Source organism: Atractosteus spatula, chromosome 8 (genome assembly GCF_055471065.1).
Source record: "Atractosteus spatula isolate fAtrSpa1 chromosome 8, fAtrSpa1.hap1, whole genome shotgun sequence".
Classification (NCBI taxonomy): domain Eukaryota; kingdom Metazoa; phylum Chordata; class Actinopteri; order Semionotiformes; family Lepisosteidae; genus Atractosteus; species Atractosteus spatula.
Genome location: NC_142713.1, coordinates 40,354,652 through 40,479,730, shown reverse-complemented (window position 1 = coordinate 40,479,730; position 125,079 = coordinate 40,354,652). Strand labels below are relative to the sequence as shown.

Genomic DNA, 125,079 nt, shown 5'->3' with positions numbered 1-125,079 from the left:
TTTAATATCTTTTTATTCACTTTTTAGATTTTGGTTTGCTAAGCAGAATCAAATTCAAGTATAGTCTGATTAATTAAGCTGTTGCCATCCATATTCCACTGATCTAATACCATTCTTCTATTCTTAAGTTGTGTCAAAAGTCTGGTTTTCTGAAGTGTAGACTTTTGATTTGAACTTAACCTGCTTTTTCAAAATATACTTCAAAGCACACCATAGTATCATTGCATAGTTCTCTCACCTCTCTTTGCTTCGATTTCTTGAACAGACATGACCTATACAAACATTTCCTATTGTAGGTGCTCCAACAAAATGGGTAAGCAAGCAATCCTTAACCACATCTACCACTGGAGCTTCTGTTGCTGACATTCCTATAGGTTTTTCACAGCCTAGTGTGGTAAAGTTGAAGTTCCCAATAAAAACAATTTCTTCTTGTGCACATAAATTCTTAACTCATTCTTAATTCAAACATTGAATTGTAATCAACATCTGCATTTGATAGTCTTAAGCATATCCTATACACTGTATATTATATGTATGTTGTATATTGTATGTTACTGTATATTCATCTTCATCATTTTCTCTTATCTATGTTTCTGTTATTGCTATTACTGTATTTCATAATTGCTAATTGCTTGTTAACATGATAGTTTTTTTTGCTATATTTTGTATAGAAAATGTGAGTATCCTATGTGAATATCTTAGCATTCTGATTTATGCATTTAATTCATTTTATTTTTGTTTTGTTGTCTCATTTTGTTCTCTTTATGCAACCAACATCCTTCTGTAGCTTCTTTGGCTTTCCCCCCTTCCTTACTAGTTTGAATGTTTTGGGATTCCTTTGTGAATCCTTGTGCCAAGATGACTGGGGTCCATTTTTTCAGATGTAATCCATCATGGATAATACAGAAAGCCTTTGCCATGGAAATAGTCACCAGTGCCTAGAAAGCTGCAACTGTGTTCTGCACTCCATTTGCTCATTCATGTGTTGAGTTGTCACATTAATCTTGGTTAATTGCCTGGTTTTGTAATTGTATTTGCCTGGTTTTGAAAGGATTCATGAGAAAACCACTGAATTTGACCTGTTCTTCTGTTTCTTGCCAAGAAATAGCTCTGATTATCCTTCTACAAGGTGCTTAATTAGGTCTTTGGAAATTACCTAATGGACTGCTAAGGGGTTTTCAGTTAGAGGATGATCTCCTTTTATTTATTTATTAATCATATCCCATCATGTATTGTAATATAACTCATCAAATATTAAAACATGTCTTTATAATATAATTTAAAAAGATACTACATAGAAAAAAATAGATATAGAAAGAAAAACCTTATTAGAACAATAGCTCATAAAAAGCACAGAATTGTTGTTAAATTGTGGTTAATGCTTATAGTTTAGGCTAGGTTCACCCTATTATTTACAGTATATAGAGGTCAGAGCCATCATTGGCATTCATCCTCAAGGCAAGTGGAGGTACATGTTTGCTGTCACAACAGATCAGCTACACTATCGACTGCGCAGAGACCTTTGCTAGGTTAAAGGGCTTTTTCATGAAGGAGCTGATGTGGGACAACTCATTCTTGATTTACAAAAGGAATGCTTGTTTTAGACACAAAATCATGTGAAAATATCTACATATCAACTGTCAAGATGTAGAGGGATCAGCAGAAAGTAAACTTGCCTTAGAATAGGAGATGTTATATCTTTATTTTTACACAGACCGTAATGAGAAGCTTACTTGCACATGGGTGTTTTCTATACTACACATAAAAAAAGAAATAAAACATAAGATTATGGAAAAGCTGGATAAGTACAGTATGCATCCTCACATAAACCAAATAACTTGCAGTTTACCAAAGTTTTATATATGCATGTAGACTGATTTGCCAAATTGAAAGAATGCTTTATTGGCCACATAGCAGGATTTATGTGTAAGAATAATGAAATAAACTATTCAGGTTAGACAGCACAAACAAAGCAAAACCATTAATCTTTAAATTAACTTGCCAGAGAAAGGTGTCTCTGTAGTTTGTTTTCCCAAGGCACAAATCATGTAATTTTTCTTAAAGCTATTTTTTTTACTGGAGCAAGTCAGATTTGCATAAAGTACTGTAGGTAATGTCAAAAAGATTATTTTGGTGAAATAACATGGAAAATATTAGTGATTTCTGTAGTTAAGCAAATACAGATTAAGATGAGATTTAGATGAAGCTTGTGTTTTCCATTATTTATTTTACTGTAGCTTAGTTTAAATGTCTTTTTTTCACATTTCACATTTGGTATTAAATGGTCCTTCAATGCATCATTTCAAAATGCTTTTTAATTTTCCTATTTTACTATTTTTCAACAATTCACCAAAAAAGAAAATAAGAATAGAAAACAGACCTAAGATCAAAAGAAAGTTCCATTTTCCTAGAAATTTCTGCTCTGTTTGCATCTGGAAAGAACCTCACTGGCTATTATTCATTACAGAAATTCTGCCTCAAAGTATTTTGGGAATTTAAAAGAAACAAAATGACCTTTGAAATGCTTAATTCACATTCCAATGGCACTCTCTGTGTTTTTACGTGATTCAGAGATGTAATGGAGTAGATTGATTGATTGAAAGCCCGCCACTGGCATTCATGTAGATTGAAACTTAGAATTTTTGGTTCGTAATCTCTGTAATATTTGGAATGGGTATTCAGTGTTATTATTCAATGCAAAGAGTAAATCTGGGAGAGAAGTGAGCTTAAGGTATACTGTATATACAGCAAGAGTTACATAATACAGGGTCAAAACCAGATTTTATGGGGATATTCGACTATATTATTTGAGTATTTCCCTTCAGAGAGATTATATTGTTGAAAAAACTTTCAAATAAAATAAATGTTACAATTTTTTTACTTTGTTAAGGGAAGTATTCATGATACATTAAAAGTAATCTTATAGATCCTATTCTAGTTATTTCTCAAATATTAGGAATTGAACTGATGGAACACGGACTACTGTAAGTAACTATACAGTAGTTATTGATTAAATGGTCAGAAGCACAGATCAGTCTGCCATTGTTCTACAGATTGGTAATGTCTTTAGGGAGTACAAATTGAATTGCTGATGGAAATTAGTATGTACTGTATGTGTGGTCTGTTTAAAGAATTAAGAGGAGTGATTTATTTGCTTTATAGTCTGACCCTGTGAGGAAAATATACCATATTTTTCATTTGTTGTTGCAAAGCACACAATATATTCTTGCTACTTTACAGTACAGAAAATTCATGAGTGCCATTAATTTATAGGCACAATCATCAGATAAACAAAAGGGAAAAGTATATGAATGCCCTACTGTTAAGTCTTAATATAATATAATATAATATAATATAATATAATATAATATAATATAATATAATGACACAAAGTTGAAATTGTCCATGACTTAAGAACTTAAAGTCCTTAAAAACTTTTATTTATTTGATTAATTTGGTTAGTTAGTGCTTGACCTTCTCCACTTCTAACCTTTGGAGTCTCAAGAAACTATGATACTGTAAAGAAATTAGACATGATGTCAGATCAATTCAAGGCCAATATCTTCATAACCCAGTTTGGTAAATCATTTTTCCCTCAAATAAAAATTAATGGGAAAATTGTGGAAAATGCAATGATTTTTTTCTAACTAAATTTTTATAGTATTAGAGTACAGTATATGATAGCCAGTTATAGAAATATACGGCTTTGACAGAAGTAAATTCAAAGACAATAGTATAGTACATAAAATTATGGTAAATAATACAAAGTGTAGTCTTGGTCACAAGGTGAACTGTCATTACATTAAACTGAAGATCTGCTCTTTGTTTTATTGTGTTATTTAATTATACCAGTAGAGAATATTTGTATGCTTGTATTGTGCTGTGAAATATAATGATTGCTGTATGTTATTTTATTAACAGGATTTATTAATGCTTAATCTGGATACAGAATCATGTTGTGTCAAATTAAATTATTATTTTTTACAATTAAACATCTGTATAATAGTATTTGCCAACATTAAGAATCTAATACTGAATTAGGAAATGCCATCTTTCAGGATAATTACTAACAAAACAGTATTAACCACTAAATAGCAGACCTCTTTAAAGATATAGTTTGCAGAGCTATCATTAAATGATTTAAAATCTTTACAATATTTCTTCTCTACATATTGACTAAAAGAGCTATAAAAAGCATTTTGATATGTGTTTTTGATGTAACATTTAAAAGGAATTTTTAAATACGAGTTTAAGAACATGTTTTTGTTGTATACCATTGGAGATTTGCCTGTCATGTTTTGAAGATCTAGATGAATGGCACACAGCTGCTGTATTAAATACTGTATACTGGAATTTCTAATATACCACTACTCACTATGATTATTAGCATATAATTACAAAGGCTTTTCGCAGAGGTTTGGAGGTTATAGGAGCAATTAAAAAAATGTAAAAATAATAGAAAATCTTTAAAAAAACTTTTACCCAGCAATAATTGATACAAACAGAATATACATGTTATGCTTGCCACTGCTAGAGCACTGCGGAGTAGGTTACCATTTCCATGGCAAGCAGGCACACCTATGCTCTCTTGTTAGTCAGAGCTGGTTGCTGTGGATACAGTATCAGACAGGAAGCTTGTTTCACCAGTGGATAATCACGACCTTCCCCATCTCAGGTGAAGCATGCTACTTCAGGTCTGAGGTAAATGCATGCTCTGTGTTCTGTGCTCTGTTATAGAGTTTTGCTATCAAACACTGCCTAGTTTCTAGCTTTGTTTGTGTTTCTTTTTGGACTCTCGAACCTTTTGTTCTGACCCCAGCTTTGGACTTCCTTTGTATTTTAATAGGCTACAAACTCAGTTTGCTTCTTTGAACCTCGGCTTTCGGATTTTCCTCACGTTCATTTCCTAGCTAAGGATTTAGATTGTTTTCTCAACGTCATCTTTGGATTCCTTTGGTGCCTTTTACTACTGCATTTATTCAGCTATGAGTTTTGCTTCACTAGATCATGACTCTGGATTGTGTTTTGCCTGTTTGTCACACCTGCCTGCTACAGTACTTGCTTGTTCTCTGGTGTTTCCCTCACCAGCTCTTGGGTGCATCTCACGATCCTTGGACCACTGCTTCACTCCACCATAAGCAAGATTCATTACAATATGATACTGATTTGTGCCAGGCCCTACCCTAATACAGGGCGAACCCAGTGATCTGTGCACAAAAAAATATATACAGTACAATGACAAGTCAAAGAAAGTGCAGGGGGCTGTATTGCATGTTTTTTACATACCAAACAACTATCAATTACATTTTTGTACATGTGCATTTCTACACCTATCACCACTAAAGCAATAAGCGATTGTCACAAGGTGTATCTGTTTACAATAATTAGAGGGCTTTCGGCTGCAGCTACTGTACATTCTCTTCTTCTACAGGCCTGCTACAGTATTCTGGGATGTTTAAAGTGCTTTGATAAAGTCCCTGATAAATTATTTTTTCTCATGTTACTGGGTGGAAAGCAGAGATAAGGAGTAAATGCTCAAATTAGTGATTCTATCTTTGGAGTACTACAGGGATCTGTATCAGAACCACTGCTCTTCTTCATTTATATCAATCTAGATTCTTGTATAGTTAGTAAACTAGATAATTTCACAGATGATACTAAACTAGGAGGATTAAAAAAACACTGTAGAAGCTACAAAGGCAATTCTAAAAAGACTTTGACCAAATTCAGGACTGGACAAACACCTGTTAGATGATATTTAATGTATACAAGCGCAGGTCATTGTATACCAGTGTAAAACACACAAATATAAAATGAGAAACAGAATTTGAAAAGGCTACGTATGAGATGAATGTAGGTGTCTGGCTCCCCCAAAACCCTGGACTGGATGTAGTGGTTAGAAAATTGATAGATTTACTTTATGTGTTTAGGTGTATGTAGATGCTTTTCTAAACACTTTGCGTTAGCAATAAAAAAGGCAAGCAGAATGTTAGGACACATAAAAAAATAATTAAACTTTTAACTAATCAAGAGATGTAATTTTAAAATCATACAATGTAATAGTAACACTTTCTTTAGAATACAGTATACAAATCAGTTCACAAAAGATAGAAATACGGCCATTCCGGATTCAGCACAGAGAAGAAAAACAAGATAGAGTCTTTTCAGTCTTGTGCAGAGATAAATATGAAGGGACCTGTGTGTAATGGGAGCCAGTCCTGACTCCCGTGTAGTGCGTAGCTTAGGATCCTATGCAGATGGTATAATCCGTTAGAGACTGGAGAAGGACAATAGGGAAAACACGGTAAGGAATTAACGGGATGACGAACAGGGGGTGGTGCCGACAGTGATCCAGGTGCAAAGTTGGGAGCGCAGGTAAATGAGTCCAAAAAGGGAAGTCCAAAATGGGAAACTAGGGTGCAGCCCAGGGTCCAGGTACTGGGAGATCCATCCAAAGAGCAAGGTTAAAACCAGGGACAGGAACAGGAACCAGGAGATTAAAAACAGGATTACAAGGCCAGGTGCTCCGAGCCCCGGGCTCAGCTGGTCAGGATGTCGTGGTGAAGCCTATGCCGTCAGGTTTCTCCCGGACCTGCTGGTAGGCGGGCTTCCGGGTGTCCATCTTCCAATGCAGAGTCCTGAGCTCCCGGAGCACCGGGTTTAAATGATAACCAGGAAACAATGAACAGGTGTACGTAATAAACTAGAAACAATATGAAAAGGGTAGGAGCGCCCTCTAGAGGAGGGAGACGACGTGACACTGTGACTGTAATGTACTCAACAAACCTTGTGATTAAAGATGATTTAAAAAATATGAAACTATTAAATTAGTCAAACTCCTTGAAGGTACTTACTGTACAAAGACAACCCACTGGACATCTTCAGAATCAACAGTGAAACACAAGCCAGTGGATACACAAGGAAGAAACTTAGAAGGGCATTCAAAATCAAGAACAAGATTCACTTATTTATGAAAAGGATTGTGAGAGTATGGAACAAGCTACACATGTAATACCACTATACCCACTGGTGAGGAGAAGACTGGATTGAAGTGCAGATACTGTATGTAACAGGTTCTAGCAGGAAAGCAGGTGGGCAAATACACAATCCACAATGTCGTAAACCAGGAACAGGCTGAGTTCAAAACCAGGAAGACTTAGGAATAAAGTACCTGGTGGATGATATAATGTATATCAGAATCAAAGTCAAAGAAGTACGCCAAGGTCTAACCCAGGAAAAGTCAAGGCACAGGGAAAATCCAAGAACACAGTCAAACAAATATGACTGATAGAGACACAAGAAAGTAAGTAAACTTGTGAATGCGAAGACTAGTATCCAAAAACTAAGACTGAGCACCAGAGAAATGGGTTGCCAAAATGGGTCTTGAATAGAGAAGGTTAAATGTGAGCAGATGGCACAGATTGTCACCCATTGTGTGTTGTTATGGCAACTCATCAATTAACTGGATTAGTGATATCGGTGCTGATTCTAGTGTGATTACTGGTTCTCTGTTGAGAACAGGTATGACAACACAGCCATATTGTTGAAGTGAATACCCTGGCTTTTTTGAGAAATGACTGGATGAGATCCTTGGATCAATTGACAACAGATCAACCAAATGTGATAGATATTCTATGGATGCATACTATTCATAACATTCCTACTTTGTTTATACTACAGTATTTGTATTGTTCACCATGAATTAAGCATATGAACTGTAGGCACTTATTTTAAAGTAGGACTAAATATTATTGTTTCTTGTAACTTTTTCATCAAGGTAGCAGTAGGTGATTTTGAAATCAACAATATCTGATAAATGTTTTGCCTTAAGAAGTAAGGTGTATTGTACATTTCTCATCATTCCAAACTGACCATTACCAAATAAACTTTCTTAAGTTAAAATAAAAAAGGCTTGACTGACAACGTGGTCTGTCTAATCATAAGGATGCACTCCCGTCATGCAATGGGTAATCAGCTGCTTGGACACAGATATTAATCACCATTTTCTATTTTCAACCACATACAGTAGAAAGAATCTAAGGATCTATTTTAATCTAATCTAATCAATGGTTGAGATGGATGTGAGCCTTGAATTTGTCCACATAATACAATGTTATGAAAAAAATAGATTATCAACAAAGGAAGCAATAGCATATTGCCTGAACTTACAATTAAAAAAAAAGAATAGATTTTCTTTTAGATAATGCAAGATGTACTTTTTCTAAATCTGCATAATGCAGTTATCTGAATCTATATGCCTGTAGTGAATCATAAGCTATATTAACGTCAACCTAAAAGATACTCAATACTTTCATTTATTATTAGAATTCCACTTATTTCTGGGAAGTGATGTAGCAACCTGGTGCTTGATGTTGATGCATGGGGTACTAGGCAAGTTTCTATCCTTGACAGGATGCACATCCATTACAGGACTCACATCCACAAGCACAGGAACACAAAGACAATTTAGAGACTCCAAGAAATCTATCCAGCTTGTCTTTGGAAGTTTGGAGGAAAATGTTCAGCATGGCGTCTGGAGAAAATGCAAACTCCACACAAAAGGCCCCACACAAATTGAGCTGAAGACTCAAGCTCTGTGAGACAGCAGGGCTGTCACATCACCAAGCCACCCAAAATGAATATGTTCAGCTTTAAAAAGAATGTCTCTCTTTACTGTCCTTGAAAATCTGTATAAATACTGTATACTTCAGAAAACATCAGTCCATATCAAGCATCTTGTATTGATTTGTCTCTGGGATGAATATAAATTATGCTTTTGCCACTATAATTTTTATTATAAATTGTTACCTGTATAAAGTTTGTTGAAGGGGAAGGATGTTAGCTATAATCTACAATTGAACTACTGATAATTGATTTGAATTTGGGGTCCAGCAAAGTCAACTAATTGGAATTACACAAGTACTAACAAATCTCTTGTGACAGAGAGGTCATGGATTGATTGACATCTTAAAGTTAATTCAGCATGAACTGCAGATTGCATATGGTAGGATGACTGCATGAACACAGAGTAACCTACTGTATATGACTAGAAAAAAATGATCACTCAGACCAGAATTTGCTAACAGTGTGTTATCAATATATTGATGTATTGAGAAGAACAAACACTGAACAACTGAAGGCATAACTACACATTGATGATAATGAACTTTAACATTTTAGAGAAGAAAATAACACAGTATGATTAATAATGCTACTGCAACAATAAAAATAATAATAATAATGCAGCCCTTTCCTGCAATATTCTGGGTCACATAACCTATGCAAGTCTGACGATGTTTTTTTTCCAATAGCACTGGAGATGATTTCACCATTGCATGATTGTGAGACTGGAAAAAGACTGCTTGTGTTCTAAAGGAATTCAGGGGAAGGCAAAAAAAGATAATTGTTTTCAGTTGGTTTTAACATAGTGTGGCTGACTCATAACACACTTATTATACAAATATTACTAAACCAGTATAAGCCTTTTGTGTACGGTATGTTCAAAATGGATTTTACACTTGGTTCCAATAGAAAACAGCTATTTTCTCTGGAGCACATTGGTTCCTTAATGTATCTCTGGCATCTACAAACTCACTGTTTATGCAAATACAGTATGAGTATCATCAGTGTGGAATTTTGTAGTAACCTAGGCAGTATGCAAATAGTTAATAATAAATGTGTAAACTGAGAATCAAATGAATATTATAATTTATAACTTCTACATATTAACAATATTATTACAGTATATCATTGACAATCTTTTTGGTAGCAGGTGCACTGACATTGTATTGAACAAGACAAGATGTCTGACTAACATTTATCATCATAAGTGTTTACTGTATAAACAGGGAATGTACAGTTAGGCTAGTAACATATGCGGACAGTGTTGAAAGTAATACAAGCTGTACATCTGTGACACACGTTTTGCACCAGATGCTTTCTTGTGGGATTGTAGACAGGCATCTCTCAGCCCAGTTCCACCAACAAATGTTTCATGGGGCTCATGTCTGGAAATACATTCTGAACTTATAAAAAAAATCATTGTCACATTAACAGCATCAGGAACATGCATTCTCTTGCTGGAATGTTGTCAGGATGAGCCTGCATAAAGGGGAGCAAGTGAGGTCCCAGGACTTGACCAATGTAGCAACTATGGAATTAGATTTCTAAAAATCACTTGGACCTCCCAACTGAGTGGTCTATTATTCACAGCAAGTAGCATATACAATCTCACTGTACTTCTGCATTACACTCACTTACAGTACATCAATCAGAGAAACGTATACAATATCTTGATTCATCATTAAAGAGGACTTGACTCCACTGGTGGTGAATCCTCCTCAGGTGGCTTATTCCAGTCTCAACAAGCTGGTGGTACAAGGGCATTGTTATCTTGACCAGTGGGGCATATTGGTTCCTCAATTTGTTTCTTTGAAAATGGTGCTAAGTTGAGAGGATATGTAAGTAAGAGTGTGATTTACTTAAAACAGAGTTGAATAGTAAAATCTGTAGCAATAGAGAATTCTATCATCATAAATTTAAATTATTGAGTGGAGACCCCTTATTTTATTTTACTCCATATGAAAATTGAAACTCTAAAATTCCACCTGAGCAATTGCCTGTACAGCACACACAATAACACAGCAGATCAGATAGAGAAGGGAGAAACTGCTTAGTTGGGGATGTTTAGAAGCCCAGATCAAACACACAGAGGAGAGGAATTTAACTAGAACTAAATTTTAACTAGTACTATTTTAATGAGTAAGACATTTAATGACTAAGTAGGCAGGCACAGTACCACCAACGTAATGGCAGTGCTGCCAGACACCATAGTCGAGCTTTGGTTTGGGAATTCTTGTCCAGGTGGAAGAGCACTACCTACTGGTCGACTAGCTCTACGTACAGCAGCAACCTGTATACCTTGCATAGCATCTAAGAACTGACAAAATGAGGTTAACAAGCTGGTAATGTTGAAGTTAAAGTTAAAGTCAATATTATGTGATGCTGAGGTGATTCAGTGCTTACCATGTGAGAGATAAGTCTGGGGAAGAGTCTGGTTATTTTAAAGAACTGATAAACTTGAATTCACTTAAAATACATACATTTAGAAAATAATCTACATTTTCGGCATGCTTTTCTTGTTACTGTACATGTGATAATGTTTAATTAGCACATCTGAGAAACCACTCTATGATAGATGAAAATAAAGCGATGAGTCATTAATATGTTTATTAATACTGAATTAAAATAAATTGTTCAATATTAAAATATATTTCTTTGAAGTAAAATGATGAATTTTATTGAAAGTTGATCATTTGGTTGGTGTTAATTGTATCAAATAAAAATTCTAATTAATGTAAGATAGTAATTACATTTTCATTTCCTATATATTTTACAGAAATTAAACTTCGGTTTTTGTTTCAGTCAGCAAACAATATTTAAATTAAGGGTTTAATTATAGTACCTCATACCTAAGGCAAACTCCGAACGTAGATACAGTATATAAGACCAGCTACAGGAATAAAATGGCATTTTCATTAAAAACATATTTTATATGGTGGATACAGAATCACATTAGCTTAAAGTTAAATTCAAAAGAAAAATCAAACAATCAAGTTCATTTCAGAATATGCCCTTAGAAAGGCATGAGCTGTTAATAATTAAAGATACTGAGAGCTGAACTGCTCTGATAGCGTGATAGCACTGGTATTTAGAGGTACACAGAGGCTACTGCACTGTACATTCCAGACTTTAGTGAACTGTTTCCTGATACACTAAAACACTCTATTTAGTGAACTGAGAAATTGTAATTTGCATAGTACTATATATATAATGTCAAACAACTGAGAGATGAAACCTACATTTCACAGCTGTATCATATTTGACTGATGAAGCATCATAATCCTTCCTCTTTCACTTCAGCCATGTGATCTCCCACGAATAGTAACCTTTTTGACTAGCCAGATATAGAAAATTAGATTATTTCTGCTGAGTGACACTGAAAGCTGTATCTTAGCACAATTCCAGCTTTCCTCTGAGGCATGCGTCTCATTTTAATAATCTACTAAGGCATGAGTAACTTTTGGTAAATAATGTCACTGAACTTCTGGTTCCTTATAAGGTGAACAATTGGACTAAGTGAGAAAAAGCAAGAAGAATACTTGTTTAAAAGGACTTTTTGGAGCTGCTGTTTTATAATTACAAGGCTACTGGGGAGCTTAACAACCACAAGGTTCATAGGAAAGTAATTTGGTTTTAGTGACCTTGTGAAGAGTTTTTATTTGTACATGGATTTAGCATGTACAAAAAAAAGCAGTAAAAAATACCAAACAGATTTTCTACTTTAACCAGCCTAAGAGCAATTATAAATATAGAAGTTTGAATGGGGCCATGTGTCAGAATATATCCACATTATAAATATATGAATCTTGCCTGTTCTGACATTTAAGCCATTATGCTGAAAGCTTTTTTGCTGAGCAAAGTATACTGTATGTTAATTCTCTTTGTGCAGAAAAATATGCAACAAAGTAAATTACTTCTGTTATTTTGAGCATTATAAACTACAGGTTCTCTTGTTTCATTATTCTGCTAAAGTGTGTTCACAAAAGGCCTTATTTTGACCAAAAAATACTCTTAGTACCTAATTGCATGGTAGATATTTTAGCAGCGAGACCATTAGCACCCTTTGCCACTGGATCTTTTAAAAAAAACATGGATAATGGCATAATTAGGGGCTAGGTACTCATTCTGTTTATTCCCCTCTAATTCACACGTACTGTACCACCTGCATTTCATTTAGATGAGTGTCTTAGCTGCTGATTGCCAGGAGAAAATCAACTCTCTCTACAACAATTCATTTTAAACCGTTCCTTTGTTTTTTTTAAATCTTACTAAACAAATGTGTCACTGTGACATACTGTAGATAATATGAATGAATGATAAGATTTATAGCTTACAATATCAATCCTTCAATGTTCTAAGCACTTCATCCAATTAAGAGGCAAGGGGATTGCCAAAACGTATCTCGGCAAGAAACAGGCACTAGGCGAGGTGCACCCGGACACAAACAAACACACTCACACCAGAGCCGATTTTCCCAGAAGCTAATTAAGCTATCAGTATGTTTTTGTACTGTGGCAGGAAACCAGGGCACCTGAAGAAATCCCACACAAACGCCAGGTCGGAAATCAAACCCAGAAGGTGGTTCTGGTTTTCATTCTGTCTCAGATCCTCATGACTTAATTGGACTAATTAATGGGAAAAGTAGTCAACTGTTCTCTGGACCCTGAAAGGAGCCCCCAAATCCTTCAGGAGCCTCTAAAACTCAAGAACCAAGGAATTCTACCTGTTGTGAGCGAGAGGCTCCCAGAGCATGAGGCAGGGTTGCAGAGCACATACTGTATCTTTGAATAGGGGGTTTCTTTAAAATAGACTCCTACACAGCAATAAGGTGAATAAAAAACAGTGCTCTTTTATTAGAAATTCCAAGAAAACTTCAAAATACAAAATCCCAAGTTCTTCTTTGAGCTCTAACCACACCTATTCTTTCGTCCTGCTCTATACAATAACCAGGTACTGTAGCTACCTGTTGTATCCACTCCAGATCCAAAATCTCCTTTTTCTCATTTTTTTTAAAACCTCACGTAATCCAGACCTACATGGGTACCAATTGGTCGATGTTCTCCCTCTCCCTTTGGTGCAGGAAATATTAGAAGATCAGATGTCTTGCTAAGCCTCCTGGCTTTTTAATTGTCACCAAGCCAAATGTCTTCTACCAATAGGTCTGTTTGGAATCTTACTTAAACAAGAGTGGTGTAACAAAGAGTTACATAGAAATCATTCATTATTTCACATAGACTTCTTTAGTTGTCACAGAGGTACCTGTAGAATTCATATGAATAAGAACAAGCAGTGATATTTATACTATATGTAATAATAAACTTTTGAAATGGAGTATGACTGTTAAAGGTTTAATTGTACTGAAACCTAAGTGGAAGCTGTATTGATCAGTTTTGCTCTTTATGCTTCAAATGTTTTTGAAACACCTTTCAGTATTAGGGTCTACAGGATGTCTACAGGACAGCAGACCAAGTTTTTAGATTGCTTTCTTAAGAAATGAAGTTGGATGAATTAGCGGTCACCTGCTATATTGAGCTGTGAAATATATCAATAATTAATGTCTAATGAATTATCTTAGTTTTGAGGGAATTGGATGGATTTTAAAGAGCTTCATTACTGATTTAATTTGTTTGTGAAGTACTTGAGTTCTATGTACAGAAATAAAAGGCCAATACTTTGTGCATGGTTTGTACAGGTTAATAAATTGATTTAACACATTATGGCTAAACATTTTTAATTCTCCATTTCATTTAAATCTGGATCTATGTGATGCACACATCATACATGCCTGTGTCTATGAAGAATTTTTTAAATCATTGTGCATCTTTAGAAAATCTCTTAATGGGAATAGCATTATAATTGATATTTATGACTTAACATTTGTGCTGAAAGCAGGAAAGCTCCATCAGATCAGTTTCTGTCTTTTAGCTGTGATGTTTTGTATTGTCCACAGAATAAAAAGCTTCCCAGATTCTACTATTGCATTTGCATTTTCAGTTATTAGCATTCATCTTATTCTTAATTCATTGTTATTCTGAGCCTTTCAGCCTTACAAAATGATACAAAAATTATGCAAAATAAGTGCAGCTGCTGAAGTAGAAAGAGAAACAACATTGTATCATGTAGGATACATCACACACATCTTTTGATTTGAAAACTTGATTGCAATTGTTATTATATACAGTAGTATATTTTATTTTATGTTATTGTTAATTTCAGTCAATGGATCTCTGGTATGTACTAAATCCATATGCACATTCAATTTATACAGCCTGTACTATGGGCATAATCTGTAATCTAATATAATCAGTATCAGGCATTCTATACATTTCTTATTTTATTAAGGAATTACAAATTATTTTGAGTAATGAATATAAAATATAATCTGATTTAAATGTACAGCCCATCACTTTTTTTTCTTTAGAAATTATTCCAAAAAGCCAAAAATGTGGTAGTCTCCAGTTGTTTGAAGCACATCCACAGAAGAAAAAAGTCTCTCTGTGACCAGATGTATCCTTCTGGAATGCTGTGAATGTTTCAGACATCCAGTACATATTCATTTGATACATTTTGAATGCTGAAATGAATTAATTTCAAGGATCCCAAAAACCTTAAAATCAATGTCCTTGGTATATAAACAATCTTATATTCGTGGGAACAAACTAACAGAGAAATAAGCAGAGAAACACATAACAAATGGAGAGAAACAGGTGGGAGTTATACAATGCCATGACACTAGACAAGAGCTTTTTGTGTGGAATTTCTTTTTTTTTGGAAGAAATCCTACCAACTGCACATACAGTATTGTAATAATGCTGACACTTCATTTTTACAGGGGTCTTCAAATTAAGAGCAGGGCAGCATAATTGTTCCTGAGATACTAAAGTATGTGAAACAGATTTATGAATTCTACATGAAGTTCCAGCATTGATTGACAAAGAGAAAGGTACGACTTTGAGATGGGGCTTGTTAAGTCGTTTCTAAATTTTATTGGTTAGTCCTTGTGACAGTGATATTCTGTCTGCATGACAATTACTGTATATGGCCTAAACTAAAAGGTTTCAGCCGGAATTGAAGTGTTCCACAAAAAAATTGTCTTTTCCCTGTAATGCTTAATTCAAAAGCAAAACCTGTCATTTTTTAACATCAATGACAGTTATGGAGCATTAGAGAACATCTATATTTTAGTCATAAAAATTAACAGCTTTTACCTTTGCCAAAAAATAGTATTATTCACTCATATAACATGATAGTGAATAACATCCTCTCTGGGAGTTAGGTTAATTTATGTTAAAAAAATATTTAAAAATAATAACAATATTTCACTTTTTTTCAGAATGTGATGTTGACTACATGCCTATTATTCTTTTAGATATGAAAATCGATTAAATGTACTGTAGGTTAGGCATGCCAATACAATTAATCGCAATTTGTTTTGTACATGTACATCCAAAGCCATTAGTGTTCAGAGTTCACTCTTTAGAGCAAATGTGAAATATACCTTATTGTTTTCATTTGTATGAAGTTCAGAAGCACCAATTCATCCTCAGCATTGTTCACCACTGCAGCCACTGTACTTGCAGAGAAGAGACGAAGACAGTGTGTGCATGGCATGTGCTGTAAAATATACAATGTGTGACTTGCAATTTCTTTTTCACACTGCAAGTCCATGTCACCTGAGTCAGACTGAGGTGGAATATATATATAACAACATAAACAGTTATGAAAGCTCTAGGCAAAATCTGTAAATAATAACATTATAGATTATTCAGGTAAAATGATTGAAATTAGAAATGTCTGATTCTCTAGGAAAAACTATTGTGATACAGTATATTGTTATACTTTTTCTTTAAACCATCATGACTTGTCTGAACGTTAGCCACAGTTGTAACTCACCAGTATTTTCTTGTAGCCTGGCTTTAGTAACATACTCTTGGAGCTTCACTACATCGCATATGCTAAAGTAATTTAGAGCTAACTGTCTGTACCACGATTTGGACGAATAAACAATTTCCTTTGTCATCTACTTCAAACTATATAACTTAGTTAAATATCTTATCACTAGAAAAAAATACAGTGAATTTACAAACCTGGTGTGACATGTATGAAAAGTTTGATTACTTTCTTGACACTGCATTTAACTGCACTCCTGTTCTTCACAATTGATATTCAAGTGCAATAAACAATTTGTATGCCTTAACTGTACATTCAGCTGTATAAAGACACTGATCAAGCAGATATAAGAAGTACGCATGAAACAAATAATATACTGTAATATTTTGTCGTATTTAAGACAGACATGTTTGTGATAAATTATTACCTGGAGTTCTGAAGTCTTAAACTGTATGCCATTTCGAGAGTGTTTCTGCAGGAAGAAATTGTGCTTTCGAAAAATGCTTTTTAATTTACATTTTTTTTTATCAACGCTGACATAATGATGTACAAAAATGTAAAATAAATAATACTCCCAGAACGTGCTATGTGTCTCATCTATATATTTTTAACTTGTTATTCATTTTTAAGTTAATTTAGATTGAGTTTGTCTGGAAGAATATGTATGAGCATATTGTAGACGCAATGTTCAATGCTAGATTTGAGGGCTGGGTTATCTGTCTGCTGTCTCGTTAGCAGGGAGTGCATGGTAGCTGGGCAGTATGCAGTGTAATAGGAAACCCAGAGACCTCCCCCCTCTGCATTTCATTCACTCATGCTATCCCTTTCTGGAAAGGAAGGCTAGATAACTGATGGGAGCTGTTTGTTCCTTTCTCTACTCTCTTTCTGAGGAACTTTCTAGGAGGCAAAACATCAAAATTGTTTGAAGCAATCATAAGCAGAACTGTCTTATGAACTGCATACAGGAAGGAAAAACATATTACATGCAGATAAGAAGACATTAATCTTTCAAGGTAAGTTAACATTTTATCAAGTTCCTCATTAGGATTGCTTTAGATGTCAATTTACTGGGATAGGTGGTTTGTTTGGTTTAACAGGTGCAAATTCCTTTCCATATAATTCTAAGCTGAAAAATGGTCGATATGGGATTCTAATTGTAGTCCTAGGAACCAACACACAATTCAGTGATGTTTTTGTAAACACTGTGGTATGATTTAGCATTTCGAAAGGAAATGCCTGTGTGAAATGTGGAAGTGAAGATCACTAACAGTACTCATAACAATAAAGTTATACCTTTATTCATTTCAGTGTGTAGTTTTTCAGTTTTAAATGTTTGCTTAACAAAAAGCTTGCCTGTATTTGTTTAACTAAAGATGGGATTCCCCTAAAATGAATTGTGTACTTCCAGATTTACCATAGACTATAAATGAATTTACAGTTTATAGTGGAAAAAGTTACAGCTGGAATTTCATTTTTAATGAATTCTAAAACCACATTTAATACAAATCTTTAAATTCAAAATATCAATAAAATGCAATTATAAATTATACTAATTTAAATTTTGTAAATGGATTTAATCTTGCAAATCCAGTTATTTATATTGCTATTATTTACCTGTATTTGACACAAAGTTATCCAGTGTTAAATTTCAGTAGGGAATCAAATATAACACCACAACAAACTGCGTATATCTTTCTTTCTTTTGTTCATATCAATTCAATGTTTAACAGAACAAGTATTTCATACTGAAAAATGTGACACTATTAAGTTGATTTGTCTCTGCATTAACCATTAACCAGCATTTACTTTGCATGTCTCATATGGGAGTAACGTGATCAATTGTTTATAGGAAAAAGCTGTGATCAGGAGAATCTGAGAAGTGTGGATGTACTAGTAGATGGATTTGAATTAAACAGAATAGACTGAAGGAGATAGGACTGTTACAGCCATCAAACTGTGATGAATGCATAGGGGGCAGACAGCTATAAAATAAAGTAATAATAAGCTATTTTATATTTTTAGCTTACTAGGATAATCTTAATGTTAGATTTTCATAGCAAAATAGCAATATAATTAAGGAATTAGGAAAGATTGTGTTTTTTAACAATATGTATACTCAGGTATCAGAGGTGATAAACTTACTATTGATCTTAAAGGATCAATCTGTAAGGGCTTAAGTCTGAGCAATGTAAAATGATAGATCTATTTGAGGTTCTTTTAATTCCTTTGTATTGCTTATATTCACATGACTTTTATACTTTTAAACAGTACATCAGATGTATGTCTTATTTAGTTTATTTGGAACATCAATTTAAGATTCTTAAACAACCTTCTAAGATGATTCAAAGTCTCACATTCCATGGGAGCTGACTCAGAATTATCTGAAAATAAAATTCTATCATATACTGTATATTACCGTATAGACATATTTTAATTTGATAAAAGTGTGCTGTCTGAGCAATGTAAAATCAATTCAGGCAGGATTTTAAGTAAAAACCAATCAAAAGCATAAAGAAAGAAAGGCATTTTACATACTCTTTCAATAAATTTGGAGCAAGAGTGACTCAGGGGTTCACAAACTGCAACCAATTATAGTATGCATGTACAGTACTGTATATGTACAGGAATATTAATTGTGAATTTACCTGAATACAAAGTGACCTAATGTAACTTCAAAGTACAATAGTTAAGAACATTGCGGAATGTCTCAGTGCAGGATATTTGCTCTTAGGGAGAAACCTAGACAGTAGCTGGCATTGGGCCAGCGTAACAGTTATATTTTCAGTTTGGCTGGTTCAACATTGGAAACTGGTGTCAGAAATAGGTCCTTTTGTACACCCTGCAAACAATGGGGGTAATGTTGCCTTCAAAGGTTTTTTCTAATTGAACCAGTTGGACAGCTAATATAAGGACCTGCTAGGAACTAGGCTGAGCTAGTTTCTAACCTGAGCTAGTTTGTCAGTTTGTTTTGTTTGTCACTGATTTAATTGGTTGCAGATGTACACCCTAATTGCCATTTAAGTTTATTACAGAGCAACATTTACAAACGATGACAGTATTATTTGTGTTTCATTTTTTAAATTGCCCGACAAATAACAAACATTGCAAGACAAAGATGATGTTGGAGTGATTTTTTCATTACATTATTTACTATTGCAGTCAGTACTACAAGTGGTTTGCTATGATGACCTTGTAATCTGTAAGAAAAAAAAAAGTATTGAGTTATGATCTTCAAATGTAGAGACAGAACAAGACCCTTTTTTTCATATTTTTGTTTTTGTCCAATATGCCTTATAAATAACAATCCTTTGATTTGCTTAGTATAAAAGTAATTATAAAAAGAAATTAATTGCTATTTACTTAGTGTAACTGTAGGTAATACTGGTTCCGGAGTAACCCGTGCCTACAGATTTTTTGTTCCAAATAGGCCCTTAAGCACTAATGATAATTGGTGCCTGAAACTGATCTGCTTGCTAGTTTAAAATTTTTCAATTTAAAAAATATCTCCAGTTAAAGTGCATTATGTCCAGCAACTTCAGGACACAGAAAATTGATGCAGTCGCTATTTATTTAGTTGCGTTTAGCTAATTAAGGCATTGCTTCACTACTTGTGACTAAATAGCTCTTGATAATTGATCAATTGGTCATTAATAGATACAAGTGTAATTGACATAGTTTTTCCTTTGCTGAAGTGCAGTGGGTTATAGATCAGCTAGCACACCTGAATGAGGGTGGTCCTGAAACTCATGAATCCATACAGTGTTCAAATATCATTCGGCTTTTTAAATCTGAAAAAGGTCTCAAATAGAAAAAGATTAATTGAAATGATTAAGCCTGTGAATAATAACTCTGCTAGAGCAAAATAAAAATCGAAGACACAGGGGTTACCAGTGCACTGGTATTTTCTAAGCCAAGGCCTGAGTGCAGAAAAAAGCAGAAAACATAGGAAACAAACGGCAGACACATGCACTCCAGGACCAGGACTGAGAACCACTGTCTTTGTGTATTTTGCCACTTGGATTTTCAGGACTTAATTGTGTTTTGTTTGTTTTTGTTGGCATTCTCAAAGAACACCTACTATATGAAATCTGTTTGCAGTGATTCATATGCCTCTCTATTGCATTGAATGGGTCATATTAATCAAATCTGAAATACACCTCTATAGTATTTGGTACACAAAGCAGACTTACATATTTCAGTATGTGATAATCCTACTGCCTTCATAAGCGGTTTTTTATGTCCCTACCAGCTGTTTGTCTGTAATCTAAAATTAAGCTGAAAACTTTCTAAAAAAATATTGTATTGTATATTCTTGAGTTTAGGCATTTCTTCCATTACTTGGAGAAATATGTTTCTGGACAAGAACGAAAACCCACATGGTTCTGTCAAATAGATTTTACTTAATTTTATTTTTCTAATATGGTTAAAATGTTTCCGTTCTAAAATGTACATGTGCAATCTAGCGATATTTTACTCTATTGTATGCTGTGCTGTAAATATTGGTGCCTTTACTGTCTGAAATGCTACTAAAACTATGTCTATTACCACACTTATTCCAAATAAAATGTTTCACATATTTTAGCTCCTCTTTTCTTCTTTTCTCAAAAGGGTGTTTTAACAGACCTTGATTCAATCTTTTATAACTCAGCAGCCTTATGTATTAAGAATGAGTCTTGAGACTTGGGGCATGTAGTGCTGGTTATTCACTTATCTTTATATAGTGACTTGGCACATGCCTTGACAGTGGTGTATAAAGCCGTTCAAATTTCCAATTGAACCTGAAGGAGTCATGGAAGTACTGTACACACGCATGCAGATAAGGCCTTGTACTTGTTTTCATATACAACATTTTACAAATTCATATTTGAAGTAAAATACAGAATTAATGTCTTGTGTATGCAATAAAGTAACTAAACAAACAGAATCTAGAAGGCTGTTCAGGAGTGTGTAAAATGAACTCTTAGCTCTGAAATTAATTACTCTCCTGGTTACTAAAGGTCAATATAATTTTCGGGAAATTCAGGATTTCAGCATAGTCTGACGTTACTGTTTGTAATTAGTTTATGACAGAAAAACAACCAAACACAGGCACATTGACTGCAGTAAATGGAAAAAAAAAATGCTTGCAGTATCATGTGAAAACCTTTCAATGGAAAATGCTGGCTGTCTTTACATAACCTAAAACAATACAAACAGTACTGAAGGTTTTGAATACTTTGAATAGGTTTCTTATTAAAAAACACAAGCCATTATTTACATTTTAGCTGTAAGAGTGCAGGACTGATTTGTTGCTTTTATACTTTTCATGTTCCTTTGAAATGCAGAAAAATGTATTGAATAAAAAGTAGCTCTACATTATAATAGAGCAATGTAATATAAATTTGTTTCTCTGTTGATCTCTTCTTTTTCAATCAGGAGCTATGGTCTTGATGTTACTTCCCAAGACAGGAGTCATGACAAGATCTATGGTGCTTCAGGTGATGTTAAGAATTGTGTTTCACTCCAGCTGGGTCTTGTCTTTTCCACAGCCTGTGCCAAGAGTTTACTTGCCATTTGAAGGTAAAGTGAAATTTAAGTCTTTGGTTTTGTAAACTACTGAGATTGTTTTAGTCACATTTATTTGTTTATTTTGGTAGCATTTATGCTACCTCGTAAAATGGGTCTGGTCCTTGCACCATTTTAAAAAGAACATAAATAAGGAAATTGAGAATTCATATAAAATATAACATGAATGCATAGGTATTCATACCCTTTGCTGTGTTAAATCTAAATTAATTTAGTCATACAAAAATACATTATTGAGCTAGACAACTAGTTGAGTCACCTCTGTTTGTGTGCAATGATAGTGGTTCTCATGATTTCAGAATAACAACGCTTGTTTCTGTGAGGTTCCTGTAACAGGAGCCGGTTCAGACTTTCGTGTAGTGCATATTTAGGACCCTATGCAGACGGTATAATCTGGAAGTGACTGGAGTAGGACATCAGGGGAAACACGGCAGGAACAGGACAGGTTGACAGACAGGGGGGCGTGACAGCTGTGATCCGGTGCTCTGGGGGCGTGGCGCAGGTGAACAAGTCCAACAAAGTCCAAAAAGGGAAACCGGGGCGCAGTCCATAATCCAAAACTGGGAGGTCAACCCAAGACAAGGACGATTAAAATCCCTGGGAAGGGGGAACTCGAAAAGGAACACAGAGGTTAAAAGGATAACGAGGTCAGGTGCGCCGAGCCCTGGACCCAGATGATCAGGACGCCGTTCTGAAGCCTATGCCATCGGATCACTCCTGGACCCGCTGGTAGGCGGGTTTCTGGGTGTCCGTCTTCCAGATGCTGAGCCAAAAGCTACGGAAACGCCACACTTAAATAGTAAACAGCAGACAGGGGGCAGGTGCACGTAATAACGAAACTAAAATACAAAAGGGTTGGAGTGCCCTGTAAAGGAGGGATGACGATCGTGACAATTCCTTGGTTAGGTAGTGAATTTCAAGTAAAAACTCAACCATGAAAAATTTTGAAGCAAGTCAGGGATAAAGTCATTGAAGAGCACAGATCAGTAGAAGGATACAAAAAAATTGAAGTCTCTGAATATCACTGTGAGCATAGTTTGTTCAATCATATAAAAATGGAAGATGTCCCCAGACACTGTCTAGATCAGACTGTCCATCCAAACAGAGCAACCAGGAGAGAAAGTGGTGAAGGATGGCATAGTGAGGCCAATAACAGGTTTGACAGAGCTACAGAGTTCAATGACTAAAATGTGAGAAAAATCATCATCAGTCAACAAAATACTGGTCACTCGACAAAGCTGGCTTTTATTGCAGAGTATAAATCCCATCTCATATCCTGCATGGAGTTTGTAACAATGCACCTAAGTGATCCTGCAAAAATATGGCAAAAGGTGTTGGGGTCAAATGAGACTATTAAAATTGAACTTTTTGGGTTAAACACCAAGCATTACTTATACGTAGACCCAACACAACACATCTCCCAGTCAACACCATTCCTACAGTAAAGCATGCTAGAAGCAGCATCATGATATAGGAATGTTCATCCTTACCAGGAACTGGAAAGCTTGTTAATATTGAAGAAAAAATGGACAGAGCAAAGTACAGGGAAATACTAGGAAAACATGTTGGACAAAAACTCACCTTTCAGCAGGACAGTGATTCAAAGTACGAGGCCAAACCTACACTGCAGTGGTTTAATAAGAAAGTGAATGTCCATAAGTGGCCCAGTCAAGTTTTGACTTGGATTCTATTGAGAATCTGTAGAAAGATTTGGAAGCTGCAGTCCTTAAGTTCCTGAGGAACTTCAGAGGTCCTGAGCAAATCTGACTAGACGAATGGGCAAACATTGCCCCATGCCATTGTACAAAATTCACAGAGACTTAACAACGTGCCAGTGCCTTGCCATATTCAATGCAAGGATTCTGAATGTCTGAGTCAGGTTTCCTATTGCTCTTTGTTCGATTCTAAAAATATTCAGGTAGCCTGTTAGCATAAGATAGTCCTTTAAATTCAGGAATATATCTGGTTGCTCTTCTCTGGACTGATTTGAGAGCCGAAATATATATATATATATTTTTTTTGTATTGTGGGAACCAAAATTCAAAATTCAACTCCATTTGTACATAATAATAGAATTGAGACCAAATTGAACACTGAAGCAGTCCACACTCTCAACTATACATGCACAATGTTGGGATACTGATATTTTATGAGATCTAGTAGAGCTTAATTCCATTCTGAAAAGTAATTGATTTTTTTTTCTTATTTTCCACAATGGAATAGACCTCTGCTGGTTCCTATGTAGCATGTGCAGTGATACACACAGCTTTAAGTTATAGCATGCCTTATAACAATGTTGAGTAAATATAGTGTTTGCAAAGACATCACTGTGTTTAAAAGGAAAAAGAGTACAATAGAAACCAAATATTTTTTTTTATCAGAGTACTATTAAAATGAATGCATCCTCATTAATGTACTACACTTTTCACTTTGTGAGTGATTAAAAATTATTTTTTTGTATGCCATCATTACTAAAATCTTACATGAGTTCTGCACACATAGCGTCACAAGTCAGTCAGGATGGACATGAGAGCGTAGTGATATTTCTATTAAGTAATGTTTAAATGGCACTCACTTGATTATACAAAGGGTATCCTTTATACCTTCAACATGATTAATGGTTGTCAATAACAATACAATGACCACAGAATTGTCTAAAATTTGAAATGATTCCTTGTTGTTTCAAGACAGATATTTCTTAACTTCAACGTCAGCAAGAAATTTTCACAGGAAACAACATGTATTCTCTACATTCGGACTTAGTGAAACACAATAACAATATTCATGTAATCCTCATCATTTTTCATAATAGTGCTGCTGAAGGGAGCTCCTGCCTACTGCTCTAACTTTTTCCCATTTATTACAAGCACCCCGCTGTTCTCCAGACAACCCTGATTTCTCATTGCTCTTTGCTAGCTACTTAAAGCAATTATCCTGCTGTTAAACTTCACTGCCAGCCACGAAAGCTGCTGTACCTTGCTGGGTTAATAGAACCCTCATCAAAAAGTCTTGTAACGGTAAAACTTCATTCCATTTTTAACATTATTGTTGCTGTGCCTGCTGCATCGTTTCAGTGGATTCTAAGTCTAAAGAGAAAGACCTGGGTATAATCTTGTTCTTTGTAGAAAAACAATAGATAAAATATTAACAATGCATCCCTTTGGCATAAGCTTAAAATAGGATACTTCATGAAGTATGCTTTTAACAGCATTTATGCTGAATGAGAATAAAGAAGTCTCTTTGGTCCTTTTTTGTTTGGTTTTAATTAATTTTAAGCTGACAACTGTTGGTAGAATGTTTTTGAACAAGGAAGTTCTTTTTTAAAATATGGTATATCATATTAAGCAGAACTTTTTTGTGACAAATAGAGTATTCATTTCAGCCAACCGTTTTTTAGAGCAAAAGAGTCTGGTTCCTTGGTCCAATAAACCTTCCTTCTTTGTAGGAATTAGTTACATCAGAATCCAAGTTGAATCTGATTAAATGTTTTACAGTACAGCTTTTTAAAAGGGATCTTAGTGGTTTTTGCTAGAATCTTCCATGGGTGTTTTTAAACAGATTTGCATTAGCAAGTGAACAATCACTTTAATGAAAATGGGGCTAATGAGTTCATGTCCTCAAATATTAATTTTGTCTGGGAACAGTAGATTCTATTGTGTAATCGCATGAAGACTACACAGATATGCCTTTTGAACAGTCTGCCATTACGACATTTCCTGTATTCTTTAGTTTTGGGAATTGAATAGAAATTTAAAAGTTTACTATTTCTCTGTTTCGATGAGAAATACATTTAGATCTTGAAATACATTGAAATACATCTTGAAATGACTGCAAAATTGACTCATAAAGTTCAAGTCATTCCTTCAAAGCAAGAATAAAAATGTTTTAATGTTAATCAGCACATTCTGATTTCAAGTAGTCATTGTGTGTTGCCTCTTAGAAAGAAGTCTGTAGAATTAATCTTAGGTTTATGGAAGCTCATACCTCAGAAATACTGTGTTAGCTTTACTGTATATACTTTAATATTCATGGGAGGAATTTCACAGTGTTTATTCCTTCTTTCCCCGGCCTAGTGGTATATCAAAGACCATTAAAAATACAGTGCTTTTGTCTAGTATTCAGATCATTCCTATGGTGTCCCATTTTGTGAAATTACAAAAGTATGCACAAACATTTTTTTTTTGTTTTTATTTGTTCACAATGTAATACGGCTACTTCACGTCACTGGAAGTTTTGTTGTCACGTTCTGAATTGCAGAATATGGTCGCCCCATACCTGTAAATTGGAGATTTTACATGTTACTGTGAACATTTTACTTTCCTTGTGTTTTGGCATGTACTCATTAATGTTCATTCTTTCTAACCCCGAAATATCAAAATAGCATTGCAGTTCCCCATTAAGTCTTACTAATGTTGCACAGTGGCTTAGTGTAGTTTTTGCCCATTCCTCTTGGCAGATTTATTCAGTTCTGGAGTGGAGGTTTTAAGTCTTTCTACAGTTTCTCAATAGGATTCAAGTCATGACTTTGAATGGGGCATTCAGGCGCATTCACCTTCTTATTACTAAGCCACTCCCATGTAGGTCTGGCCTTGTCCTTTGATCATTGTCCTGAAAATTAAACAGTTAAAAAGTACAAAGTTAAAGTACACCTTTAACCCAGGTATTCTGACTGAAGCAGGTTTTCCTCTAAGATTTGCCAGTGCTTTGCTCCATCTATGTCCGATCAGTCTTGACAAGCTTTTCAAGTCCCTGCTGATGGAAGCAAAATGATAACATAATGCTGCCACAACCCTGCTTAACAGCAGAGATGGTGTTGACTGAGAGATGCACAATGCTGGGTTTGCATCAGATGTAATGCTTTCCATTTAGATATAAAAAAACAATTTATTTTCTAGTCTGACCACAAACCCATGTGTTTATATTGTCACATTTGGACATTTTGTAGTGTACCACATGTGGGATGTTTTCTTTTCAGTTCCATACAACTTCCATTTGTGGAGTGACCTTTATATTGTTGACCCATCAGCATTTTCCCCTGTTTCAACCACTGAACTATTTCATTTTTGCTGTTGGCTTCTCACTGACGGTCCTACCCAGATTCCACCTTGCCTGACTGCTCAGTGCAGAAGAACAGCCTGATCTAGTCAGTGTCTGAGTGCCTTCCACATCTTAATGATTAATTTCACCATGCTCATAGAGATATTTAGGGTCTTTGAAATGTTTTTATACCCTTCTCCTGATCTCTGCATTTATACAAATATATCCCCGAGTTGTTTTGAAAGCTCCATGATCTTAATGGTTGAATCTTTGCTTCAAATTCACTTACTGCCTGAGGGACTAGAGATAGGTGTATTTATTCTGAAACTATGTGAACCAATATTATTGCACACATACAGAGGCTGCTCAACTAATTTGTGGGTCATTAAGGTAATTTTGTGCCCCTATTTTGTAGGGTTTGAATTTTTATGGAATCTATTGATCCTTTCATATTAATTATCTGTTCACCTTTTTGTTTTGTTTTTTTGCTGTAGATGTATAGAAAAGAATGTGACTATTACAAATTTTAGGTGTCATGACTGCATGCCTTAAAACAATACTATTTGAAAACATTGTAAGGCTCCCAATACATTTAAAAGATACCGTATATTGCAACAAGGTTCCTTCGGCACATGCCTGTCAAATTCAATGTATGTACTTAACAAATTAAAAAAATAAAAATGTGTATGTAGCTAATGGCAAGCCTCTGTTAGAAAACATTTACTTATCAGATATTGTATTTTTCCATACAGTATGTAAATGTATCAGGATTTGGTTCACATACTTTAGCAAACTGGCTGTGCAATCATTTTGCAGCTGCATAACTGCTAACATTCTTTTACATTTTGTATTAATTATAGCGGAAATTGTAGCACTGTTAATAAAACACAATAATAAACATTCCCCTAAAGGAAATAGAATTAAAAAGGCAATACCACAGCTTTACAGTACTCTCAAGTCATATGTGGTTAGAGTTTATTTAGATTGAACTTTTCTAAGTGTGAACTATCTCCTTATGCTGAATCTTGGTGATCTCAGCTTGCAATTAAAAGATCCTGAAACATGCCTCTGTGTAAGAAATATCTTTATTAAAACAAATATTGGCATTGTTATATAGATATATGCTCTCGTGTTACAAAGGAAAGGATTAGCTATCCTATAAAAACATCACCAAAAATAATAATAATAAATAACAGCTCACATCATTTTCATTAAAAGGTGCAGTTTAAATAAATCATGAGATACTGTCAAGATTAAGTTATTAACTAATTAATTGTGTCATTATAACACTACATACTCTAAAGACCTTCTGTGGTAGTATTACTTGCATAATTAGTATTTTAGAATATATTTTTTCAATAACTAATGAAAAAAAGGCACACAAAAAGATTGAAAATATAATATTATCATATGCTGTACATTTTACAGCTGTCTGTATATCGATAGACTTTTTCTAGTCATTAAATAACTATGTTTTTAATCTGAGCTTCTTAACCACAAAAGTAAAGTTTGTTTTCATATTGTCTCTGCTGCGTTTCATCTTTGTAAGATAAAAACGCACTTACAGATCACACTTAAACCTATATCAAGAAGTTTAAAATACCGGTTATTGCACTTTTATTAGGTAACCATTATAGAAAAGGCAATGAATCTTAAAACTTAATAAGTAATAATTAATAATAATTAGTCATGTGAGACTAAGATAAAGTATATAACTTTATAAACATGACCTGTATATAAACATATAGAAAATTAACTGAAAATTATAATAAATAACATCTATCTTTAGTAAGTTTATGTATATGAAGATCACTTCATGCCTGTCTGATTTTCAATACAAAACCAAATATGTGAAATAAAGAGCACAGTAGTAATGGGTTTGAGTACTTTTATGAGATTAAGGAGATTACACAAAAATCTTCATCTGAAGTGGAGACTGCTAATAAATCATCTGGGTGGAAAACTTAGACTCCCAAGGTAAAACTGCTAAGTAAAACCCCCAGACAACCTAAAGCATCATGTAAAAGTATACACAGAATAACAGGTAGAGAAAGAACAAAGAACACATGGATTCAAGCACAAACAAGTGCATCCAACATTCAGAAGAAAATACAGAAAAACCTAGAACATTACTGGACCGTGGGGATGTAGAACTGTATTGACCCGGTGACAATAAATAACCCCTGTCAGATGAAAAAATGAAAGGCAATTTGAAGGAGCAAGATGGATGAGCATACTATAGCTTAAGACAGGAATTTGCAGTAGAATCCCATCTTGGGATGGCTTTTATTCAGCAGTGGATCAATAAAGCTAATGATCATATTGTATTTTTACATTTTCAGAAAACATTGATGAAGTTCCTTTTAAAAATAATTTTTAACTTGCAGGACTTAGGTTTTCCTGGTTATATGTGTTTCTGGATTGTCAGCTGGTTAACAGAGTAGAGGTAATGGCTGAATACTAAAAATTGGGGTGATATAAAAAGTAGAGTACCACGGAGATCTATACTAGAACAACTGTTATTCTTAATTTATATCAATGATCAAGATTCTGAAATAGTAAACTAGTTATGTTCACAGATTATAACAAAATAAGAGAATTAGCACATTCTGTATAATCAGCAAATGAAAATTACAAGATTTAGAAATGTAATGCTATAGTAAACACCTGGCAGATGACATTTAAGGTAAACAGTGCTACATACTATAACGGTTTTACAGATGCAGCCATTCAAAATGCGTGCGTTATTTTGCGGCATACCCCGGTGGGCGTGGCGCGGCATCTCGCAGTGTCACGCAGTGTGACGTGTTAATCGCGCGTCATTTGACGCTCTGCCGGAAACTATCCGGCGTCACCTTGTAAAACCGCCAGGGGGAGCTTAACCTCTCATGTACAGCATTTGAGCCTTTAATTTTGAACAGTGTATTACAGCATGTTAATCTTCAGTCATTAAAATGTTGGTATATTTTATGAAAGCAAGATTGCTCAGTTGGACAAAAGTACACAACCTACCTTTATCAGAAATATTTATGCATCAAAGCCTTTACCGGAGATATTACTAATAGTATTAATAATGGATGACTTTGGACAAGCTGTATACTCAAAGTATAATTTCTTTAGCACATTTGTACAAGCACTTGGAATCTGTCCAAGCCATACTTTGTCAGGCATTTTGTTTTACTTCAACGGGCATAAAAACTTCCTTGCTTTTAACAGGGCGTTTCATAATTTCTAACTACGAAAATGATTTAAAATGCGACACCTATCATTCAACTAGAGCTTAAAATATCACAAGGAAAAATACACACCGGTATTCCATTTCTCCCTAAACATTGTAAGCTTCGAAGTCTTTAACTAACGTGATACCGGAGTCAACAAGCATACTTTTAGAATTTGATTAAAAGGGAATATAATATGGAATCGCGTATCTCAAGAATTTAATAACGGTATGATTATATCCATGTACTGCGGCAGGGCTGTGTAGGGCTGTTTCGCCTGCCTGCTCATGCGAGCTGACTGTAGCCGACTGGTCTAGGTGCGTGCCTGCCAACGGGCAGGGTGTGTGCTCGAATCCAGCTGGTGCTGAACCTTCCAGTTTTATTTATTTATTTTTTAATCGCGTAACATATTACCGTATGCAAACTGTACTGTATACAGTATGTATATGTATATTTAATGTCTTAATTGTGCCCGTTTAATTGAATTTTAAAAAATTATTTAACACGAACATTAAGCTGTTTACATCTTCCGCCTGAGAACAGTCACCCGTTGCTACCCAACGCAGAATGGTGATTGGCTGACACCATCTGACACCCCTCTGATTGGAGAAAAAAGACGTGCTAGTTTGCTATACATACTGTAACAGGAAGAGGATTTCTTTCTATTCAAAACGTGTACTTTAAAAGTTTAAGAAGTAAAAACCTTACAGCGTACACAGATTTCTAAACTGATCAGGATCGTTATCTTTGTCTTATGCATAACAATATTCACCGCTCTGTGCAGCAAATTAATAATAAACTTTATTTTATATAGCGTTTTAAACGAATAAGTAATTAGATTGCTCATAAACCTAATCACTTGCTTTTTCTTTTTATTTAGGCTCAGATTTCAACTATAGATCGTATTATTAATACCCTTGGTGATACCCCTTGGTGTTTCTCTCGCTCTCTCTCGGGTCACCTGATCATTAGCTCGAAAGATTTGAGTGCTTTGTGTATATTCTAATGGTAGTGGGGGCGGGGTGTGTGGGAACAGGTTTGGTTGAAATTGCATTGGAGATCTATGTTCTTCACACCTGAAACATTTTCTCTGAAAGCATTTTCTTCGCTGTTTAACCGATCTTGTTACAGCATGTTACAGTTTACTATTATTAACCATATTAATTTTAAGTGCTTAATGTAAAATCTTGTAAAAATATATTTTCATTGTTCAAATATACATTAAGTCTGACTATCATATAATAAGTTAAATACAAAACTAAAGAAAAAATAGGGTTAAATATAATTCAAAATATTTTGCTAACAATGTTAACTGTTTATGAATAATAAAATGTATTAGCTAAGGCGTAGGATGGCACAGTTGTTAGTATGTTTTTTGTTTTGTTTCTTTTTCATAAATACAACAGTAGTACCTGATGTCTCAGTGGCTTTCAAAATTAAATTATGCATGCAAACCTGTGAACTAGAAAGATAACTAAGATATCCATCCATTTATAATGGTGGCAAAGTGGTTAGCATTGCTATCTTGCAGCACTGGGGTCCTAGGTTCAATTCCTGCCATCCTGTGTGTGTGGGGTTTACATGTTCTCTCTGGGTTACATGGTTTTTCTCCATATGTGTGATATGACTCCCTCTCGCACTCCAAAACATACTGGTAAGTTAATTAGTTTATGGGAAACCTGGCCCTGGTCTGTGTGTGTTTGTGTCTGTCTGTCCTGTGATGGACTGGCGCTATGTCCAGGGTGTATTCTGCCTTGTGTCCGTTGCTTACTGGGATAGGCTCCAAATCCTCTGTACTGGATAAAGAGATTAGAAATGGAAGTAAAGGCACTGTGTGGATGGAACTATACACAGTGTTAGAAACCCACTATGAAATGGCAGCATCTCACTGAGAATAAAATATTTTTTACTGCTGGCTTAAGGAAACAGCCTTTCCACCTCTCTTGCACATCAGTATCCATACCTAGTTATTTAAACAAATTGCCTCTAATTATAAACATCTTAATATGCTGGCTCTGTGGATCCGCATCAGCTATGTTTGCCCATTCCTTCAATTCATGTGCATCCAACACACAGTTCAATGCCAGCAACTACACATAATCTAAAATACAATCCTTATTTCAGTATCTATGTAAACATATAGTCTGTTAACTTCATCATCTTCATCAAAAGTATGCCTAACCCCATTAGGAAGTGTTCTTGTTATAAGTGTATTCCTCAGCTTTCCCCAAACTATCTTCTTCTTGCCAACATCTCTAGTCTTTTATCCTGCAATAACTCAGCCAACACTTAAATCTCCAAAAGCTGCTTGTGTTAATTTCTTTAAATCACAAATATCATGTGTAAATACTGGCCATGTAATACTCTGCATTGTGGAATAATAGTTTATTTTAAAGGGAACTAGAGAAACTAAGAACTAGAGAAATCAAGAAAGGCTTTTTTTCTAGAATTAATAAATGCACATCCTGTTCACTGGGGAAATTAAATCCACACTGGGCAATCTTCAATATGTTCAGAATATGACAGCAAGAATCCTATCAGGGATGCATTACACCTGTTTTCAAGTCCTTGCACTGGTTACCTATCAGATTTCGAGTCAACTTCAAAATCCTTATCCTCCTTATATACTGTCCTACAACTGGTATTATTGTTCTCCGAATTATTGTACTTGACATGACTTCATTCAGCCTTTCCTGAACGTCTATGACAGGCAGAGTGAGTGCTGTTTCTGGTGCGATCTTTTACAGCTGACATTTCACTGTTTTAAACGAACAAGAAATTAGATTGCTCATAAATCACTTATTCTATATAAACACAGCGTAATTGCCCTCCGAAAATCTTCTTTTTCTTGTTCGTTTTAGAGACCTTGATCGAAACTGATTTTAGATGTCAGAAAGAATTTATTTTCTCTGTATTTCCTACATTGCTTTGTCAAGATTTTAACTTTATATCTAACTTTATATCTAGGCTCAGATTTCAACTATAAATCGTACAGTAATTAATAGCAGTAAATACTGATGTTTATACATAAAAAAGTCATGCCTTGGAGTCATGCAAAAAGTCATGCCTCAAGAGCACAGCAAAGAGTGTATTAAAAGACACTTGTATTTATCAACGCTTTCTTTTCCGTATACCAGATTTTATGGAACCACTTCAGAGGGGTGTCAGCCAGTCAGATTCCAGGATTCGGCACTTTAAAGGAAAAATACACACCGGTATTCCATTTCTCCCTAACGATTTTAAGCATCGAAGTATTTAACTAGCATGTGAAATAGCGTGTGGAAAAGTGGTAGTTTTAAGCTTTTCTGCTAATATAATATGGAATCGATATTGATTTAAATCGTGTTCTGATTTAAATCGCAAACGCGTGTTTAATTATATGTGTTTTTTAATCATAATCAGGCTAATGCAACATAAATTGATACAGTATCTTTGTCTTCTAAGCATCTTAATAAACTTTCAGCATAGCTTTCTACCCGTCAAGATTTATATTTCTTGGGATTTTGGGATCAAACGTGGAAGGATTAGATTATAATCGTTTTTATTTGTCAAATACGTGATTGTATTTCTGAATGTTATGTGACACCTACAGTAGTTCACTGCTTTAAATACATCGAATTAAGAAAGTTATGTGTAGCACTTTAGATCTTTTTTCTGAACCAGGGAAAATCTGATCATGTTTCTCTATAACAATAATAAAAAAAACTTTATTTTACATATCGCCTTTAAAAGTGGCATCTCAAAGCAATACAGTAGATCGAAAAACAGTTAAAAGGGACCAGATTAAATACCAGACAATCGCAAACGCATTTTCAATAAAATTATTTTATTCATTCAGCAGTTTGTGAGAGGAACATCCAGCAGGGAGAGACACACACACCGGTTTTCATTGACAAAATTGTTTTTTTTCAATTCCTTTTGTCTAACAGGAATGTTTTGTTTGTGGACAAACTGTTAGACAAGAGGAAAAGACCGCCTCCTCCTACGAAGCATTAATCGCGTATCTAAGGAAAATTGCAGTATACCTTTGTTCATGCACATCATTATACAGTACAGTATCTCAATTTGTATTTCGATAAAAAAAATCGTTTGCCCAGCCACTACTGTTGTTATTGTTTTTATCCTGTAAAGCGTTTTCTTTTTCTGCGTTTTCCATTTCCTTTTTCTGATCACTCGCTTTCTGGATACACATCTCACCTGTCCTGTTCTTTGTTTTCCTGGTTTGCTGATTATGCCTGCTGCGGTCCACTCCTACCCTCACACCTAAAGAATACTATTTTAAATTTCTTGGCGCAGTTCATTAACCCTTGTATGTGCTGTCCGCGCCCAAAATGCAATTAAAAAAAAGTAAAAAACCGCGCTCAAAATGCAATTTAGAGCTTAATAAGATACACTCCACAGGCAAAATTAAAGACAAAATTAAAGACGATTAAAATCTGTAATCTTTCCACTTGTACTGTGAGTCATCGGACAGTTTCTGCTTTGTGTAAGGATGGTGAGAAAGCTGTGTTCAATGTATTTAAGGGACTCAGAAGTAAAAGAAGATGCTTCATATTGCGTGACTAATTTTAAAAACCAAGTTATAAATGCAGACGCTCCCTCGGTGCCGCGCCGGGTGTAAATATCAAAGTATACATTCCCAACAAGAATTGTACCCATCTGTCAAACAAATAAAACACCTTGAATTGAATTGAGGGAGAGATGGGGGTAGTGGGACAGAGATACTGTAGACAGACTCAAGGCAAATAAGATACTTATGGGTACGCAGGCATTCACGACAGCAACATACGAAACGTTTGCACGTACTGTATAGTTAAGTTATTACTTGGTTTTCAAAGTGCAACGAAATACAATATTGTTGTTGCTGCTGTTCTGGTTGTTTTTATCCCGTAAAGCGTTTTGAGAAGCCACCTTTAAAGGCGATATATACTGTAAAACCACTGATTCTTATGGAATGTGCTCCGCAGGAGATTCAAATTTTTATTTATTTATTTTTTAATCGCGTATCTTAGGAAATCTCAGTATAACTTTGTTCATGAACAGTGGCATGTTACATTATCATTCGTTTTTTTAACAAGGCTCGCCAGCTAATGTGAATCGAAACCTGTCTTGCTAGCTTTTAAAGTCGTGCATGTGTAAACTGTACTAGAGGGCATGCAAGTTACTCTGCCCCTTTCAGCGGCAGGGAGTCCCTCTGCTGCAACACACAGCAGACAGAACGGGAGACTATTGCCTTTCATATCTGACACCAGTGAAGTAAAAGGGGTGTCTAAAGGGGTGATTTTAGACCACATTTTGGTTACTTTATTTTGTTTACTTTTAACATTTCTGTAATTTACAGTAGATGTCACAATAGAAGCCCGAAGCCTATTATACTCAGTCTAGCCTTGGATCCTCTGAGTCCCTTGACTCAGTTATTGCATATTAATTTCTTGAGATACGCGATTCCATATTATATTCCCTTTTAATCAAATTCTAAAAGTATGCTTGTTGACTCCGGTATCGCGTTACTTAAAGACTTCGATGCTTAAAATGTTTAGGGAGAAATGGAATACTGGTGTGTATGTTTTCTTTAAAGTACCGAGACCAGCCATATACTGAACGTTTAAGTTCCAAAATTAATATCGTTTATGGACTTCACACGCGTTGCAGTATGCTCCTATTCTTTTTATGCTCAGGCACTAAAATCTCCCTTCTGCTTTGTGTAAGGATGGTATCAAGAGCAATCTTAAGTGGTGAGAAAGCTGTGTTCAATGTATTTAAGGGACTCAAAAGTAAAAGAAGATGCTTCATATTGCTTGACTAATTTTAAAAACCAAGTTATAAATGCAGACGCTCCCTCGGTGCGCTGCTCTGGTGCGCCGGCTGTTACACAGTGCCTGTCTGCCGTAAGCGTTACAATATACATACCCAACACTGCTTGTACCCATCTGTCATGCAAATAAAACACCTTGAATTGAATTGAATTGAGGGGAGAGGGGGGGAATACTAAAGCCAATACTGGCTCAATACCCTCAATGGGCTTTGACGTGCTAATGCGTTGGTTTAACAGTCCGGGTGTGGCAGGCTTCCAATGTCAACTCGACTCGATTGGAAGACAATGAACGTATTTTAGCCCTAAATGAATTAATAGCAAACATGGTTTACATAAAATACATTTTTCCAAGAAAGTTTATAATAATACGATCTATAGTTGAAATCTGAGCCTACTTTAAAAATAAAGGAAAAGCATTTTCAGAGAGTAATCATGCTGTGTTTATGTAGAAAAAGCGATTAGGTTTACGAGCAATCTAATTACCTATTAGCTTAAAACGCTATTAAAAATTTACTCTGTTGCACACACACACACAATAGAAGCAGGCACCGCTGTCAGAAGGGAAGATATGTTCAAAATATCGCAAATATCGATCATGTTGCGATATTTTGAAATATAAAAGTCAATTGATTGTCCATAATATCGCTATTCTATTTTTTCGAAGAAATGTTTCTTAAAAGAAAAGACCAGCACCAGCTGGATTCGAAAACACAACCTGTCAGCTGGTAGTCACGTCTACAAGACAGCTCACATGAACAGGCAGGCGAAACAGCCCTACACAGCCCTGTCGCAGCACACGAATACCATTATTAAATTCTTTAGATACGCGATTCCATATTATATTCCCTTTTAATCAAATTCTAAAAGTATGCTTGTTGACTCCGGTATCGCGTTAGTTAAAGACTTCGAAGCTTAAAATGTTTAGGGAGAAATGGAATACTGGTGTGTATTTTTTTCTTTAAAGTACCAAGACCAGCTATACACTGTATGTTTATGTTCCAAAATTAATATCGTTTATGACCTTCACACGCGTTACAGTATGCTCCTATTCTTTTTATGCTCAGCTACTAAGATTTCCCTTCAGTGGTAAAATTCAATACCTACAACGGGCACAGCAAAGACGTTTACTGTCTTTCTACGACAGACCAACGGACCACGAGTGCCCCTGTCGGTCAACCAATCACGTACTGCGGTGCCCCGCGTCATCTTGCGTCATACTGAGCGACGTCACCTGCGGTACGTGTCTGTAACGCGCACTTTGAATGGCTGCATCTGTACATACTGATTGAAAAAACATAAACTAAACTGAGCAATTAAAGAAAATGACTTATATGTATAATTTTGAAAAAATAAAAAAAGATACACAATATTTTTTTTAGATACATGTAAAATATTGTTGACATGTTGCTTTTTTATGTGACAAAATAATAATAATGTCATTATTTCATGTCTGCAGAAATGAAGGCTGTGGATCCTGATATTTCTCTAGTTCTGTTTAAACACATTTATTAGTAGCACATCCTGTTAATCAGACATATGGTGGTTTAATGCTGCTGTATTATTGGAAAAGGTTTAGGTAAAAGTGTTGCTATCTTTTTATGATTATAATACCAGAAAATTCTATGTAAAATTCAAATTAAATATTTTTTGCAGGCTATTTATCACAAATGACAAAACACATTTCCATAATGATGGTTTAGAAAGAGGAGGTTTCCAACAGCCTCTTCAGTGAAAAAAGACTTTCCTAAGCAACCATCTGACTTGATGCAAAATACCCATATTTTTGGTCTTTGCATCTGTTATTGTTAACATTAGTTTCACTGACATACCATATGCTTAGTAACAGTCTCACACAAAAGACACTCCCACACTCAATATGTGGCAGCAGAAACACAGTTCAATCAAATATAAAACATATAGAAATTGCTTCCCTTTACAAAACAAATCTCTATATTTAAAAAGATGCTGAAAATGTTGAAATATGTTTCTCTACAAATCTAACATGCAAAGATAAAAGCTGCCATTTGTAGTTAAATTAATAGTTGTGTTTCACAGCATATGTGGTCTGTGATTCTGCCCATCTTTTGTCAAATAATGAAATGAAATAGCCTCTATAACCCTACCATCTGGTAACAGATGCATCAACCCTAGTGTAATCAGCAAATTATTTCTTATGGGGTTACATTGAATTAGAGATCATTATAAACCGATGAGTGTTATCTATTGTCAATTCCTGTCTTAGTTTTGCAAAGGATTTTATATTCCTTGCAAACGTATTTACTCTAAAAATGAAATGAAGGCAAACAAAGAGTCAGATATATTTAGAAATGTAATGATTTCTGGATTCAAAAACAGACACATAGATCAGTTTCTCTGATGTTTTGAGGTTGAGTTTAATGAATGTAATGAGGAACATGATCATTTTGCTTTATTCCTGTTTTGAACATTTTTTCAGATCTTTTCTAAACTATTTGGAAAGGCTGGAATATTACTTATATCATAGTAGGGCAACTCCGCTCCTTGAGGGTCAGAGCTGTGAGGTATTTGCATTTACAAGAACAACAAATTATGACCCAAAAGACAGGAGATCAATGGAGTACGCAACAGAAGATTAAGAGGAAGTCAAATCCTAACGTCACCCACTTCCACTCATCAAAGCATGAGTTTCGTTATTGTTGTCCACCTGCTTGTGCATCTCTGCAGTGTATTTCATTCAGCATTCACCCTCACAAGAGAGAAACCTCACCTGCAGCCCTTATCACTCCATTCTCCTCAAACATGCTCAAAGGAAACCATGCCCAGCCTTTTCATTGAATCCTGCCTCACCCCTCGCCTGGACTCCAAATCCAACCTGCCATGATCCCTCCCCAGGGCTTATACTGTCCTCATCCCTTCTTCTGTCTCAGAAACCTGCATCTCCTGTCCAGTCCCTGCAGCAGGCAGTACCATTGATCAGCCTCCAGTCCTACCGTCCATGGCCCCCCTAGACTTCTCAGGCACTTTCCTCCTTCTCCAAATTCCATTCACCTAATATTAAAGCCTGGACCCTGATTCACCTGCTAGGGACCCTGCTAGAGCAGAAACGTTACCCTTTCCCATTTCCAAAAAACATTATCTCGCTCTCCATCTTTTGACACTCAGTGGGAAATAACCCACTCTCCGGACTTGCCAAGGTGTCCACTTTTGCAGTCTTCTGTCCTGATGACGTTGCCTCCCCCAGTCAATCTAATGTGATTATACCTTATTTGGGTTTAGCCAAACTAATTATATGGAAGTTAAGGAGGGGGTCACACCTTAACCTTGCCCACTTCTGCTCACCCCAATATAAGGACCATCTGTATAAATATTTATGTAACCATGTAAATATAAATATAATCTGCTTGAACATCCTTACTTCACCTCCCTCCTTCCACTTCATCATCAGCCTTGTACCAGGTTCCTTGATCATCCCTCATCAAAATCATCCTTATGGTCAGATACATATTCCCTTGGCTGAGTGGGTTAAGTCAATAACTCAATCTAATTCAATTACATCTTATTCTGACCAAATTTACTGTTTGGCCCAACTACGGAAATTCTATTAAATGATTTAGACTAGAGATAAAATGAAAGCAACAGGGTTTTTCTGTAACATATGCACAGGTGACGTTTGTTTTTTTTCAATTCCACTTCTTTAATTCTAGATGCAAAAAGGAAACATATTTAAAGGGTAGGCTTGTAAGATATGATTCAATGGAAACTTAAACTAAGTGTCATGGGAGGGTGGAACAAGCTTGATACCAAGGATTCTTTTAAGCAATGGCTGGATGAGGTTCTTGAAACAATTAGATGTAACCAAATGAGCTAGATGGACTGAATGGCCTCCTCTTGCTTGTAACATTGTTTTCTATAGCAATCTGAAAGTCAACCCAAAACTCCTTAAATGAATTTTTAAAGTTAAAAAAAACTGTCATCCTGTCAACAGGCAGCAGGGCACTAGAAGGGATTTCATGGCAAAAAGATATATTTTGCCAGAGAAATGGGAAAAACACCACTGAAGTCTTCATACTGCAGAAAAGGTTAATATCTTGTTAGTTGCCTTGGATAAGGGCATCTGCCCAGCAAATAATTCTATGAAGATCTCTTTTACAGTTTTTTTCTAGAATTTGTAGATTATTCAGTGAAACAATAAAAACAAAAAAGAAAAACAAAGATATATAAATAATAATTAGTAATTCCTTACACTTATATAGTGCTCTGGGGACTCCCCTATAGGAAATTTGGCCAAGACACCGGCCTACTTTTTTTGAGAAATGTCCTGGGATTTTTAATGACCACAGAGAGTCAGTGCTTTGGTTTTATATCTCATTAAAAGGACAGTGCCTTTTTACATGCCTTCACTATATTGGGGCATTAGGACTCACACAGACCACAGGCCCCTTATTGCCCCACTAACACCTCTTCCAGCAGCAACCTCAGCTTTCCCAGGAGGTCTCCCATCCTGGTACTGGCCAGGCGTCCACCTGCTTAGCTTCAATGAGTTGCCAGTTGAGAGTTCCAGGGTGATATAGCTGCTTCCTATTGGTTTTTACCAATCATAGCCTCTTAATTATCCCCATCTACAAATTGGCTTCATCACTCAGTTCTCCTCCCCACTGATAGCTGATGTGTGGTGAGCATACTGGTGCACTATGGCTGTCGTTGCATCATCCAGGTGGGAATGAGGGGAATCCCCATTACCTGTAACTTTACATGTAGTGTCCTGAAGAGTGCTATATAAGTGTAAGGAATAATTAATTATTATTATGTTTTTGGTTTTAAGATATTCAATTTTAGGTAACACTAGCAAAATATCCCTCCTTTTTGATCCCTCACATTTTCAATTGTGACATTGGAATGCAAGGTGTCAGATCTTTCTGAAACAAACAATGTAATGGCATCGTTTTTTTAACTGTTTTATATTTTAGAATTGAATGAGGAATTTCATCCTGCTGGCTTCCATGCCATCAACAGGTTTTTCTTAATGAATGCTCACAGCAGCAGGTTTGAATAAATGTATGGTTTTATGTACAGTAAAAACACATGGCGATAAAAGGACTACAAAGAGACATATCTACTGCTCCAATAAACACAAAGAGAAACATATTTATGAAAATTGTTTCACAAACTGTCCAATCTTTTGAAAAACAAAAACAACTTAAAGTGAGTTTAAATGCTTATGTCTGCCAACTTCTGCAAATAGAAAATGGCCTGTGTAAAACTCTTTCAAGTCTTTGAACATTCCTGAAACACTTTGGTCGCATAACTTTAGATTAAAATCACATTAATGACCTTACATATTTACACTGAAACCTCTAGAATCTGTTTACCCAAAGTGAAACATAGCCAAGGTACATTTTTTAATGCTTTCTAGTCTGATGGGTTTCATGACTTTAAAATGGTCTTTCAAATATTACATATTGTACAGTGCATTTCTTAAAAAGTAGCTTGTCAAAGTGCTTAGTGCAAAGTGTACAAGTCATCCCTAAAGTAATTTTGGTTATGGTACAGTATATATCTTAGCAGTCGATAACATGCAGTTTAAAAATATTTGTACAGTAAACTACAGTACATGCCACTGCTTTGTTCACTGTGGTACAGTAAGTCAATTTTCTGTAAACAGCAATAAGTTCACATTCTGTAAGAGAAAATGTAAAAAGAAAGACAATTATGCTAGGTAATATTATTCATTACAAAATAATTAACATTGGTTAATGTGTTAAGGAACAAAACCATTTTCCTATCTACTTTGATTTGTCTTGTTGAGCTGATATTTTTTTAAGTGTTATTCAAGATAGTCCTAAATCCTGCATCTGCTGGGAATTCCTTACAGTTTGAACTATTGCTCTTCAACATGATCTCTACACTCTGTGCTTTGAGCTCACTAGTTATCCCTTGCTTCTGTCATCTAGAAACTAATCGACTGTTGCTGTTGAGTTTCTGAATTTGGTAACATGGGTGAGGTCTCTCCAGGGCCACGTCCAGGGGAGCGCTGTAACTACTTCTGGTCGTGTCTTACAGCACCACAGTTATTATTTTTATTGCAATTAGAAGCAGATCCTGGGATTAAGGAGTGTGATAATATGAGTGCTGAATTTGTTCTTTTTGATTAATATAATTACCTGTGTGATAATTGTGTCAATATTAGCATAGTACTTTAGAATTATTCTTTTGCAACTTGCACACTGACACAGTTCCTCAGTCGTATTTTAAAATTGTTTTGTTACTGATATTGAGCAGCTCAAGTAGAAGCAACCTTGACAGTAACTTGTGTTTACTTTGTCTTTAATTTGTATCTTGTTGTTCTTATTCCTACACTACGTAGCAAGTTACTAAATTACCACAAAACCACACTACAAACCCTATCATTTGTAACCTTTCTTGTTACAGTCATTCTGGTTTTAAATTCAGTTTTCTCCACCCATGTGACTCATGAGGAGGTGCATTTTCATCCATATTTCCCTGAAATGTATTAGAATGTTCATATAAGACACAAGATTAAGTTGTGCAGAAATTAAGCAAATGTATTAAATTATACAGAAAAGTCACGGGCAGCAGTGAAATGATGTACCATACAGTAAACATTTGTATTTTGATTATAGAGAAAGGTATGCTACTTTATGATTTATCATTATTTAGATTAGCCTTTCCTCTCTGCCTGAGTGACTTATGAGACCTAATCATTCTATTGGAGGAGTAGGACATTTTTATAGTTTTTATGTATGGTCATGGAGCAAAAGGCTCTAAATGAATGCCAGCTGAGCAGAAGAGAAGAATCACTTTGCAGAAATCAAGAGACTTTTTGTGCTTTGATTTGATAACAGCTAGACATGACATATGCTTTTACAATAGGATACATTTGATTTAATCTGGGGAGTTGAACTTGTTCTCTAGTATTACCTTTTACAAATTATTGATATTTCCTATTTATTTACAATTTCCTGCAATTTTCCCTTTTGCCTTTATCAAAAACCAAAATCTCCATCAGTGCTATCAAGAAAGCTGTGTTGAAACAAAAGGGATTGTCATCTTTTCTTTCATGCTTGAACTGATAGAAGTGTAATCTAGAAGGAAAACCTGCAGACAGCGTCAGGAGACACTGCAGTACAATGGAGTTTAGAAAAGGAATTGGTAATTCTTTCCTATACTACACAATTAAACTATGTAAATATCATGTCAAATGTCTCAGTCACCCAGTTAAGCAGATGAAGAATGGGTTAAAATTAAATAGTTTAATAAAGATTGACTTTAACATTTTCTTTTTTAACTAGAAATGTAACAAGGAATATGTATATGGTTTATTTTTTCTTTACACACCCATAATTATATTGGTTGAATGAAAGCTATACTTTTAGAAATTTAAATAATAGTTTCTACTTATAGATACATCAGCTTAAAGTTAATTTTTCATCCATATTTTTGAATGTAAGGATATGAGTCATCCTGATAATGGATGCTTGGATTTATAAATTGCAGTACTGTACTATCATTTTTAGGCAAAAGCTTAGTTTTATAAAGATGAATACTAAAACCATTCTGAAGGTGATTGAAATACCAGCTACATGATTAATTTTTTAATATTTCCTTTTCAGTTATTTTCAAACTAACTTTAGAGCCAAGTGATTTTCCACTCAAGCAGACAATTTCTCAAGCTTCATAATTTTAGCTTTAACCATTTCTCAAGAGATGAGCTCATGAATACATGATGAAGTGCGGAGGTGACATAAATAATATAGAAGGAATTTCTAGGAGGAGTGACTGTAAATGTTTTCTTAATATTTTAAATTCTTAAACATTCACTAACCGTATGGTGGGTTCATATTCTTCCTATTGTCTAGAAAATTCTGAAGCATTTCTATCCTTCCTCGGTCTTGTGTAAAGGGTATATAAAGGGATTGCAGGATCCAGGGTTCTCAAATACATACCTTGTCTCCAGAGCGCAGTACAAGGGAATTGTAAGTAAAATGCTGAGAAATAACTTAACACTAAAACAATACTGCAGTATATACAAATGCAATATTTTAAATATCCCTTATGTATATATTTATGTATATGTATTTAAGATTTTATCACAAAACCTGTATTAGTTGATCTTTTTGAGAATGTGTTTTGGCTTTAAAGCACTTGACTAAAGTGCAGTGGCTCTGTCCTGTGGTCGGCAGAGGAATCCTACTCCATTGAGCCCCTGAGCAAGGCCCTTAACCCCAACTGCTCCAGGGGCACCGTATAAATGGCTGACCCTGCGCTCTGATCCCAAGCTTCTCTCCCTGTCTGTGTGTCTCATGGAGAGCAAGTTGGGGTATGTGAAAAGACAAATTCCTAATACAAGAAATTGTATATGGCCAATAAAGTGATCTTATCTTATCTTAAAGAAGTGACACCTGGCCATAGGAATGGAGTATCTGGCCCACTGAATAAGGTCGACCAAGGTGCTGGTGCAATCGTGGTAAATTATGATGATGGATTGCCTCTTACAATTGTCTGATTAAAACTCATAAGAATGTGAATATAGTATAATTTTGCAAGGGACAACAACATCCAAGAATCAGATGCTTTGTAAATATTTGAGTATTTTGTGGATAGTTTTGGCTTAACCTACGTGGTTAAGGGGCAGCCCCCTGGCTGAGAAGGAAACATGAACCCCAAAACAAGACAAACTAAGCCCAAAACCACAGAAACATAAAGACCGATAGGACATGCAGATACTAAAAGAATGCAGTGATTTGAGCAACTATATAGAAAGCTGCAAGAATGCTTACTTCAGATCAATAGAGTTAGTTTGAATGTATGCATATTATGCTTCTGAAGACTAGAGACCAGATTTCTTAGTTAATTGGTCAGGGATACCTTGGTGAGCTGTTGAGGAGGTCACACCAATACAAAATTTGTAACCAATCTGTAGAAAATTCTATAGATTTTGTTAAAATTTCACAAAGGTAAAAAAGAAACCAGCTACAAGAAACTACAAGGTATTTCCTATTAGTAAATAGAGGATATGCAAGGTGCTCTATTTACCTTGGGAAATATGGAGCTGGAGTTTTACTAAAGATGGGATGTTATTTTATCAAATGCCAGAATATTAATTTCTGAAAATAAATAGAGGGTTTGAATGTGATGTAGAAGAAACTATAAATTCAGAGCACCTTAAAAAGCCAAAGCAGGCTAAAAAGAAGATAGATTCTGATGCTCTGTCAATAAAAGGTGAAAGGTAGCCCAATCTAATTGTGTATATTGAAGCAAATAAAATACTTGCTGTAATCGGTGATCTGCTGTTTTGGGTAGGCTTCTCAGAGCACTGGAGACTTCTAGTAGGCAAGATAGTTTGTGAATGGGAAGTGATCCATCAAGGAGTTTACTTCGCTCAGGTACAGTATACCTCGATTGTAGGTGACCAGATACTGAGAATTCAGTCGCAGTAACACATGGAGGAGGAGATGCTTAAGAGCAAGAGATGGGACATTAGTGTGGTGAGAGAGATTAAATGAACAAAAACACTTCCGTGGGGTCCAGTAAGAGCTAATTGAGAGAGGTGTGATTTCCAATAGAATGGCATATAATGATATCACCAGTTTGGAAGGTTATATCAAAAAAGGATGATTCACAGGAAGATCAGATCTGAATAGGGAGGAAAGGATCTGGACTGGCATCTTGAAATTTTGAAACTGGAAATAAGAGACAGCATTACCAATAGTATTTATATTATCCTCAAATGTGAGCTCCGATGATCAGGAAAAGATTAATAATAGGAAGCCATTTGAGAGGACAGAGAAATTGTATGATGAGCTTGGAAGAAAATCTACCTTTATTGATAATGTGAATAATGTAAGGTTGTCAGAATGAACAGACTTTTCAGAAAGAATGGACTTTTGTTTCCAGTTGTGACCCCAAAGAAATATAGAAGAAAATTCAGAAGGACAGTTCATGTGCAAACCACTGACCTTGACAATAGCATGCAATGCATGAGACACATGCGAAAGGAAGTGTTTGTGTTATTTATATATGGCTGATTTCAATAATAATTATGATTAGGAACAGCTGGGTGAGATTGACTTGTTGTTGTTATCCTTCCAAAGCTTCATTTAATGACTTCCATTAGAAAAAGGAACATGAAAACTTGATCAATCCCACTTTAATCTTTCATTAAATTGATGACATTTTGATGTTTAATGGAAATGACCTGTTGTCTTTTTACAGCAATCATTAAAGCACGCCTAAAAGCAGTATACAAAAAATGTATACAAGCCTCAGAACCTGAAGTTCCCTTTCAAAAATACTAACCATGTGTTTACTGTTTTCTTAAAAGAATTCCTAGGGCCAGCACAACTACATAAAGGCTGGAGTTGTATTTGTATTCGCCAAATGACCTGTAGAAGGCTCAGCTCAACCACAACAGTAGGATACTGCTAAAAATCAAGCAAACCATGACATATTTTGGAGACCGTGCTATGGATGTGGAACATCAAGAATGAACTCTTTCACACCATTTGTCAAATGAAGCACTAATCTTTAGCCGTGCATAGAAAAACAAATTTCAACACCCTCCTTTAGATAAGAAAAAAGAAAGTAATTATTATACTTCTTTTAGTAAGTTTCTGTTGTTTAAATGTATAAAAACAAACACTATTTAAAGCAATCTTTTTTCCCATTCAAAGTACAGACGTCAGAGACATCTTACTTTTCAGAAATGCCACATCATATCATTTTAGTCCACATTTTCAATGCTGCCACGTTTACAGAATTGTGCCAACAAGATAATTTTCAAAAAGACAATAAAGTTACAGCAGACACCTTCACAGTAGTCAGTAAAATATGTTAGTGTGAGCAAAGGTCACAAGAGGCCTCTCCTGCTATGTTATATGATCCTAGGCTTTATAGCCTATGCAGGGGTCAGCACTTTAAGATTTCCAACTGAGGCATTCCTACTGCTGGTCTTATTATCACATTGAAATCTTAGTGAATAGGGAAATAAAATTGAGGTAAGATGTACTAAAGCTGCTGTCAGGGATACTTTTCTGTAAATGGCTGTTAATGATTAATTAAAGAAGAGCAGGGGAAATCAAAAGAACATCTTATTATTCCACCATGGCATGGAGTGTCTCTTGTATAATCCATAAAAAGTTACTCTATGTATTATCTTAAAAGCAAATCCATATGAATTTTACACAAATACTAACACTGTGTAAAGTGTAATACTTATTGTTTTCTCAGATAAGTGATAGAAATAATCCAGCAAATAATTAGGATGAGTCCAAAAGCAAATGATCATTTATATATAGTGGCTCATATATTCCTGCTATGAACTGGCTGCCCATCTGGGGTCTACCCTGCCATGTGGCCATAGTTTGCCGGGATAGGCTCTGGCTCCCCCACGATCCTGAATTGGAAGAAGCAATTAGAAAATGGCTGGATATAATGGCTCATATATTTTTGTGAAAACTTGACATACAAATATTTAAAGGTCTTTTTAAGGAAAGTTTGAAGAGGAGAAGGAAAAAAACATGAATTCATGTGTTGTACAGTAGCTGTAATAAGCATTTATGTATCAGGTCTAGAAAAATACATGCCATTTTAAATACCATAAATTTGTTTTTGTTTTTTTTCTTCAGTGTTATAGGAATGCTTTTTACTAAACATATGCACTTAATCTCCTGCTTGTTGGTCTGTGCATAATAAACGTTATGTAAGGCAATTCAGTTCATGTACCTGAGCATTTTCTACCTCCTTTAAGCAAGCTGTGACTCTGGGAAAGAAAGCCAGATGATTTCCTTTCTTCTGCTGTCAGCCAGTTTTACAAGTTAATTTTGGGTGGTCCTTAAGGAGATGGTGATGCGCCAAACAAGCGTTAAGCAAATGTATTTTCTCAATAATTTGGCAGTTTCACTTGACAAATACAAACACTTCTCAGTCTAAAAAGCAATTATTCTATAGCAAAAAAAAATGTAGTTGAATGAAAATGTTATTACATATACTGTATTATTGAGTATAACATGGGAACCAATCCATTATCAGAATAATACAATCTAAAAAATTGTTTTTTATTGCATTTTGTGACTAACTTTAGAGGATAATGTAAACGCAGGATACACTAATCTCCTTCTTAAAATGTTTATTCAGCCAATTAGAACTTTTATTATTCTATTCCATGCTCTGTAGAGGGTCTAGCCTTACATTCCCCCTGTCAGCCGTATCCAGATGTATTCATGCGAAAGAGGCTTTCTTTTATTTGCATTCACTTAATTTATTCATGCTGCCCTTTACAGACTCATCCAATAGAAAAGTGGCAGTAAATTAAAGCCTACAAAGCACAAAGAATTTTAAGTGAATTCACATTTTATGTGTCTGAAACTGAGCTGTTTTAATCCTGTTTCTACTTATTTTAACACCACACGATGAATCATGATATGCAGCTCTACTTGTGACCTGTTTTATGTTTACTGGGCAAACAGGAACTATTCCATCCTAAACTGTTGTTCCCTGCAAAATCATGTGGTGTTATTTCTACGAATGACCCTTATATCAGTGTCTCAGCAACTGTAAAGGAGCTGTTTATGAAGAAAGCATCTGGCACTTATCGCTACGTAACATGTGCACATAGTGTCATCTCTTCAGCAGCTGCCTGCTGAGAGGGCTAGGTGTCAACACTTCAATGTAATATCACACGAGGAGCCTCTGCCCTTCAGTGCAGTCTGCTATTAAGACAACTGGCACCAAGTTGACGAACTTGATTCAGCAAAAGTCGCTGCTCAAATACACAGTCACCTCTCATAAATTTCAATTAGTTTCCAGCATCTTAATGATAGCTCTGTGATAAATATGATAAATTGCTCCATCTGCAGTAAACATGCATAAATTTATCTGTGATATTTACTTTAGGCAGAAATACAGTTAAACAATATCACAGCTAAAAATCACATCTTGCTGACACATGAATTGAGTCACACAGTTTAATTAAACTGACAAACATTAACACTTCCAGTTTTAATCCATTTTTCTAAGTTGCCCAATTGTTGTACAGTATGACAGCAACATGCATGCCATTAGTCAAAGCAAGAAAACTAATTCCACCTATTAATTTCTTCTCCGCTGATGGATTAAGAATCATAATTGCGTAAACCTAAGCATACTGTATATACTGTAAAGCATATTGCGTATATCTATAACTAAAAAAGGTCCACAATTCCAGGAGCTGTTATGTGAGAAGTTACACTTCATGTAAACTGAAATAACTTTTAAAAAAATCTTCATTCATTCCATATTTTTATCTTTGCATTATTTGCATATGAATCGTTTTCAGACCTATTATTTATGGCCAAGTTCATGTTATTTCCAAAATGTACAGGACTGCACCAACATTTTGACCCACCCATCAGTTACCAATTATACAACTAGAATCTGATGGCAGCTTTTTCTTTGCCAAAAGTTTTTTTTTCCGACCAAAAGGAAAACCCATCCCAAAGTGGTTTGTTATTTTTGGTTTGGTAATTTTTTTCAGTTTGTTCCAGGCATTATAATTGACTAAATAAAATGATTACAAACACACATAGACAAGAGTATTCAGTTAGTTCCCTGCTTTGATGTCATACTTCTTGGAAAATTGGAAAAGTATTTTGACTGTCGATGGATTTTTTTTTTTGTAATTTGAACTTAATCTGGAGAAAATAGATAAAATGCTACAGTTGTAATACTGACATTAGTTCAAATGAGCCAAAAATAGTGGATCACATAGTGGACTGATGAAAGACAGCACAGTTCAGACAGGAAATGTAGCCTTGATTTGTTTTTACATACACCATCAGCAATTAAAAAAAATAAAAACAATATTATCCTCTTTGCTACAAGATCTTTTTAGATTTTAGTTAGACTGTGTAACCTTTCATTAATGGTTGAATTGAGACATTAATTGTTCTTGTTTGATTGACACTCAAAGTATGTCTTAATTTCAGGCTGTCTTCACATTGTCCTTACACTTTATCTATATTGCAAGCCTGTTTTTCTTATCAGAACCCCACATTATTTTTAATAATAAAGGGTACAGCAGCTTTTGAACCATGTAGTTTTGTATTTTAGGACTTTTTTTTCCAATTGACTAGGCATAAAAACTGAAAGTATTTCAAAGAAAATTGGTTGTTCCAGTCTGTTTGAGCAGTCACCTGTAACCACTAACAAGGGCTTACATTGAACATGTGGAGCTCTCACCCATGGATGTCATGGATGACTGGTCACAATTAAAGTCTATTGAGAACTCCCAGTACAAAACATGCTGTGAAATACAGTGTCAGGCTGTCTGAATGAATAATGTAAAAGCTCAGGCATTTCAGAAGTCTTGCTTATTTAACATTTTAATGAGGTCAGAAATTGTATTTCCCAAAAGGGAAAATTAAATTGTATTTGATCTAAGATAATATAATATAATAATTATCCAATGTTTTAGAAGAGTAAAATACTTAACACACTATGGTCTATAATTCTTTTCTTAGAATTCTCTAAATAGAATTTTGTTTTATTTTGCATTTTCATTTAATCATAATTTTATCGAGTTCTTCCAAGGTATTTAAATAACTTTGTGCTATATTCCTCATGAAATATTTTTTTTTCATTTTTTAAAAATTCTATTTAATTGTTCAAATTATGATTGTTACCCTTCTGTAGTTCAATTTTTATGGCTCCATTTATTTTATCATTTTTTATTTCTACATGTAATCTTAATTGTAAAAAGAGGTAGTGTTGGGGAAAATTACATACATAACATACAAAACATAATCAATTACCATACCTTTACAAGTTATTTGTGTAAGGGATTTACTTAAAAAAGAAAATTATTTTTAAAAGTAATCACCTACAGCAATCTATGCAGATTGTGTATAATACTGTATAAAATAATATTTTATCTCTTAGAAGCAAAATCTTCAACTACATACTAATTATAAAATAAATTGGAACTCTAATGAATTACATTTGAAAAGTTCAAGAACTGTAGATACAGTAGCTGTGTCAGAATGCTAAGGCTGCAAAGGAACAGGTAAAGGTTTATTCCATGCTGAAAGAAAAAGAGACACAATGTTTCGGCTGTGGAGTCTTCTTCAGGTGTGTTTCAAGACACCACAGCCGAAACGTTGTGTCTCTTTTCTGGGAAATGCTGAAATGTACATTACCTGTACATTTAAAAAAAAATGTTCAAAGCACTTGATACTTACATTACGAAAACGTAAATTTGCCATTTGTATTTTCATATTGTTTGCATTTTCTACTTAGCCGATAGAAAATAATGACTCTTTCGAAGTTTTGGAGTGCGTTTGTCCCAGACATAGACTATAATATTTTTCTACCTGATATTCAGTAGTTCAGTTAGACCCAGATCAATGCAATAGCGGGACAAATATGTTAGAGGTTATTTGGCGTAACTCGTGTAGCTGAGAGAACATCAGCCAGACCTTCCTCACTTCTGTACGAAAACAGCCAGGAAGCTGCTGCAAGTTTATAGATGAGGTGGCGGGAGCGGAGCGAGAGAAATGCGCAAAGGGAAGTCTAACCTTCCTCCAGAACATCTGTTATAAACTCCAGAGGTTTTACAGAGAAGTATGTTGCTTGCAATGACAGATTTTTGATTCAGGCTTACAGTATGTCAAACACATTCATTTCCAGGCTGCCAATAAGCTCAGTTGCTTTTAATAAATTCACTACATTTTAAATATGGATTTAGTATATGTCGGAATATATACTTACAAATCCCAAGCTTCCTCAAGACTGAGTGGATGGGCATGAAGATGGTCACGAACAATTAATATGAATGTAAGAATGTATTGTATCTTACAACTACTTAAAACTAAAATTCTTACACTAGTTTGGGATGAACAAGTTTTATATTTTCATGTTGAGCATAAAAATATTTATGAAGCATAGTAACATCACACAATTCAGTATTTCTTACACTTTTCTGCTTCCCCTTGGATTTTAATGATTTCAGTCAAGAAGAATGCAGTCAAACCCATAACTAATTTAGCACATATGGTGAAAGAATCTTGTAACCTCATGACTTTATTTATCATAAGAAAAAAAATGATTACTCATATTTCAATGTTGTTTCAAAATGATTTAATAAGTTTAAAATAATATACTGAACATGGATTTGGTCTTTACTGTATAATAACTCATCTATATTCCAAAACCCAGTTTAGCAGTCCTTAAAGTGGGGAATATAAAATTGGAATCTATGTACAGTATGCTTCTAACACTGCAAGGATGATATTTAAGACTTATGACTCATTCACCTCAGAGAACAACTTGATTTCCTTCAACAGATATACATTCTTTTAGTAATTCTCTTTCAGGACTTTCTGCTTTTCTGATGTTATCCATTTAATACAAGTGATGAACCTGTGATGGACATAGTTGTAAAAGACACCACTTAGATCCTTTCTAGAATCATAGAATGTCCCTGAATGAATAATAACATTTTTTTTAACAGGAAAAACTTTGTAATTGCATATAATTACTACTAATAAGGGGAAAGCACTATATTTGGTTGTGATGGTATGGCAATACAATTGGTATGTTAGCTTGATTGCTGCTCAACCGTCTAAAACTGTTATGCCCTTTCATTTTTGTCAATACACTTTCTAGTTCTTTAGTGCACTCTGGCTTCAAAAACATGCTGACATCAAGATGCTTTATTTCTTTTTTATTTTATTTTCAGCATTTGGTGTAGTTAAGATGTTTTGTTTCTACAAAAAAAAACATTAAGAAAGAAAGAAACGTAGAAGAGAACTTGGCTTTTTGAGTCTACTCCAATTGCGCCATAAGTAACCATGCCAGTAATGGTCTTGTGTTTCTTTTCATATTAGCCTCAGAGTCTTTTGAATCACTCTCCTACAGCATTCATGGGCAAACATTAAGGCAAAAGTGATTAAACATTACTACCACCACCCTCTTGACTGACTTTAAACCTCATCAGCCTCAACCTCCAGGTACTATTTAGAAAGACTTTTTAATAAATAGTTGTAACTACAAAAGAGAAGAAAATTAGCTGAGGTTGTGTTTGTTATTATTACAGGTCATAAAACCCAGAAGTCATTTGGGTAGTCGTGTGAGGTATAAGCTGTTAACTCTGAAACATGAATCACAGCACTGCTCCATGATCAGACACTTAACTGTGTGATGCCTTTGAAGCCCTCAGCTCAATTGTTTCCCTTGTGAACATAGATATATCTTTTGCTGACAGAAGTCAGCATGTGCTAGAAGTATAACTGTCTACAGCAAATAAATACATCCCATTTTAAAAACAAAGTTGACAAAGGTTCTTTAGCTATAATTTCACTCCTCCATTGCAAAAAAAGGCAAAACGGGACTGAATAGTATTTTTTTTTGTAGTGTAGTAATAAAGGAGTGTTTGTTCTGTGTGGGTATACTGTATGTTGAATAGGCCTATTATGCATTTTCAACTAATAAGGAAAATGTATTCAATTAAGCCCATTTAATTGTTCATTCAATGAACAGTTAAACTGAAGCATTGTGAGCATAATATGAAAGCAAGTATCCAGTATTTTATTGTGCAGTGAACTTGATTTAAAGTCAAGAAAACAACAAGTTTGTTTAATGTTAACAGATGAATATCCAAATTGCTGTCTTCTCTTTTGCAAACAATCTCTTAGCAAATATGATAATAAACAGTCTGTTGGCATGTGAGACTGGAAGACTAGCTTGCCACCATAATTGTTAAAGCAATTTATTATAAACAGACATCAACATGACAGAACTTTCTCCTTTGTTCACCCACAAGGTTCCATCCCTAAGACAAATCAAATGGAGGCAATATCATGGTATGGTGCTGTATGTCCTACCACTATCTGTGTGGATGTCTTCAAAGATCTGCACTTCTTTTTCTGCACAAAAAATAAAAGGCATTTCTTAATCTGCTCAGAGTTCATTACAATACCTGTGACATGTGAAAATCCAAGTGACTTGGCTGCACACACCTAAACGTCATTTAATTAGAGTAAAACAAATTTAGAGATTCATTCAATCTGTGAAGCAGGACTGTACAGCCTGCTTGACTGTTACAGCACTGTAGCATCACAGAGGGGTGGATCAGAGTTTTTTTTTACCTGGACAGGTGTCATTGTTGCTTGCCAATAGCTGGATTGCTAATTTTCAAAATATTGTTAAAACAATTCCGAGTAATAGCATTTGTAAATATGTATTCAATAGGTAACATATACATAATAAGATATAGCAGACAAGAGCACACATGACTCCCCCACAGGGGTGGAATACCAATCCATCACAGAGCGAACCCCCAGCAATACTAACCTCCATTCATACAGTTGGGTTGACTGGTGCAGTCAGGGTAAAGTACCACACCCAAGGTGCAACAGCAGTGTCTGAATCAGGGACCTGAACCCACAAGTCACAGCTATTAACCCACAGACTTACCTACTACACTATGATACCTTATTTCTGCTTTAATTGTGTGCTTTTAATGTTTTAAAAAAATACATTTTCACAGCAAATATATAATCCTTGGATAAGGCCAATAGCAAAGATACAGAGAACACATCTTTGGAGTTAAGTTTATTATTCCAGCTCAACAAAAGTCTTTTTGGGGTTAAGGATATTACACATGAGCCTGATGAATAAACTGTGAAGGCCACCACCCAGGGTGACTGCACAGCAATTTAAAACAACCTGTCTAAGGGTGGTGACTGCAAGTGAATCAGGCATGTTTATGTCTTGACTCAAGTAGCGGCTTCCTAGATACAAAGGTTTTCCTTGGCAGAAGAATTCTGTAAACGGAATCGCAAGTGATAGTTTTAACTGCCATATTTTGTGGAATGCATTGTAGTCCTTGTGCAAAAACCACATGGTGAATTACTGCAACCTGGACACAGCTGTATTTTCAAATTTTTTAGTTGCTACAGCTCTGAAATATAATAATTTTGGCCTCCTTCCTGCTAGCATACCACAGATGAATCAAAATGTTCCATATCCAGTATGTCCATGGAACACTTGTTTTACAGTTGAACTGTTTGCGGTCTTAAGATTTTTTTAACATGTAATAATTTCCAACCTGCTGGACTGCTGAGAGTCATGGGGCAGAGGCAGTGGGGAGCCACCACAGGCCCTTTTCCATCCATGGTCAAACAGAAACAGTCAGAAATCCTACCTTATTATAAATCTAATCATAAACTGTGAGAATCACCTCAGCCAGAAAAGTATTCGTGCCTCTGAACACAATTCGCAGTACAATTCACAGCAGATTGATATACCGTATAGTTCACACAGAAAGAAATATTTAGAAAAATCGACGTGTGTTAAATAGATGTGTCCTTTCCACTTTTCAGAGGCATCATACGTCTTCTGAGTGGATTTTTTTTCCAAGTTGAAATTATTTTATTTGTATGTAATATACTAAAATATTTCACTATTTTTTTCAAATTCCACCACTGCTTTTAAGGGTTAGCAGCATGGAACCCAGGATAAACTGGACTAATGTGCTGTTGTGTCTTAAAACTGAACTGCTCACCTACGTTAAAGCAGAAGTCCAGTAAGCTCTGCAGTTGTTTACTTTAATTGCATAGAAATCTTTAAAAAATTGTTTTGCGTATCTAAAATATACAATTTATAACTACATTCTTCAGCGCAAGTACACCATTTTTATCAGTTTTCACCTTTGCTTATTACAGTACCCATACTTCACCCTCAGTTAAGTAGAAGGTACATCGTGTTTATTTGTATTACACATTCGGATACCTGTTTGCATGATCTGTGATCATTGTGTTTTTCAACAAGCTAAACTGTGATTTGTATTAATATATATCACAAGTGACTTTTCCTTACCAGTCCTAGCATTGTATCCACATTTGTGTAATAACAGCTAAATGATTGGTGCTAACCATGGGGGACAGCTAGAAGCAGTATGGCATTTTTGGTTTTGTCATTGTAGTGACTTCCCAATGGCATTTCTTTTCAGTATTGTTCATATTACTGTATATGAGCAGATTATTCACACACATCTTCTTTCTCAAAATGCAGCACTTTCAGCATGCAAGGACACTGTCAACACTTGCCTACTGTTGAAGTTGCTAGCGCTACATCGTCAGTACCTGTACATTCATACAATGATGACAGTATACACAAAAGACATTTTACATGTCTAATTCCTCAAAGCCACCTTTTATCAAAGTGGTAACGAAATCGAAAAAGCACAAATTACATTCTGGGCAGTAAGTTTTTCTGTTTTACTTTTTATATGTGGCAACCAAACTATCAGCCCACATTACACCCGTCCATTTTCTGACCACTTTGTCAAGTACAGGGTAGTAGGGGATGCTAGAAGCAGCTGACACAAGGCAGAGTTCACCCTGGACAGGATGTCAGTACAGACACAGACACAAACACACACACTTACACAGGGCCAATTAACCAGTATGTGTTTGAACTGTGGGAGGAGACCAGAAAACTGAGCAGAAACAATTATTTATGAACAATAGAACTAAAGAGAACTAAAACAGAACGAAACTAAATAATAATCAGGGATGACCAATTCACATTTCCAAACAGCCTAGTCATTTCAATAAGACTAAAACAACAATATTACATTCATAATTAATACTATGCATGTATACATACTCAAAATCAATACAATTTTAGCATTTATTTGGTTAAATGATACCAAATATATTTTAATAATCATAAATACTTTATTATTATGTAAATGTGATAATGTTTATCACATTGAAGCAAGCCCTCAATCTAAACAGTTTGGGAGGTATTATAAACAATAAATAGTGTCTATCTATAACACATATATTTAACAAATTTAAGGTATAAAACATTTCTGTCCCCCTCCATTGTTTTGAATTATGTTCTGTACAGTGCCAACCATTGACCTAAAATGGATGACATCTGGCATCCATTTCAAAGAGGCAAAAAAATGTTACAGTTATCTACTCTCTTATTTAAGAGGATGATCTGCAATTTCAGATTTATTGTCATTTACTTCAACATATTTATGCGAAGCAGCAGTTGTGATCCTTTTAAACCAAATAAAGAAAAAGGCAACATGTGGGTAACCATCTGTGTGTAAACATATTTGAAGTTTCCCTTTGCTTTCAAAAAGAAACAGTATCACATTTCAAACAAGAACTGATTCTAATCATTTCTCAACTTCAAACAGTTGTTTTATTTAACAGTTAGTAGGGAACATTTATGATGCTTTTGGTTCCAACAATACTTGCATTTAAAGTAAAAAAGAATAGTTAAAATATCACAGTGAAACTTTTAAGACCATGCAAAGACAGCAGTTAGAGTTTGAGATAGAAACCATTTGTTTTTTTTATAGTATTTTTAAAATAACCAGACTGTGTGTTACTAATAGACACACATCATTGCCACTTTGATAGTATGGGTGATTTACCTGAATTTTTATTAAATGCTAAACTGGTTTAAAGCAAATACTGTATGTACTGTACTGTATTTGTTAAAAACACATACAATTTAATAATCCTTCATAGATTACATGTGGGTTTAAATTGTGGTCATTAAATTAAATGTTCTTGTTTTAATTATCAAGAGTGCCACAGGATGCCCAACTGCTTGGCTGAGCAGATTCAAACTCACTGGTAACTGTCCAACAGGGTCACCAAGACCCAAGACCAACTTACAAAAAGCCCTTTTGTAATGGAACCAGCAGGTCCCTAATCACAGCAGATGCAGAGAATATTACAGTATGTTCTCTTGCATCACATGCACCACCTTCAGAGCACCTTGGCTCCTGCTTTTCTGGTCCTCAGAGGGCACTGCTGTAGCAGCACCAGTGGTAGGAAGACACTGATGAGCTGCTGGAGGCTGTGCATCGGTTAGTTAGTAATTGGTTAGTCATTTTGGCAATGAATGTGAAAACTCTTCTTTTTAGTTATGAGAACAGGAGTGATAGTTACATTATAAATTTTTGAACTTTGAGTTTTTATTTCATTATAACATTTTACAATACAAGCATTCTTTACCATTACACTTCAAATGGTCTTTTCTGCCACTATGCATGAGTGATCAGTTCAGACACTTTTTTATCATATCAGATGCATTACTTATACATATTTCTACGGATATTCTTACAGCACTTAACATGCAATAAGATGTACAGTACAGTACACTAGCGTGTGAAGCAAACCTAAAAATGATTTTTTAAATAAGTCTCATTTCTGTTTCAGTTTCTCCTGAATTTCTTTTGTAGCTGTCATATGACAGGCAACAGTGTGTCTTGAAGTTCAGGGTTCTGTAACTGAAAGGCTGTGGGCTCAAATTCAGGATGGTGTACCACTGCTGTACTCTTTAGCAAGGTGCTACACTAAGATTGCTTTAGTAAAAGTTCTGGCTGTATAAATGTATGCAAATGTAAGTTGCTTTGTTAAAAGCATCAGTCAATTACATTGATAATTCAGGTGTACATTGTATTTACATGTTGTTAACTTCACAAATACCAAAGGCTAGTCATAGAATTTTCTTGAAGATCTTTTAAAAACCTACAAAAGAATTTGTATTTTTATGCAGATGTTTTCTTTTAACAACTGCAGTGGAATTCTGGAGAGATTGTTTAAATAAAACATACACAGACTGGGTGTTTAAACTTGGTTAGTCTGCTTTGGTTGACAGAGCATTATTATCAGTGTCATAGTCATGACAGCGTAAGGGTTTGGAGAGTTTCTTATTGTGTTCCCACCTTTGCTATGAATTACTTCATTGAACCATTTATAAAAATCATAATTCCCTGTCTGAAGTAACTAATGAACATAACATACCTTTGAACCTGCGCAATTGTGGCTCTTGAAGATGTGTGCATGCCTGCCAAAAAGCCAATATAATCATCCTTTAGTTACTGTATTCCCCTTAAAAGGAAACTAAAAGTTACAAGTCCATGATGTCCATACCAGTATAGCCGTATTTCAATGCTAAGACAGCAGTAAGTCCAAACAAAGATTATGCCTCTTTTTTCAGCTACATGGGTTTTTATTGGAATATATAGAGAAAGATTACTGTGACGTGTCCTGGGCGCAAAAAAGACAAAGAAGTAGTTATTTTTGGTACATTAGTGTGGAATGGAAAACTCAACTAATGATTGTGAAAAAAATAAATACATATGGTTCTTTCCAGCATAATTGCTGGACCCATGATTATGATTAACTAAGGTCAGAATACAAACAGACCCAGGGCAAAAAGGACATCTTCATTTCATTAAGAAATATATAAAGGCCCCATATGACTTGTAAACACACTTTAAAGAGTTGAGAAGGTATTTAGTTTTATATTTCCTTCTTTGATTAGCCTATTTTACACAACAATCATGGTTCTTTTCAACAGTACACACTTAGTATAAATTGGTATAAATATATTTTAAAATTATAGCAGTATCATGAATATTTTTAAAATTCATTTTTAGGGCAAAAGTCATTATTTTAATATTACATTTGGAGGTGCACAACCTACTCTAGATGAAATAAACCAAGTCAATGGCTAAGTCAAAACCTGATTACAGAGAAAATGGTGAAAATGCTAACTTTCAACTAATTAATCTATAATTTGATAGGTCACTAAACTGAAGTCTGAATTAAACCTGGTAAACCAAAAGTACAGAGTTTAGAAAAACAAATACAATAACATAACATATAGGGGCAGGCTTTTTGACATTGAGCAAGTACTAAACTGCGAGCAAACTGGCATTACTCTAAACACCCCAATCTTGTTTGTGCGTTTGTGTGTTTTATTTTTAATACCAGAGTAATACCAGTCTGGATTCTATGAGAAGTGCATTATTTTTTTATTTTCAGATTGAATAGCTGCAATCATGAATTTTCTATTTCTTTTGAGCCTCTGTACAATCACAATTAAATGCATTTCATGAGAGGTGGTGAGTGGATGCTTTCATGTCAACTACAGTAGTTAGCATTAATGCTAAATTGCCCTTGCAGATTTGTTTTCATCTGCTTGTGATCCTTTTATTTAGCAGGTCTAATGAAGCCTTTGAAATTATACTTATATTTTCACAAAGCAATATGCTGAAATTTTGTGTATTTGTGTATATTATGAATTTTATTAATTCGAATAAAAGTCAGTGACATACATACTTTAATGTAAACTGAATTACAGAATTTAAAATATTGTCTCGGTAAAGGATATGTGATTTGTCATTGGGGAGTATGTAGACATCTGTGACACCATCAGAATATATAAATGAGATTTCTTTGTGTGGAACATTGCAATGTGCTAGATCTGTGAAACCTAGCATTTCTATAGAGATGCAACCACAAATACAAGAGACTTTTTGCAGACACTCTAAGAGCAGCATAATAAGATGCTGCTCTTACAGGTCAATGAATCAGGCCCAGGGAAAGCTGTCCTTTCAAAATATCCTCAAGTAGCTCTCCTCTAGATCTGGTTTTGCACTGAATGCCAAGTTTGGCTTTTCATTCGAAAACAGCTTCATTTGTGACTTTTTCATTCAAATGGAAAATATTCTATTGGTGTTTTTGGCACTGGTCAGCCACTTGTGGATAATCTTTTTTTCTTTCTATTCAGTACATATCCAGATAGGGATTTAATTGCTCATTTTATCCCAGAAGTTAATGAAATCTATATACAGTATGCAATCAACCAAACAGCAAAAGAAACATCAGTTTTGACCTTTCATCTGTTTCATAAAAGTTTTTTTGGTGTTGCTATTACATGTAGGAGACGCAATGTGTTTAATGATTTAGGAAATCCTCATTTACACTTATCCACAGAAGGTAGCACATAAAGACCTAGATCTAAGTCATTGGCAGTTTGTTCAGCTTCATTTCGTCATGCCTTCCAAACACCAATGTGAATAGCTGAGCAGTGAGGTCATTTTTCTAGTTTTCACTGTTCAGCCTCTTGAGGATACTCCATCTCAACAACAAAATTGGAGGTGACAGAGCATGCTGTCAATAAAAGTCATTGTCAGATCACACAATGCCTCCCAACCAGGCTGAAAACATTAATTTACCTTTTAGTTCACAGTTTGAGAAAGATGGTTGACACAAAATAAAGCTACAAAGGTTTGAGTTAGAAAGTGATAATAAGTAAAATTGTGTGATTAAATTATTGTATTGTATTTGGGTAGCAGTGTGGAGACATGGAGAAGGCTCTGGATGCACAAACTGCAGGGTCCTGGATGGGATGTTGCAGTTGTTCTCTTGAGCATGAAGCTTCACATAGATTACATCAGTAAAGTTCCTAACTGTATAAATGAATAAATCTCCAGATTGTCATTTAATTCCTTTGGCAAACCCTTTTCAAGGTTGAATCAATTTTTTTTCAGTCTTTAAGAAATCAATTAAAAATTAGACAGACATTTCATTACTGTCTTAAATGGAAGTCTTAATCAATGAATAAGATTACAGTCTCATTTGTTGCTGTATGTATGCCTTTTATTGTTCCTTTCAGTCTCTTTTGATATAATCCTTTGCTAATGCAAATACGTATTAAATTGCTATGGCAATAATCAGTGTGACAGCATACCAATTAAGTGCATTTCTTTAGTGCTTTTCATCCAGAAGAATCCAGAAGTCATATATTTATATAAAAGGGGACCCACTTGGGTAGCCATTAGCTAGCAGCCATTAGGTGCCAGCAGTGTTACTCAACAGCAGCAGGTAGATACTGTAAGTGAAAAATTGCTTTACAGACTGAATTAAGGTGAAAGTATAGGTAAGACAGACTGTGCAAGACCACTGTGGGATTTAGTTAAGACACGTCTGCTGTGATGGACTTTATCTTGATGAACAAGACGTCAGTACCTCAAAGTATTGTCTCATCTGAAGGTGATCCATCAGTCTCCCCAGTCACCATAGTGGACCAGTATTTTTTTAGGAGTTTGTCAAGAAGAAAGAAAGCTACCTATTGGTCTAACAACCTACAATATAACTTGCCATATCAGCCTAGGTTTTCTTAGAGGTCTATCGTCCCAAGACAAACCAGATCCAGTCTTACTCTGAGCTTAAGCTTCTAAAATTTGACAAGACCAGGCTAGAAAGTAGTAAAACTGTTATTACATGCTGCACCAAGAAGCATTTCAATCTTTTGGATGACCCAGAACACATTCATTTATTTTTATTTGAAGTGAGAAAATATAAAATTTAAGATACAGTATATTATTAAGGCATGTTAATATCTGTTTCTGCTGTTTTTGAGATCTGTGGCTTTTATTTTTGAGTACAGATTATGTTTTCTTTTTAAAATGTTGCAACTATAAACTGTGTACTTCAGCTGAGTTCTGTGTTACTTGTATTTCAGAACTGCAGACTACACAGTCATTTCAGAGCTTCAGTTTGTCTGAATACCCTATGGATTACAGGATTTTGTTAATGGATGAAGACCAGGATCGTTTGTATGTGGGCTGCAAAGATCATATACTCTCAATGAACATCAATAACATTACCCAGGGGTCTTTAAAAGTATGTACTGTATTATAATAAATGATTCTTATTCTCACTCTTTCCATTAACTTTATAAATCCTTTTTTGAAAATGATGTGCATTGTTTTTTAAAAACATTATCACTGGAGTTATTATACCCTCCAAATTGTTTCACAACCCCTGATGATATAAGAACATAAAACATAATTTAACAGAAAGATTTACAGATTGGAAAATTGCTTTAAAATCTACAAATGTTATACAGTAATCTTAATAGCATTGCTCAGAACAAAGTCATATTTGTCAAAAAATATTAATTTAAATTCAGATAATCAAAGAGCCACATTTGCAAACACTCCTGTAATTAGTATTTTGTAAAACCTCCTCTAGCATTGATTACGCTGTCATGACGCCTCTTCTAGTGTGATATGAGGTACTGTACTAGCACTTTTTTTTGGATTCCTCCAAGTTTGAACTTCCGGTCAGTGGAATCTAAGATGTTTAGATGTAGAACAAATCCACAATATTACAGTTCTCTTGCCATATTTCCCAGTGGAAGTGAATTTTTCTCTAAATGAGCTTCACACTTTTTACAACAAATATAAAATTGATCACCATGTCATTATAAAGCTCAAGCAATCTCACATTAGACATGGCTCTCCTTTGCAACCCAGTAATGAATGCTATTTTCATGTTTTAGATGTTGAACAGTATCCTTCGGATCCTAAATTGTGTTGAAGATCTCCAGCTGTTGTCTTGGGATTTATGGTTGCTCCTCAAAGCACTTGTCTCATAGTCGATGGTAGCATAATACACTTGTTTCTTTTTCCTGGCAGAGTTGCCACTATACCACTAGGCTTAAATTACTTAATAAAGGACACTACAGTAGAAAGTGGTAGTTAACTATTCATTTTCTAGTTTTCAGAGACCTCTCTGACCTTAATGATGCACACTACTACTCAATATATTCCATGTGTTACCTCCTTTAATACCCCAGAGAAACAAGAAATCTTCAGAGGCCTCTATGTAGTTCCCGGGGCTTTGACTGCACTGTCAAAGATCAACATGTTATTGCATATTTATTTGTATTGGATTTTATTTAAAGGAATACTTAAAAGGGTGAATAAGTGTGGCCATAGTGTTTTCTAGAATTCAAATAATTATGAGAAATATGACTTCTGTGCAATGCCATTATTTTTTAAGCAAGACACATGATCTCATCTGTAATTCATTCTTTTGTTTAATGATTTTGTTCCTGTTTTATATGGGTATCTGGAGAGCACTGTGTCCAGTATGTCAAGTTTAGGGTTTCACCCTTTTTAACAGCACTCCAAAACATACATCACAAGATTACCATGTAGATTTGAACAGACTTCTTTAGTTTTCACTTTTATTTGGATGGATCTCTCTTTTGTAATGAACAAATCCCTACAACCACATTTTTAACTTACATGTATCCATTTAAGAACAATACTTTGTGTACAATATGTTTTCCTTAATTTTACTTTAAACCCTTATGTTTCAAGTAAGCTTATATATATGTTTATGTTAGATCATATAAATAAAATGCTGTTAACTGCCATGACATACGAAAACTGTCAAATGAGCTGATGATTTTGTTCCTGCTTCTCTTAACAGGTATTTTGGCCTGCGTCAAGCAGCAAAATCGAAGAGTGTAAAATGGCTGGTAAAGATCCGACGGTAAGAATGAATCTCAGCCCTTATTGAACTTGCATGGCTTTGACAGATTTATGATGAAAACGGACTATTGCTATTAAAATCAATAAAATAAACAAACTCTCAAAAAAGAGTGGCAGATACTCCAAACAGAATAAACTGACATACTTGCAAGCAAAGACAAAGGAGAACCATAAGACAGAAATATACGAAGGACATGCAAGGAAACCTAAATTCTAAATCTTGCACATACAGTATATCCATATATATATACACAGTATATTCAGGGTTTCTCAGCTACCAGAAGGAATGATTATGGCATAACTGCAAGAGGGTCCCTTTGAGACAAGGAAGTCAAAGTCCATTGAAAGAAGCAGTTTGAACATAAGTAGTAGTATTTTCAATTCCATCCTACAAAACCCAGTTGTAAATGAGCTTACAAGTTTACCAACACTTAAAAAGATCACGAAAGTCAATATATCACTGTAATTGGGTCCAGTTGCAGAGCCAATCGAAGAGTAGAAGAGAGTTAAACAAGGGTGTGTCATTGCTCGCACTTTATTTTCAATATTTCTGAGTTCCAAGTTCCATTTTATAACAGACAAGATATAAATAAGTGCAGCCATTGGCACCAGAGGAAGGGGATCACAACATCAAAACTGAAATAAAACAGATGTGGTTATCATTCCTACAGTATTTTACGGTATAGGACTGAAACGTAGGCATCATAGAGAGACAACATACGTACACAAGACACTTAAAAAGAATGAAGTGAAACACCAATGCTGTTTGTAGATGATTTTGAATCAAATGGGAATCAAGTGGGAAGACTGACAAAGCAAAATCAGTGTTCTTTCACAAGAAGGTAACATAAGCAGGGAATCAATGCTCACGTCATCAGGATGTCAGATTTCAAACCCCCAAAGAAGTTAGACAAAGTTAGACAAAGCAATCACACCAGAGGAGGCCAGAAGAAGTGTTCTACTCTTGAAGAATATGCATCAATATGAACTGGGAAATTATAGACAGAACCAGACAGAGGAAGATATTTGTGTAGGAGTTTTGCTCTTTAAGATTTAAATACAGTACTGTATGTCACAATTCAGCAGCTAAAATCCTGTCAAGGTCCCATCACTCCTATCTTGGAGTCATTGGACTGGCTTCCTGTCAGGTTTCAAGTTGATTTTAAAAAGCTTCTGCTTTAGTTAAAGGCTCACATGGCTTGGTCTCCAGCTATCTAATATCATTCTACTCTGCTTCATGTAATCTTCACTTAGCTTATTCTGGTATGTTGTGATGAATGGTATATACATACTGTAAATCTTTATTCAAGCACAAAAAAAATAATACACTAAAGTGAACCACATTTTGTTAAAGCAGCATCCTACAAACACGTAAAGAAATTGAAGCGGTTTCTTTCAGTTACTTACATTTTACTGCTTTCATCAGTACAGTAACTTACGCTTTATAGATGTAACTTGAAGTTTTTGTTTCAGCAGTCTCCATGAAAACCTCCTTTAAGCTTCTCTGTATTTCATTTTTATTTTCTAGCCCTATTTTTCTAGCCCTAAGTAGTTTTTTACGTTCTAAATTGCTTATGATATACTGTATGACACGTGTATTTATAACCACAATGCTTTAGTTCTAATTATTGTTTCAACACTGTATTTTTCCTTATTTTTAAGATATAAACTCTGGTAACAATATTTCCTGAGAACGATGCAATTTAAATGTACTGGTGGGATTTTCTGACATTATGAAATGTTCAGACCTTTGCAAACTTATGTGGCAGCTAGACAAATACAATGTCAGTTTTATTGTTTTCAACTGGTCAAACCATTTTAATGGTTAATTTTTCTTGTCAATTGACAAACACGATGCCATAAATTAATGTAAAAAAACTGTTAGAGTTTAGCAAAAGTATGTTTTTCTTCTGGGAGTGTTTTATAGTTTGTCTGTATTGAGGAGATGAGCAGTGTCTGCTGCTGATCCAGATTCAAGACACCAACCAACTCTAGCACCAACAGTACAGCTTTTCTCAATAATCTGATATTTTACTATACAATAGGTAAATAGTTCTTCTTGTTCTTGAATTTACAAACACAAAACTCTATGTACTGTAGTTAGGCAGTAACAAAATGGCACTTCCCCTGATGTTTGTTTACTTGTTTCTTGGTGCATTAAATGAATAAGGCCTAAGAATAAAATTACAGGATTTATTACACGTAATTAGAACTTTGTTCTTGCCAGGAAATGCTTATTTTATAATGAAAAACATAAACCCATATTTTTTTCTTATGTTTTAGCATGGTTGCGGAAATTTTGTGCGTGTGATCCAACCATACAACCGCACTCATTTATTTATCTGTGGCACTGGAGCATTCAGTCCTGTATGTGCTTATGTTAATAGAGGCCGAAGGTCTGAAGTAAGTATTTTTGCTCTATCTCTAATGTTTGCTTTGTTCGACATAAACTAATCAAACTATTTAAGTTAGAAAACTTGCATACAATTAGAGCAATACACAAGTATACAATTAATTATATACAGTATATAATATTGTTGAATATATATAGTTATATTATTTATACCGTTAATAGATATTTTAATATATATTACTTTAACTAATTTCATAATTATATGCCCTGCAATGGACTGGGCCCCATCCAGGGTGTATCTTGCCTTGCTCCAATTGCTTGACAGGATAGTCTCTGCCTCCCCTGCGACACTTTTGGATAAAGCACATAGAAAATGAATGAAAGGATAATTACACAATTATAACATAGTTCTGTTTGTTCATAGCAGGATCCACTTATCATTAAATGATCTAAAAAGGGGATATTGGTAAATTGCAGGTATACTTTCATGTAAAAAATCAAGTTCTGTATGTGCTGTAATTTAGGATATGAAACTAAAATGCACAAGAGTGCAGCCCTGAATAAAAGAGGAAAGGATTGTCTAAGATGTCATTGCTGAATATCCCATAAGTGCTTGATTGGGTTTAGAACTGGTAACTGAAAAGACCATAACATATACTGTAGAAAACATCAATGTCATCAAACCACTGGGCATCTACTTGTGCTCTGTGGATAGAGGCACTGTCATTCTGGAAGACACCCCTCCAAGGAAAGAAATACTGTAACATGGGATGAAGATGATCACTCAGTGTCATTAAGTAGTGATTACCATTGACCATGCCTTCTAAGGGAATCAGTGTGCTTAAGACATGCCAAGAAAATGTGCCCCACCATATTATAGAACCACCAGAACACCTTCCCTATTCTAACCATGCTCTTAGGGATGTAGAGTTCTTAAGGGTGGTGCCACATACGCATAAATCTATTATTGAGAATATGGTGAAGGATGATTCATCCGACCATATCACATTCCCCCACTGCTCAGAAGTCCAAAGCCTGTGCTCTTTGCACCACTGGACTCATGAACGTGCATTTCCAGGTCTGATGAGCAGTTTGTATACTGCAATCTAATCTAGCTATACTGTAGTATCCTGCTCTTTGGAGGTCTCAGCAGACCATCTTTGATGAAACTGGCTGCTCGGCCTCCTTGGTGAAATTTGCTGTTAACTGCAGCTTCTCACCTGTTTTGCCTTGCAGTTTTATCATGATAAAGTATGCAGTCCCTCACACTATTGCCTTTTGCTGGTGATGTCTTTCCCTCTCAGTTGCACACTGACTTTACCTTAGATACTGTTGAAAAAATTCCCAAGTTGAACTGTCTTGGTCACTAAAGCTCCTGACAAATTTGCCCCCAGAAATCACTTTTCAAAGTTACTGACAACTCCCCTTGCAGCCATGCTAGCCAAATGTATGTAAAAGATATGAAACATTTCCATAAAAAATGGTTTGTTCAACTGCTGGTTTGTTTCTCCTTTGCTATAAAATTCTTACATATTCTTTCCTATACAAAAATAAAAGACTAAAAATGACAAACTTAAAATGAGGTTTAAAACCATAAAAAGGTTAGTTTTTCACTGTATGTTTTCATACAATTCTAAATTTTGATATGCAAAACATTTATTTAAGCCTGTTATTAACACAATTTAAAAGTTATACTATGACTCTTATTGTACTAGATCTTAGCATCCTCTGAGAAACTGATGAAACATTATATACAGTATACAGCTGCCAAAAAGTGCAGTAGCAGTTCATGCTTTTAATTGAGATATTGGAATCAATTTGAAACTTCCTGGAAAAAATATAATAAAGCTGAAAATGAAAATCCTCCAATTAAAAGAATCCATGCTACATATGCTGAATTTTAGTCTAGTAGATGAAGCATATAAAGTGGGTGGTAGGAAGATGTAATATTCCAATTAAAGCACATACAGTAAATACAAGTTCTGTGACACTTATTTTTAATCAACAGTATTCCCGTAATGCCAGTGCTTTCCATTTACATCACATTTACTGGAATTGTTTTGTTTTCCCATTTAAAATACTCAATAGGTGGAGGGATTGGAATTTAATTCTTAAAATTCCACAACCATGCTGTATGTTTTATGTCTTCATTTTCCTTTTAGGAACAAGTATTTTATGTTGACTCCAAAGCTGAATCTGGAAAAGGGAGGTGCTCTTTCAATCCCAATGTTAACACAGTCTCAGTTATGATCAGTAAGTAAAATGGCAGAATTGTTTGTCTAGATCTTTCCATTCCTCCAGCTGTATATACTGATCATTTTTCTTCCATAGCCTCATTTGTCTGACCCTGTGCCCTGTCAGTCAGGGACAGGCTTTGAAGTCTTGTGGGTTCAACAGTGTCAAGTTCATGTTGATACAGTCAGCATAAGGTGTCACATGCACAGCTCATTTTACAGTCACCCCAGCCAAACTTCTAACTTCTAACAGTGTTTCTCTGGGTAGTTGCTACCAGCCCAAATAGAGTGAAGCTCATTGTTTTATTATTATACAAATGTATAAACATGCCCAGCACTGAATCAAGACATTTACACTTTGATAGAGATTCATTCCAGTTTTTAAAAAGTATGTCAATATTAAGTGCGCAAAACTAGACAGAATACAATCGTTTTGCTGTCAACAGGTCTCAGTCCGGCTATTCTGGGGTGTAGCCAGAAATGACAGCCAATTGCTTGAAATTAAATTCTGCATGACAAAATCCAAGGCAATCCAACCATGAAACAGACAAATACGCACTAAGACAAGAAAAAAAACAGAATAAAAAGCAGACATTCTTACTCTTTCCATTATACACTTTTTTGTTTGGTCTATCTTTCATGATCCCAGAAGGAAATGTGAATAAGATATTGAAACAATTCCAGAAAACGTGTCATCCTTTTAGTTTAAATGTTTTGCATAGCTTTCGACTATTGTCACCCTTTATGAAACTAAAGGGAGGATGTTTGAGAAAATAAAAAAGATAGCTGTATGTGTAGCGCCCCTGAAGAGGGAAATGATTAAATAATCAGTCACTCAACTCGTTGTTTCCTCATAAGTGGCTTTTAGTGCGAATGAGGAAAGGCAAAGGGAGCTCCCTCCCACTGTGTTTCACAGACATAAGTAGAAAATTACCTATCGAAACTGAATGTAGACTCTACGAGTAGATAACAGATAAACAGTTTGAACAAAATAACATCACAGTGAAAATGATATGAAATAACAGCATCCGTTACAACCCGTTACATGTGCTATATTTACATACCTACAGATGACATTTGGTGCCCCTGGCTTTATCTTCAGGTGAGTCCCCTCTTCACTAGGTGTTTCAGCATTACTTACTATACCTTCTAGAGGGAGTGGGTTAATCAGGCACGACCTGAGCCAGGTAGTTGAACCATTGCTCCTTCTTCTGCCAAAGCCATTGTGACACCTTCTCTGCCTCTTGTCCCGCTGCCTTGCAATTTCTTTTTTGATACTGGCCTCTTGTGCCCAGCATCTACAGCGCTCTCAACATCAGTTTTCTTGGGAAACCCCTCGTTCCAACTTCCACTGGCAGGCACTTGAATTTCCATCCCTTCAGATTGCACTCTTCCACCAAGGACTGGTACTTGAGCAAGCTTCCTCTCATATGCCTTCTCCATACCCTCCTTCCATGGAATCATCAGCTCCAACATGATAATGTTCTTTGTAGCTCTTGGCCAAATTAACAGTTCTTGTCTACATGTTGTGTTGATTGTCTCCTGTGAGAAGGTAAGGCGCTGTCAGATGTCTGCCTTTACTTCCCACTCCAGCCATCCCTAGCAAATTTCTCTCTTTGGCATTAGATATCTTCTCCCTGCTTCTAATAAACTGGGTCCTTTCTGGATCTTTTTGCATTTCCACATAGCTTTCTCCAGGGGGCCCATCAATGATGGATGGACTTTGTCATGTCTCCAGTGGTACCTTCCCTCTCCAGTGTGTGCAGCTTAGATCTTATTTTAGCCCCCCAGGTAACAAGGCTTGTGGGATTAGTTAGGAAATCATACACACTGTGGAGCAAGAATAATGTTCTGTTGGTCTCCATGGACCACATATCTGCCCACATGATCTGATCTTCCTCTCTTTGATTGCTTCCTACTGTGTTCAACTCCTTTGCTGTCTCATCCCAAATGCTTGTGCAAACCTATCCCCTTCTTCCGTACACCATATTTCTAACATTGCACCAAGCCTTTTCTCTCCCACAGTTTAGCTTTTCCCCATCTCTTCCTTTGGACACAACCAGTTCCTAACTTTCCTGTGGCCACTGTCCCCACAATATTTTTGTGGTGTAGCCTGGACTCCGCTTCATTGACTGCCCTTTGGCTGACCATTTCCTGCCTATGCAAAGTTCTATTCTGGTGATATTTACTTTACCATCCTTACAGTCACGCAGGAACAGGACCTGCCTTGTCTTAGCTTCCTGGATCTCCTCAGCTAGTCCCCTTGAATGTAGCTGTAAATTGGTGCCTGTGCTATACAGATACACACCACTAAAGCTCTTTGGTACTCCTCACCATCTTCACAAGTAACTACTAATATTTCTTTCCATCTCTTCAACTCTTGTTATTGGGCAGTCAGAAAACAAAGAGGGGCCAGAGTATTCTTGGTAAGACCTTGTTGGTAACACCAAACTTTTTATTTTGCCACTCTCTAATCCACTCCTCTGCTTGTTTCACTGTCATCCAAGTGCTAACGGTATATCTCAGTGTGTCATTGAACCACTTTCCCAGGCTCTTCAGTGGCTTTTCTGAGAGTGTTGGTATTTCCTTTCTCCAGTAGGAAACCAGATGCTATTATCCACTCTCTCTTTCTTTAGCACCAGGCTCCTGCACTTACCGGCCTTGAAAGTCATCCTGACCCACGTGTATAACCCTTCCAGGTCTTCCAACATGCACTTCCCTCTGATTACTGATCATATTGTTATTGTCATGTCATCCATAAAGGCTCATATTGGTGGTTGGGGTACTTTGACCACATCATCAATCCTCAGTCAGCTTGGTCTTTCAGCAGGCTTCACAAGGAGATGTATCACAAACAAGATAACAGAGACTGCGTAGCATGTCACAATCTCCACCTTCAGTTTTGACACAATGAATATTCTATTTAGAAAAAGCAGAATTAGAATTTTTAGATTTTGATTCATTTGCATTAATCATATTGTGTTCCATATATACATTTTACAAAGTTTTAATTGGACAATCAAATCACAGTTTAATGCAGTCCATTAAATTGCAGAAAGGGTTGACTTTGCTTTTATCCAAACCCACACCACAAAAATCAAAAATATTTAAGAAATAATAGACATGAATGCCATTTGCTGTTGTGTTCTAAGATATACTATACATCTACTTTTCTTTTAGATGAAGAGCTCTTTTCAGGAATGTATATTGACTTCATGGGAACAGATGCTGCCATTTTTAGAAGTGTTACCAAGAGAAACGCAATAAGAACAGACCAGCATAACTCAAAGTGGCTGAGTGGTATGAATTGTAAAGATATTTTTTTTCCCGTCGAAGCATGTCGATTTTGTTGCAACATAGTATCAACTAAAGAGTTGAAAAACAGTCCTTGAAATTGAGGATTTTCAGGGCAGTCATTTCCTTCTTTCACTGCATAATTTTTAAAAAAGCATTCATGTTTTTAAAATGCATTAGTGAAAAAAACAACATAATGCATCATACTGCGTGAAATAATGTATTGTCAGCTACAATTTAAAAACAAACATTTGGGATAACTTTGTAAATGGCAGTGACCATTTCAATACAATTGTATAAAAGACTCAAAAAATAAATATCATACCTCATTTTTTAAATTTTTTTTGAATAATTTAATATGTATGTACATGTTAAATAGATCATACATATCGATTAACATAACTGAATAAAATACGAAAGATATTAACTTTTCTAGTGACATGGTATTATACTGGATTGTTTTAATACGTTTAATAAGTTTACAACCAAGCTTTCTGCATATCTTCCAGAACCTGTCTTTATTGATGCACAGCTGATTCCTGATGGCTCAGACCCCAATGATGCTAAACTATACTTCTTCTTCAGAGAAAGACTGACAGACAACAATGGAAACACTAAACACATTCACACCATGGTGGCTAGAATATGCCCAGTAAGCACACATGATTCATTAAGTTAACCAAGCCATTGTCTTTTGATGCCAATGGAAATAACAATGGCTATATGTTTGTGTAAATTATATGTACCAAGTCATACTAATAAAATGCTGCCAAAATGTCGCTGACATTTGGAAATTTCTTCTTTGTGTTCTTTCAGAATGACATTGGAGGTCAGCGCAGTCTGGTGAATAAGTGGACAACATTTCTCAAGGCCAGGCTGGTGTGTTCAGTAGTGGAGGAGGATGGCACAGAGACATTTTTTGATGAACTGGGTAAGGAAAACATTAATAAATATAATTGTATTAATTTAAAAGAACACAACAAACTTTACATGAATGTATTCACATTTACTGTATGACTTGTTTTTAAAATGTAAATCAGCAAATGTTTTGCCCACTATACCCTAAATTTGAATAGTTTTTATCTCTCAGCCCCATGCTGTTCCAAAGTTGAAGGAAAACTTTGCCACTTAAGTCCAGTCAAGCTAATTTATAGTAGATGTGGAGTAGCTGTTACTGCTCTGCATGCCACACTGTGGAGTCATGAGTTCAAATCCCAGACAGGATGCTGGTTTTGTACCCTTGAGCAAGGTACTTAATTCAAATTGCTCCACTAAGTGCATTGTTGTGGAAATGGATACTCACTAGGTTGTCATTGTATATGAGAATGTGTTCTTCAATGGCTTATCTGGTTAAATGAAGGATTACATTCTATAAATAGCATTAAAAAGTTAACACAAATAAGTTCTTAAATTAATGGGTGCCATTGGTTTTATTTATACCTCACATTCCTGCATGTGTCTTACACTAGGTGTCCAGAGCCATCACTCAGCTTTCTCCCCCATTCAAGGTTCCAGATACTTATAGTAGATGATCGTCTGCAGTAATCCCATTTTATAAATGTTGTAATCTATTGGCATTGTGAAAATGCCTTTTTTGAAAATGTACTATTGATTTGTTTAATAATGTTGCCTATAACAGAGATTTTTTCTTCCCTTTCAGAGGATATATTTTTGCTGGAAACAGAAAACCCCAAGAATCTCTTAGTGTTTGGGGTTTTCACATCTTCAAGGTAAGCTAACTGAAAATGTATATAATAGCAGAATGTCTTACAACCATGTCAGATCCTCAAGAGAAAAAGAGGCAATAAGGACTTAAAAATGCACACATTTTATCCTAGAATAATACTGTAAATAACAAATAATTTACTTTCTTATGTAACTACATTTAATGTTGCTGTTTCTTCCTTTGATTAGCCAGGTTTGCATATATTAGTCATTTATTTTTCTTTAACTATAAAAGATCACAAAAGTGTTGCAATTCATGATTGGAATAAATTGAATATATATGTTTTGTGGCCGTGTTTGGTACGGATTCCTTAGCTGCTTTATCTAATGTAATACCTAATTAATGAGGAGTACAATGATTATGGAAGGCCTTTACTACAGGGATACTTTTACTTTTATCTGTCAGGTCCAGCTGAATTGATTAATTGATGTGACATGTGGTTAGAATATGAGATATCCCAATCTGCCCCCCTTCAAAATCACTTTCTTCTTGATATCCTTGAAACAGAATTATTGGTCTGGTCCATAAAATATGCAGTTTTTTGCCAAACTAAACAAATGGAGCTTTGCCCTCCTGTTCAATATTATTCATACGATATACTTCTTCCTTTTACTCTTAAACCTGTCTGTGTTTTTCTTCTGAACAAAGGTTTTCTGTCTGATTTTACCACTGCACATTTTGATTGACTGAACCGCATAATACTTTTAGGAAAGGGGTGAATTGAACTATGCACTTAAATCCCTGAATAATTTATAATGTGTATCAAACAAAATCACTTTATTTTATCTGAGAAAAAAATTGGGTGGTTGATAAGTAAGAGGAAACTATCAGTTTAAAGTGCTAAGGCCAAGATTAGTACAGAGATTTTTGTAATATATTATAATATTACTATAAAGAAAAAATATGTCCAGTCATTGTAAACTTTGGTTTTATTTTGCCTTAAATACATCATCTGTAGAAACATGTAACATTAAAATAGTTTATAGATATTATTTTATTCAAGAACTTGATATTTCTTCTACTCAGTGAAAATATTTTGAAACCATGGTTAATTTTTAACATTAGCAGTACAAAGTTTTATTTCTTTGTGTAATTAAAAGTTTGATTAACACATTAATTACTCAATACTCAGTTTTTAAAAAGCATTTTTGTCCACATGCTTACCTGATTTCATGACCCATAGTACACAAAATAATTTAATGCCAACTTATTTTTTTAATGTGTGTCATATTGACATGAATTAAACTATGATATTTAAAAGTCCAATGGACCATGTATTAAAAATCTAATGATACTATTTCATACTGTTTTTATGTTTTATTCACACAGAGAATATCTTTGGAAAACTTAAAGATTTAATTTATGTTAAACAATATTATAAATCATGTCCACCAACCCTCTGATATGGAATGTGATTTTTTATATCTTCAGTTCAGTGTTCAGGGGCTCAGCAGTGTGTGTTTACAATATGGCAGATATCCTAACTGTATTTAATGGCCCATTTGCGCACAAAGAAGGCCCAAACCATCAATGGGTTGCATACCAAGGCAGAATTCCTTACCCGAGACCTGGTACAGTAAGTAATGAGCCATTCTTATAAGGGTTTCCAGAACCTGTACATAACACATGACTGTGTATAAAAGGGTTGATCAACAGCTTTTTACACTTAAGAATGTAATTGACTACAAATGAGAAGGCATCATTCAGACCACCTAGCCTGTTTGGTTGTCAACTCAACATCCTTTTGAGTAAACAAGTGCATGTTATTCTTGATTTTAAATGCATGACCAATGCACTTGACACCTAGCAATTAACCCATTATAGCAAATGTAAAGGATTTTATGTTTTTTGGCCAAAAGGGCTGATAATCTAGACCTAGCAGAAGCTGTAAATATGGACTTACCCATCTGTTAGGGCAAACAAATGGAATTGGCAGTGATCACTGATTACTTAAACCTGCTGAAGGAACCAATAGAACATCTGAGTGTGAAAGGCAATAAAGTTAGATATCAAAGGCCCCATGCAATGACCTTATTGTTTTGATCATTCTTGTGAAAGCAAAGGATTTTTTTTTGAAAACTTTAAAGTTGGTTTGCATTACTCACATTTTTTGGCAGAAGCTAAAAGAAAAAGAACTCATTCCATTAAATAAATAGGAACACAAAAGTGAGGAATATAGTATGTTCAGAAAATAACACTCAGCGACTTGCTTTTATGTTTTATACAGTATGCAGACACATTGACATCCTCTTGGATGTCTCCCTGTTTCTAATAAAACTGCATTATTAAAATCCTAATTCCAGATAAACTACATGTTTGTACAAGATACATTTTAAAACCTTAAAACTTTAAAACCTTATTTGTCTCCTGAAATCCTGAAAGGACTTTTGTGAAAAGCACCCTGTTATAGCTGATCTGAGAGGTATTATATCATAATTGTAGAATTGTATATACAGTACAGTAAGAATGTAACAAAAGATTACCGAGCATGAATTGATAGCTGTTGATATTCTGCTTGCTTGATTTTCCTTACATTAGCCACTAAAAGAGCCCTAACACTTAGTTAAAAGAGCTCTAACACTGTGGTTAATAAAATAATAACAGGGATAATTAAAACAATTTGACCCTTCAATCAGTGCATTTACTTTCTAGTCTTAACTATTATTTTTAGATTTTGTATTTTATTTAGCATTGGTATTGGTTTTGACTAAAAGAATATATTATATTAAGTATATATATATATGTGTTATATTTATAATACAATGAAACATTACATTTCAACAATCCTACATTTAACAATTACAAAATCAATTGCATAACTTTAATAATTATTATTAATATGTTTTAATAAGTGTAAATGCATTTCTGAATTTTTGTAACTCCTTAATTTATATTTTTTTCCAGTTAAGTCCACTTATGTAACATTAGCAAGTTGACTTTTGGTTGCCTTCTAACTTCAAGCCTAGTGAAATCAACCTTAATACTTTGAACAGATTAATTAACGTTAAGACATTCATTTACTGTTAACAGTGCCCTGGAGGAGCCTTCACACCAAATATATTGACGACCAAAGATTTCCCAGATGACGTAGTTACATTCATTAGGAATCACCCTGTCATGTACAATCCCATCTACCCAATAAACAAGGAACCACTTGTTGTGAGAAGTCAAGCAGACTATAAATATACAGCAGTAGCAGTCGACCAAGTAATTGCTGCAGATGGAAGATATCATGTGTTGTTTCTTGGAACAGGTAGAAATGATGTTACTGGTGCATGTTTCTCTGTGGCTGCATGTTCAAATGAGTAGTACTAAATCTAAAAAGAAACATTTGTGGTACATTTAAAATGCATTTCTTACATATATTCCTCTTATAATATTACATTTACATTTATTTTTTCAGCTTTTTAAAGATTTTAAGAAAGGATTTTAACACATACATTTTAAGATACACATAATTTTAAGTATAATGCATGCTGTGCTGTCTATCCACACCCAATATACCCTTTAGAGAGTCTGGCTTAAAGTTAATAGGATGTTAATTCACATCTGGTGATGATTACCATGCTTGCATATTTACTGCATTGTTGAAATAATGCCAGAAATGTCTGGCTCTATGTGACTGCTTCATGACTTCTCTTGGCAATTTCCAGTAGCTTTTCCAAAACGTTTCATAAACAGAAAACATTCCATTAGTCTGTGCTCTTTTTCAAAGCCTGGATGTTCTTTCAGAAACACATGATAATGAAATGGAGAAAAAAATGCCTTTGAATTATTGAAGCCAGTGCAGTACAACATTGTTTATAAAGAAAATAAATAAAGTAGGAAAAAGCTAATAAGTTTATTCAGCTTAAATGTACTTTTTACAATTATTTTCCCATTTTTCCTAAGTGAAGACAATTCTTTTTTTAAATGTGTACATGAAGGAAAATATTTGTTCATTGCATCTGTACATTTATTTTGACATTTTAGGATTTGATTTAATGGAAATTTACCTCCTGGTACCTTTGATTAACAGCATGATTATATTTCAGATAAAGGAACAGTCCAGAAAGTGATTGTCCTTCCAAGTAACAGAACCCAAGAGAAGGAGCTTATCTTAGAAGAGCTGGAAGTCTTTAAGGTTTGGATTGCTCGTCTCACTTCACAGGGGTACTGTACAGATTAAAGCATTTACAAGGGAAGCATTGGCAGAAATACAAAGAAAGAACAAATGAATGTACTGTATCAAAACGTTCGGGTTACCTGGGAGCCAGCCAACTGAGGAGCACAATCATGGCAAAACCTTTTACGCCATGTGGAAAACATCTTGAGGTTTTTGTGGAATGTGTGATACACGTTTTAAATCCGTACAGCCTTTTTTATAACTACACTAGGTTTTGCTCTCTGTAACCTAAAGAAAGGTAATTCAGCAGTTTTAAGTCCTATCTACAACCTTTTGTAGTCTGAATGTTGAACATTCTTAATAGTTCTAACCTCTAAAAATGTATAATCAACACATACTAATATTCAAAACACATACTGTACAGAATAAGCAATTCAGCCTCTATAAATGATTGAATAATTGAACAATAGATAACTGTACTTTGTTGTTACATTTCAGTGGGAAACTACTTGATTTGTTTACATGCATGGTATAATGAAAGACTCAGTATAAATAACAAAGACATCTAAGACATTGCATATCATTAATTGAGCATAAGAAATTAACTAAGCATGTTCTTTTTATTACACCTTTTAAATGACACAAGTACTGTATGTTCGATTTCACTAGTTTATTAAATGATTAAGATGTGACTTACTCATTACATTTTTTAGATATCCAAAGTAAATAAGCAGCAGTCCTTCAATTTTATAATCATATTTAAAAATTGGATAGTGATGACATTTTTGGCAGCCTGTCATAAATGTTATATAATTGGAAACTGTTTTAACATAGAAATTGTAAAAATCATGAAAACAATACCTTAGATTACTTATCTGCTGACTTTCCTGTTTTTCAGAATCGTGCTCCTGTCACAACTGTGAGAATCTCTTCCAAAAAGGTAAAAAGGAAAAATAGTTTTTTACAGCCTTGAAGTGAATATTGATCCGTGTCTGATAGGATTAAGCTTAGATGTGGCTTGGAAACTGTATATTTTAATTCTATTGTTGCAGTACTGTATGTGTATATTGACTAAACAAATTATCCTTACTATAAATATAATCTTTTTTTCATACCCAGTCATATGTATCTAATGAGAAGTCACTACTGATACTTTGAGCGAGATTTCCATTCTAATTAGCCATTCCATCAAAATATTTGTTTAATTAAATGTCCTAAGGCGTAATGTAAATAAATCAGCTGCTGATACTCATCAGTTTGACACAGTCTTCCAAGCACAATACGTCACTCTTGGGATTTTGAATGTAATGTTTCCCTCCCATACTGTATTTCCTTGGAGATGAGCTGTAAGAACATAAGAGTCATTTGGAGGACACAAAACTGCAGGCAAATAATCAAAAGACATATACTAATATGTCTCAACCAGTTAGGCCACTTGCACAGTGCACAGATTGAACTCTATACTCCTGTTGTCCTTAATATAAACGTAGTCTGTTTCTTCAGTCCCTGATGCGATTGCAGCTCCTTGATTCTGCAGGAAACCTGCAGTAAGATAGATCCCGCTCCTCTAATCAGTGATCAGTAGGAAAGACTCTTTTTTACCACTCTGTAACTCTGTAAACACCTGACAGTTTTTGTATGTTGCTATCAACTGAAAACAAAAACTCTAACTAGAGGTAAAAATGTCCTCGTGGATAACAAAATGTGGGAGGGTGGATGTAAGGACACTCCAAGTCACCCAGCTGTGACAATTGATATCCTTTTATAATCCATTCAAAAAAGCTTGGAGGCATAGAAAATACTTCTATCACAGCCTCAATGTTAACTAGTGTGTCACCAAAACCAAAGCTACAAAGTGACCAATTGTTGAATTACCCTATATAACAACAGGAACTCTGCCTCAGGTCTGTTAAGTCAATGCACATTCTAGAGGGAATAAAATTAAATGTTATATAATATAATGAGAGACAATGAAACAGGGACAAGAATATTTAATGCTGAAACCATTATACTTGCTGAAGAATGAGGCTGCCCAGACCCTCCCCATCCCGGTTTTGCGAGTATTGACCCAAGGAGCTACTGCAAAAGTGTAGATGGGATGACAGGAGGGGTATGAAAGAAAAACGCCACAGGAAGTCCGTGAGACTTCCCGTATTAAGGTGCAACACTCATATATGCAGGGGAGCAGAAATGCAAAATTAGGATCTAACCTTCATCCCAAATTTTCTTTTATAATTTTGTTATAATTTCATTTCAGTAGTACAGTTAGATCTTAATTAAGACGAGATATGCAGAGTATGTTTGGCATAGTTCACCTGTCTGTGTAAATTTTGGCAGCACCGCCAAAGGGTAAGGCACCAGACACCCCAAAACAAAAAACTGATGCAGAACTCAAAAGGCTCCACTAAGAGCAAGTCAGTTTTGCTGCAGATTCATTAGAAATGAGATGATTTTTAGCTGAAATATATGTGTGTAACAAATGACAGAATGAATATGATGCAGGCTTTGTATGACTGAGTTTAGATGCATGGGAAGCATGTATGGTATGATGTTCATAGCAGGATACAGTTCAGTGAACAGGTGGAATAGTATTATTTCAGGATGTTATCTTCTTTTATTTTTCAGTTCCCAGCTAAACTGTAGGAGCAATGAAGCCGTGATTGTGTTTGTATCGGTTGCTATAGAGACTTGCAGATACCTGTGAAGGAGTAGGTGATGGGGAAGTGATGAGCAGTGGAAGGCACTAAGTGACATGGAAGGTGGCTTGATGGAAAGTAAAAGGAGGGCTATCGGTTAGCAGGTTGCTGAACTAACTAGTATGAGCTTGGAATTCTGTGGTTGTTGTGGATGTGGATGAGCTGCTGGCCCTGAAGAGTGGTTTGAGGTCGAAGGTGGAAAGGAGGATAAGAGAGGGGGGAGAGACAAAACAACATATATTTGCTGGGGCCATAAGTGAGGTACTGTAGATTGGACTTTTGACCAGAAATGGAAACCTGAGAGATTGTATTGAGGGCACAGGGCTGCTGTCTTTGAGGCATTGAGGCTGAAAGGGCAAGAGTAACTCTGGTCCTCAGTGGGCAAAATGAATGTAAGATCTCAGGAACACCAAATGGGAGACAGGTCTGTATGCGACAAAGTGAGATGCAGAATGTTTGGTATGAAAGAAAATTGATACAGGAAGTCCCTAGTGTGAGACGCAGATTGCGGAACTGTGAGATTAGGATCTAACCTTCCTCCCAAATTTTTATTATAATTTTGTTATTTATTATAATTCCAGTGATGTTTACTCTTGATCCTGGTACTGAGCTAACATGTCTTCAGGTTTTCATTCCAATCTGGAATCTTAATTATGTCATTTGATTCAAATGTCCACTTAATTGGTTTTATTAGCACTGCTTCCAGGTCTATTCTCATTGGGGCTTATAAATTACCTAATAAATCTCCTGGACTTTGGCCTTCCAGGACAAGGAGTGAATATCAAAGTTATTGTTGTGTATTAGTAACAGACAATAAAAAAAGAAACATGAGCCTTATAAAGTTGGAGAAGAATGAGTATTTAAGTTATTGAACATAAGGTAACAGGAGTGTGACACCATGTCCAACCAGCTTTATTTCAGGCTGTTGCAATCCTACCCCACTAACAGAACCTTTGAGAGAGTTTATAATGTGGTTGAAATCATATTACTATACTTTGAAAACAATGAAAGAATGAAAGAAAATGTATATATAATACCAACACCCATAATGTGACTGGAGAGAATCAAATACCTTTTCAGTAACATTAGATTTTACCCTTAACTGTTCAAATAAGCTAATGATATCGATACATGGGGGAAAATGAACTATTAACAGACAAGCAAACATTTGATAAAAACAAAAGCAATAAATTGATAGAATGAACTATCCATGATAAGAGATTATTAAACATATTTATTATATTTTTGGAAAGTTGACAGAATCTAAAGTCATCATTTATGAGTAAATTGAAAAACTGGTTGTTAAGAATTAAATTCATTGCAGTCTTCAGACATGTGATTTCAGCACAGATTTTCTGTTCCATTGAAATAAATAGTTAGATCCATCAATTGATAGAATCCATTATCTATAATGAGGAAACAGGAAAAATACAGTACAAGACATGACAATTGTTTGACCAGCTAGTATACAGTAAATCTCTTTGCAAACTCTTTTATGATGTAGGTCTACATACGAAACTTCCACAGAATATGACATTTAGTAGAAATAAAGATTGAACTACAAATACTTTAAGACAAGAACATTTTTCCATTACTGTGGCATAATACCCTCCTGATGTACAGTAAGTAGAAAGAGTAAATTAGTATAATGCTAAAGATCATTGGAAAATTACATTAGTGTGATGCTACTTATGTCTGGATTTTTAAAAACTATTATCTTTTCCCAAAGGGAGTAGTATAGATACATATTTCAGCATAATATTGTCCTGAGAAAGTTGAAAGGAAAAAGGAAACTTCATTTAACATTATTTTTAATAATGATCTTTTCAGAATTTTGAAGGAGGCTCTTTGGATAACAGGATGAATACACTATAAATGAAGCAAAAGCATTATAAATGATCTTTTTTTCTTTGAATATGCCAGTGTTCTTTTCTGGTGAGTTAAATTTTAAGTGTGTTAGCTGAATATACGGGCTCATGTCAAAGTTGGGTTCTTTATTTTTATTTTTGTGAAATGCTAGTCCGCTCATAAAAAAATAAATGAGCAAATCATCTAATATCTTTTGTTTCTTGAAATGCAGTCTCATGAAAAATACATACCGTATATCCTCCAGATGTATTGACCTATATACTGTGTACCGCAGAAGTACTTGCAAACAGGGAACTCTGATATTACATTTAATCCTTTTAGCTGATGACACCTCTAGCCAGCTACATTTTACACTGTTTGGCCAAGCGTGTAATAGGATGTACTTTGGGGATTTAATAAACACATTTTGACGGATATCTGGCAGCAGATCGCGGTTAATTCCTGAGATAGTTTGAGATTTGTTCCTTTATCTATGTTGTGCTGCAACACATTGGAATGTATTGAGAATGTAATACGGTTTATTTTTAACTATATTTTTACAAAAATATAATTGATATAATTAATTAGTCTGAGTGGAGAGTTGTGTCAGTAAGTGGTCTGCAAAGAAACAAGTACATGAACAAATATGCACTGAAAAGTATACAGACGTATAAAGAGAAAAAAACAGCATCTCAGTTGCTGAGCCTTTGTCAGGTGTAAAGGAGAGAAAGAAGAGGTCTGAGGATATGAAGCAAAGAAAAACAAAAGACACAGTGTGTAAGAATGGGCACAGCAGGCACAAAAGAGTGTTCAGAGGAATGGAAAACTGGGGGATGAATTCCAGAAGAAATGTGATAAACTGAAATTAGTGAAAAAGGGGAGAGATGTCCGAAAAAATAGTCTGTCATTGAGAGCTCGTGGAAAATGTTATTCTAGTTTTAGACCAAACACTGTAGGAAGAAAGGGAAAAACAATTAAGGAGTCCTGCTTTGTAACCAGTGTTACAAATGGTGGAAATGGAAATTGTTTTTCTTTTTTAGGCACTGGCAACCATTGTATAGTATAAACTGTATAAATGATCAATAAATGCTGGAAAATACTAAGAAATGTAATCATCTACTACATGGTGGTAGGAGGCACCTTAAAGCTTACCTAAAGCTTTAGTAAGGTAATTACAATAAATCCAGTGCCACAAATGTAAATTAAGTTCTGGATTTACCTTTTAAGTACCTACAGTATAAAACCAAAGTTGATTGAAGTGTTTAAACTTGTATTTGTTGAACAACTGGAAAACACCTCCTGAAAGAGTAGGAAGTGATATCTGCTAGTAAGCGGAAGTAAGCAAGAAAAATGGGAAAGCAAATATGCCAGCAACAATACAATGTGTACTGTGTGTATATACTACATATTGAGAATTCATAATGTAGAACTGAGTATCGAAGCCAAATTGATGCATATATATGTACTGATTTGCATCTTCCATGATATCAACATACATATAATAAAAATACATACGGAGCATCCGAAGAAACTTCTAACTGAAACAGATTTAACTAAACTTAACATCATCAAAATAATTTTATTTTTGTAGTTGGTGCAATGACATTTTATTTAATTTACTGTACATGATATAGGGAAATTAACATTTGATTAACATTTTTCATCAACAAGGTTTCTTAATAGAGGTCTAATGCACAGTAACAGTAAGAGTGTATGAGTGGCTCATAGCAAGATTGGCCACCACTGAAATACAATACAAACTGTACATCTGTGCCAAATGCGCTACATCCTTTATACTAGGGAATAGATCCTGTTTTGTGGAATTTTGTTCCAATCCTCTTGACATATCTCTGTTTACTGTTTTCTGAGTCTTCAGTACTACAGTATATATATTCTCAGTTTATCCCTCAGATGAAAAATAGGGTATATATCACAGCAAAGCTGCCATATTCTCATCTGACTAGAAAGCTGTTCTTATAGTAACAGCATGAGGACATGTGCTACCCTGCTAGAATGTTGTAACATCACTATGAGCCCACAGGAAGTGCATTAAGTGAAGCTGGTCATCAATCACTATATAGTTGTTTTGTAGTAGACACTCCTCACCAGAGTATCACACTTGAAGCTCTCCATCTATTAGTGTATTGTACAAAACAGTCAGCATATTGTTCTGTCTTTGCCACACTCATTGACATCCATCAGGGTGGTCTTCTGCACTCTGGGTTCCTAATCCTCGTCCTGGGGATCCACACACCTGCTAGGCTTTGTTAACCAAGCAAGTTGTTGTGTAAAACAAGGATTCATTTAACAAAAACCCCAACTGCAGTGGAATGCAACAGGTGTGTGGGTCCGCAGGACTAGGAAGGGGCACACCCTGGTATACAGAAAACCTTTATTAATTCCTAAAGAAAGTTTAGTTCCTCAGCCAGCTGCTCGCACTATTTCACCAGTTGAAGAACATGAGAACTTTGTAAGGCCTACAATGATGAGTGCTGTACAGCCCCCTCACAGAACTGATAATGAGTGGGTTGACCCATCCTGTTGTCCATGATATAGTAGAACTGGAACTGTGAAATAAAAACCCCAAGATGGAGGATTACCGTTTGTCTCCCTGATCTTTGCCTTTCATTTACAGACTGTGTTGGGCTGCCATGTCTTGCCATGTTGGAAAGTTCTGGTTGTGAACATTCTACATAGCAAGTGACAGCCTCCAGCATACCAACGGCATTAAAAACAATGTTCGCTTTACAACTGTGTTATATTGCCTCCATTCTGTTTTTCTTTCGTGATTTTTAACAGACTTGACATTCAATGGATTAAATTGGCTCAACACCTGTGCCTAATCAAACTCTGTTACTAATGAGGTGTTTCAGTGCTTATGCAACAGTCAAAAGTCACTCAAGTGTAATATGAGGGATCAATTCATCATAATCATGTCCAAAACAATAAATCAATACCCAAAGTCCATCCATATACTTTTTTTTAAAGAAATATACATGCATAAATACAGGGATATGTTTATTCTAATACTCTCTCCATTTGAGAAAGAATCTTAACATTCTTTAACATGTTCTTTAATTTAAAATGAGCTGTGCTGTATAATTCAATTCAGAGGAAGACTCAGTATCAGCATAAGTTTGACACGGTCGGCATAATGATTCTTTTTCCTTCTGTGTGTTACAGCAACAACTGTATGTGAGCTCAGATTATGGTGTGACACAGATGTCTCTGCACCGTTGCGATGCTTATGGCTCCGCCTGCGCTGACTGCTGCTTGGCCAGAGACCCTTACTGTGCCTGGGATGGAAAGTCCTGCTCCAGGTTCTATCCTATGGGAAAAAGGTAGAGCAGGGCCTTTGAGAGAAAAAAAATCCATGCTGAAGAACTAAGAGAAAAGCCAGGTTTTCAAATTGACATTTTATATAGGCATTTCTTAATACGACGATGATAATGATGATTAATGTTCTTTGTTGAAGAATGTGCTGTCATATGCAGTCTGGAAGAAAGGCAGTACCAGAGGATTACAAATGATTTTAAGAATGTCATACGAATAAGAATAATGTTCACATTCAGAAGAAATATAATTCTAATAGCATACCATTTTAAATTCATTCGTGTACCACCCGTTATTACAGCCTTAAGCATTTAGACTGAGTGTAGAAATAAAGGTACTACCTTATTCTAAATATATTTTTTTCTTTTCTTATTTTTTCTTTTTTTGTAGTTTTTGGCTCCTTGTTGCTCCTAACAGGGGAATAACACCATAAAATGTTAAATACAGAGCTGAAATTGTCCAAGATAAAGTACTCTTTCATTTCCTTATTTTCACAGTCTGCTTTTCATTTAGAAGAGAAACTTGAAATAACAATGAAATAAAATGTCTTTGGAAAATTCAACATTTCCTTACATAGAGGTGTTTGTAATATCAAAAATAATAGAAATATTAAACTGAGGAGCTTTGATTTCTGCATAAAATAACTCATATAAAAATAAATATATTCCTTCTGAAATGTAATACAACCACAGTATCAGTATTTTCCACAAGTCTAACTGATGTCCGCAAAGAAGAAAATCAAAAAACAAAAGTATCTTTCTTAAAAAATATACAGAGTTAGTAAATTAAATTATTACATTGATTCAATGGATGTATTATTGTGTTGGTGCAGGAGAAGCCGAAGACAGGATATAATACATGGGAATCCCTTGACACAGTGTCGAGGATTTAATCTTAAAGGTAAGTCAGGAAAACTGAAATTTTGATAAAACAACTGATTTATGTATTTCTTTATGACATCACCAGTTCCTTCCAAAGATGGAATGTAGTCATCACCAAAGCTGAAGTGCCATGTTACTGGCCTTTGCTAAGACAGTATGTCAAATCAGTCCAATGCAACCTTTTCTCTGGAAGCCAGTGTGACATGGTGTAATCTGTTCCATTCTTTTCCTCACTGTTAACCAGTTTTTGGATTCTTATTACTAAACTCTTAGTTTATTGGATCAGTCATCTCTTTCCCAATAAGATTGTTCTTCAATGCCAGGGCTCTTCTCTCTTTTTTATCATTTAGATGCCTTTATTTGTAGGTATCTTGAAGAACTTTATTCTGGCATCCTCTTTGTTTCTCTTTTTGGAGTCTGTGAGACCCTCACTATTTCTCAACAGTTTCTAACAGTCTCCATTCTAATTGACCTCAAGAGTCTAGATTTATCCATCTTGTTTCTATTCATCTTTAGGAGTCCTTGTGAGCTTGCAAGTAGCTATTGTCCTAGAAGGCCCTGCCAATTTTGACAATCATGAACAACAAGGTCCTTTCTGTGTTTTAGTTCTACTTCCATTTTTCTTCTTCTTCTGAAACTTTGTGGGCTTCATTGGACTTCTAGTGTTCTTGACTGTGATTGTCCATGAAGTGTTCTTTTCCTGCTTACCTGATGGCAATGACCATGATGATGACCACAGCTTCTTCCTAACCTATCAGGGGGCTTGACCTAGAAGCACTGCATAGTACCTCTTCTGCATGGCTTGTAGTTTACTCTGCCAAGACAGGAAGCTGTGTGCAGTGAAGTAGGTTTTGGACAATGGAGCATATCACCCATATGCTTCTGTGGGTTCTCAAGGTCACCTCAGTGGGAGCATGGCTCCCCACAGGCAGATTACATACACACTCCAGACCAGAAAGAATCACAGTAAGTCTTCATCTGCAAAGTCTCCAACCACACCATCTGCAAGGAGTATGACCTCAAACAAATCCATGCAACATCATAGCTCCAAATGATCTATGGAACAGGATGGTTTTCATCGGCCTCGCCCCAAAAACACACACGTTTGTTTTCACTGTGTCAAAGACCTGCTTTGTCATCTCACTCATGTGTTGTCTAGCTAGAGTATGATGTAAGTTTTAAGAGCTGGTCTGACTGAACTCCTTAACAGAGAGTATTTTATTCTTTTGAACAGCCTATGGTTCTCTGGTCTGATCCCCTTGTCCATGTTGGCAATAAGCTTGAACAAAAAGCAGAAAATCTTTCTTCCTAGAAAAGCTGCTTTAAGCTTCTACATTAAGTCATCACTTTCATTTACTCACACCTGACCTGCCGTGTCCTAGATCCCAATCCAGCTTTTTTGCCCAAGACCAGCCCTTCATCTCATTTGACCGTTTCGGCTACCAGCCACAACTGGGGCTTCCAATGAGGACCCATCACAACAATTACTCTACCTGGTCCAAGCACTGTGTATTTATATGCAGCACACTGCACTTATTGAGCTGCTTTTTTTGTCACCCTTAGAGATTGGGCTCCTGGGTTTGCCCTCTTCAAGCATAGACTGCCTCTCTGAACTACAGATACAATTTTCCTAGACCATGAAGCACTGGCCTTCTGCCTCTAAGACCAGAACTATTCCACCAGGGATCAGACTACATTATGGCCCTCTATGACTAGATGATATCTGCATGGTGGCAATGATGTAATTTAAAATCCAGTTGTGGTGCATGCTGTGTAACCATTTGTTAGCACCTGGAACGGGCGGGACCTTTTTAACCCTTGCCTGTGAGGACTGCATTCCATTCTTGAAAGGGAAATTTCAAGTTTGTCTTCACAACCCTGGTTCCTTAAAAAGGAATGCAGTCATCATTATTTTTGAGTCATTCTTAGCTGGCCTCCTGTTCCTGCTAAAAATAGTATAGATTGTAGCACTTTGCTCCAGCTTCTAGGAGAAGAAGGACAGGCCAGAGTAAAATTGGCAGGACTGTCTCAGCAAAGGTCTGTGAATGTGGGACTTGGTAATGACTGCATTAATTTTCAGGGAACCAGACTTGTGAATATACAGTAAACAAGCTTTAAGTTCCAGTATTTCATTCCAGTCTGTATTCATCACTTGTTCTTCATCTGGACAGGTGTATCACAATATTTGTCAGGGGAGAATTGAAGGTGCTTATTTTTCAAGACACAGATTATCCTTATCACTATACCACCTTGATTATGCAAAAAATACTGCAGAGAGTTAGTATTTGGAGTCAAACTTCAGACTAACAATATCTTGTAGTCATCCAATAGGAGAAGCTGTTATACGGTGAGCCAAGATCAAATACATGACTTGATGAAATCGTTGTGCTATATCGAAGATATGCAGGACTTGCATGTTTTTGCACATAAAGTACATCTCCCCACACTACAGTACATTAAAGATCTCAAATAAAATTAAAAATAAAGCAGTGATGCTGCACAATCAGGGAAACCCAGAGGGCCATTTACTCGGCAGCAGCCATCAGCTGAAGTAGAAATTCTAGAGTATTGTTCTACCATTTCCTTTGTGTAGAAAATTGTCCTTTCATTTGTTTGAATACTGAATATTCCTTCTGATCAAAATCTCATCAGGATATCCCATCTACTCCCTGACTCTTCCACTTTGTGAATTTGACAACATTAAAGGTTCAAAGAACATTATCTTCTCCTTAGCCTACAGAAATGCAGCAGAGATGGTGCAATATGGAGTGAAGAACAATACAACCTTTTTGGAGTGTTCTCCAAAGTCACCACAGGCATCTGTGAAATGGTTAATACAAAGAGAAAATGACAGAAGGAAAGAGGTGGGTGTCTATGAATCTTATGAGTCATGATACAAATTTGGTTTTATTTCTTGTTCAATATTTATTCCTAATCACTTTTTCCAGCTTCAACCATGGTAATAAAAGAAACAGGCATTTTTTAGGCACTGCATTTAATAAATAATTCATGGATTGCCAGAGATATACTATCAAGTACAGTTTGTAATAGCAAGTATGCTGCATTGCCAGGCAACAAAAATATTTTTATAAAGAGATCTATTATAATATAAGGATATAAATATACAGTAGTATAAATATGTAGTGGAAAACACTGGGCTCTAAAAAGCTACCTATTAAAAAGATGTAAGGTTATTTATTGACATATAATTTGCATCTGTTAGATAATGTGAGAGAAACAGTAAATCGAGTGTTAGGATGTATAAATGTAGAAGTCAAAGAAAGAGATACCATATTAAAATTATACATTGTATTAGAAGCACCTCAGAATACTGTGTACAATTCTTGTCACTGTGTTACTAAAAAGATACTGTTGCTCTGGAAAGAGTCCAGGAAAGTGACCTGGGCTTAAAGGAATGTTCTATGCTGACAGGTTAAAATAACTTAATTTTTTAAGTATTGAACAGAGAAAACTTTAAACTGATGCATTGAAATCATCAAAGCATTGAAATGCTTTGAAAATCCTCAAAGGCAATGTTAGGTTAGTTAACCCTATCCCTGTTGAAATCAGCAGTGAAACATAAATCACAAGTAGAATGTGTGTGGACATGCTTTTAAAACTGACAGCAGGATAAACTTTTTTTACCCATAGGGCTGTGGCAGTCTGAAACAAGCTACCAAGCCATGTTGTCTAAGCTGATAACTTGGCCTAATTAAAGAAACAGCTGATTAAAATGTTCAGAACAATTATCTGTTAGCAAACAAACAAGCTATTTAGTCCAAATAACCTCCCTTTGTTTGCATTATTTCAGCTTTGTTCAACATGAATATAGCAATTAAATTAAAACAGTATTTCAACAAAGAGACTTGCATATTTGAAGCTGAAATTTCCCTGCAAAAACTATTTTGCGCAATGTAGTGTATGTAGTTTTCAGATTATTATTAAGGTGATGTTTTTTATCAAAAGCCACTTACATTGATAACTATTTATAGAGCAGTTTATTTTTTCTGATTGAAGTACCTTGCTCACAAGTACCTTACTGAACAGACCTTCTGGGATCTGAACCCACAACCTCTCTTTGCATTTAATAGTGGTTTCCAAAAGTTCACTACAGAAATGCAAGATACTGTATTTTTTACTTATCCCAACAGTCAGGTAGCTCTGATAGCTCTGATATACTGTCCCACTCAGAAAATGTAATCTAAGGTATTTAAAAACTAGTTTGTATGGTAGTTTCATTTTAAAGTTCATAAGAGCTACTAGAGAAATCAAACATAAACCTCAAACTTTTTTTGTGTTCACTTTTACGTTTACAAACAAATTGATTAAAACAAAAATCCATATCTTGTGCCTGTTGCTTGCCAAGATAGGCTTCCCCTTGAAGTTGCATTGGATAAAAAAAAAAATGGATGGATAACATTGTTTGATTTAAATTAAATGCTTTAAATTACAGTATATATCCTAAACTTTTTATTTGCCTTTTTTATTTCTTTCCCACATTGTCTCTAGAAGATGTAAGTGACGTGTAAATATAAAGACTTGTTTTTTTCATGAGTAGCCTCCTCAAGCCCAGGGTTTCCTTTTTGTATTTATAGTTTATGTTTTTGCTACTAGCATTTAAAACCTTACCTGTGTCTACATTCTATAACATTTATCTATATAACGTTTGCCACTTGTTTGCCATGTTTGAGCTTTATCTAAATCTTCTCAAATTTCATTTGCTGCTTCTACACTGTTTGCCAATTTGGTATCATCTGTGCATCTGACTAACTATACAAGAATCTAGAGCATTAATTTAATTTATTCAATTAATCTACACTTATTTGTTAGAAATAATTATTTTTTATCCAGAACACATGAGGGTCATATTTTCTACTTCTCTGTAGTTAGTATTTTGTAAACCCTCCTCTGGAATTGATTGTACTAACAAGACACCTCCTGTTGTGTGTTATGAATTTCTGGCACTTCCAAGGGGAGATTTTTTACCATATTTACAGGCGGAATTAGTCTTCAGCCTCCAGGCACTTTGGTTTCCATTTGTGAACTACCTTTTAGATCTCAAACCACACATTTTTTATTAGAGAGAGATATGGAGGTTGAGATAGCCAGTTAAGAACATTTATCTTGTGTGCAGTTCACTGCTTCTTTGTTGATTTGGATGTATGCTTTGGATCATTGTCATACTGGAATGTCCATTTTAAGTCAGGCTTGAGCTCCCTGGCAGAAGGAACCAGACATTTGGCCAAAGCAATTCCCTATCTTAATGAGCGATCCAAGACATCTAGATACAAAATATAACAGACCTCCCACCTACAGTAAATGCACTGATTATGAGTGTTTTCTCAACATGATCTTCACCCTTTTCACACCACACACAACTGAAAATGTTCAATAAGTTCCAATGTCACAAACCGCACACAGGCACGCAGACACTGTCGCATTCCCATGAGCCCCCAATCACTCACTAATTAACTTCACTTACCTTGTCTATTTAAACTCCCACTCTGCAACTTGTCCTCGCTCACTATTGAGGTTTCCTCAGCCAGAGGTACACATCCAGTTTGCGACTTAGTCCGACGTTTTGTTTTTCTTGTGACCCTCTGGTTTTCTGATCCTTTGCTCCTGATCTCCGACCTCGCTCTAGCCTGATGATTTGGATTATGTTTGCCTTAGGAATTCAGTTTGTTTCTCTCTCTCTGACTCCGCACAGGGTCTATTTCTCTACCTATTCCCTCGGCATACGTGACATCCAATTAGACATCATATTTAATGTCATTCAAATGTAGCTTGCCACACACAAGATGCTTCATTTTGTAGTTCTGACCCAAAACAGACTTTTTTCTTAGAACCTGGCCATGAAAGCTACATTTTGGAGGTGACGTCAAATGGTACTTTTCAACATTTTGTACCCTGAAGTTGCTAGATTGTGTTGCAGATTTCCAACAGCTGCCTTAAATTTATGGTTACCTCCCAAAGTACTTGACTCACAGTATGTGGTGGCAAGATACAGTTGTGTCCTCTTTGTGGAAGAGTCACCTTTATAGCAGTAATAAAGTGACAGGTCAACTTTTTTGTGGATTCTTTTGTACCCACTCCCTGACTTGTGGAGATCAATGACCATTTTGCAGTCTTCAAAGAGCTCTCTGATACATGCTGCTAATGATTGACTTCCTTGTGTAACCTCTTTTTGTATCCCAAGGAAACAGAAAACATTCAGAGATGTCTATATAGTTCCAGATGCTTACACTGCAGTTCCCAAGAGCAGAATGTTACTGTAGAATTGTTTTTATTGGATTTTATATAAAGGAATGCTTAGAGGTATAATGTTTTCATATCATGTTTTCTGGAATTCAATTTATATTTGTCAATTATTCATGACAAATATAACTTTTCACTGAGCAATGCTGTTATTACAGTATAATACTTTAAAAATATTTTTATTTTTAAGCAAAACATATTAGCCAATCCAATCCATTCTGTGTTGTTCCTATTTAATCTGGATATGAAAAAATATACGGCACTGTATGTAACATTTTAACAGTGTAGTTTATACTTACAAAGCTGAAAGACATACTGTACAAGTCTTTAGTGTGTAATGAAAATGGTAAAGGCTTATTCCATGTTGAAAGGAAAAGAAAAGAGAAAACATTTCGGCTGTGAAGCCTTCTTCAAATGACTTCTACTCAAACGTTTTTAGTTTTTCCTTTATGTATATTGTAAATTACTGAACTCACAGCTTTATTTTCATGATAAATTGATTTTGAGTTTATCAGGGTTATAATACATTTAGAGAGTACTGTACAGTATATGATTGGTAATTCACATATTTTCTATACTAAAACTTTAATCCACATTCTACAATGGCTTTGCTTCACATAATTTGTCAATATTGGGAAAAGACATCGTGTCTGTAACAACCAACCAGAGTTTTGTTATTTAAAAAAGGTATATAATTAAGAACTTTCAAGTGCTCCTAATATTTAAGAAACAATGGATTGGTGGTGTCCTATGAGGCTAACTGAATTGTGGCTAATCAGAACGAGTGTCACAGCTTTCATGTCGACAGATCATGTTGAAGATTGTTATTTCAAAATAGTAATTTCTGCCTAAATTATGTCAAAAGGGAACAAATATTTTAGTTTTTTATTATTTATTAATATGGGATGGAGATTATTAATTTAGAAATGTGGAGAAAATATGGAAAAAATAAAATCTATTGCTTATAATATTTTTATATTTTCTCTTTCCAGGTCAGGCTAAATGACAGAATTTTATCAACAGAGCATGGATTGCTGCTTAGGGCTTTACAAGATACAGACCAAGGTCTTTACTACTGCCTAGCTACTGAAAATAACTTCAAACAAACTGTGGCCAAAATAAAGCTGAAAGTGTTGAGCACAGACCTGGTGTCATCTCTTACTGATAAAAAATCCCTCTGGTCTTGGGCTAGTTCTTTGAATGGCTTACAATCCCATTCCAAAGGCTTCATTGAGATGTTTAGCCATACTGAAATGCAAACCATCAACCGGTACTGCAAGGAGAACAGGCACAGGGAGAGACTTGGAAGCCTGAGAGGAGACCTGGCCAAACTGAAGCCTCTTCTGGACCATAGGAAAAGCAGAAACAGAAGAAATCATTTGCCTGGATTATAGACTGGGCCTGGGGCATCGTTATGATCATGATCAAAGGCCATAAAGTAGCCAGTGGAGTTGTTAAGAAAGGAAATGAGGCAACAAATACTTTTCTAGTCTCATCTGGATAAGGATGAGATAGCATGTGAGACTGTGAGATAAGAGACCAAGTCGGCACATTTAATTGCACACTGTTATAGAATCAGTGCTTTATTTCTATAGGCTGCATAGCAAGGGTTAAGGGATACTGAACAAATATAGAATTGTACGTGTTGCAGATGTACAAATAAAACAACTCCAGTTCAGGTAATGTTTAAATGTCTACTGGAAAGTTAGTGCCTAGGGCATCCTGCAGAGCTAAACTATTGCTTCTAATCCCCAAAAAATGCAGACTTGGGCTGTAGCGTAACATAAAAAAGTTGTTTGGAATTACTCTGTGGATTGCCTTTTTATGAGACCACAAAGAAGAGACTTTCAGGATCAAAGCAAATGACAAAACAATAAGGATTTTATTTATATATGTATAAATACATTGAATAGAAAATTTCATGTTTTGGTGTAGTTATTAGTAGGCACTTTATAATACCTTATTGGCATGCTTTATGAAAATAGATGCTTTAGTATTTTATAATACCTTGTATCACAATTATAGATGCATTCTTTGATTGTTATTTCTTAAAGATTCTAAAATGTGTTTCTATTAATGAGCATGCTATTTCCATTTTATAGCTAAGAAACATTTATAGCACTGTAAGTCAAACTGAATGTACCATTGAATCTGCAGGGCATTCCTTTTAACAAACTGTTTCCTTTTTGAAGAATATTATTTCTTTAAATATTTCGTGAATCAAAGCCTTTCACATCAAAATTTTAGAACTTGCTTCCAAAAAAGACAAACATTGAAAATTTTATTTAATATCACAAATAGTGATGTAACAGGTGGCAGCACTTATACCATGTGCTTTTATGTGCCAACAGCCTATATATGTGCAGACGGATTATTCTTCAGAACAAAGCAACATGTTAAAAATAAACCAACACATGTCCATAATACCCAGCTGCCAAGCAGGTGTATTAGAATTTGGTTTCTATTAGAACAAACTTATTGGAAAACTGCTTACTTTTGTAATTCTTTTGTATTGAAATTGGGGTTTCTGAACTATGAACATTTTAATTTTAAAATTCAATGCTACGTTTTTAGGGTTTTAGGTCAGCTTCCCACCTTTGTGTTTATTAGCATATTTGAAGATATGAAAATGTGAAGAAGGATTGCTCCACCACTGAAAATATTCATATACAGTAAAAAAAAGCAAATTTTACTTTTACATCTCCTCTTCTGAACTGAATATGATCAAGCACATTTGCAAACAGCTATAAAACATCAATCGTTTATATATAGGTTTTTATAGTCAAGTGTTTTTCTGTTCTATATATTTTTGGGTAAATGTACCTTAAGGTATTATAGATACTGTCAACTGTGTTGTTAATTTGATTATTTTTATTGTATTCCATATTTTACATTGCTATAATATATACACTATTATATTCAGTACGAGATGCAAATTTTCAGTTTGCATAGTTAAAAAAAGTCAGTAGTTCAAAAATGTAATCAAAATGCCCATGGTTTATTTACTGTTTTAAAATGAATGACGATATGTATAAAAGGTCTTGAAATGCTGCTTATATGCATATATGTTTTTTTTCAATTTTGTGTTAAATCTCAGAGGCCCTATCATTATTACTAAACTACAAGAAAATATGATGATAATTGTACAGAATACAAATAGTTTTATTTTCTAATTTGAATTTGTATTTGCTTTTTTATCAGGACTAGTTTATATGTTATTTTCAGAATGTGCTATTTAAAGTCTTCCCATTGTAAACGTTTTGATCACAGTGTATATAATTTTAATACAGTATTTTCAATCAATCTATACTCAGATCCGCACATAACAGAGAAACATTTTTTGAATGTTTTCAGTTTGAAAACCTTACCTTTTTTTGCTGAATAGTCTGTAAGATTGGTGCCTCTGCATCACATAATGTGTAATATAATATTTAACCCAGATTTCCATCATGATGAAACTGCCTTTACAGTGAATATGTTTGTGTTATTTTTTGTAATTGTTATAAGTATTAATAAATTCTACAAAGATTGTCATAATTTAAAGTTGTAAAAATGAGTGGGCTGATAAAATAAAATATTATATTATTATTATTATATACTCTTACAAATGTTGGTCAATTTATTGGAAATGTGGCTATTCACTGCTAATGGTGAAGAGAATGTTCCAGTTTCAGTGGAAAATCTGTTACAGTTTAGTATTATTTACATAAGTATTGTGAAGAATTGGCTTTTGTCCTTTGGAAAAAACAGACAAAAATGTTGTATAATGTAGCGAACCACTCCCCCCCCCCCCCCCAGTGGATTGATCCAGTGACCCTTACCCTTTCCTCCTAGGCTCACCCCTAAGCGGATGCACCTGTTTCTCTCTCCCTGGCCTTAGATACCTTCCCCAGTGATAAAGTAATAAAGCAGTCTTGAGGAGTTTGAAGCTGTCTCTGCCAGCTTTTTATTTCCCACTTCACCTACACAAAACCAGTTTTGCCACAATAATTTATGGCCTGCTTGGGAAAGGTTTAAGTAGAGGTGGAAAAGCAGTGTTATCCCTGCTTTCTAACACATACAGCTGTTCATCAATTAATGGGCATAAGAAAGGACACAAACAAAGGGAGGACATTCAGCCTAGTGTGATTGGTGTCTGTCTGAGCTCTCCAACCTCCTGGCCCCACACAAACATGACCCAAAGCCACATGACTCCAATTCATCTCCTTCTCAAATCTAACTGTCGTCACAAGCATTTACTCTAAGTCATGATATCCACTGCCTGTGACAAGGCAAAAAATAAAAATATAAATATTCTGCAAGGGAAGTTAACTAACACTGACAGTACAAACCAGACAGGCATATACAAACCAGACACTCACAGGGGTGAACGGGTATCCCCAACCAAACACTTTTAATAGTCTTCCATACTTCTTTCATTGGAGTGAGATGCACAATACAAGCTTTCAAAGAAACTAAATTGTTCAAGCACAAAAAAAGTTTTGGAGATCTTCAAGCCTGGCGATGGCTACGGCTGCCAGCTGAAAACAAAAGGTCAGTCAAGATTTGACTATATTTAGCTGAAATGTCCAATCAGGACAAAACCAGTTTGTAGTTACTGAAATGTTTACTTCTTATTTATTTTGGGGGGTACTGAAAAATGATCCTTTGGGGGGTATTCAAGTTTATTTAAGGCTATTTAATCTAAAATACTATTAAATCTATTGTGCATAGCCCTGTGGCAGTTGGCACTAACAATATAACAATATAATGAGTTTACTGTTACCTTTCACTGAAAAAGAATAAAAATTAGATTAATAGTGGGCTATTGTGTAAGTGAAGCTGTATCTGTTTCAGAATGAATATTTTTCTTAACCTTCACCTTAATATACGGAAATACAAACATGTTGCCATTCTCTGACCTGATACAGGAAATATGATCCTGCAGAATTAACCTAAAGGTTATGTTATTAACACTGGATACATATCACAGAAAGAAATTACAAATTGGAAAGGCTTCAATCTGAAATAAAAAATCAATCAAGACATATAGCATATGTTTTCATTTCTCTGATTGAAACTGTATCCTTCTGTTGGTTTCACCCAGGTTACCAAAAATTTAAAAGTGCCACAGAATTTGTCCACTGATATGTAAATAAAGAGTAACAGAAAGTAAATACCTACAGCCTCCGATCCAGCTTTCACATTAAAAGCGAAACTACTTGACTGTCATATCAAACCATGTAAAATTACTTTTTTCTATAATATCCTTACATTAGAAAAAAGAAAATGGAATCATATCTGAAAGCTCAGAATGGAAATGCCTGTTTTATCAAAATGTCTTGAGGGTGCATGTTATGTGTATACAATATTTTGTGACAATTTTGAAATGGACAAAAGTTGTTTACATTTATATAGTACTTATTCTTCCTTTTAGAATTGTTGATGACTTAAGAAACACCTTTAAAAACAAAGTATATTACTGAAATTATACAGGCTTTCCACAGGGCTTCTTACATTTTCAATTTCCCATTACACATTAACTTGTAGATGTATTTATATCTCAGGCTATAAAATGTGACATTTCTAGGCATCTGATGCATCAAAGATCTAAAATGTTGCAAGTTGCTTCAAATTTTATATAACACCGGGTGACATTCCATGCATCTTTATTTCAGAAATGTAAAAGAAAAAAAAGAGAAAAATATTCAGGGCTAGGATTGTGTATTTTATTCTATCACTAATCAACTTTTATTACACCTCAGAGTCTTGGTTGCTTTGAAAGGATTTAAATTAGGAGAAAGAATTAAGAAATTATTAAAGTAATATAAATATATGACTTTATTTTTCCTTATACCCTCCTTTGCATGATCGTGTTACATGTTAATTTGTTCATGAATCTGAAGGTCCGTTTAAGGCCTGTAATAAGTTGATGTCAACAAAGGCAGAACAAGGTACAGTATGAATTTTCAATTGAACTTTTTTTTCATGGTCTTAAACTTGTGAGATAATGTGAAGGAAAATACATAGTTTGGTGTACCACAAGGTACAGAAGAGAAGAGGGTCTGGAATTTTTATCAGTTCTTTAACAGGTTTTCCTGCCTGAAAAATCTCTAATAGCAAAAAGAGATCCAATGAGTCTTGATCTTTTATTGGTTGTGGAGGATTTATCATAATATGGCACCAGCAAAACAGGAAAGTTTTTTTTTCTGTTTTGGTACATTCGCTAGACTGAAGAGAGGAGAATATTTTGCCAAAGTCATTCTAAGAAAGCAATGAATTAAACAGTTTCCTTGATGGCAGAATACAGGAATGATAAAACTATTCTATATGGTTACAATCCAATAAAACATATCTTGCATAAAAATAATTTTTAAATTTACTTAAGTGGACATTGTATTTACCCTGTTGTGGTCAGCATGTATATTTTCATCACACAATATATTTGCTAAATGTTGTGGAACTGCTAAAAATAATTTGGTGCAACTTTGGTGTGATATAATTAATTAATTACATTAACTTTTATTTTAAAGATACAAACCCGAAATTCCTCCTTTGATATATTGTGATGCCACATTTTAAACTAGCACTCTTCATAACAAAAAACACAAATCCCTTAAAGTGTTTTTTACACTTTATTTTTATTTTGAATTCTAAGGCGTTACAAGTGAAATCAAAGAAGACTCGTGGATCACAATCTTCATTAAGGCAAATCAGGATGACAGAAAACATCACTTGTCCCTTGAAAAGTAATCTTCCTTAATCCTTAATTTCCCTTAATGTCATTTAGTTTTTAACCTATTAAACCTTAAAAAAGTAAAATGGAAAGATTTAGTCTGAAATATAAAAAAATATCATCGACTGTATCTTTATTAACAACACAACAATCCAACAAAGAAGTCAAAGAAGTTTTCAATTCATTGCAATGTTACAACCTAAAAGTCTACAACTGCAGCAGCGTTTCTACAGCTTTTAATACTACAGTGGCTTCTTGAAATACATTATTAGATTTCACCTGGAATGAAAGGCACTTAAGCAATATGATCAGTACTATTCCAAAAGTAAACAATCAAAATCTGACACAATTCTTAATTAAGAGACTAAGTGATCAGTGAAACTTAAACTTGACTCTAATGAAGACTGATTTAGAGGGTTTTTTTCCATTTCCTAGTAAATTATAATAAAATCAAAGTGAACACTGTCACTCTGAGTTTTTGAAGGCATTACCAAAAAGATGAATAAAATCACATTTTCTAAAGCAACCAATACACAGATATTATGTGGAAGTACACAGCCTCTTCTCAACATTTCATTTTTTGATGACTAAAGCCTTTAAACCTTGAGATGTGTGATTGTTAGGTGTGGATTTCAATGCCAAGTGAATGTTTAATAATATAAGTCCAGAGTCAGCTTCATGCTCTTGCATAAAATAAATGTGGTGACATACTGTACCTTATGCCCTCTAGAGGATTACAGATTGGATAACATTCAGCACAAAGTGTAAATTGAGATATGTATGATAAGTTATTATAAGAGAAAGAAACAGAAAGATGTGCCAAGGTCAAAGCTGGAATGCTAGATCAGGTTCTCATTAAGATAATTTGGTATTTTAATCTGTAATGTTATTTTATTACTTTTCACTGAGCAATATTATGTGTCTCAGTTGAAAACATGGCTTTTCTGCTTTGTTCCTTTTCTTTTATGGTTGTATTCCCCGAGAAAAAGACTCTCAATGCATCCCTACGAGCAACAATATTGTGTAACTGTTTCACATCAATCACCGATAATACATTGTATACTGTATTTCAGAAAAAAATCTATTTTGTGAGTTTAAGACTTCTATGATTTTTTGTGTTACTTAAAAAAAAACAAAATAATTAAATTGAAATAGAATTCCATAAATAAATGTTACTTTTTTTCCTTACCTCTTTTTTTGTTTTTAAGGACACACAGTGAAATTGTGCATGCCAGGAATATCACAAGTCCAATGCCAATTAAGGTCATCTCCACTGTTTCCAGAAGCTCCATTCGAGAAGTCAAGGACGCTTTGAATTCCTCAGCTGTTGCGTCATCAAGTGCTGCCGTCTGTTATTTGGCAAAAAAAGATGTTATTTTTACAGATGTCACCAACAGGCTTTGTTTTTCATCTGTTTCTTTGGAGGTATGCCTACCAGCTCAAAACACATTTTAGAAACCGCAAAATGTTTTCCATCTCTTTTAAGTTTCCAATTTAAGCAAAAACCAATAATATTGTTTTAATTATTAATAGAAAAACCTACTCACCTCATTAAGCCAGACCACAGGGAAAAAAATATTATCCTTAATTTTTGACAACACTCTGCAAAGAAAGTAACAATATTAAAGCAACTGCTGAAAAACACTGTTTTACAACACTGTTTGTGCCATAAGGACTGACACCCAGTTTACTGTTTATGCCAGTTTCATGTCCACATACAGACTTATTCAAGGAGATGATGGGATTTCTGTCTGATGACACATGAAATATTATTTAGCTACAAAACAGGGTTCCTTATGTGAAATATATTTTGCACCTTCTGTCAATACTAATCATGAGAGAACATTACAGCAAATGTGAAGCAGAAGTGAAGATAATGGAAAAGTTGAAAATATAAATCTCAGAGATGCAGAGATGACCCCTTACACTACATTTGAGCTTGCGACTGTATTTCAGATTACTTACTTTTCATGATACCTAGCCATTCTAACAAATTCTAGCTTTCTTTTAGATGTCCTATAGCTAAACAACACAATATGAAGTGTGATGCTGGCACATCTCAAATTGTATGTCCCAATAAATGTACTGCTTCAAGAGAGATCACAGAAACAGCATACATCCTTAGAATGTATTTTAAATTTCAAGTAGTTTACGTTGATTAACTGAAATCATCTACTAACATTATTAACGTTATTATTATAACGTTATTAATAATAATTAAAAAAGGCATTAAGAAATAAATTACACTGCATTTATCTGAAAAATGTGTTTAGGATAAACCAATATTGGAGGAAACATTTAGCAACTTACTCTATTTTGTTTGATGGTCCAATCTTTAAATTGATCTGCAGCCTTTTGGCAAATCTCATGGAGAAGCCAGTAAACTTACAAAACAGAAAAGAAGGAACCACAGAAACATGAATGTGCAAGATTTAAAAAGATCTTATTGCAGTCAGGCAAATATGTGCTTTGAGCTTTGTCATGTACTATAGATACCGTACAATACTGCATATGCCAGTAAATAACCTCAAACTGTGGCTGTGACACTGTCTAATACACTCTATGTAACTCTATGTATAAGAGTTATGATACGTTAAATGACAATACCTGTTGATAACATTTTTACATGTTTTTAAGTATTTTAGCGTGTTATCCTAACCCTTTACGAATGTGTTTTGAATCCATAAACCATTTATTTTATCTTTGTGAGTGGGTTTGTTTTTGTTGATCTTGTAATCAGACAAACTATGAAGATCTTCTGCTCTACAGAATAAGTTATAGAATGAAATCCTCTTATTGTTACTGTTGACCTTAAGCCTTGTGCACTTTTAACTCATTTTGTTGTTTCTATGGACTCTAATAAAATGCGCTGTTTTGTTGCTGTTTTAAAACAACTGTAAGACTCCAAGGTGTAGTTCTGAAATGTTCAAATCTTACTCACAGGTTCTACATCCAAGTAAGTTGAATGGTGATCCTCATGTGGGTTAATTCCAATTATTGCCTCTCTCAGTATCTCACTACCATGTAGGAAATGTGGCAGTGAAATGTAGATTGGTATACCTAGACAGGAAAACTCATACAGCCGTCACAGCATTAATATTACAAAGCTAAAGACATCATCCTTTCATGTCTACAAAAGATTAAAATAAAAGAATAAAAAATGTCCATCTTTGCAATTAAATTAGGTATTTGTGCATAGTTGTGGTACAATGCAGGGAGTGTCTGGTGAGGGGGGCTGAGCCCCGGATTACGGAAAATGCGTTGCCGTGGAAACCACACCTGACTTGCTAAAGTGAATGAAAGGCAGGTGTAGACATGGTTTACAGGAGGAAAGATTCAGCAGGACCTTGGCCTTGCTGTGGCTGCAGTGGTATAAGAATTAATGCAAAGGCTCTGCTGTGAGAGAGCCGGGCTGAATCTTTCCCCCTTTAAACCACTTCTACACCTGCCGTTCATTCACTTAAGCGCGTCAGGTGTGGTTTCCACGGCAACGCATCTTCCTTAATCCGGGGCTCCGCCCCCCACACCAGACACTCCCTGCATTGTACCACAACATCATACAATTAATTATTAAACCAATATTCCAATGTTTAATGTTGGGACAGGGACTTAAAGTTTTCTTATTCAATGTGAGCATTAAATGCTTCTTGTGGACTTTAGCCTGGGTATGTGTATATTTGTAAAAAGAGTAAAATCAAGAGTGAATATCAAACTGTAGTGTTTAACTAAAGTATTTCAGTTCTGTTTAGAACATATTCACAAAGCAGAGTAGGTTTACTGCTGCTGACACTCACCATCCTTGCATCGGCTAATGTCGAGGATTCCACCAAGAGTGCAATTATTTGTGGCAACGCGATCAGTGCAGTAGCATCTGTTGTCCAGATTGACAGCAGGAGCAGCAAACGTTTCGGGGGGGAGCGTATAACGATAGACGGTAATCCCCTTCAGGTTCTGACTACTTTCAAACTCAGCATAAACCGATCTGTAAGTGTAGAGCAGTAGACAAAAAAGAAACATTTTTTAGTTATCTGATATTATAGTATATGGGAGGCTGTGTTTTTTTTTTAAATCTTTCATTCAAATCATCCACCCATGATCAGAAAACTGTTTATTCACGGTAACTGCCATGGCACCCAGAGCCTATTGCTGAAGCATTCCACCTGCCCATTACACGAAACACGTAGAGAGACACTTTATTGACATCCGTCAACTTTTCCATCATGTAGTTCAAGTAGGTAGCTGCTTCAGCATGTGTAGTCTGCAAAGGAACAAGTAAAAAATTATTCCATGTTGAAAAGAGAAGAAAAGAAACACATTTCAGCTGTGGAGCCTTTTTCAGGCTTCTTCTTCACTCCTGAAGAAGGCTCCACAGCTGAAGCATTGTGTTTCTTTTCTTCTCTTTCAGCATGGAATAAACCTTTACTTGTTCCTTTGCAACTAATTCATCATGTCATAGGGAAGGAAAGAGGAACAGAGCACCTGGAGAAAACCCAAGCAAACACTATTAGGAACAGGAACTCATGAACATAAAACAAATCAAAAACATAAGCCTTGCATTACTTTCATTATCATATGTATGAAAGGATAATCTAACAAAAAATGTTAAATATAGTTTTAAATGCACAATGCCCAAATTTATAACCTACCAATCAGTATTTTGAAAATCTTTTGTTCTTGGACTTCACTTTGGGGATATTTGACACTTCCTCTGTAAAGAACTTCTCAATCTGTGCTATGGTGGTTTATACCATAAATATTCTACTAGAGACTTATAGCAAATAAAAACCATTGTTCATACTATTTTATCCATTTAAAAACATAAGAGAGGTTATAAATTAGATGTAATGTAACTATTTGACCCATCCAGTCTATTTGGTACATTGAATTGACCCAAGGACCTCATCCAACCATACTTGACGGATAAGAACTAATAGTACTAACATAAAAAAGAAAGAATGTTATTGCCTTTGACAACAAGTTGCCTAGCTTGTTCCATAGTCCCACGATCCTTTGCATAAAGAAGTGCTACAGTATATTCTCCATTTTAAATGTACTTTCATGTAATTTGCACTTGTATTCTCTAAATTGTGTTTTATCACTAGTTCTAAAGAGCTTGACTGGAGTGACTTTGTCAAAGTCTTTGAGGATTTTGAATTCTTGAATTAAGCCCTCTTGTCATCTTCTTTATTGTTAAGAAGGTTCAGTTCAGTTCAACTTGTCTGCTTAAGACATGTTTTCATTATCCAGAGTTAGAATTAGTTCCTCTTCTCTGGACAAATTCAAGAGGAGCTATAGATCGTTTGTACTGAGGTGACCAAAAATGTAAACCTATAAATGAAGTCTAACTGCTTTGTACAGATTTTACATACTATTAGTTTATATTCTACACTTTTAATTTTATAGCCTAATGTTGTTTACCATTTGTTGCTCAGACTTTTTCTAAAACATATAAGTGGTGTCTCAACACAATTACCTTTTTTATAAGTTGCCTTTTCAAACTCAGTCTTACCAATTTTATATTTATAATTTACATTTTGCTACATGCACAACATGCAATCTTATACATCAAATGTCCTCATCCAAGTATTTGCCCATCCTTGAACTCCATTTTCTGCTTCCACTAAAACAAATAGATAGTCTTCCTATTTTGGTATTATCTATATACAGTATACTGTACTGTATAACATAATAATATAACCCCATTTTATCTTACCCCTCAACATCTTCCACCACTTATTTTTACTCTCTGTTTTCTATCCATTAACCAATTCTCAATCCAAATACAGTGTATGTCCATTTCCCCAAATGTTAACTGTGAGATCTGCTACATTGCCCAGGAACCATACCAGGCAATCTGGTATGCTAATCATATTTCTACACATATTGAAACAATTTGTGTTTCATCAAGATATTTTATGTTTCATCATAGACTATTTTATTTTGGATCCAATTAATTCCTGTTTGGTAAATTCATATCTTTTTTTTTAATATTGCTATGGCACTCTACAGCAAACATCGTTTGTATGAGGTCTTGAACTGTAGTCTTGTTGGCTGTCTCGTACACCCATCTTGTAGATTATCCATATCCTGATGTTTTTCACCCATTTTTGCATTCCACACATTGGTCAGGTGACTGAGAACAGCTGGTTATTCCCAAGTGCTCTCTGGGAAATCGCCATCTTGTCAAAACCGGCTGCCTTCTTACAATGTTTTTTTTTTGTCTATGGGCATTAGCTGGTATTTATGACATAATTATCTTGTTTGGATTTTAGAGGGCTTCTGATTACTTTTGTTAAAGTTCTGTGTCATTCATGCACATAAAAATAAATGAGGTAACTAATCAACTGTTCATTTAATTAATGCAACCGATAGACCTCTCTGAGGTCAATCTCATCATCATTCTCTCATCACAAACATCTGGCAGTAAAGAAAAACAAAAATAGTAGAAATTAAACTGTTACTTGAAACAAGTGTTACTTGATCTCTATAACAAATTTAAAAGATTAGTACCATTTTTAAAAATAAAAGTTACATTAAAAAATCTTTTTAATAATTATGAACTGATAGGTAATGCTAATTCAGCAAGTATTGTTTATAAATTGTCTTTCTTACCTACAAATATCTGAAGAAAAAAAGTACAATGGTTTCTTTTTGTCAATAAAAGGGGCGAATGATGATCCATCTGTGAAATCATGTAAAAGAACAGTAATTAATTTTAATGGTTTATTATGAGATTACTGAGAGGTTTTTTTATTGTTTTAGTATTATGTATACATCCAACCATTTTATAACTGTTTTATCCAATACAGGGTTATAAATAGCAGAGCAACTTCAAACAATGGAAACAAGACACGATATACCCTGGATGGGATATCACAGGTGTTACAACCCCAAGTGTCTAGGGGTAAAGGGGTGTAACATTTAGGATAATTCTTTTGGAAGCAGGGGGGTTTTGGTGAGGGACTAGGAAGTATGATAACAAGAGTAAGGAACTAGAGTGGTGCCAAAGAAAAGAAAATAACAAACAAAATGGAGCTGGCTAGGACAGTGAGGGAAAGCTAATCTGACTACAAAAGAAAACCCGAAACACACGGTCTTCGACGTCTTCAACACCCTAGCTAACCTGCACTGACTACCCAAAACCATACAAGACAAACAGCACTCACCCGTACTAAACTAGTGTACTAATACAAAATCAACTAAGTGTGTAAGTGTACCCAACAACCTAAACTAACCTTATATACAAAAGTTCACACAAAAACCCAAGTGAACCATGAATACAAATAAGGGAAAACAAGAGTAATCAACAGGAGCAGGGTACAAAAGAACACAAAAGTTTAACATGTAACACTGGGGCAAGGTAATGGCAAAACAAGGATGAACACACAAACCAACGAAAATACAAAGAAACTAACAAAAAAACCAACAAAACAACAAAGCCGAAGCTATACGAAAATACACACACACAAAGCAAAACAAACCAACAAACGAAGCCGAAGCAATAACCAGAAGCGAAGCGAAGCGAAGCGATAACCAAAACCAAACGGGACCAAAGTCAAACAAAAGGCCTCTGCTTGCTGAAAACCTCCATGTTATATGCTGAATAAGATGTGTTCTGATTGGCTGAGAGCTAATTGATGATGATGTCATACTGAAAGTGTGGTGTAATGGTGGGCCAATGGGGAAAGGAGAACAATAAAGGGTCAGCAGTGTGGACATAACAGAAAAAACACACACAGAACACACACTGGGACGTAACACAGGGAACACAGTGACCAAACACACACCTTTAATTTACCTTTTTAATCTATCATTATGTCTTTGGACACTGGGAGGAAACTAGACCACCCAGAGGAAAGCCATGCAAACACGGAGAGAATATACAAACCCCACACAGATAGAAACCCAATAACTGAACCCATGGTCACAGCACTGTGAGGAAGCAATGCTACTCACTGAGCTATCTTGCCACTCATTATCCAACAGTGTCTTAAAATTATTTCCTATTTTGTTGAATTACAAGTGATGAACATGTCTTTAAAGTGAATGTTTTAATCAAATGTTGAATGCTCAAACTGAGTATTTTAATTGGTGAAAGAAAATATTGGATTGGAAAACTAAAATATGCAAATTGCTAAATAATCCCCCCCCTCCCCCTTTGCTATTAAATTAATTCAAGCGCACAAACTTGATTTATAGTCACACAATTAGTTGAATGACCACTGTTTGAATCTTATACTTCATCTTATACATCATAGGTAAGACTATGTCAAGCCTACAATAATTTGATACATTGTAAACTTAAAATGCAGCTATCAGTTTAAGCTTGGTTATGGTAAATCATATAACATCTTTTAAAGGCTTACTCACCTGTGCCATTAACCATGTCACAATAAGTATCATTCCAGTAAGATAAATGTCTGTAACACACAGATTAATACGACATTATTTTGACAAGTGTCTGAATTTCAAATAGAACTATTGCAATTAAACCGAGAATCTACTGTAATGTAATGTCACGATCGGAATCCCTCCTCTTAAAGGTGCTCCGACCCTTTCGTATTTTAGTTAATTATGTGCACCTGCCACCTGTTCTGTGTCTCCTTATTTTAGCCTGGCGCTCTTGCCATTCCTGGCTCAGCACTGGGAGAGGGACGCCCAGAAGCCCACCTACCAGTGGGTCCAGGAGAGACCCGACGGCATAGGCTTCATCACGACCATCTGAGTCCGGGGCTCAGAGTGCCTGGCCTCATTACCTTCATTTTATTCCCTGTCCCTTTTCCGGATCCCATTCCGGATTTTAACTGTTTGTCTCGTCTCGGATGGATCCCCCGGTTTTGGACTTTGGACTGCGCCCCGGATTCCCCCTTTTGGACTGTCTGGATCTCTTTGTTCTTGCCACGCCCCCCAAGTACCAGATCATCACGCCCCCTGTCTGTCAACCTGTCCTGATCCTCTTTGTCTCCTCCCCCTGATGTCCTGCTTCACTTACTTCAGGATTATACCGTCTGCATAGGGTCCTGAACTACGCATCGCAGGAGCCTGGACCAGCTCCCATTAAATGCAACATACATACAGAGTTATAAGCAAAATAAAATGGGCAAATTTACATAATTGTTTTATTAATAATTTCACACTACTCATATCATATATACTCTTTGATGTATATCACAAATATGCCTAATAATATGCACTAATAAGAGTACATATAATAATAGGTTGGCACTTTTAGTATTGTGTGAGGTTTTTTACCTTTCACCTTTCCATCTGTCAATCATTGCCGTTTTTCTGATGTCATCTTTTCCAGTAAAAACAGTATAATATCCATCAAAAGTGCCATTATACTGAAAAAAAACAAATATTAAACATTTATCCAGACTGAAAGATTTAACAGTTTATAACACTTCTCAATTAAAAATTAATTAATAAGACTAAAATGTGTGTTAAATTTGTGTACTCAAAGGTTTAAATATTTGTACAACAATATGATTTCTTGGAATTTAACATTTTATATGGTCCATTGCATGGGTTAGCTACCATAAGTAAAAGGAAATGTTCTAACATTTTAAAAAATATATATATTTTGTTTTACTTACTGGAACAAATAGACCTGTCATTTTGTTTTGTAAAAGTGGATCTCTATAACCCCAGAGGATTTCCTGTACAGTCCTGTACTGGAAAAGTGAAGAGTTTGTATTTTTAATCAATTGGTTAAGCATAGAATGTGTCCAGGGAGGGAAAAGAGAGAAAGCACCCTGCAAAAAAAAATATAGAAACATTTTGAGATGCGTAAAAATGTCATTGTGATTTTTACAACTATTATTAGTGAGTTAGCCACCTGGTCCCATTCAAGGAAACAGCGAAGGGAGTAGTATGGAGACAAAGTAAATGACATCTTTTAACTTCAGATAACTGAAAATGATAAGTAAAGGCTTTTAAAATGAAAAAAATACTCCATGTTTATCTTTCAAAGTTAATTTGAGACTATTGTATCAACACGCCCTTACATGTTGATATCAGTATCAAGATAGTAATGATTTAACAAAAAACAATGTTCCTTCAGTTTTAGGAAAACCCTGTTCTTTGTCAAAGTGTTCAGGAAGCTGGGGCCAGATGGGAACCCTAACTACATAGTTTTCAGGTAATTTATTTTCATTCTAAAACACATACAGTAAATATTTATAACAGGTCTCAGTGCAGGCAGCATCAGGTAAGCAATCGCACAGTCATGGACCAAAACAACTCACAAAACAGGAAAAAAATAAATATAAATTACAGTCATATATTTTTAAACCTATAACAAACAATATAGAGGTATGACTCTTTAACCATTATTAACTAACAATCACATAAACAGGTTTTATAGCTGGAGGTGAGTTCCACAATCGGCTGATCGGCTGTACATGAAAAGCACTGGAATGTTTCCAGTCTTTTGCTGGTCAATCAATCTATCCCCATCAATGGGAGTCTAACACACCAACTCAGCTGCATCTAATTAAGGCCTGGTAGCGTCTGGTCTGATTATGTTTGCCTTAAACATACCAAATGCAGTTTCTAATTATTGCAACCTCTTGTAAAATTATTTTATGTGAAACTTAAATAAATGTAGCTACCTTTACATGAATGTGAAATGTTTTTACACTGGTAACAATAATTAATTCTTTTTCCTTGATGTTTACATAATTTTATGTAAGGCTATTTTAGAGGCAGTAAAGGTACTATCATATTTGCCATTAAATTAAAGCCTGGAAACAAAATATTAAGCTTTTGTTTAATATTGAGACTGCAAGACAGTCTTTCAAAAAAGGTGAGATTTATCTTAGTTTATTCTGAATAGACCAGTGTATACTGAAAATATTCCTGAAATATGTTAATACATATTAACTGAGAAAAAAAGTATGTAACCATTGTCAGTGTTCAGTGTCACCTAAACATTGTTGTAGACCACCCTAGAAATGTCAGTCCATATTCAAAATCTCAGCATCAAGATCATAAAACTGGCTAATTTATTTTATTCTTTATTATTTATAACTTAATTGTATTCTGTTAGTCTGTATTGCAACTTGCCAAACCTTTACGTCAGTTTCCGTCAATAATATATGGTGTCTACTTCATCAGCCCTAGTTACTATAAAATTGGCAAACGTTTAAACTACAGTGATTAAAATACTTCATTGTTTTGGGCAACACTTGTATGAAAGAATAGAGCTGACATAGGGAATTTTCAGTGACTCTTGGGCTTGACATAGACATCTTTAAGGAGGGCTTTCCGTTATGGTTGTAATTCTCTGGCATAGCCATGTGTCTTTCAAACAAAAGGTAAGCATACAGTGTTTTTCAACACTGAAATACAGTATGTCAAAAATGATGAACAGCTTCCACAATATGATTAGGAATGTTTTTCACTAAACAGATCAATTAAATTATTTTTTGAATAAGAATGTAAGAAGCATCTGCTAAACCACAGTTTAATCTCTGAGCAGTAACATTAGTTGACAGTGCACACTAGTGATTGAACATAGCTACTGTATTGAATGTGCAGACACTGTTAACTGTTTGAGTTTTAGTTTAGAAATTAGTATTTCATTATATATATATAGTTTCATAAAACTACTGTTATATTCTCACATACTATGTTCCATTTTTTAATTGTGTATGCCTATATAATTAAATAATATTAATTTTATAACTAAAGGGTTATGAAACAGTCTAGTGTTTAGCTGTAACTTCTCTATATATTTTCTTTTAATATTTAAATTCACTTTCTCAGATTTTATTGTTAGTGGTACAGATTTATGTTGTCAGTATAAATATAGATATAATCAACCCAAAGTAAATTATTATTTCTTTGCAAAAGTATAATACAACTTACTGCAACTGCCAAATTAAGAGAAGTGACGTTATCAGCTTCAGATCCTATAGACATACTTGGCTCAAATATAGCACCGTATGGTAGGAGAAAAGAAATGGTATTGTTACTGTTTGCTGTTATGTTTTCTTTTGGCTGGTAACGGGTCCTAGAAAAAGAGAGATAAATTGAATGTTCCAGTTAAACAAAAACAATATAAAAACCCATCTCATAATGCATTATGCATTAGTCAATATTTCTGCATTATATAATTCACAAGGTATAATATCATAAAAAGTAAATAATAAATAAAGATTTCACCTATATGTATATGGTCCTTTTTCAACAACAACTGGTTTTGCTCCATGTTCAATTATTTCAAAGGGATTCTTTACATCAAAAAACCAAAACTGTCTGTATACGGCACCTCCTGTTTGTACCCAGTTCTCATATGCAACGGTTCCATTTTCAATTACAGCTTCCTTTGAAGACAAAAATATGTATAGTAGTTAATAGTTAGATTGTACATGTGTAAAAGCTATAGATGTGCAGGAATTATTGGCAAAAATACAATAAATAGAAAAGCAATCACATACAGTACACATTCAAATCTGAGTATTTGTGTTAAGTGTATCTGTAAAACAAAAATAAACAATACCCAAAATATTGCAAAGTTTTACAGAAAAATAAAACTTAAGAACACAAAGTTTACTCACTAGAAGAGTATATTCAGTTATGAGGCTGAATACTCATTATGGTACAGTATGTACAGTTGTGTTACACCTCCCCTTCTTCTGTCTTTCCTGGTACTCCAGATTAGTCTGGAGAGGAATTAATGTCACATTTATTTCCACTGCTTTTGATTGGTCATGTTTCCCTGATTCCCGTTATTAGATGCTGTTTATACCAATGTTGTTTCTGTTGACATGGATAATAAAAACTGGGTTTCCACCTGTCTTAGCTAGGAGCCTGTCAGTTGTATGGATGATATCAGTCACCTTTGCATTATCCTTATATCATCTCCTAGATTTGTTGCACATCTCAGTTGCAGTTGCTCCTGAGAATAGAGTCTTTGAAAACTTCCACACCTCTTGTATAGTTGGTAGTTGAGTACAGTAGCTGTTGTCGATACCAGTGTTTGAATTTGAGGGTCAGTGATGGTGTTGTCCTGAATTTTGCCGCTTTGAGTTTCCACAACCTGACTGCAGTCCTTGATGGACTTCAGATTTGGTAGACATGTGATGTTGGATGACATTGTTAGGACAGATTGTTAAATTTTATTTCCCTTCACCACCTGAAACCAGCTTCTCTCAAATTCTCTATTTTGTTAGTCTGAAAATTCAGAGTTCATATCTTGCTGAATGTTGGTTTGAGCAATTATTCAATGTCTTGGAGCTTCTGGAGTCTTGGAGTTTCTGTTAATTCCTTTTCCAGCACTTCCATAAGCAAAAACTGGATTTTATGGCAGTTCGCCTGATATAGACTGGTTGTTGGATTTCCTCCAGGGTGTTCCATATGTTGCACAAGCTGCAGATCACAGACTTCAGAAAAATCTTTTTTTGAAGTATTACATGTGTAATGTTTGTTTTCTTAGTGACTGTTTAACATTTTCTTTAAGTATAATTGAAAGAATATCATCAGCCTCTAAAGATTTGCAAATCTTAGGTGCCTATAATACTGTATATCTTCCTCTGCAAAGCTATTAATTAATGTATAACTTTGTTCCTAAGGCTGAGGCATTTTGTTGATTTATTTCTTGGTAAACAATACATTTTAGCCCTAAGACACTTAAATTAAAAAAAAACTCACAACATGCTGTCATACACAGTTTCATACTAGATGTTTCATTATGCAAACTGTCACCTTTTAACTTGACAGTATTGTGCAAAATCAAGAAAACCATTACAATGCATCACAAAGACTATTGAATTTGATTTTCTTAAAATTTTCCTCCTGTTCTCAGAACAGATTTTTCCATAAATTTTTAAACCTAACCAGACAATTTTTAATAGCTATAAAATACCAGGTAGGTATCTTTGTCCTAGTCTTCTTGTGATGAGAGTTTTTTATTGATAGCTTTCTTCAGAGTTTACACAAAGAAAACCTAGAGATTTAGTTCTATGGCGACCTCACATGACTTACTCTGCTAAACAAAAATATAATTTTAGTCAAACACCTGTGATAGCAATACCAATAGTGCAGTTTAGCATAAAGTTATTTAACCTTACTTTAAATCTCCATAGTGTTCCTTTATCTTGCTGTTCACTATGCAAATTAGCAACATACCTTTTCTATCGATCCGTGAATAATAGAATTTCCAATTGGAATTAGAATCCCTCCAAGGACGGCTAACAATCCACCGACAACAGCCCCAGCTATAAGGCCACATTGCTTGTTGCACATTCTAATTTAGTGTGGTTGCTGCCTAGTCCATGCGAGTGGTAGAAAGCATGAATATGAAAAGGAGCGAGGCTCACAATAGAAAAGACAATATACCAGTATCTTATGGTTAAAGGCCAATCTGTAAACAGGTAAAATGATTAAAAAGAGACTATCTCAAAAGTGAAAACACTACCATTCAACAGTTTAAAGGTTAACCACTCAAGATTAAACTCTTGAGCTCAATGTTTTCTAATATGACAGAGAGATTGTATAAATAGGGTCTGACACACCCTGGTTTATAATAAGGAGGTTGTGAACAAGAACATTTATAGACAGGTCTAGGTAAAACTGACACACAACACAGCTGTAAGGTAAAGAGAAAATGCTCTTTTACTTACAGTACAAGGAAAATAACTAAATTTCTTCAAACATAAACAAAAGCCTAAGATCTTTGAGATTCAAATTACACTTCTTCACCAGCCCTCTCTATAAGTTCAGCCAAGCAGCTTAACCGCTTTCCAGCTGCAATAAAAAGTTCCTCTTACAAAACTCACAAATGTCTTAGTTCCACCTGTTGCTTTGTCAGATTCTTCTGAAGTTATGTGAAGGTTTTAAATTCATTGAAATGATTAGAGATTGGAACAGTAAACCGCAAGAGAGCTTTGATGACTGTTAGGAATGAAACACAATAATCACACATGGATTCTACATATAAATTGATGCAAAATCAAAACCTGCATAGCAAACCAACAAGAGTAATATAATATAGTTATGAATCAAGTAGCCATGATACATTGTAAATAGATAATTATACACTCATAGATTACAAAGCAAATTAATAATGTCAGAATTAAAATATAATGACCATAATGTGTTATTGTATAACTCATAGGTCATATCAGTCTCATGTAGTTAATCACATTCCTAATCTCAAAGACAGAAAAATATACATTTACTAAACTCAAAGTTATAAAATGTGTGTTTGGAATAATATTTGAACTCTCAAGGTATATATCATAATGTGAATAAAGAAGTTTTATACTCAAAGGTCCATTGACGTAATGTTTCTTGATGAGTGAGAACTTCCCACAGAAGAGAGAGATGGGCTGTTCATGGTTCAGTTTTCTTCAGCTGGCTCTGTGCCAGGAATGTCCGAGCACAGAGTGAAGAGGGAGAGATCTTTCCTTAGTTTTTGCTGAAGAACAGCTCTCCAAGGAAGTAACCGACTTGCTGAGCTGCAGTTTTTAAAACAATCTATGCATAGTTGTATGCTTGGGTCTGGTAGCGAGTAAAATAGGTCAGAGAAATTCAGTTCAACCCAGCTATATCTGAATATGCTGGGATAACCAGAATGCTCAGCAGTAGTAGTGTCGGCAGTAGATCCAGTCCTCTCTTCCAAAAACATGTCATTGAGACAACAAGTGTCATTGAGTCAGCAGTTTTCAAGAAGGAGAGGTATTGTAATGTGTGTGAAACAGTTATTTTTAAAAATTGTCTGGAGAGGAAGTCAGTTTTAATAGTGAGCCTTGTTTTCCAGATCTTGACAATTACTCTTGAAGGCATCAGTACAAGGTTTGTGTTTTGAGATGTTATTTTATTGTCACCTATGCTGAAAGGCAGAACATGAATTATTGTTGTGATCACCAACAGAAAGAAATCTTAAATAATGTTTAATTCTTAGTGTTTTCAACCCTATGATAGATAAGTTGCAGTAATTAAGTAGAAAGATACACTACATTGAACAACCTATGGATCAAAATGTACTTGGGATTGGCATAAATTGGTTATTTTTTTAATATACCATACAAATTTGATAATTTTTTAAAGGTCCTTTAACAGCAGTCAGATGGCAGCCAACAGACAAGCAGGCAAATAACTCTGGACTTTGTACAAACATCAGATGAATGTCTGATAAAAACAATAAATTTTATGAGCAGAGCTGATTTCCTGTAGCTTTGCAATCATGAGTTGAAGCTGAAAATAATACATAATCAAATTCAATAGCCTTTAGCAGCAACTTAAATTCCACAGAAAAAAAAACATGTGTTTGCAGGACCTATCCCCCTGTTACTTGAAAAAAGGAACTAAATTCTTGGCTGAAAAGGAACAGATAAATGTTTATTCCATGCTGAAATGAAAAGAGACACAAAGTTTCGGCCGTGGAGCCTTCTTCAGGTATCAGCCTTGACACCTGAACAAGGCTCCACGGCCAAAATGTTGTGTCTCTTTTCTTTTTCCTTTTCCTGTTTTTTGTGCTGATGGAGGGCAGCAGTAAATCTTACAAAAAATCCTATGGTTTAGCTCTAGATTTTCCTACTTCATGTAGATTGTAAATTAAGGTGTAGTACATTGTATATTGACTCTTACATTGCATGTGCATTCTGTATGCATGGTACTAATGATTTAAATACTGTATTGTAACATAATTACAATAAGATTAAGATATTGTCCTTAAAATGCATTGTAACATATGACCACAGTTTTCCAAATGTATAAAACTTCTTGATGTAAAATTATAACAATACTGGATGTTCTCATAAACAAACTGTAAAACATATCAGGACACCTAGAAGAAAGAAAAGAGCAATGAATTTGCTTCTGACTAAGGTCTAGCAATGAATGATATCAGCCACCTCAGCTCCACGAGAGAGTATACAATTGCTGACTCATGGTCTTTCACTTGCAGTATTTCTGAGAAGTGAAGTCCTTTTTCTTATGATTTTGGTTGTCACTGGTAGGAAATGATGGTATTGTGATTAGTGTCTGGGCTTCACTGTATGTAATCATGACATCTTAGAAGTTCCTGCCTGTTACCAGGTCTGACAATGGAGCAAACGTTTTTGGTGATGTGTTGTTAACCAGAAGATTGCTGGATAGGCTTCTGATCCTCCTGCTGTCAGAGAGCTCTAGAGACCATTTCTGCCTGGAATGATCTCCCCTTAAACATTTTGCAATGATTTTGTAAGTCTGAACAGTAGAGGGCTGGTTCAAGACTTAAATTAAAGCTAACAACTTTGGACAAGCTGTAGTCTATTCGTTTCTCTGTACTGCTGCTCAAACAATTTAGAGTGCATACCTTCATGAATGTGGGATTTGACAGATCCTCCATCTAATAATGCTCTATCAATCCTTGTAGCTCCAGCTTAAGTGTCTTTATTTTTACAAGGTGAAACTAGATTTTGTGGCAGTTTAACTGCTGAAATCCCTGCTCTAAGACATTATTGCCCAACTCTGGTGCTCAAGTGCAGCTGCCCAACAGGGTCTTTTCAAATCTCTTTAAGTCTCTTTAAATCCAGCCTCTTAATAACAAAGCAAAGCTTCAACTTGCCCAATTAAGTAAATAACTTTGATAAGGTAATAAAGGCTTCTGGAGGAACAAAAGCCAGAAACCTTCTGGACCTCAGGGACTGGAGTTGTCCACTCTGGTCTAAGTCCAGCATTCAGAACTGTAGACTAGGGCTTCCCAGTTCTGTCCCTGGGGACCCACACACATGCTGGACCTCATTACGGCTGAGGTTTTTACTAAAATGAGTGCTCAGGAGCAGGAGAGCGGGTCCCCAAGACAAGGATTGGGAATCCTTATTAAAAGCTATAGCGTTACCAACAGTATGTTAAGATTTCTGGTGATGAAAAACACTCAGCTCATTTTTTTTCCAAAGTTTGGGACATAAGAATGGATATAAATGAGTTAATGGCATTCAACTTTTCTAAGTCATCTTTTTGCTAGTAGCTAAATTTCAAGGATCTCATCCAACTGTTCCTTGAAAGAAGCCACTGTATTGGTTTCAACAACAGGATAACATGTTTCATACCCCCACAACCCTTTGAGTAAAAAATTCCTCTTTTTGTCAGTTATCTAAATATACTTCCATCTAAATTTAATCTAAATTATATTTATATCCAGTAGTTTATCGGTTTATCCAGACAGTTACAGTGAACACTTTAAGTTCAGTATGTACCATTAAGCAGACTCAGCATAGTGTATTTAATGACAGGTGATAAGATAACACTTTCCCAACATAACTTGCTCTGTATGTTCTGAAAGTCCCAGCCCTTAGAGATTATACTGCTAGGGTGCAATAGAAGGATAAACACATGACTTTGAGACAGGACAGGATTTGAAATTTGACTCAACTTAAAAATTATATTTTTTATTTTTAAACTAAATAGTCATTGAAGATTAGGTTTTATATATGATTTATTCTTCGCAAAAGCCTAAACTAAATTTATTGTTCAGAATCATATGAGTTACATAAATTAAAGTGTCATGTTTTTTGGTTGATAGTGTTCTCGCAAATAGACCTCCCACTTGTCTTCCACTATAATGTACTTTATAAAGTGTTTTAATATCTCATAGAGACTCAGGTTATATCAGGGTAGAGGTGTGTATAACTTGGAAACAACTATAAACCCAAACAAAGAATAGATGGCTCATGAAACTCACAAAGGACAGCAAACTTTTCTGTATATACAGTACCTGCAAAGACTTATTCTAAAACAACCCCAATATACTGCCATCTTTTATATCCCACAAATTTATACCCATGTGAGAATTATATCCTCCACCAAATTATTTAGTTAAACAATTCGCCATAGTGGGACTATACACGATTTTGTAAAACACTTGAATTTTGAGCAGGGGTGGCATGGTGACACAGTGGTTAACATTGCTGCCTCATAGCAATGAGGCCTTGGGTGTAATTCTGGACTTGGAGTGCTATCGGCATGAATTTTGTCTGTTCTCCCCACGTTCTCGTGGGTTTCTCTGGCTTCCTCCGTTTTCCTCCCACAGTCCAAAGACATACTGGTAGGTTAATTGGTTTCTGGGAAAATTTGCTCTCGTGCGTATTTGTGACTGTGTGTGCGATGGACTGGTATCCTGTCCAGGGCATATCCTAATTTGAACCTGTTGCTTGCCAGAATAGGCTCTAGTTTCTCCACGATCCTAGATTGGATGACGTGATTAGAAAATGGATGAATGGAAACCATATACAAATAATAGAAGCCCAAATGTCCACTAATGGTAGATCAGCTGTCCCTACCACTTCTATAACACTCATCACTACAGGTGGTTTGCCACAACTATATTTTCAAATGCCTGGTGTGGCATGTGAGATCGTTTGTCAGTCTATGAATGTAGTTCCAAACCAAGGCCCCGATACAGTGACCAGGATCACATTGGTTACTGGAGGTTGCTGTCCTTTGGAAGTGATGTTAAACTCCTAACTGCTTGGTCACGAAAGATTAATGATTCAATGGCACATTTTTGAAAAGTCAAGAGCTTAAATTCCACTCTGGGCATTTACAATCTAACCAGCTTAAAATTCCCTCTAAATTCAATTGGCAAGGTTTTGCTTCTCTTCTTGGTCCCTTCTTATATGTAAGAATATTAGAACAGTTAAAAATGAAAGGAGGCCATTCAGCCCATTTGGTAAATAGTAGCTAATTGATTTGAGGATCTCACCCAGTTGTTTCTTGAACAAAGCCAGGGTATCAGCATCAACAACACGGCTGCATAGCTTGTTCCATACTTTTGTAGCCCACTGGGTAAAGTGTTCTCAGTTTTCGTAAACATGTAATTTACATCTGTGTTCTCCAGTTTGTATGTTCTCTTCCCTGTTTAAGACTGAAAAGATTCAGTCCTTGCCAGTCATTATAGGACATTCCTTTGAGTCCTGGAATACATCTGGTTGCTCTTCTTTGGACTGGTTTCTGAGCAGCAACATCTTTTTTGTAATGTGGTGACCTACATTGTACACAGTGTAATAAATTAGGTCTTCCTAATACATTTACAGTTTTAATATAACCTTTATTTGAATTTCATATTTTTAAAAATATCTCCTAACATTTTTGACCCTTTATTGCAACATTGTTTAAATTATATTATTAATGATGTGTCAACAAAAAAAGGCTTTTTCAAGTTCCACATTAAAACCTATCTAGTTATATACACAAACTTCTGTATATTATCATCTAGATTACTGACACAACTTAGGAAAGGCAGTGGTCCTAGTACAGATAACAGTTGTATTAATTACTGTATATATATCCAGTTTTATTCTCTCTGCATAAAACCACTAAAATTTCATTTTTTACTACATTTCTTTGCCTTTGTTTATTTATTCATTGTTGTTGTTATCATCCTACTGTGTGATTTTTGTTTGTGATTTTATCATTATAACCATTTGGGGAAATTCAGAATAAGTAGCTTCTTCCTGTGGAGCATGATTTAATTTAAATCATTAACCATGAAGTCAAGAAAACTTTGCAAAAGCAAATATACTTTAACAAAATAGAAGTATTAAAACCCTTAATCAAGCATCTGCTAAGGATATTTTACAGTAAATTGACCCACAGCTAAAGGTTAGTGCCTTCTATTTATAGAAGACCTTATCTACTATACTAAACAGGTAAACTGTACCTGTCAGGAACTGGAAACTGAAAACAAATAACACAAAATGTGAGGCCAGACAAAACTTCTCTTAGAAAGTAAAACATTTCATTTCCAGTCTTTAATGACTTTTTTAACTAAACACACCATATTTTGCAATCCTAAAATGCAAAAATAACCAAAAGCTATTGTGCTCCATTATATTACCATTACTCCTTTGCATTAGTCCTTTATTAGGCAAATAAATTCAGATTTTAAGAAATGCATATATAAATAATGTATTTGTAATATGTCATGTGTCAGAAAGAAGTACGATGGTTAAAAAGATTAAATAAGTACATTGTTTTAAGTTCTCTTACACACCGCCCACATTATAATTTACTGCCTTGAGTATGGTGGAATTGCCCTTCGGCTGTTCTCCAAGTCAAGACTGCTGCATTGGCAGCAAGTCCCCTTTTAAGTCATGTACAGGGTGGAAAGTTCAGCTATTGAGTAGAATTGCCACACGTGCCCAGCTGGACTTGAATTCTATACTTTTCCTGCAGAGATTTTCTTGTAGGATTTGTGATGCTTCCTTGAAAATGAACTTCAGCAAATTTTTCATTATCTGATGTACTCCATATGTTTCCACACAATTATTTCCCAGCCTTTGACTGATTATAATACATTTTTACATGGTGCAAATTCTCATCACTAACACACTGAGGCCAATTTTAAACCTATAATACCTTTCTCTTTGGGGGTTTAGAGTGATCTTTGCTGGACAACAACTACTAGCGGAAAAAAAGCCCAGCTTAATGCAACTCCTAATTATAATTACACAGAGGATTGACATCCTCTGTCAGGAAAGGAACAGAACTTTTTGCAAAGCCAAACATGGCAGTACTGCACAATGAGAAAAAAGACAGCTACACTATATATTATATATTCACTATTCTACAAATATTTAATCTGGCAAAGATTTGATATCTTAATTATAATAAATATTTTACTAATTTCTTCTAAATTGAGGTAGTAAAGTGAACAAAGAATTAAGACTAAATTAGGCAGCGTGATGTGTGTCAAGGTGTTTGTATGTTTCCCCCATGTTCTTGTGGGTTTATTCTGGGTGCCTGGGTCCCATTTCCTCCCACAGGCCAAAGACATACTTGTAGGATAACTGGTTGCTGGGAAAACTGGCCCTGGTGTGAGTGTGTGCATAGTTGTGTCTGTGGGTGCCCTGCGATGGACTGTTGTCCAATTCAGGTTTCATCCCGCCTTGAGCCTATGGCTTGCCAGAATAGGATCCAGTTCCCCCCTGACCCCGAATTGGATGAAGCAGTTAGAAAATGGACTGTCCGTATAAGTCAAGGAACTGTCTACTTTTTTAAGTTTGCACTGATAACCACAGAACAATTAAACAATAACATTTAAATATAGAAAATTAAAGGGAAGCTTTTTTGTCCAGGTTAGGAAACCTTTAGTTTCTTTTCAGTATAAATAATATCATCTTTAACATATTTAATTTTTCTCTAGGTTTAACTTTTACAATACTACAGGAACAAGATCAATTTTGAACATCCGAAACATTTCTTCAAAAAACACCTTTATTATTATTACTATCAGCTTTTTAAATTTATTTATTTTCTACTTTAAAAGTATATCATTCTAACTGAGAAATGCAATGGTTTAAGTTGTTGTTGTTGTGATAAAGGCTTGTTAAACACAGTCTATATATTTTTGCTATCTCAAAATAAACAGCAGGGCCACTATCTATTTCAAGAGCTGAAATATTGGACTACTCCACACCCCACACGCACAGATACAGGCAGTGGAAACCTTCACCAGTTCAGCCAGCAGGTTTTCTTTCATTTCTTCTTTAAATTTAAATTACCTCCAGGAATTAACTTTTTTTCCTTTACGAAGTCAAGTATACAGTGGTGTGAAAAAGTGTTTGCCCCCTTCCTGATTTCTTATTTTTTTGCATGTTTGTCACACTGAAATGTTTCAGATCATCAAACAAATTGAAATATTAGACAAAGATAACACAAGTAAACACAAAATGCAGTTTTTAAATGAAGGTTTTTATTATTAAGGGAAAAAAAATCCAAACCTACATGGCCCTGTGTGAAAAAGTGATTGCCCCCTAAACCTAATAACTGGTTGGGCCACCCTTAGCAGCAACAACTGCAATCAAGCGTTTGCGATAACTGGCAATGAGTCTTTTACAGCGCTGTGGAGGAATTTTGGCCCACTCATCTTTGCAGAATTGTTGTAATTCAGCCACATTGGAGGGTTTTCGAGCCTTAACCGCTTTTTTAAGATCATGCCACAACATCTCAATCGGATTCAGGTCAGGACTTTGACTAGGCCACTCCAAAGTCTTCATTTTGTTTTTCTTAAGCCATTCAGAGGTGGACTTGCTGGTGTGTTTTGGATCATTGTCCTGCTGCAGAACCCAAGTGCGCTTCAGCTTGAGGTCACGAACAGATGGCCGGACATTCTCCTTCAGGATTTTTTGGTAGACAGCAGAATTCATGGTTCCATTTACCACAGCAAGTCTTCCAGGTCCTGAAGCAGTAAAACAGCCCCAGACCATCACACTACCACCACCATATTTTACTGTTGGTATGATGTTCCTTTTCTGAAATGCTGTGTTACTTTTACGCCAGATGTAATGGGACACACACCTTCCAAAAAGTTCAACTTTTGTCTCGTCAGTCCACAGAGTATTTTCCCAAAAGTCTTGGGGATCATCAAGATGTTTTCTGGCAAAACTGAGACGAGCCTTTATGTTCTTTTTGCTCAGCAGTGGTTTTCGTCTTGGAACTCTGCCATGCAGGCCATTTTTGCCCAGTCTCTTTCTTATGGTGGAGTCATGAACACTGACCTTAACTGAGGCAAGTGAAGCCTGCAGTTCTTTGGATGTTGTTGTGGGTTTTTTTCTGACCTCTTGGATGAGTCGTCGCTGCGCTCTTGGGGTAATTTTGGTCGGCCGGCCACTCCTGGGAAGGTTCACCACTGTTCCATGTTTTCGCCATTTGTGGATAATGGCTCTCACTGTGGTTCGCTGGAGTCCCAAAGCTTTAGAAATGGCTTTATAACCTTTTCCAGACTGATAAATCTCAATTACTCTGTTTCTCATTTGTTCCTGAATTTCTTTGGATCACAGCATGATGTCTAGCTTTTGAGGATCTTTTGGTCTACTTCACTTTGTCAGGCAGGTCCTATTTAAGTGATTTCTTGATTGAGAACAGGTGTGGCAGTAATCAGGCCTGGGTGTGGCTAGAGAAATTGAACTCAGCTTTCCAAAGATGTGATAAACCACAGTTGATTTATGTTTTAACAGGGGGGGCAATCACTTTTTCACACAGGGCCATGTAGGTTTGGATTTTTTTTTCCCCTTAATAATAAAAACCTTCATTTAAAAACTGCATTTTGTGTTACTTGTGTTATCTTTGTCTAATATTTCAATTTGTTTGATGAGCTGAAACATTTCAGTGTGACAAACATGCAAAAAAATAAGAAATCAGGAAGGGGGCAAACACTTTTTCACACCACTGTATATCCAGAGCAAGATACTGTGACATTTTAAAATACATATTTTTTCATTTATATTTTAGGCTTAAAATAAAATAATAAATTATAAAGCATCAAAACCAATATCTAAGAGATAATCAAATATAACTGAATAATATTAAAATAAAATCTCATCATAAAAACCAGTAGCTAGTTACACTGTTGTTGAAGCACCCACTCAGTATTTTGAGAGCTCAACAAATAATATTCTTGGGCTACTTTAGCTGAAGGCAAAACGATAAATATTAATTGTTTTGTACTGGGTCCTGGTCCTTGTAAAATATTTAACATTTATTTTATGAATCACTGTCTGGAATGGCTTAAAATAAATTGCAAAGGAACAGGTAAAAGTTTGTTCCATGTCGAAATGAAAAGAGACAATGTTTTGGCTTCCATCTTTTCAGCATGGAATAAACCTTTACCTGTTCTTTTGCAGCCTACGCATGCTGACACATCTTAAAATACATTGGATGTGCTGTGTATTAGAAAAACAGTTCCTGCAGGATCTATACCAGGTGCACGATAGTGATGCTGTCTCTGAGACTCAGGAAAGACCAACCAGCTATTGGAGTATTTGGTAATATTTTGGTAGTGAAATGTGTATGTACAGCATTGCGACAAAACAGCTCAAAGAGAAACAACAAGAAAGATTTAATTACTACAAAAACCAATAGGGAACCTTAGCAGAGGTTTTATTATTTTGGGACTTGCTATAGTCTTGACAGTACACAACAGCAGGGGCTCTTGTTAAGAAAAAGTATTATTGAGCTTCCTGTAACAAAATCTTCACGTACGTGGCTCGTGGCTTAGTGCAATCATGGCTGATGCTGTTGCTTTGCAGCTGTCAGGTTTAATTGTGGTCTGGAGTGTGATCAGTATGGAGTTTGCATGCTCTCCTCAAATCAATATGAGTTTTCACTAGGTGCTCTGATCTCTAGAATGATACACGGTCTAGAACGATTGGCATCTCTGAATTACTTCCTGTATGAGTATGTGTGCTCTGTTTTGGACTGGAATCCTATCCAGGGTATAGTCTTACCTTTTTACCTTTCCTGCTAGGTTAGGTTTCAGATCATCCAGAGCCTTGAAGAATAAAGTAGTTACTAAAAAAGGGTGGAAGAATTCTTTATTGTCCTCTCTGAGGTAGTGTAGGGTGTTCTGGAAGAA

The 125,079-nt window shown here is 35.1% G+C and overlaps 2 protein-coding genes across 2 annotated transcripts; one reads left to right on the top strand and one right to left on the bottom strand.

Moving 5' to 3' along the window:
- Window positions 1-17,457: 17,457 nt before the first annotated feature.
- sema3c (sema domain, immunoglobulin domain (Ig), short basic domain, secreted, (semaphorin) 3C) lies at window positions 17,458-95,853 on the top strand. The gene is made up of 18 exons (XM_088924224.1): window positions 17,458-17,525; window positions 21,928-22,071; window positions 62,470-62,630; window positions 64,230-64,292; window positions 66,575-66,694; window positions 68,807-68,897; window positions 72,059-72,178; window positions 72,682-72,824; window positions 72,989-73,103; window positions 73,833-73,902; window positions 75,330-75,474; window positions 76,929-77,151; window positions 77,933-78,021; window positions 78,902-78,943; window positions 85,731-85,888; window positions 86,713-86,780; window positions 89,495-89,625; window positions 94,012-95,853. Exons 2-18 carry the CDS (start codon window positions 21,933-21,935, stop codon window positions 94,411-94,413), a joined length of 2,280 nt encoding a protein of 759 aa, XP_088780350.1. The 5' UTR covers window positions 17,458-17,525; window positions 21,928-21,932; the 3' UTR covers window positions 94,414-95,853.
- A 3,767-nt stretch (window positions 95,854-99,620) lies between these two features.
- cd36 (CD36 molecule (CD36 blood group)) lies at window positions 99,621-114,069 on the bottom strand. The gene is made up of 13 exons (XM_088923653.1): window positions 113,868-114,069; window positions 111,903-112,063; window positions 111,606-111,750; window positions 109,331-109,489; window positions 108,987-109,078; window positions 108,105-108,154; window positions 106,347-106,416; window positions 103,529-103,716; window positions 102,676-102,794; window positions 102,045-102,118; window positions 101,282-101,336; window positions 100,924-101,083; window positions 99,621-99,805 (listed from the first exon to the last, which is right to left on the bottom strand). Exons 1-13 carry the CDS (start codon window positions 113,982-113,984, stop codon window positions 99,792-99,794), a joined length of 1,404 nt encoding a protein of 467 aa, XP_088779779.1. The 5' UTR covers window positions 113,985-114,069; the 3' UTR covers window positions 99,621-99,791.
- Between the last annotated feature and the right edge of the window lie 11,010 nt (window positions 114,070-125,079).

Excerpts from the sequence above, each read along its gene's own strand:
- sema3c (XM_088924224.1), top strand. The coding sequence starts at position 21,933 with ATGGTCTTGATGTTACTTCCCAAGACAGGAGTCATGACAAGATCTATG. Across the intron at positions 75,475-76,928 it reads CTTACCCGAGACCTGGTACA|TGCCCTGGAGGAGCCTTCAC; the intron begins GTAAGTAATGAG and ends TACTGTTAACAG. Across the intron at positions 86,781-89,494 it reads TCGAGGATTTAATCTTAAAG|CCTACAGAAATGCAGCAGAG; the intron begins GTAAGTCAGGAA and ends TCTTCTCCTTAG.
- cd36 (XM_088923653.1), bottom strand. The coding sequence starts at position 113,984 with ATGTGCAACAAGCAATGTGGCCTTATAGCTGGGGCTGTTGTCGGTGGA. Across the intron at positions 108,155-108,986 it reads GACAGATGGAAAGGTGAAAG|ACATTTATCTTACTGGAATG; the intron begins GTAAAAAACCTC and ends TGTGTGTTACAG. Across the intron at positions 101,084-101,281 it reads CTGTGGTCTGGCTTAATGAG|ACGGCAGCACTTGATGACGC; the intron begins GTGAGTAGGTTT and ends GCCAAATAACAG.